The sequence below is a fragment of the Polyodon spathula genome, chromosome 30 (genome assembly GCF_017654505.1).
Source record: "Polyodon spathula isolate WHYD16114869_AA chromosome 30, ASM1765450v1, whole genome shotgun sequence".
Taxonomy (NCBI): Eukaryota; Metazoa; Chordata; class Actinopteri; order Acipenseriformes; family Polyodontidae; genus Polyodon; species Polyodon spathula.
Window position 1 is genome coordinate 6,669,922 of NC_054563.1, and position 144,179 is coordinate 6,814,100.

At 38.7% G+C, this 144,179-nt stretch overlaps 4 protein-coding genes across 9 annotated transcripts in view; 2 read left to right on the plus strand and 2 right to left on the minus strand.

Moving 5' to 3' along the window:
- Nucleotides 1-954: 954 nt before the first annotated feature.
- Nucleotides 955-80,492, minus strand: LOC121302715 (F-BAR and double SH3 domains protein 2). 3 transcript variants are annotated; one of them, XM_041232810.1, is made up of 21 exons: nt 80,138-80,492; nt 77,505-77,602; nt 66,016-66,061; nt 34,853-34,929; nt 34,472-34,616; nt 31,388-31,521; nt 30,434-30,488; nt 29,579-29,707; nt 21,464-21,586; nt 19,598-19,693; nt 18,220-18,288; nt 14,466-14,582; nt 14,191-14,295; nt 11,739-11,900; nt 7,749-7,880; nt 7,070-7,153; nt 6,640-6,817; nt 6,170-6,393; nt 4,822-4,939; nt 4,049-4,134; nt 955-3,297 (listed from the first exon to the last, which is right to left on the minus strand). In XM_041232810.1, the coding sequence occupies exons 1-21, from the start codon at nt 80,156-80,158 to the stop codon at nt 3,214-3,216; spliced, it is 2,283 nt and encodes a 760-aa protein (XP_041088744.1). In that variant the 5' UTR covers nt 80,159-80,492; the 3' UTR covers nt 955-3,213. The 3 variants fall into 3 exon arrangements, with proteins under 3 accessions (XP_041088744.1, XP_041088743.1, XP_041088746.1); XM_041232809.1 differs by having other exon boundaries at nt 18,220-18,291; XM_041232812.1 differs by lacking the exon at nt 18,220-18,288 and having other exon boundaries at nt 80,138-80,489.
- Nucleotides 80,493-85,685: 5,193 nt separating this feature from the next.
- Nucleotides 85,686-92,266, plus strand: LOC121302720 (P2Y purinoceptor 2-like). 3 transcript variants are annotated; one of them, XM_041232822.1, is made up of 2 exons: nt 85,686-86,828; nt 90,933-92,266. In XM_041232822.1, exon 2 carries the CDS (start codon nt 90,971-90,973, stop codon nt 91,970-91,972), a length of 1,002 nt encoding a protein of 333 aa, XP_041088756.1. In that variant the 5' UTR covers nt 85,686-86,828; nt 90,933-90,970; the 3' UTR covers nt 91,973-92,266. The 3 variants fall into 3 exon arrangements, with proteins under 3 accessions (XP_041088756.1, XP_041088758.1, XP_041088757.1); XM_041232824.1 differs by having other exon boundaries at nt 85,686-86,824; XM_041232823.1 differs by having other exon boundaries at nt 85,686-86,688.
- Nucleotides 92,267-111,451: 19,185 nt separating this feature from the next.
- LOC121302721 (P2Y purinoceptor 3) lies at nt 111,452-122,255 on the plus strand. Of its 2 annotated transcripts, none has more exons than XM_041232826.1 (2): nt 111,452-111,525; nt 119,331-122,255. In XM_041232826.1, exon 2 carries the CDS (start codon nt 119,392-119,394, stop codon nt 120,352-120,354), a length of 963 nt encoding a protein of 320 aa, XP_041088760.1. In that variant the 5' UTR covers nt 111,452-111,525; nt 119,331-119,391; the 3' UTR covers nt 120,355-122,255. The 2 variants fall into 2 exon arrangements, with proteins under 2 accessions (XP_041088760.1, XP_041088759.1); XM_041232825.1 differs by lacking the exon at nt 111,452-111,525 and adding an exon at nt 112,210-112,561.
- Nucleotides 122,256-129,316: 7,061 nt separating this feature from the next.
- The window catches only part of stard10 (StAR-related lipid transfer (START) domain containing 10), a 20,926-nt gene continuing 6,063 nt past the window's right edge, over nt 129,317-144,179 (minus strand). The window contains exons 3-7 of the mRNA XM_041232828.1: nt 135,538-135,685; nt 134,905-135,008; nt 133,301-133,418; nt 131,915-131,967; nt 129,317-130,518 (exon numbers count right to left, since the gene is read on the minus strand). Of these exons, the coding sequence (XP_041088762.1) occupies nt 130,291-130,518; nt 131,915-131,967; nt 133,301-133,418; nt 134,905-135,008; nt 135,538-135,685 (651 nt within the window). The 3' untranslated portion in view covers nt 129,317-130,290. The remainder of the gene's footprint in view (nt 130,519-131,914; nt 131,968-133,300; nt 133,419-134,904; nt 135,009-135,537; nt 135,686-144,179) is intronic.

The window sequence follows — 144,179 nt, forward strand, 5'->3', positions numbered from 1 at the left end:
CACCTAGTGAAATTTTGCTATTTTTTATTGATCGTATGTGACTGACTGCCACTTAAAAGCAACTTCGTTTTACATATATACATCCCATGATAAAAATGAATAAAAACATCCAAAGAATGTAATTGTTTAAAGGGAACCTGCACGGATATTAGTCAATATTTTTTGTTGTCGAGACAGAGCTGCAAGTTGCTCTGCAAATTGCTCCTACGGGTGGCAATGTCGGTCATATTACCAGTACCATAGGAACAGAACTTCTTGTGTCAGACAGTCACAAAAAAAAAAAAAAACAAGCAAACAAACAAACAAAAAAATCAGCTACTTCACCTGATTTGAAGTGTAAAAAAATTCTGGTTTGGGACTGAAATGTTCCGATGCCAAGAAAACATAATTTAAATACAATTTATAATCCCCCAAAATATATATTTTGAAATGTAAACCCTTGTAATGCAAGTCACTCTGCCATCAGTTTTTATTTAAAATGTAATAGCACATGTCCAAGACATATCTCCTTTGTAGGTTTGGGGGTAGGGCTTACATTTGCTCCAAGATATTTTTGTGATGTAATAGAACAACGTATGTCTTTTCCAGCATCAAAATGAAAGAACATTTACATTGTCTTTAAAAATATTTGCTAGAGAAGACCTATTAAAAATGGTATGCAATAATGAAGCTAAACTGAACACGAAACACTTGAAAGTAAATGTACATGATAATAATAATAATAATAATAATAATAATAATAATAATAATAATAATAATAAAATTCATTAAATATGGATGGAAATAAAGGCTCCCATTGCATAGCGGTGATCCATTCCTGGTTTTACTATGAATTTAATAAGATACCCATGAGCTTGTTACCTATACACTATAGCACATACTAAAACCTGGACTGGATGAAACCGCAGTGCAATAGTACTTTTATTTCCACCTGTTAAATCAGGACAACATGGCTAAAGTTTGACTTTTTTATTATTTAACATTTGTACATAATAAATACAAACTTTACAGCCAATGCAATGCAGCAAGAATTTTGCACCAATGTTCTCAAATATTGACACTGTGTTTTGTAGATAGTAAGCCCTTTGTACAGAAGCTTCAGCGAAATTTGTTTAATGTTTTCTTTTTTTTTAGCAGCTCATAAAAAATAAAATAAAATGTTTTTTTTTTTTTTTCAAATAATACTACATTTGACTATTTCCAGAGAAACACAATTTAAAATAGAAGACAAACTGGCAAATAAAATAAAGAAGGGGAATCTGCTTACAAAAAAGCATCTTCGAAAAACATGAATGCTGTAAACCATAAACTTCAAAACAAGTTTCATAACATTCAAAAGATCTCAGAGAGATCAACAAAAAGATAGGACAGTACCAGTGGTGCGAACATATACAGTATATATATGTATACCTAAATAAACATATACATATATACACATACATATAGATATAAAAAACAAAAAAACAACTTTTTTTTCCTGTCAGAAACAAGCACATCAACTTAACAGTCTGGACTACTGGTAAAATGCCACTGGCGTATTATAAAGTTGACAGATTTTGTTTCCTTTAAAACTTTTGATATGTAAATGTTAACCGCATTCCCCCCTCCCATCAGGACTACTGTAGATGCTTTCATTAATGTACCCCCCCCCCCCAACTGTAAAAACCATAACTGGAGAATAACAAAATACATTAGTCTGTCTAAATATATGTGTGGCAAACGCAACACAAAAAGATCATTTGAGACAACAGTAGCAAAAGCAAAGATTGAAACGAATGGGGGTTGGCGTCATCGGACAGGACAGTTTTAGCAGAAATTAAATAAGGATTTCTGACATTGAACTCAATTTTTGAAGTTTGTTTTCATGTTTCTGGTAAATATGCACTTTTTAACTTGCAAAGCATTTCATATTACTATCTTCATTGGGTGTGCCTACAGTGTGCTTCTTCAAAGGGTCACAGACTTTATAATAATCCATCCCTTTCAGTGATAGGGGCTGATAACTGACAATATAGTGTCGTTAAACTGGATCAAAACCTGCCTCGACTTCCTATGGAATAACAAATCTATCAAAGAAAGGACTACCCCCTCATATATATATATATATAGTCTGAAAACGCAGCTTTATAAAAAACATAAATAAACGATGAACTGCTTCTGAAATTCCTATTTCTGTTTCAGTCTGTAAGTATCAGAAATGGCATTGCAGCTACGCTCTAGTTTTATTAAATACTGTTTCATAGCCTGATAAATTCCTGTCAGACACAATTCGCCTGTCAGAAAGCTCCACCTTCTAGTGCTTAAATGTAGAAACAGCATAGATCCAGGAAATAGATATATGTGTATTATGATGCACAGCAACTTATATTCAAATAGTGATCCACATACATACATACATACACTGACTGCTTAACTCAGCCACTATGATAGAAGTGAAATGCGAGGTAGAGACTTATCTATCTCTACATTATCTAGATCAGTGTTCGTGATTACCACCAATTCCTATATGAATAAATCTGTATAGCATTTTTTTATTTGTTACATTGGACTAAATATTAGTAATACAGACACCATTGTAAAAGCTGAAAAGAGTAGAACAGTTTCTAATTTCAATTGCCACATCTCCCTTATCTATGAGATAAGAGCGTAACTTTATTTAAATTTTTTTTTATGAAGAGGAATTCATAGAAGAGGAACCAGCCCCCTCTAACATGTCAGTCAATTCCCTTTCGTTTGGACCTCAACAGTATCTGTTATATATCAAATAAAGTATAGACTTGGTAATGCTATATGAAGAAACATTTAGCGGATTCTGAACATTCCTATGGCAACAGTAATGTACTGTACTAATGCACATTATATACGTATGATAGGACTACATGTAACGAGGCCTAAAAAAAAAAAAAAAAGCCTCAGTCTGCTCCAATCATCTTCATCCAGAAGCCAAGGCCATTCTTTAGCTTTCAGTCTTTCTTTACTCCGACAGTCAGTCTGTTCTGGTTTCAATGCCCATGAAGAGGGATGCGCAAGTCAGGCACAAAACATTTGTGACTTTGAAGAAGTCGCTTGCCATCCCCGAATCGCACCTGCGATACTCGTCACTCTTTTATCCCTTCTCGTGCTTAGAGACATTTCCCAATGCAAAACTACAAGACTGGCCACTGTTCCGACGAGGAGCTCAGTTTGTGTGGATCACGGAAGAGTTCAGCGCTGTTACACCAAGGTGATCTCCACTTCCTCCGTCTTCTCCGCCTTTCTGCGGGGGTGCTGTGTGGGGGGAGGGGGGGCAGCTCGCACCTAAAAACAACAGCACAACGTTACAGCTCTTGAAAACGTTCACGTTAAACTTTAGGTCTGGAATGTAGTTGGTATGGGGATGCGCGTTAGAGTTATCATAACAAATGCATTCTTCTTGCTTCGATTCACTTTCGTTTACTGTTGCTAACCTCAAGTACATTTGGTACACCAGTGTGTGACCATTAACCTGTCCCCCCTGCTATATCCCCTGCCCCTAGAAGATGATCTACTTCTTACATCTACTAGGGGCAGTGCTGCTGGGGGACAGGACGTTTGACATTTTTCTGAGAGCTCTACAGAGTGCTTTAAACTTCAGAGTCACTTGGATATGATGATTGAATACACTGGCTAAGACAGCTGGTATTCACACAAAGTTGCCCTTTAAGGACACTTGATAAGAGACCTTCAATCCACTCTCAATGGACTAGACCCCTGTTGTTCATGTGTTATTATATTCCTCTCTGAAAATGTTCTTTTGCCATTGAGTTAAAATAGGACCCAAGGGCTATCTAGGCTCTGATGTTTCTCATCAGTGATAACTAGGTAACTACTGACAAGGGTATAAATCAACACATTGTGTAAACTGAGATACCTTGTTGTATCAGAGATGAGAGAGTTCTGGTGTGACAACAGAGCTCAAACTGTAGATCTCATTCATGAATTGCTATTAAAACACAGAAAGCACTGGTGATTGTTCCTCAGGGTAGAGGCCTGGATGTTGTAAGGACTGTAATAACCCTTGTGCACTTACAGGTCGAAGCTTGCCCTGAGCGCTGTCTGGGGTTAATCGGGGCAGCTGAGAGAAGCCAGGGCAGTCTGAACTGAAACTATTGTGCTCTGAAAACAAACAGACAAATAAAAATCAGCTTATTTGAGAATTACAAAAAAAGTAGAATATAACTCCACCTGTATTCTGTAATAAAATGATATGGCCCAAGATAACCCAACTGTGGTGCATCATCTTGTTGCCAATGGGGTCACTGTTCTGTGCTTTATGTTTGTACAGGGGAGAACTACAATTTAATTGCTCGCCTTGTCCTCAAATATACGCAGTTAGTGAGTAGCTGAGCTGTTTAATCTACAAAACAGTATCGTCATTCTCTCTCTAAAGCAGGTCTTGTGTAAACCCCCTAACATAGCGTAGTAACCTAGCTTTGTTCATTATTAGCGATTGATCTTTTTGTCACAAGTTTGATAAAAGTAACTGGTTTTCTTGCCTCCACTTTACTTCCTGTGTTACGGGTAACACAGTTCCTTATGGACAGCATGAATGTAAGGCTCAGTTAGGGGGAACTATATGCTGTAACACAGAAACTTTAGCGTTGTGGAAGGAAATATTGAGTCAGTGAAAAAAAAAAATCTGGAAAATAATATATCAACAAACCTGATTTTTTTGAGTGCTGTGCCAACAAGAGATGTTTTTAAAGCCATTGCACCTTTAAAACAGGCCAAAACCATTTCATTCTTTGAAACCCTGGCTTATAGGCTGAGAATTATTTGCTTGGGGTGAAAATTTGAGCTCACCGTTCACAGAGGGTGACCTGGGGAAGAACTGCGAGTTGTTATTGTCGGGGCTGCAGGGCGGCTGGTCGTACAGTGGCAAAGGAGGGAGGGAAGTCTGCAGCTTCGAGGAAGGAGAAATCTGGGGGGAGGGAGAAGAAAAGAACAACTTGCTTCTAAAAACGTCAGGCAAGAAAGGTTTTACAGAACAAAACAACAAGAAGATTCAAAAGAACCTCAGCCAGTGGAAATGACACTATCACAATATACTGCGTGGGGATTCCGAATGGAGCGTCGCATTGGCTCTAGCGCTCCCGGGGGTTAGGGAGGCAAAAACCGACAGGGACTGTTTCTCCTCATCGTGCTACAGCGCACCCTGCCAGCTGAATTTCACTTTGACAACATACAGAGTAAGCTGGCTCCAGTCCCAAGTAAGAAAAATGCAAAGTATGCTCATTGTCGGGCATTGTTAGGTCCAAGGCTAACTCTCATTGTTCAGCATTTCCAGTGGCTGGTTTGACCTGGCTAGTTGTGCCTCTGGGGTTAGTAAAACACCAAGCCAGTAAATCTTTGAGAGCTGGCAGGTCCCTCTGTCTGCCAGGAGACACCTGCTCCGTTTACTGAGGTCACAGCCAATTTGTTTGAAATTGCTCTCTTTAGCCGGCTAGGTCTACACTGTGAGCATGCCTGGAATAGTCACTACTGTCTCAATATAGCCTCCCTGTCTTCTTATTGCTGGGGCCGCTCATCTCAAAAAGCATGATTACTCATTATATTGGACAACATAATATAATAAAAGTACAATAAAGAACAAGGTAGGGATCACCCTAATCTTAGTAATTTAAGACTCCCACTGCACAGGTATTTGTGCCTTTGCAGGTTTTCTTACGAGCCCAAATTGTAGATTGCTGGTAAAAAATGTGTTGGGTGTGTCTCTTAAAGCTCACGCTAAAAGCTGGAATGGGTCAAGTGTTAAATTTTACCCAGTTCTTTCTTAATGTGAAGCAACTGGTTCAGTATATAACGTTTCCTTGTGAAATCACTGCGTCTATGCTTTATCTCGAGGTTGGGCTGTTTCACAAAAGAATACCAAATGACTGAGCATTTCCCTGCTCTAATCTCCTTTTTTCATTTTGTTCTGTAAACATTTTAAGTACAGGAAGAAGGATGCTGCCACTTTTGGCGTCATTACAGAGCTTGGCTCCTTCTGTTTCCTGAGTGTACTTTTAAGCTAAAGGCACACACTGGAACCAGAAATTCCACCCTAGTGGTCCTAGTAGAAGAGTGGGTTTGACCCAGGAGACTGGCAAATGCATGACAAAACAACTGCAGCAGCCAGATATGGTTTTCCTGTGTTTTTTTTTTTTTTTACCTGCACGTCCCCTCCAATCCACTGGGAGTCGCCATTCTCTGAGCCAACCAGCTCTTCCACCAGCACAGAGGGGAAGACGCCCACATGCCCGTTGAACTCCCCCTCCCAGAAGCCATCATCCTCCTGGTTGTCCTTGTTCAGGATGCGGATGATGGCCCCCTCCGGGAACGACAGCTCGTCTTCTGTCTGCCCGTCGTATTCGTACAGCGCCTTCACAAAACTAACTGCAGAGAGAGAGGGGGAAGGGGGGTGCTGTTAATCAGGGTCCTCATTTCAACTCGAAACCCCATAGATCACCTCAGCCAATCATCTCCAGACAGCCCTTACGCAGAACTGTGGAACATACTGGACGTTCTGGTACAAAACACTGGACATTCTGGTCCAAGAATGGGGGAGAATGAACCAGAGCAGGCAAGTTTTTACACATGTACAGTAATGGAAGTACAGTGCTGTATGCATCAGGTTCTTACCACTCGCGTCTCCGTTCATGCTGCCCGATGCCAGCTCAGGCTCTGTTGAGTTGCTCGATGTGTGGGACCGTGCGTCCAGGGCTGCCAGGGACTGCAGCATGCTTAGGAGGCTGTTGGACGTGGGAAACTGAAGGTACTTCTCCGGGACATAGCCAACGTGCCCACCTTTATTCTTTGCCTTAAAACAAAAGGCATTCACAATAAAACAAAACTACAAGATTAGAACAGCATTTTGAACGGGCAATAAATTACTTTTCAAGAAGGTGAAGTTGAGGGAAGTCCTTATTCTAAACAACAGGCTCTGATAACTGCAGCTCATTTTTGGTTGGAATCATGACCTTAAAACCACCCTATATGGTATCCCATGCCAGTTTCTTTTAGTCCTAAATTAGCCACTGCAACCCTTTTATATACATTTCTGTTTTCGTACCTTCACCCAGTCTTCCATGTCCCCATCTTCAATAACCTCCAGCACCTCCTGTTCCTCTATAGTCAGCTCATCTGGCTGTGAAGCCTGAAAAACATGACAGCAGAGCCAGCTCAGTCAGCCAACATACTGCTGTTTTTAATCTCACAGTAGTTGTGAACCAGCATGACAAGCTGGTATATATGTGATTGTGGAGGTGACTGTACCATGATTGAAACAATAGGTACAGTGGATGCTTGCTGCTACAGCTGCTGCACACTTAATGCCTGCCCTGGGGTCAAGTATAATTACAATTAAAATTACAGCAGAATTGTTTGCTGAAATTACAATTACAATGCTATTTTGTTCAATTTAGATACAATTACACTGCAGTAATTAAACTAATTACAATTACACTAAAAAGTAACATGTTTACTTTATTTTAAACAGCCAAGCAATCAATCACAAGCAATACAGAAACATACTTTATCACTTGTACTTTTCAAACAAATGTGGGTGGCTGAAAATAACAAGAAAAAACGATCGAATGACAAATAAACATGCAAGTGAACTGTAAGCCATCAGTTACATGGTAAAATTGCAATTACGCAGGCGTGCCAAAGTTCAACTACAATTTCAATCAATTGCAAAGTAAACAACTACAGCTGAGCTTGCTTGCTGCTGCTGCTGCTGCTGCGCTTACCTTGTAGGAGTAGAGGACCTTGCATGTCAGTGGGTAGTTCCTCAAGGTGCCGGAAGGACTGGAGCTGCTGTCGTCAAATACATCCATGTTGTCCTCAAACTCCTCCCCCTCCTCTCTCTCGTCTGCTCCTGTCTGCAGAGCACAAAAGATGCGTGCCGTTTCCTGTTAATCAGCTCTCCATCAAGGACATTACGGTGGTGGTAATAGATAAATTCTGCCGTCTAGGAGTTTCTCACAATAATCAATTCTTGGGCTTGCTACATTCATTCTGCTTCGCCAAAAACCAGACTTGGCTGGCCTACCAGTAAACTATGCCAGTTTTAACTACAGGCACACAAGTGTCCTCATCTATCACTGCTTTTAAGCCACTCGGCCAGTCTGTGAACTAAACAAATGTCATCTTACTACCCCTGCAGCAGAACAGGGGTATGAAAACCCTGTTTCATCAAGAGATCCACATTGCAAGACAGGGTTTCTAGTGCCGCCACCTTCCAAGGACTTGTACCGCTGTTGCTCTCGCCTCTGCTGCAGTGTGATGTGAAGAGAATGTTAAGTGTAGGAGGGCAACAATAAACATGCTAGTCAGAGTCAGTCTGTGGGGGCAGAACACGATTATTGAAGCACAGGTCAAGCAGGGCCTAAAGCATGACACCCGTCACAATGCCTTCTCTCTTCTCACCGTGAGCAATTGCTTAGGCAGATTTCTTCCTTCACTGGATTTATTAATCCTCAATTTTGAAATCAGAATGTCATATTCTAAGAGGATCTCACTGGCCAAAATCTAAACCTACTGAAAGACAAAAACAGCATGTGTATTGAACCCTATACATGCCCACTTGGACAATTTTGCTAATTTTAAGGTTTTTACTTTGCTTTCAAAAGCTTCAGTCATCAGGATTAGCGGTGTGAGATGTGATAAATATTAAAAGATGATATTGTTTAAAGAAAAGCAGGAAAATTACTTTAAAATGTGGACCCGCAAAGGATTCTATACACATGTGGAGACAGACAAGTTTGGTTCTACAAATATAGCCTATAGAAGTTCCATCTGAGGTGAAAACTTCAGCAAGTCAAGCGCTTGTTAAAGATTTGTGAGAGTGCATCAGACTGCCTGCTTTATGTGGGTAATACGGCTTACAAACATGACAGAAATTGAAAATGTATTTGTTAATATTTTTAAAAGGGCCTTTCCAGTCCAGACTTTCCAGGAAAAAGCTGCCAAAAAAGGTAAACTCCTCAAACCACTAACTGCAGGATGTAAAAAGTGTTTCCTGGTCTGCATCTGCATTAGCTTCTAGTTTCAAGATGTCTTTAATCAATGGCTGTAACAAACAGGCTCTGTTTCAACATGATGGCTTTGCAGGTTGTGTTAAAACTGTACTGACTTTCGTTTTGAATATTTTCTCAAGTTCAGTGAACTGGGTGACTGATTCCCATGATTTAATCCTCTGAAATGACAGCCTGATGCACAAGTCTGGTTGCCAAGTTTCCCCTATTATTTAAGGCTTCGGCTGGGCAAGGCACCACACTTTTCCCGTCTTCTTTTGTGAATTTAGTGCATATTTTTTTTCCCTATATCATTGTGCAAAAACTTGGCCCACAGTGGCCAGACGTTTCTAGGCGACACAGAACTATTACCCAATTACAGTAGGTATTGACATCACTGGAGTACTTAAGCATGCCTGAAGGATCCAAGGAGCCAATTATACAGCCACAATGGACAAGGATTAAACATTGCTGTTTTAAACAATATAAAACTGTCTAAGATAACAATACAATACTGCATTCTGATTTGGTGCAGTGTTCCGAGTGACTTTTTGTTTTTCACTGATGTGGATATTGAAGCTGTTTAGACTATAAGAAAAAGTGTGCAGATAATACATGTATTGGATTCTTGTGGATTTTTTGTATTTAGTGCAAATATAAAAAGCTTAGAGAGACATTTGTTAGCTACATTTGCAGTGCTCGACAATCGACTATAGCCCTGATGTTGTTATACTTATTTTATTCCTTAGTTTACTCTCCTGTGTACCCTATTTCAGACTTGTTTGACCGTCTAGTTTCTTTACATAGTCCGAGTGACAATTCTACTCCCCGCCTCTAAAACCTGCTTGCTAAAACAGCTCTGGGAGCCTAATAAACACGCTCAAGCTTGCTTTTTAATATATGATCACAATTACTGTATCTATGGCAACAATATATGAAACACTTTAGCTATAGCCTGTAAAGAAAATATCAATAAAAAAAACAGAAGGTTCTAGAGGATTGGATTTTATTCCACCCACTGACAGCTGAAGGGTAATTAGTCGCTTTTTTTATTATTTCTTTCAACAGGTTTACAAGGACGGCTGCATTTACCATAAAGGTGTCTGACTGTGACTTAAAAGTCAAAGGAAGGAAAAAAAACAGCCTTGTGTACCGATGTACCACTGCTCCAATGATCTGCTGACAGCCTGAAATTTAATTTGCAATCACTCTCTTGTTAATCAGATGACACCTTGCCATGGGCCATCTGGAAACTGTGGGATACTGTTTGTTTTAAAAATACAAATAATTCTGATGACAGGACAAAAGATAAAACCATTGAACTGCTTTTTACTTACACAAAAAGCCCTAGAGGGTGTATGTTTTAGGAAATACAACCATACAGTACATCCGATAAAACAACACCCCCAAGCCTCAGTCACACTTCCACACAAACACGCAGTCGCTCACCCTTCTGGTGAATTTTAGTAGTTAATTTCACTAATAAACCAAATCATTGTTGAAGTGAATAACAGCTCTGACAGATTATGCAAACTTCCTATCTTGTTCATCTAGAAGTAAGTGGTTGAGCGTCTTTCATGTGAAGACAATACCAGCGATGTACATCAAAGAATAAGACATCATAATCATGGAGGCGAAAGGGCTCCTGTCTGTTTAAACGAATGTGACCTGTTTGTTTTTTCTACAGTGGTACTGAAAACCTTGAGTCACGCAAAGGGCAAGTCGACAGATTAACCAATACATTTTTTATGAATTATTTTTTAAACAGTGGGTGTTTATCTTTGTCTGCTGTAGAGGAACTGATAAAAATGTCCCAGTTCCATTCCCTGAGTGTTCTGTCAAGTCAGGAGTTGCTGATTTCCTATCTGGGTGGACTGGCATTCTTTGGGGGTGGGGGTGTGGAGTGATTCAGACTGAGGAAGCCCACTGAGGTTGCGACTTTAGGGTTTGTCAGTTTCTCTGTGGAGGTGAACTGTATTGCTTTACCTGGCATGTACTGGGCACCCTGTCAGGAGCGAGGTGTTTTAGATGGTTCTACACTGAAGGTGACTTTGCCAGGACTGAATGGAACCTTACATGAGACAGGTGATAACCACCTGGCGTCAAACACAGTGTTCCAGTTTGACAATCAGAAACATTATAAACACCTTGTTCTTGAAAATGTTACAAAACAAGGTCAATGTGTGAACATTAAAAATGCCTGCTGTAGCTCATCTGACAGGATTACATTTAAATGCATATTCATTTTCTCCACACAATTCCAGCAGGGAATTTATTACAAATAGTACAAGCTTACAGTAAGACTAGACACTGGGCGCGTTTTACCAAGGCCTTTACGCTAAAGTGCAATTTGCCCAATTTTTTATGAAAAGAAAGCAGCAGCAAACTTTGTCACCCTTTTGAACTCTTAAATTATTATTTTGTGTTCCTTGTAATCAGTTCTGTATGAAGACTGGTTTTATTTTCTTTTGACCTGAGCAGCTTAACAAACCATTAGTCACCATCACAAAAGCAGCACACAATCTGGCATGAATGGCTTGAGAGGCCCAACTGAATGGCAGGGGGTGATCAGGTAGGATAGCGGTGAACTTGCAGAGCTGCGAGGGGGAGGCTCTCCTCACATAGCACCTGCTCTGTCTGGAATACTGCAGTTACAACATTGCCAGTAGAGGGCAGGCTTCACTTGCAATGGTTAAATCCCCAGGTTTCTGTTCGCACTCTTACCGACAGCGAGGAGTCGTGGTTGGACAGGGTCGGGAGGCTGGCCCAGCGCTCGTTCTCCAGCTCCTCCATCACTTGGTTCATGGCACTCTTCAGCCACGTGTCCACAGATACCCCGATCTGACGCAGCAAGTCCAGGCGGGCCTCTGCCTTCAGCTTCACCGTCTGCCAGGGAGCGACAGAGCATGTTAGCAACCAAGAGAGATCTGCCCACCACAGAGCCTTCATCATCCATGTCACAAACTACTAGAGAAACCCAAAGGCATTAGCCAAAACATGTGTTTACTTATGATAAAGTAATTGAAGTTAAAAAAAAAAAATCCTTGTAACAGCAAGGACAACTTTAATGGAAAATGTGTAATGGAAATGTGTGCAACACTGCAACTTTTTAAAAGGGGAGGGAGTGTTTTAGAAGTAATTGTGGGCAGTATTCAAGGTCAAGACTCCAACAAACTCATTGAAACGCTAAATTTGGGGAGTGCAGAACATTTGCATTCTTAAGATTCTTGCCACAATACACAACTTGACCACCAGTGGCACTGTATAATAAGAACAATCTTGATTTTTTTTTTTTTTTTTTTTTTTTTTGGTGGTGGTGGTGGTGGTGGTGGGGGGGGTGATAAGGGATTTCATCCATAATGCTTGCACATCACCAGCAACTTGTTCTGGTTGCTTGTATGTAGTATTAAATTATTGTATATTGAACTTCTCTATTAAAAATAAAAAACACTTTCTTTTTAAGGAGAATTCTCTAATGAACTTGTACATTGTTTTTACATCACCAATTGAACTTACACAATACAAAAAAAGAGTTGGTGCTTCACTATAATGTCCCTTCAGTATTTCAAACTTGAAAAAAAGCATTTAGGCCTCTGAGTAAGTGAATTACTGATGTTAATTACCCTCACTCCAGGCTAGACAGTTCATTTAGTATTTCTTTATGCACAGCGCTCTGAAAACGTAAATCTGCAAACTACGATCATTTTAAAATGTAGCTTTGTTTTTCTTACTTTGAGCAAAACATTACCCCTCAATAGATAATTACATTTCAAATTGAATTGCACAACAGAGGTAAAACTTGTATGCTATAAGAGCTTTTGTTATTACAGGACAGAATTTATAACCCTTATTTGTATGCTTGTTTCTTTCTATATTGCTTTTACAGCAGTTCAGTTCTTTCTAAATCCACAAGGGGGGACCAAAGAACCAAGAGGTTGCAGTCACTGGAAACCACCACAGATCAGAAATGATGCAGAAGCCACTGGAAACAGCTACAGTCCAGTAATGAGGCTTCAAGGGCTTTTGTGTTTTCAAAGTAGTACTGTTATGAAACCTGTGTGGAAGCCAAATGTGAAAAAAAATACAATACATGACTGGAACTGTTTTTCTACACTGAAACATTTTACGGAAAACACCGACAGAGCCAATATTTTCAACATGGGCTCATAAGTTTTAAAACCTTACTGAAAAATATACATGACTGTTCACCCAGCACTCAAATACACTGTTAGAATATGAAGCACATAAGCAAATGCTGAATCTTCAACCTGCATTTCTGAAGGGCTCAGTACAATACAGCCTCTCCTAGTCTGGAATGCAGTCTTATGAACAGTGGAAAGCACTGCATGATTATTTAAATGCCGCAAAATAGAAATGAAATATTTTTTGCAATTTTGAATTGCCGTGTTTTGTTATGTAAAGTATATATTTTTGATAGGAATTAATTTTAAAAAACCACAACAGCTTAACAGATGTATCTCTTACGCAAAGTCTGCTACACTAGAATGGAACAACCTTGACAAACAGTATAGCACTGACAGTGGCTGTGGTTTTGAAACCATCTGGCAATAGCTTCTGAAATAAACTGAAACAAGCTTCTTAAATGATCAGGTTAAGAAAAGGCTGAGAAACCGCTTAAATAGATTGGGTTTTTAGTGGTTCTGTTTTTAGAGTTAAACCTGATAAAGCTTGATTTAGAAAAAAAAAATAATTCACCTGAAAATGGTAAAAAATAAAAAAAAATAAAAAATCTGTAATCTGAAATATCATTAATATTGTTTAACTATGAGGACAGAGTTGGAAATTAAGTGAAAGACAGAGGGAAGGAGACACTTCTTCTTAGTGGCGAGGGTATGGAATGGGCTACCTAGCCATCTTGTAGAGATAGAAACTCTTGGATCTTAAGACCATACTTTACAAAGTTCTGAGATCAATCAGCTACTAGGAACTGGACGAGCTTAGATACAATTGATATATTTTTCTTATGTTCTTAAATAATGATCAGGATAGTAAAAACAATTAAAATGTTTTACACTATATATAGATAGCTAGTGAGGTGTTTAAGAGTATCATACAAATGAAACCTATTTTCACCCTCTTTCCCCCTTTAATATTTGTCAGATTTTAAAATGTCATACTTAACCAGATAAAATACAACCAAAACGTCAAGACATACCTCTGCTTTCCGGATATTTTCTTTTGCTTCCTCGACTTTTTGTTCCAGTTCAGTACGACTTTGTTCTGTTGGCACAACCCCGTGGGTATCGCACTCCTCTAAGGCCTTAAGTTCAGAGGAAAAAAAAGACACAACATACTAAGCCTCACATTGAAAAAGGTGAATGGGGTCAATTCAACAGATCCGAAATGGTTGCAGTTCACTGTAAATAAAACCTGGCAGTACTTCTTGTGCTGGCATATTTCTAGCCTTGACAGAAGTGTGCCGATACTCACCCGTTGGTTATGAATGATATTTTTATGCTCCCGGGCCACCCTTGTTGCCCATTTACGAGCTTCTTTATTCAGACTGTGCTCTTCGCTTGTCCCAGTCTCAGACTCCAGTTGTCGGCTCTGCAAGGCGCCAACACAGGTCAGTACCAGAAAAAGAGCTGGCTAGCATTTCACAGTCTTACTATATGCATGAACACCCAGAACAGAAAGGATGGGAGTACAAGAGAAAGGCATTCAGTGTCCCAGCTCTACAAAATTTGAAATATTATAATTTAAAAGATAACGGTATAAGATCAGCATAAAAATAAGCAGGTTTTAAGAAATTTCGTGTTAGAATAGGTTGTAAACCACACTTTGGAAACTGAATGCCAGTTATAAAATATAATAAATCAAGCAATGTAGATGACCCAATAGTCAATTAAGATGACACATGCATTTGAACAGACAGAACCTAATGAACTAAAGCCCAGCATATTAAGAATACAAGTAGAAGCACGTATATTTTTAATTTTTTTTTTTTTTTATAAACTCTCAACAATGGAGGGCAACAATGTAGATAGGGAGAGCACTATTTAATTACATGATCTGCAATCACTAAAACCAAATTTGGATAAAGCTTGCCTCTAGTCAAATAACTTGACCAAATCTTTAAAAAGATCAACAAAAAAGAAACTTAAAGCAAATTTAAAAGCTAGGCAAATACAGCATCAGAAAGCTTCCAGGTTGAAATCCGAGCTTTTAAATAATACAAATAAGAGTTATTTATTTATATACAGAGTTTGTATCTGCTCCAAAGATTTTCTTACATCTGCCACATCTAGTTTTTTTGCCCACTCTATTCTCCAATTGTGAAAGACTGTTTGAATGACAAAAGTTTTCTTTATACTCAATCAAAGCAATGGATGACACCAAACACCACCAAAGGAGAATGAACCAATGAGAAAGAACAGACTTCAGAGCACACTGTTCATTAGAGACATGCACCACATCCAGAGCTGCCATACATAGCTGGCACTGTTTACCCGTTGCAACAGAATAAAAGCCTCGTTTTATGAGATAGACACATAGGACTTATTGTTAAAAGAAAAAAAATGCTTTGGCTGGGGTTTGTTGTGGTGGTTGCCACACTGCCAAAAAAAGGTACTGAACACTTGCTGGCTCTTGAAATATATTGGGAATAGAATTTTTAGGATGAAAACATAAAAACAAAAAGTGGACAAGTTTGTTTTAGTTGACAGTTTAATCGTTGTAAAAAAGTATAATTATACCAAACACTGGGTCATTTTTTTGTAAAAGCAGCATAAAACTAGTAATGTTTTAAAACAAGTAAAAAAGGAAAACGGACGCTACTTCAAGGACTGAAAGTAGTGCAACTTACTAACATTTATCTTTTCTGTCCAGCGTATTCTCATTGCGATTAGACAACTGCAAAAAAATACATAAAAACAAAAAATACGTTCTTGCAAGACAAAGCTTGGTTGCTTGATGGGGATTCTGTCAGCAGGAGGCTAGCACACTCACTGGACTTATATTTAACACAACAAAAAGGCAATTGGCAAAACGTTTTTCTACTTAAATCCGGAAAATAGAATTGCAGACTTTTCTGCCCTTTCAACCGCTACAGCTATTAAAAAATCTTGAGGCAGCTTGGAATGAATTAACATTTGGAGGTTAAATGCTCCCTGTTAGGTTCCATACGGCTATTTCCTCACAGCAGGCAAAAGGTCAAGCTTTCTTTTAAATCTGAGAAATACAGTTAATGTTTCTTGAAGCCAGGGCTACCAGCCATGACTTCCGAGTCCCTAAACCGAACAGGGGACCTCAGAGAAGGCAGTCAAGTACACAGGCAGTGGAGTTCAATGGCACTAAAAGAACTTACAAAGCCTCCTTTTTCAAGGCAGGCCGCTCCTTCCACCAACACGCCTCTTCCCTGAATGGGTTCCTTTTTACTTTTCCAGCGAGAATACAAACCCGCTAATATTTTATTAGGAACAGACTTCTGCCTGTTACATTTCCAAGGAAAATAAAACCCAGAAGTTGTCTATTCTGTGCCTGCTTTCCCCCTGACACGACTGCGTTATAGCGGAGGCATTTCAACACACACGCCTGCTCCCACCCTAATCAGTCCATTCCTTCCTGGACCAGTGAAACAAATCTGCCACCAAACTCTCGGGAGTCAGTATTTATTCTTCGCTCACACTGGAATCTATTTTATCTCCAAATGGCTAGAAAGCAACACGTGCACTAGTCAAGACTAACTTCTCAAGCAGTGTCCGTTCCTCTTTTTGTTGTTGGTATTTGAACTATTTACAAAAGGTTTAATGCAAAGGAAAACATGTGGTTTGACTTCCCCTTTAAAAAAAAAAAAAAAAAGCCTCTAAAATTATCAAAAAAAGGATTTTGATCACTAAGTCACCAGTTCTATGAAAATAGAATCACAAAGGTGAACTATCACATTTTAAATGATTTTTTTTTTCCCCTTTGATATGTATTGCTTTGAAACAGCTTGAAGGAGAGCAAACACATCGCTGACCTTACATTTATGTAAATGTTTGTAATTTAAAATAATAAAAGGTTGTTCTAGGTTAAAGTTTAACCCTACCGGATAGAGCCATAAACATTTTTCCTAAAGTACTCTTTTTATTCCTGGATTTTTAATTTTTTTTTGGGGGGGGGGGGGGGGGGGCGAGGGGGGTAAGTGTGCGAGTTACTTAATGTCAAAAGGAGGTGGAGGGAAACTTTGTATATTAAAAAAAATAACAATAAAAATAAAATTGCAAGCTTGTTAGTCTCTGAGTGATACAGTGGCTGCTGCTCCTGCAACAGTAGAACAGAAAGACTGACATGGATAAGAGTAAGCTTTTCAAGAAATCCAGTGGGAGGAGAACTCATTTCCTACCCAGTGTCAATGTGAATTTTGATGCTCTAGGAATTCGGTAGCTTACTGTAGGTGTCTGACACCAGGACACCAGTTTCAAGCCTTGAAACTATAAAAACCCTGCTGTAAATCCATAAACGTTGATAATAATCTTAAATGCCCTTTCACATGGCACTGTTGCTTTCATGTTCTACTGTATCACATGGTTCACAAGGCTGTGCCACTCTATCAATACCGGCTAGCATCGTCAACTCATAAGATATACTCCATCTAACGCTCAAGTCCTGAAAGATTCCCAGGCTGCTGAACCAGTAGGAAGCCACCCACCAGAGTTTAATTATACTTTATGTTTCTTTGAAGTGCAATTACTGGTTCCTGAGCAACACAAAAGAAGTGCTTATCAAAAAATAAGGAAAGGGACAATACTTTACTGTCTATTACCCAGTCCTGTGTATCTCATAAATAACCGTACTTTAGCTGTTTGAGATAATCAGCCACTATGTAGGCAGTAAAAAGGATGCAGCTGCAATACAACTGAAGGTTACAGATTTCCAGTGAACTTCAGTATGCAATTTTCCCATATTAGCCAAGATTCGATTTAAAAAAAAACGTGAAAGCTTAAATTGCAATAACCAAAGCTTTTCTTAGGTCTCAATAGTACACATTCATTGTTTTTAGGAACAATGGGACCAACTTGGCTTATCAGACATCAGTCAATAAACCCGCCACCCCAACCTGCATGCAAACCAAGGACCCCCATATCACCAAGCACATACACAAGCACAAGCACACACACACACACACACACACACACACACACACACACACACACACACACACACACACACACAAGCGGTACTGTTGTATACCACAGTATACCTCGGCTAAAGTCATTCTCATAGCACTGACAGGTGAGGGCTCAACGTCCACCAGCTGGACAGCATTTAACTTCTGGACAATAAATAAATATCGCACAAAGACAAAACAGATACAGAAGAAGAGGTTAAAACCTGCAGTGCAAAGCAATTAAGATTTCACACTTGTGCATTAGTGCTTACATTTTTAGTTGTTAAAAAAAACCAAAAACAACAAACAAACAAACTTTGCAGGTTAGTTGTTAAATTTTACATTTCAAACGTTAATGCATATTCTTTGTGAAACCATTGCTCGTATAGGACCAAAATGAGACTTTGATGGAAGAAAGTCAGATTGTTAGAAGTCATTCAATTACTAACAAGAAACAACTTCCCATAGTTGTAAATAGAAACAGTTAACAAAACTCCTTTCGCACTATCTAACTTTACAAAAACACTATCCTAAGATAACTGCATTGATGTCAATATTCTAAAATAAGAATTGTTTTCTGGTCTGCAATTATGAGTGGAGTTCTCTTTACTATACTAGTAGAAGGGTCTGCAGTTCTGAGTGGCATTATCATTCCTAGATCATGTCTGCAGTGTTCAAAGAGTGTTTATTCTAGTTTTATACAGTTACAATTCCTTACAGAGAATTTATCAAAATAGGGCCCAAAAACTGAATGGAGCAGAAAAACTAGGGTGATGAGGGAATTATATTGTCACTGTTTTCTATAAGGCATAATGCATGATACCTGATCCACTGGTGAGTGAGGGTGGAATGAGCCTACATCCAAATCAAATAGAAATCAGGCATGTAGCCAACAAAGCTGCAAGGGATACCTGACTGGCACTGCGTTTTGGGCATCACATGGTACCGCACACACAAGTGCGACCCGTTGGCAGGGATGCATGGGAGGCTGTAAAAGGTTCTGATTTGGAGCGAGTGGACGTGTGAATCAAGCAGAAGCATGGCATATTACACCCTCTACTTATCTTCAGGTGGAATAAGTGCCTATATCCACAGAAAAATAGACGATCTTTCTGCTTAACGGACAAATACATATACACGCATTGTTGGTGGCTGTATTAGGGTTTATTATGGACTGGGTATATATGCATTGCTCCTGGACCTGAGCTCATCTTCTCTGGAATGAGATGAAGATTAAACTTCCCAAGGTTGTTGTAGCCGAGGCAACCAGACCACAAACTGGCCAGGAATGACAGCTGCTCAAACAGCAAACTAATCTGTGAAGTGGGAATTTACCCCAGAATCTCCAAGAACAAGAAATTGTGAAGTAATGACAAGGTTTACTCAGCATGGTGCAGTTTATCTACAGGCTGACTTGTCTGTGAGTGCTCGATCTTTGGAGAAAATAAAAAAACACCACAAAGGACCCTACCATGTCGCTGTCACTGGGCTGGAAGTGAAAGACTTGTGTTTTGTGAAAGACTGGATTCTCCTGCAGAAACAGCTGCTGATTGAAATCCTGCATCACCTGCAAGGGCAAGGAAAAGCAGTTTATGCCACGTTTCAGATTTCCATCTGATGACGACAATTCAGATGCGACTTTCCCCTTTAATGCCCTTTGCACAGTTGTAACATTAGGGATCATAATGCCATTAGACACATAACACATCAGACAGATTATTATTATTTTATTTGTCAGCAGAACTATAGGAAGAATGAGGACTATAACTTCCCCTTGGGAAAAATCAGACAACTTTCCCCCTCCACAGTAAATGTTTTACATAGGCAATTTGCCACACAGGCCTTGTAACTGTATTCTATGCACCCCGATCAGGCTACATTTAGAATACTGTCTAATTGTTATGGGTTTGAATTATGTCCCTACATTTAACTCATTTTTGATAAAAGGACTTTGTTTCTTATGACCTTGTCATGTATTATTTCCACATCCCACATCTGAAAAGATGTTCAAATCCATTAATCAGGACAGTAGCGAAAGGCCACAGGTATTGCAGAGTGTGCATCAGCATTTGTGAAGCCAACAATGACTTCAAGGTCAGAAGCTCATTCAGACTGTGGGGGAGGGCACTCATGACTACAGTTTCCATAAAGTCTCAGCATGATCAACAGATTCTGCCAGTTATTACAGGAATAATGAAGCACAAAAGGGAGCAGTGACATTTTAATCTGAACAGACTGTGGCTGTATATAAACACAGTATATGTTGCATACAATATCTGCAAGTTGATTGTGTTCTCTTCACATAGGTTTCCTTTTTCATTTCCCCCTCCTGAACACATTGTTCTTCAATATGATTCATAAAGCAGGCATCACTATTGCTCATTGCACGGTTTGCTTTCATGTCAAACCCCCTTGCAAAATTGCAGGTTGTCAAGCTAAACAAAATCTCCCGGTAACAGGAGGGCTTGCCTCATTCATGTAACAAAGACATGGAGAGACCTGTGTGTGTGTGTGTACAGTACGAAAGAGGTGAGCTTGGTTATCATGGTTGAGCAAATGCAGACAAGCCACCAATTACTGTGACTTTTGCCTGTTGGCGCCTTCTGTAGTGCAGGGAACAGCAGACCTTGGAACAGTAAAAGGGTGTAACTGGGAGTTATGAAGCACAGTAAACACTGTATAAAAATCAGATGGACAAATCTGGATCTGGTGTCAGCCTCCTGCACCCTGGCAGTCGTGAAAGGCTCTGGCAGTCCTTTCATGGTTTGGGTTGACTTCTGTTGACATGGACTTGGTTCAAATGACACATAATTGCAGAACAATACAAAGCAGCTTTACCAGAACTGCAATCATGGAGTTTTATGTCAATGGGCCATATGATAAAACTTCTGCTCATACTGCATATTCTATTATAGAAATCTACAGGTGGACCAAAGCCCAGACCTGAACTGAATTACACTAGATAGGCTGCGCACCCTCACAACCCAGAACCACTGCCATGCTCTAGCTGAAGAATGGAAGGCAATGCTACCAAAATCTTTACTGTGTGTAGAAGACAACAATTATACATATTAGGCACACTTAAAGTAAAAAATATCCCAGAACCCAGTTTGACTAGATTCTCAAAGTCTAAATCTTTATTAGTTATTATGCCCCTGAACTGAAGATTCTAGCCCAGGGTGTCACAATAATATAATTGATGACAATGAGCACATACAAAAACAGATCTGACCTAATGCTTACAGATGGGATGAGTGTCATCTTTCTCAGGTCTCAAGAGCACCGATTTATACAGATGCATGAAACTTGTGAAAAATAAATAACAGACGATACTTACCCTGCTGGACGCTTCCAACAGAAACTGGAATGTATTGTGTGTGGACCGGCAGGTCTCGAGTTCAGTCCGGCTGAATGATATTAAATAATCCTTTACGTGATCGTAGATGTCGCCATCAAGATCCTATATCAAAGAAATGAATGACAAAAAAATACTCGTTAGCATAAGCAGAAATATGAGTCTTTTTGAAATGTCAAAAAAATATATATATTTAGATGACAATCATATGGCAGCACCCAAGGAGGCACAGAGCGTGTTGAGTTATGTATAAGCGTTTTAAGTACGTGGATATGGGTAGATTGCATATGAAAATGTAACAATTTGTTACATTGGGTAAGTCATCAATATCAGGACTACTGGCAAATGCACGACTTTGATGATCAAACATTGTTTTAAGATCCCATTTTCACTTGCCAGTAGTTGGAGATCGGTGTAACAAACTATTTTCATGGAATTGCTAAGTTACAGCAATCTATTTTTGAACATTTTTTAATGGCCCACCTGGGATTTGCTAATGAACACCAGGTATGGAACTTTTTTGTTTTGATGTCTTTCGTTCAATACATAACAGACCCTGTACTTCAGCGTAAGGATAACGCACTAAACACTCAGATGAGACTGCTGAACCTTGCCAGAGCAGATGAGGCCATCTCTGTAACTGTACTCTCAATTCAAAACACCAATCATAGAAATCCCCACCAGCAATTAAAAAGTATGAAGCTTATTAAAAATGTAACAGGTTATTGCAAAAACACCCATTATTATCTTCTACACCAGCGCACAATGCATTCAGTCACTGACTCAGCTGACTCATATTTTTGGCCTGTTGACATTAAGTTTATCTCCCTCGGTCTCCAGCTTTCTTGAATCAGCAACAATAAATGCCCCTGAACCCACCGTTGAGCTAAAATACTTCAGGCCAAATAAATGATTTATTCTTTCCTGGCTCCGTGGACCAAGAGCCAAACGTTTCCTGGTTTTGTTTCATCTCCGAGCTGGTCTGCAATGGTCAGCAGCAAAGCCATTCGCATCATAACAGCAGAACCATGAGTTTAACGAAAAAATTAATAAATAAAAAATAAACCCTGCTCCACACAAACCATAAACAGGCAAACAATATGGATTAAAAATGTGAAGACTGAGAAAGATTTTAAACTGTTTGGATTCTGGCACTTCTACCACAGTGGATTATACCATTTGAAAAAGAGAGGTGGGTTTACAGAAATCACAAAAAACACAGTCTTTGAGCCGTGCTGCGTATGTTTTGGGATTTAAAACACAAGAACACACACATTGAGAAGGTTATTCACGGTGGTCCTCAACTGCATGGATCAACATGGTTTATTGTATTTGCCGATTTGTAATAGATAGACTAGACGATAGAAAAAAAAAAGAGCACATAAAACTGCCATATTTAATGGGGATTTTAATGTTGTAAAGTGAGCAATGTTTCAACAATATACCGTCACCCTTTAACCTTATATTAATCCTGCTGGTGTTTCTGTCAGGGTTGATCTGCTGACCCTGTTATTAACATCACTATATACATTAAAACATCACATGGAAAAAGGTTTCGATCATTAACATAATTAATAAAAATGTGGCCGGGCAAGTCGATACCAGAACTACTTTAACTAACTGAAATGTTCAGCAGAATAGTTTTCAATGAGGAAGGCAAGAACAACTGGCCGTCTTTTCCACTGTGTTGACTTACAGTGCTTCCACATTATAAATTGTCCCTTTATACAGCGGAATTGATCATAAGGTATGATCAAAGCTCCCATTTGCCCTATAATGCCATTCCACTAGCACTCTTAAGACAACAGCACTGTCTCTTAACTATGGCTCCTGAATAATATAATAGGGGGAGGGGGTGCAATGTATTCAATTTAGATAAAACAAAACCACAAGTTTCATCATTTCTTTTTTTACCCTTGAATACCTTAATGCCCATCTTGCATGTTAAACTGGGACATTCAGCTTTAATGAAGGTGTACTTTCAACACAGATTAATAATGGAAAGGGGCTAATCCAGGCCCTTGTTCTTAAATCAATATTATCTTGGAACACTAAAACATGCAATTAAAGAGGTTTAGTTTGTTTTTGCTGCTATCATTAACAGGTCGTTTTCACACCACCTGCTTTGCTGCACTCTACAGCTAACCGGTTGTTACAAGAACCCTGTCGCATTAATTATTAAAATTACTGGCAGAACATTTGGCATTTGTGCTAATGCTAGCCATGATTAGTAATCTGTTGTCTTCAAAGGAATAGGAAAAACAGAAACATTCATTATGGCTTTTTTTTTTTTTTTTAAGCAAAACAGACCATTTAAATCCTATTACTTTTACTTCAATGGATAATCCAGGATCTGGCGCTTTATACAGCAAAGCAATTAACAGGTAAAAACCCAGAAACCCATCCGTTTAGTTCCAAACACACCTTAAATACTCAACTGGGTAGGTACATTAGCCCCCCATGTGCAAGTTTGTCTTTCTAAGCTGAGCTGCAAAGAGCCACACTGTGCAGCGTACCATTTCAGTAAGCTTGAAAGGAAAATACAAAGTCTGGGTTGTGTCTGAGTTGGTGGGATATTTTTTAAAAATAAATATCTACATAGTCCAGTATCATGGTTGCCCTCATGGTCCAGGAACAATACGGTGATGTAGGTACTTGGGAATTTCCTTCAAAGGGTGGAGCGAATGTAATGTACAAAATCAAGCCTAACCCCACCCAATCTCTTCCGCTTCAAGCAATTTTCAAATTACACTAAATATATACAAAAAATAAAAATAAATCAAAAGAATGATGTTTTGTTCTAGTTTTTTCCCCCCATGTACTCGATTTCAAATCCTAACAAAAAAAAGCTTAAACAGCTACAAATACACACGCACCTATAAACAGCACACAAAGTACACACGTCACAGTAGACATTGTTTTTAAGTATGGGAGTGATGGGAACACCCCCCCCCCCCCCCCCCCCCCCCACCAAAAAAAAAACTAAAACAAAACCAGAAACGTGTCTCTCACAACAATACTGTCAATAACGTGTAGGGACAACACTGAACACTGTTGAATTTGGTCCAAGAAAATGTAATTTTTCACACACGTTGACTCTGAATCATGAGCTGTTTATTATGAAGTTCTTTTAGTGTTTTCTGGACAGTAATATTAATACGTGCTTTCCTATAAAGGTATGCCGTTTAGCACTCCATGTTCCAATGCCGATTCTCTTCAACTTGCTCTCCCGTGCGCAAAAAACAGAATATTCCAAAATGACACAGCCTAGGGATTTCTATTAATCCCTGAATGACGTCATCTGGATAATTACCTTTGTAACTTTAAACAAATCAGAGGCATTGTACAGTACAAGCAGTCACAGCTTGCTGCCCTCGAGACTTGGCACAGACTATTTTTCCTGTCAAAACTGCTGATAAATTATTTACCACTAAAGGCTATGTATTTATAATTTAGAGTTCACTATTTCACAATAAGGAAAGCGCACGAAATAATTACTCTTCTGTTCAGTGTGCTGCCGAGATCCTCTGCTTAATGAACAACAAAGAACCATTACTAACAGGCTGTACGAGACAGTACAACTAGCTCTTGTCAATCACGCTAACACTTTTTTCATGCTTTCCCAAAGTTGGCAACGTGCATTGGAAGCAAGCAAGTGCACGGCACAATCACTCTCAATAAGCTGTTCTAGAAAAGCTCCTCACTGCTGTTCATTACATGTAGGAAAGTATCTCTTTCAGGAGATAATAGGACAACCAGCGGGTGATTTGATTGGCCTGTAGATGCTTCAAGTCAGCTAGCAGTCTCACTCAGGAGACGTCCACAAACGGCACGTTCATGTGTGGACTGATTCCCAGCTCTCACTGCTTTTCATATACAGAATTTGCAAATTTCTCCTTTGATTAACATGAATGTTGTCTATTGTTTTTCCCCTCACATAAAAAAAAAACTTGCCTCTTGCAGGTCGACCTGAGCAATTCTACTGTAGATTTTGCAGGATTATGATTTATCTGCTCAGCTCAACAGAAGCAGCCTGTAATTCAGATACTGCCACCTTGACTGGCAATGCAGAAAACCAACGGTAAGGTGTAATACAACTCCCCTCAAGTATGATCTGCTACTGCACATGTTTTATGGTATCGGGCACACGATGATGTGCGGAATATCATTCATAAACAAATCATTAAAAAAAAAAACTTCACAGCAGCAACATAATCTTCAGAAAATACAAATATGAAAGAACACATTTTGGTTTATTTGATTTTATCTGAAAAAAAGAAAAAACTGAAGAGATTATAAAAACCATTACTTTACATGTCTTGTGATTCGAGCCAAATTATAGTGAGTCAAAACATGAATCAACATGTCTGATGACAATGACTAATGTGAACTGAAGTCTAGTTTGGTATTAAAAAATAAAATGAAAACAGTACCAGCAATGCACTTAACCCTCATGATGTTCTGCTCTAGTTGCAGCAGTAGCTCTGATTCAATTATAGTTCTGGGGTTTTGAATACAACAAGACAGTTGTTTCCTGGAAATTTTACGCAGTGCTTGTTATCTTCATGTTACCTTTTACTGCTCTGGGTAGCAGCAACAAAACAATCCCTGTTTTCTGGGGACTGCGATGGTTGGGCTACCCACCACAGAATCCCTGTTTCAATTCCCTCCTCAGCCACTGACTTACGGTGTGTGTGTCACCCTGGGCAAGTCATAAACCTCTTTGTGCTCCATCCTTTGGATGAGGAGTAAAACAGAGGTAAGTGACTCTGCAGCAGTTGCTGGTGCATTGCTTACCCCCTATTCTCTGTAAGTCACTTAAGATAAAGCGTCTGCTAAATAACCAATTAATAATACACAGTCGAGAAATGATCATTCTCTTGGCAAAGTTGGTTCATTTATAGTTTATATAACGTATTTTAGTCTTCAGATTGTGGTGACTAAGGAACATTTGGGAATTTTGAATCGTAAATCTAGTCAGTACAAAGTCTGAATAATGGTATGGTATGTGTACATTTGGCAGGTTGTCGATTTGTCTTGTGAAAAGGTTGCAGTAATATCTGCGGCTCCAGGAGCATGTACACAAATTTCTCAAGTGGTCAGTTTCAAGCTTTAGGTTGCTGTTTTGTTGTCATTGTAAACCTTTGAATGGTGCAGGGGATAGCGTCCTAGCAAAGAATATGAATACAAATTGAACAGCTGCATGTATTGAGCACTCACCAGTGTGCGTGCCTTCATCAGTGTTACGGAAATCCACTATAACAGTAAGGCAGGCAGATTACACAAAAATATTACATTTGCTTGGTTTCGTCACACTCCATATACATACTTAGTTGCAAAATGATCGACTCTCTACTTTCTTCACCATTTTTATAGAACATCCCCTGGAATTGTAATTACTACACTGAGACAGCAATGACTTCTGTACTACTGTACAGGGGATGCTTTCTTCCCATTAGGAAGACTGTATGATTATAAATAATACATCAGTATGACATTGTCAGGAGCACCCATATGGTAGATTCAAAATATTAAAAACAGCATCTTAGGCTTCACAAAATATAAATCTAAAACAATTTTTTGGTTCAGATGAGCTTACATTTTTGCCTTTGACTATGAAAACTTAAAAAAAGGGGTAAGGAAGCAACAACCACAATGGGAAGTGCTAGTAATAAATCCAAGGCAGAAGTAAAGAACAAACCATTTCTCGCCTTTAAAGGAAATAAAGGAAAAGCTGATAACAGGTTTCCATTAAAGACCTGCTATAAAAATTCAGGAACATTGAGGACCCCAAGCAGGAAACACTTTGCAATGCAAACCGACTGACAGAAAGATGATGTAAAGCACAGCATACAAAGGGGATGTAAAGTCACTTTGTCTCGGAGCACTGCTGCTATTGAAAAATGATTACTAACTGAGCAAGGACTTCCACCAAGAGGTGTCGAGTGTATTTGTGAAAACCAGTGATGGAAGCCCTCTTGCAATGAATAGTTACCATTTTAAGCAATTAAATGCACTGAAGTGTTAACCAAGGTTTTAAAATCCTCCTTAACTTTACTACAGTTATTAGTATTCGCGTGCAGAGAAGCTTTTGGTTGTTTGCTTGCTTTGTTAGATTAAAATCTATAGTCTTTGGAATACACTGCTATAGATCATGGCTTCTCAAACTTAGTCCTGGGGAATCCCCTGTGTCTGCTGGTTTTCATTCCAACTGAGCTCTCAATTACTTAACTATACAGTTAATTGAACTGATAATTTGTTTAATTAGACCTTTTTACTTGTTTTCAGCTCTTAAGCAGCTGCAGATTTCATAAAACATTCTATAACTTGAACTCTGCAACGGTTTAAGATTTGAAAACAAGTAAAAAGGTCTACAGTAATTAAACAAATGATCAGTTAATTAAGGGTTTAGTTAAGTGATTGAAAGCTCAGTTGGAATGAAAACCAGAAGACACAGGGGGTCCCCAGGACCGAATCTGAGAACCCCTGCTACATCCTGCTAGCTATGGTGTAGGTCACAGAGTCTAATTGCAGTTAGACCATTGGAGTTCTAACCTCAATGCTTGAATTGATTAGGTACCAGGAAGCAGCAGAAAGTGATCTTTGAAATGGCTGCATATTCCAAATGGAAGAATAAAACACAATCTAAGAACCAAAACATCTTCAACAGAAGACAAGGTTGTGTGACAACACTTAACACTTCTAGTGCTCCCCCCACTTAAAAAGCATTATTTACTGCAATGAGTCAGACTGTGATACTGTCCTGCCACGACATTCCTCTCTGTGTTCTTGAAATGGGTCATTAATTCACAAATGGAAAAACCCAGTCCAAGCAACAGTCTAGGATGTCTGTTAGTGAATACAGTCAGGAAGTAGCAACCCATGACACCAAGGAATTAATGGAAACCCTTTCAGGCAAGCCCCGCGTAAACAAGTTTTATTTTGCAACAGACCCCGTAAAACATTTACACTTGCTGGTAATTATATGAATGTTTAACTGCCTTTTGTTACTGTGAAGAAAAATGGCTAGAATCAACGTCACAGTACAGAATACTTTGTGTTAAACCTGTGCATTTAGATGGAGAATAAATTAAATTACTTATAATAAAATCAGTAATGCGAGGCCATAATAGATGAAACCACAAACAACGGGTCCGGGGTCTCAACTACAGCATTTTTTGGTCCCATTTCAAGCATCTAAGGAAAAAAACACACCATTGTTTCTTGGTTTAATCCATGTAAGGATGTATCATGACCTTGTGACTGTTACAGCTTGTGTACCTTTGCTTGGTTGTGACTAGTTAAGCTCACAATAAAACCTGAAATGAATTAAAGAGCTATGCAATGGGAGTCTTAATGTCTGGCATTTTGAAAATGTACATTCAATTTGACACCAATTGATGTGTTACAATGACAGCTGACAAACCTGACTAATAGGACTCGTCTCTAGGGTGAAAGGTAGTGCAATTACCACAGTTTCACAATAGTGTAATTCTGAATAATTCACTGCGGATGCCGTCATCTTATGTTTCATAAAAACGAGTAAGAAAAAAAAAGCGTTTCTCAATTTTGCATGGATGCAGAACTGAAGAGTGCATGTGGTGAGCAGAGGAGGAATGGATTGTGGATATGGATGGACAGACAGGAGCCTAAAGTTCAATCAAAGGCAAATTCCATAGCAGCAGGAATTAATGTTCCAATGCTTCTCGCCAACCAACAGAGACACATTATGGGTAACTAATAAAAGTCCTAATCCTTTATTTAGTTATATTGAGTGTCATTTAGACCTTTGTAACCATAGCATACAGCAAGAATAGCCGAAGATAACCGACTGACTAAATTGTTTCAGTGTCTCGTTTTGCATAGAGTGGAGTTATCTTTCCTTGACCTGTATACAGGTCTGCAGTGTTAGAAATTAATCCATACAGGTGCTTCTCTGTATGTCTTCAATGATCTGCCTGGTTTGGTATCTTGGAAAGGTCTGAGAGCTGGGAGCGTTGTGGTTAATGATGTGGACTCTCCAATCCAAGAGCAAACAGCACCTTTCACCCTAATATCCTGCTCCCCAGACTGTAAAAATGACGTTCAGAGTCTTACTTTTATGGTGTTCATCAGGTCTGTCTGATAGTAACGGTCCTGGTGTGCATTCGCAGCTGCCAGCGTCAGAAGGTAATCATTCCTGGCGTGCGTGGCTTTTGAGTTGCAATCACTTCTCTTGGCTTTTAACTGAAACAGACAAGCAAGCAGCTTATAAAAAAGTATACCAAAGATAAACAGGGTCATGTCAGGTCAAGTGGACCAACCATGGTTACTCAGCCTCTTATGCATATGAACTGTATTTGATTTGAAAGCCCTTGCTTTAAAGGGATACTGGTGTTCATTGTCCAGGTCATCCCTCACATGTCAAACTGGGTATTTTTACACCTTTTCACCATGTGTTATGCAGCTCTTCTTTTACATGGACGCAAACATTTTCTGGAACCCTTTCCCCCCTTCATACCACATGTAGAGGAAACACCTCCCCAGGATTGGTCCACTTGAGCCAGAATGACCTATTCTGGTGATTTCAAATCGCTCACGCAAAGCTGAGCACATTGCAAGGCGGGATATATCATGTTTTCAGACAAAAGCTAAATTTGCCCATTTATAACAATTCGTTTTGGTAGGGTTACTCGCACAGTTTAACCATCAGTGTGTGTAACAGAGGACAAAACTTATGGTTTTGAAAGAAAATAGAATCTGTTTAAAGCTTAGTTGAAATTGGATACAGATGGTCTGGGTGACTACATATTGGGCATCTCTCTTGGGTGTGATTCTGAGGTTATAAAAATGAAGGGACTTGCCATATTAAGGAAATTGTCCTGCAAAGTGATGACAAAGTCTCATATGTTAATTCATTGTAACAGTGCAGTACTTTTATAGTAACTGTTTACTATATAGAAAAACACTTACCTTTACACTGGCTTTCTGTAAACTTATTCTTGACTGAAATAAACTTAGCTTAGACCTGCAACAAGGAAAAACAATTTATATTTTTCACAGTATTAGCTGACTTGAAAATCTATAAGCTGCAGCTGCCACACATTTTACCCTGATCAATCAGAATTTATCATGGTAAAAGTCAATACCTAACTACTGGGGTTCCACAAACATTTTCCCAGTGCATGTCATTGTCGTAATTCAGTAGGCACTCTCCCCTTCACCCACCCAATTGTGGGTAAAAGTGGAACCGACTTTTTGTTGTGAAGGGAAAAGGTTAACCTGATTTCACCGAAACGTTTAAAAACATTTTAAAATGAAGACAAACGCTTGGAAGAAAAAAAAAGTATTCTAAATAGGGAGTTGATTTTTTCTCTTCTTGGCAGGTGGTTCTAAACATATTTCAAAAGAACGAACATATTCATGCAGAGCCAAGTGAGGGTTAAAGCTGCCAAGATAGAATCCACCAAGACCATTTCATTACAAGGGAGGCAGGAAGGCAGCCATTGCATTGCAGTTTACACAATGAACTTCAACTGTACACACCTTAACCAAACGCTAATTAATGCATTTCCTTTCTGTCACATACTTCCATTAACGATCCAACTGAAACTGCATGTCCAAAAAAACCACAGCAAACCCACAGCAACCAAACACCCCCTAAGTGGAAGTCAGCAAATTATAAAGTTATAATAAACTTGTGATTTTAAGTAAAGGCGTAAGCCAAGTTCTGTTAGAAATGTTGACACTTTTTGTTGTTTTACTTGTATTAAAACCTGCAGTGGATCGAAGTGCCACGCAATGGTAGGGTTATTTCCTTCCCAGTATTAGCAGTGCAGGGCTCTAGAACTAACAGTTGGCAATAAAAACCAGCAACGATAACCAGAATGAAAGAAGATAAACTTTTCCAGACATATCGGTACGTACTTGGCTTCAATGTCTGCCTTCTCTCTCACTGTGTGAGCCATCTGTTCCGTTTCAAAGTACTTCTTTTTGGATTTCGCCAGGTCCTTTACAGTATCCTGCAACTCCGATTGGATACGGGTCAACTGGTCTATGCACTGAAAATAACACACACAAAATAAAAAAAAACACATAAGCATCTCCTGGACTCCTATTGTAATTACCCAAAAATATAAACTTTTCAGCTGTAATAAGAATCTGTTTCATTTTTCCTGCCAGTAGATCACATTTTGTGTCTGAGGGTTTGTATTTAAAAAAAAAATAATAAAAAATGTGTGTGTGTGTGTGTGTGTGTATATATATATATATATATATATATATATATATATATATATATATATATATATATATATATATATATATATATATAAAGTAGCAGGGAGAGGGGCAGATTCCTCCCTGCCTAAAACAGGTGGAAACGCACGTTTTGTTCAATTTCTTGGTGTTGTTGGAAACGCACGTTTTGTTTTTGTTAATTGTTTTATTATTAATTATCCCCTGCACCTGGTGTTATTGTAAATTAGAACCAGGTGCAGGGTATTTAAAGAAAGACAGTCAGTCTGTTCAGGGCTGCTGCAGAATGAAGAGCCCAGCTGTAAGTGTGTGCAATCGTGAAAAAAAGGTAGTGTGAAACTTTTGAGTTAAACTGTGTTTGTTTATTTTGTTTTTTGTGTTTATTAAAAAAAAAATAGCACGTTAGGGCGTTGAAAACTTCCATTTCTGTGTCCTGGGTCCTGCTTAAAAGGGGCAATGAACCATGACCTCTCTACCACTTTATCCCTGTTGAGTCTTCACTAAGTTAATCAGCTTATCACTTTGAGTACACATGTATATATATATATAAAATTATACACATGCACACACACAAAATATACAAAATGAAATTTACTGGTTGCATAAGTATTCAGCCCCTTAAGTCAGTACTTGGTAGAAGCACCTTTTGCAGCAATTACTGCTATGAGTCTTTTTGGATAGGTAGGGACCAGCTTATTGTTGATATGTGAACACTGACTCCCATCTCAGATACAGAACTTTGCAGATCTCTCAAGGTCATTGTTGGCTTCAGAGTGACATCCCAGTTTGGGTAGTCATCTTTGTAGAATTACAGTTTCCTGCTTGCCTGGCTGCTCAGTTTGGGAGGGTGACCTGATCTGGGTAGTGTCTGGGTGGTATGATGCATCTTCCACTTCTTAATGATGGACTTCACTGTGCTGAGAGGGATAATCAGCGCCTTTGAAATTTTCTTATACCCTTCCTCTGTGCCTCTCTACCACTTTATCCCTGACTTGTTTCAAAAGCTCCTTGGTCTTCATGGTTGCTTTGTTGGATCACTATGTAGAGTTGCAGCTTGAAAGTCTTTATATACCTGAGGGAAATTATCTACAAGTTAAACCAGTTTGAGTACACAAAGGCTGAAACCATTTCACTAATTCTGTGACCTTTCAAACAAATCATTTGCACCTGAGCTGATTTAGGGCTGCAGTAGCAAAGGGGTTGAATACTTATGCAACTGAGATTGAATCTGTTTTTCTCTGTAAATCTGTTTGGAAGATAATGTTAAAGGGATTTATATATGCACTGTACGCATTGGGGAGATATTGATCGTTTATATTTTATATTCTCGGCTATATGCATTTTTTTAACTTTATCAAACTTTCAAAGATAGAATTATTCCGAAGTTTTCTACATGTAAAGTCTAATTTGAAAGTGTTGTGGTGTACGTTGAGGTGCCAACTTTGCAGGGGGGGTGAATACTTCTGCAAGCACTTTTTTACACAACAAACCAGTAATGTTGTTGAAGCTGACACCCTGGGATCCTTCAAGAAGCTGCTTGTACGTAACAACCAAACGAGCAAGATGGGCCGAATGGCCTCCTCTCGTTTGTAAACTTTCTTATGTTCTATTATATAACATCCAAATAAAATGCCACTACTGTCTAATTGTAGGATGTCTGTAGTATGCAATAAACCGTGCATACAGTAAAACCTGTCTACTGTTGAACCATGCAGCCATCTGCTCTTACAGCAAGTCAGTAAACAGAGATACCTGGAATAAGCAGCCTGAATTGACCAGTCCCTTTGGAGACATGTTATTTCAACATATACAGCATTCCTATGACAGCTGTCCTGATGTTTTTTTTCAATTGTACGGTCAGAGAGCACTGAACACTTTGTTTCAGATGCCGTCCAAAGGCAAGGGAATGGGGGAATTACTTGAGATGTCCCTCTGAGCAAATCTTAAAACAGAACATATTTCAAGCAGGAAATCCCAGACCCAGAGGTACTGGAGGCTGCAACACAATCTCATTTATTAGGAGCTTATTACACGGTTAAATGTGCCCTTGTTTTTACTACAACCAGATTTCATTGTGCAACATCCCTCAGAGGGGTCAGATTTGAGAACTGTGCTTTAGTGTTCAGGTTTGCAAGTTCAAAAATCTATCCCGTCCTTGAAATGCTGAACAGTTTTACAGATACTCTGCTGACTCAAAAACAAACAAAAAGACGTACATTTGAGTAGTCATCTTTGTAGTTTCACCCATAATTGTCAAACACTCAACGGCAGTATAATTTATATATGTATCACTATCAAATTGGAAAAGGTATCTAAATCTCAATATTATGGGAAGTACAAACGCTAGTAATGTGGAAGATACAACACACATAACCTTAAATAAACCCCCAAATTCAAGTCGCCCCCCCCCCCTTTTAAGTGGAACTTTTGTGTGTCAAAAAAACGCGATATGAAAAAGTCATGTACATATAGTGGAGAACAGTTCCCGTGGTCAGTGACTTCAATAAAAGATCAGGACAGGCTACCAAAAAAAAAAAATGATATCATGTCTACCATGTAATGGTTTATTTGTACATACTGTAAGCATACAGTACAAACATGTTTTTGAAGAGTTCCTGATCCCAGGGGACACACTACAACCATTGGAATCTTGTTTCTCAATGGGGTGTGGGGAGAGGGGAGGCGAGACCCCAGGGCTTATCCGACAGGTGTCACACGGAGTCTTTAACTTGATAACTGTGGGAAGTACTGTACCTTTTTTAACTGCTGTTCCTTCAGCAGTTTCAGAGACTTGGCTGGTTCCGAGATCTGGTTCTTGTAGTTTTCACAGATGTTAATGCGAGATTGAGACACCTGCACAGTCCCTTCTAAAAAAGACTTCCATACTGTATAGACATTCCTACAGGAAAAAGTAAGAAAGCTTTATCACAGCTCTATGACCACAACACCACAAAAATCGGTCAGATGGATGTCATAAGGACTCAGTTTATCAGAATGTTTTCATTATGTCACAGCTTAAGCACGAAGGCCAAGGGAGACAATAAGCAGCAAGATACTGAAAACGCAGGATGTAGTTTTAGTACAACAGCTCGGTTATCTAGTACAGATTTTTCAAATTTATATTAAAAGGATTACCTGTAATCAGTTTGTTCTTCTGTTTTCACACCTGGACAATCTTTCTTTAAGTACTGGCTGGCTAACTTCTGGAGCGCCTGCAACAGAGAAAAATAGACACCAGTAATAGGGATGCATTATATGTGATCAGTGCACATTTGATTAGTTCACCCACTAGGAAACACTTAATGGTAGAATATGTGGTAATACTAAAAGAAGCTTTCTCTGACAAATGTTTCGACAAGAAGTCCTTCTCATGGTCTTGAGTTTACAATGAGTTCCCTAATACCATCTGCCACAAAAGAAAATACAGTACTGTGCAAATCACCTGCATAAAAACATCCCTAAAACAGAAGTTTTCCAATGCATACAGCACTGTACAGAAGTTTCCCAATGCATACAGCACTGTACAGAAGTTTCCCAATGCATACAGCACTGTATAGCAGAGTAAAAATGTAAGGCCTTCATTAACAGAACTGTACAGAAGTGAAGCAAGACGAGTCACATCTAAAAGATTACACACTTGTGTTGTGACAGACGCCATGGACTTTTCATCCCTTACGAGAAGATATAAAAAAAATGCCTAGATTAATTCTAAATGGTACTCTTCTCTTGTAGAACTGTGACTGTAACCTTGTCATGTCATTCACCCAGACAGCAAAGTACACAGTCCAGTCTACTTAGTCCAGTTGCAACTTCGGCAGGAAATACAGCAACATTTATTTAGATTCCAGTAACTTATCCCGAACACCAAAACATAAATTCTGATATTAAACAAGAACAAGTTTGTCTACTTGATCCAGTTACCTCAGGATTTTTAACACATCAGTAATCCCATCTACATGTTAGTAACAAGAACTTACAGTCAAGCACACAAACATTAGGCTAATGCCAAAATGCACCTTAGTTTTACCACAATAGCTAGCCTTGTTCTTTTCTGCAAGATGACACAGCACTATACATTTTCCCTATGATGGATATCATACATTACAGTGTATGTAATGGAAAGTGGCCCTAAAAACAGTTGTTCAATGCCTTGTAATGCATTCAGAAAATGTCAAAATCAGAGCCAAGTTTGGTTTGGCCGAACTCTGACGTTAATATTTAAATCACCCCAATGTTTCTCATTGCACAGCTGCCCTTCACAAAGAGAGAGATAGGCATACCCATTGAAATAAGAGCATGCATAAAGCATGATCATATACACAGTTGATATTGTTCTTGACCTATCTAAACAGCACATTTTTAAACTGAGAAAGGGGGAAAAAAATAAACAAAAGAAACCTCCAGTTGATCAAGTAATAGAAGTACAAAAAGGGTTTGAGGATCAAACCCACATTTCAAGCCCTGCACACTTGTGAGGAAATGCCATGTGCAGCCTTTAATGAAAAAAGAGAACACACAAACTAAACAGAAACCCTCAGCCAACTCCAAACCAACAGACAGGCAGCTCTGTTCCAAGTCAACCAGCTGTGAGTTTTCCAACAGGCAGATAAATAAATCACAGTAATCTGTTAAACTGGGAATCTGTTTAATTCAGGGGGGATGTTGATACTATGATTGGATGATCCTTCACATCACCCACTAAGAGGGTGTTCCCCCTGGGGAATGCTAGAGGCATGGGTCCCAGGAATGAAGGGATGCTCCCACTGCCACTGCTTGTGATACAGTACGTATGCGCTGTAGAGAGAACCTTCGTGAAACACCCTGTTTCCAGGTATTATAGAGAACATGCAGCTAAATGCTATCAGTTTGATCACTTTAACGTTGATTTGTTGAGATCATGGGGAATCTGCCAGTTCGCAGTACATGTCTGCAGAATATCCAGCACAGCAATCTGTGAGGTGGTAAACTTGCACATCTTGTTCAGATTTTGATCCTATAGCACATATAGGATCCATATGGACTACATCAGCATGTCAAGCAGGAAATACTTCACTGTCAGAGGTAGGCTTTCATGCAGCTTTCTATCGCTTTTCAAAACAGCCCTGGTGAGGCAGGAAGCTTTTGGGAAGCAGTAAACCTAAGGCTTATGAAAAAACATGGGGGAGCAGCTTGAGAAAGCAAAAATCAGATCTGCTGCTGAGAAAATGCCCTATTTCTTCAAGGCTTGAAATCATCATGCACTATACAAGTAGCTTGCAGAACAGCAGGGCTTGTTAAGTGTACTTGTGAAAGCAGATTCCTTGACATCAATTCTTATTAAACTCTTGTAACAATAATCAGGTTTTAAAAACAGCAGCATCACAACGTTCACACAGGTGCTTTTTTGTTTTGTTGCTTTTAGTTTTTTTGTGAGCGTATCTGATCTGTATATGCAGAATGCTTGTGTTTGTCCACTCTCATGCCATCTATACATAAGGATGAGTTCTTTACCTGCTGTAGATATGTATTGCAGGGGGCCTTTGGAAGAGCTGTAAAGTGGATTTTGGATGGCATCCATACAGACAAGTGATGAAACTGGATGCACTATTTATCACCATGTGAAAACCCCCGTTGTTGACAATGTGGTCCCTCAGCTGCACCAGCACCTGGGTGGTAATCGAGGGGCTTGGTTCCATGCCCAGACTGGTCAAGCGCTCCTGCGCCAGTCCGTGGTGAATCAGGATGCCCTAACCATGTGCCATCTGTAATCACGTCTCACTCTGCTTCGCACAGAACGGCTTTTGTAGCTCAGAACGAGACTGCACAGCAACAGTCGGCTTCATAACTCAGCTGGTACTAAAGAATCACCTGCTTAACTGCACTTCACTCGAGGCACTGAGAAACAAAGATATCGGTCATTTTACAAGCTCCATAGCAACCGCTTCCAGAAAAAGACTACGCTCCATACTAAACTTCATTTTCAGTGCCAGGAAAGCACTTCCATCAGTGCTTTCCTACTGGTTGCATACTCTACAGAAAAAAAAAAAGAAACTACTAGCAACTACAGTGTGTTACGTTTTCAAACGTTCAGCTAATACCTTTAACTGTTACTCTTAAGAAAACAAGCTGGATGCTACAGTACACGATGCAGCAGTTCTACAAAGCAGTATCTACTTTGTTCGCTTTCAAAGATAGACTAATCAAAATACTGTGTCAGATAAGCTGAATATAGAAGTTTAACTATGAATAGATATAGAAGGTACTTGGTTTATATTACAGTATAGCTAAAGTATTAACTTTGAACTCGTCCATTTAAAAAAAAAGTGTCTGACATCACTTATTTTCGGACAGTGTGACGTTCAACATTAGACTCGTCAGGCATACGCCCTGCAGTGGCATGTTAATCAGCTGAAGCAAGTACTGTTCTATTTTTCTTCTTGTGGCCTTAAAAAGAACTCCCAGTCTAAGTTTTTTTCAAATGAAGTAATGCTAAACACACAGACCCAGCACTTCGGAAGAGGGTGTTACCAAACATACTGTATATAAACGCAGTTTTATTTTAATAGGGATTTCACAGGAAGCAGCAATTACCAAAATGTTGTTTTTTTAAGATAATTGACCTGTAGAAATGTAACTTAGCCCAGCCCTTTGGCTCTAACTAAAGCCCCTTTTTGGGGCTTCTCATTTTTACTTGCAGTGCACGGCTTCCACATACAGCACTCCCAAAACAATGACTGTCACTGTTACCAGTGTGTGTGTGAATGCATGTGTGCTTTGGGAAATTCACCGATAGTTTAACCTTTGACCCAGATGGACTGTGCACACATCCCTGGAACGTGCGAGGCACCCGCCTCTCTGCCACAGGCCGTCACCTCTTTGCATCAAATTAAAATGATTAGCCAACGGATTATGTAGACCATAAGTCACAATTTAACATCTGTTTAATTCAACGTCAGTGTAGCTTTTGTTAAACTGTTTTGGGAGCAGTCAATGGATCAGCAGAAAGTGATCACCAAGATCACTGGGTCTTTCCCTACAAAGTCACTTTTTTCACCATCACATTTTAGATCATCCTTTACGCTAACGTTTGTCTATTATTTATGGATTTATTTTTCAGTTTCAACACATTGTACTGCAGGCTTCCTAACTGAACCAAACTTCATGCAGACTGTGATTTCGAACTGAAGATTGCATTAGCTGACAAGTTTGTCGCCTTTATCAGACAACGCATGATTGAGAATTTGAAGTCTTGGATGAAATATCCTTACTAGTATGATACACTACCGTAAATAAGCCTCTTCCAACACATACAGAACATAGCTCAAGGGGTCTGCTTTATACAGAGCTGTAGTCATTATCTGTACAGTAAATGGCGCATCAATAATTTGCCGAGTCAGCAACAGGATGGCAGCAGCAAAGCAGGCTGGGGGCCTTTGGTTTCTCTTCAGCAGCCTGACTTCAGCTGAGCTGTACAACCACAGCTCCACGATCAAGGCTGTGGCATCCAATCTCCCCCTGGAGCTACAGCAACACAGCAGGCTCCCTCTCAGACAGACTGCTCTCACTGCACTGCCACACAATATACAAAACTATACTGTACAGCTGTATGTACGGACCAGAGACTGGTGAGACTCAATTCCAGCTACGAAAGGTCACAAAAATAAATAAATAAATAATCATACTTTAATAAAACCACCAGGCTCTTCTTTTCATTTTCCCTTACACTCCTCAATGTGGAAATAGTACAGCCAGCAGATTTCAATACCAGCCAACCAAGATTTCATGGCATTTTGGATAATACACAAGCTGGCAGTGATGGATTCTCTACCGTTTCACATTTTGCTGCTTCATTCATGTCACTCTTTCTCGGGTCTGGCCGGCCTGAATAGCATTAATTTATAGTGTGGAGTTCAATGATGTGCAATAATAATGTCAAAACTGAAATGCCGGTAAAATGCGAGATAATCTGACCAATTCTCTTGGTTATACCAGCTCTACTTTAAGAATTTTACATGGTCCCTGTGGTGGTCATGATTAACAGACTCCACTGTGTTATTTATGATTATTGAAGCACTACTACTGTGCTGTACTAGTCAATGAGAAACCTGTACCACCTATACTGCTGAGCAAGGGCTTAGAAGGGTCCTATAGTTTGTTAATCCTAATTTACTTTTAAAACCATATGAGACAATACATGTTTTGCTTTCTCTTTTTGAGCATGTCCGGAGACACAATTTTACAGCTTGTTTATTTATTACACATTAAAATAAACATTTTTGGAAATGAGTACTTCACAAGGCGTACAGTTCATAACAGATGCACAAACAGCAACATCAAACTGCACACACGGAAAGAATCCATTACCTAAAATAATAATCTGAGTTAAAGGGAAAAAAAAAGCAACAGCAAAACAATAAGAGGCTTGCGAGAACGTTGGTAGAATGGTTATCATTCAATGCTTGTATGATGCACTGTAAGATGTAGCCTATGGTACAGTATCTGGCTCACAAACACTTCACTTGGGAATGAAAAGTTCAACAGCAGAATGATCAGTTCAGCATGAGAAAGCATAAAATGCTGTGGAATTTATTTTAAACCATTAGGGACGGTACGTAGTGTTAATTCCAGTAACCAGGAGCAGACTTTAATATTCAGCATGTTCCACTGGAAATGCTGCAGGCGCTCGGCTCAAAAGAACAAATCACAGCAAAGCCCTGTCCTGCTACCAGCTAGGCTACATGCAGTACATGACATCATGGGAGATGGAATTCAGTAACTCACCAGCCACACAAACATAACAGGATTGTTTGTTCCCCCGCCAAAAAATAAATAAAAATCGGGTGAACTATACAATCTGAACAAACAGGGGAAACATCCAGTCAGCATTTCCAGAAAAGGCCAATTGAATTCTCCTCTGGGTGTTCAGCGGAGTTCCTGTTTTTGTGCTGCTCTTGCCTCCACAAGATATCCTGTGCAGACCTTGTCTCTCCATCGCAATGCTCTCCCAGTCAGGTCATGTCCACCCCTGGTCTAAAGACTGCAGCTGGTCCTGGCAGCACCGGCACTCGACTCACACGGAACGTGCTCGAGTGCTTTTCATCGTTTATTTATTTTAGCTCTCTTTTCGTTCTATTCTTGGGGAATAGTCTCGTGAAAACACAACAGAAATTCCTGACATGCTGAACAACAAAAAAGGTTTGGGCCATCGGCCTTCTGCTTCTCAATTACGCTTCTGGGGAAAAAAAAATACATTTAATACAATAAAATATCAGGCAGGGTTCTTTCAACACCATAAACTGGGAGGTACTGTAATTGTACACTGACAACAGAATTAACTGGTCACCAAAGGAACTGAATATTTGTGTCAGTATCTGCTTATTAAAAGGTGCTGTCATTCATCGTTCTGTAAAAACAGATTTGACTGTATAATAAGCCTTTAATAAACAGCAGGTCTAAAACTGAGACTGAAACACAATTTCCTATATACAGCATTTACTGAGGCAGGATTTAAACTACATCAGTTTGCAACAGACTTTCATACTGCGCTCCCAGAAGGTGTTTGATTGTCATTTGTTTCCATTAAATTATTGACGTTTCATAAAGAGAAAGTCTGCCATAGGGGAGAACAGACTGCTGAAAATGAACTTACCCCGACTCTAATGAATTAGGAGGAACAGTCACATATACTGTCCCAGGACACGAAATTCATTGTGACTTCTAATTAGCGCAGGCTTCTTATGGTGGCCCACTTATTACAGTTCTAGAAGCCCAGATTTTTAGTGGGAGTAAAATTCACAGGAAGGCTTCCACATAGCTCCTCAGTGTCTCTACGCATGGATAAACGTTCCCAGCTGCTGGTTTCTCTCACCACTTAATGCCACAGTAAAGGACACAACAGGCTTGGCGATGCATTGTTCTATGTTTTTGAATAAATGTTCTTTTCCAGAGTTTATTGCTATAAAAGCAGATTTCAAAATAGAGTGGTGGATGGAAAAACATGTGTAATATGGTTAGAACCATTGTTCCTTTAAAAATCCTGGAAATGTATCAGGATAAAATAGTAGCCCCTACACTTAGCCCGTGTGTCCACCTGAAGAAATCACCACTGTCCTGGGACTTAAGCAGCACACATAAGTTTACAGGAACAGTGCAAAGCTGAGTCCTCACAATCCTGAAGCACGTGATTCCTGACCTGAGAATATGCTCTGTTGTACAGATTTGCTCTAAAAAATTGTTTTCAAATGATTACGCCAAGTCAGCGGTCTCGTACAAAAAAAAAAAAAAAAGAATGATAAAAGTTCTGCTTTGTCAGCTTTCATAGATTAAAAACAACAGGATCTCAGTCTTTCCTGCCTCGTCTCCTATGGAGAGATTCATTGCTTGGATATAGTTAAAAAAAAAAAAAAATAATTATCTGGTTTTTACTGTACTGTATTCAATGGAAATTCATTGTCAGGGTAATGACCTTACAAACCTTTATTCAACAAACACTGATTATAAAGCTAATGAAACGCTAAGCGATTTTGCACAATAGCTCTATAACAGGGTGTGTAACAGTGGAAATGTTTACAGGTGCATTCTTTGACTGCCTGCTAAGCATTCACAAAAATTACGGTATGCAAGTGAAGCATACAAAATACAAGCCATTGGACAGAACTGCATTAAAATGTGATTCTTTACTTTTGTCAAAAAAATAAATAAAGGAGAGTGACACGAGCAAATTTTTACAAGAATCAAAACCAGCATGTTACTAAACAGGCATGCTATTTTCCATGTGGATTTGAACCCTAAATTCACTTAATCACTCTGCCACAGTAGGATACAGTATACAGTATAACAGAATCTGGAAACACCCGCGACAGTACGCTATTATGTAAATAGGCTGAATACATGATTACTGTGTCACCCCTGTAATACATAAATATGTTCCTGTTGCAAGTCGATTGTCATTTCAACGAGCATGACAGCTGACCTGACCGATTTATGACAGTAGCCACTCCGCAGACAGCTACTGGACACTGAAGGAGGCACTAGCGGAAACGTTTGAATTTTGATTTCCAATTATCGATGATTTTCCTAATCCAAGACTGCATAAAATACAATTTATGAGGAAAGTTTATGAATAAGGCATGTAGTCTCAACAGTGACACAGGATACTCTGGACCTGGACCGTTGACTTGGTGCATTTGTTTTTGGGTTCCACAGACAGTGCTTCAGAAGTTTCAGTTTGCTGTGCATCTTCTCTCGCTGCTCTGTGTTGTACCGGAGCTCATTATGTGTTGATCACACACAAACTGAAATGGCATTTTCTTCAAGTATTGGTGAATCGATACAGATTTAATACTTCTATTAATGCATCAACATTGCAAGTATTAACTCCGCAAAACAATGGAAGGCAAGCACATTTGTACTGAGTTTAAAACACTTTAAAACAAGTAAATTACAGTGTAGTGATGTACAAGGAAATGAATGTCCTGGAACAAATTCCAAACACCTATAAAAAGACAATTAGTGTATCGGATATACAGAACTGTAGATAATGCTCAAAGAAATCAGAAGCACCCTTTAACCAAACACGTATCAGTTACTCATGGTTTGTTGAGGAGATTCAGAGACCTACAAATCTCTTTTTTTTTTTTTTTTTTTTTTTTGCCTGTTTGACCACACTGCGCAGCATAACATCGTCCTGCTCCTGGAATATATTCAAATATTGATGTAATACAGATAAGCCATGCATTGCCCACGGAAGCATTCAGAATATGAATAGTACTTACTAGCTTTATATACTTCCTCCCATCTAACAAATACACACAGTACTAAGAAAATAAACACATTAAAGGTGTCAGTACCATGAGAAAGTAGATCAACATGTACAACATCCAAAGAATGTGAAATAGAAGCTCAATCCAAATGTCTATGCTAAATGTGATTAATTTCAGGCAAGTGGTTCACCTCAGCCTATTAGTGTAATTATTGTAGGTAGACTGCCATAACCTCCTGCACAATACAGTTTAATCTCAAGTAGGTCACCACGACCCTCAAGAAAAAGTGCCAAGGAATGTCAAATATGAAGTTCTGAAGTTCTCAGGACTCAAAACTATAAACCACTACAACGACAAGTTTATAAGCCATTTCGTTTCGTTTTACCGACAATGTGCTTGTTATCTAGAAACACTATCACCTGCAAGGGATACAATGAATTCATTCAGCTGGCAGCATGATGGGACTCCCAGAATGCAGTCCTCTTTCTTTCAAAAGATGCTTTACCCCTCCTTTGTCGTTCGACCGATTTGCAGCAAGCCAATGAGAGTTGCAGTAGAACCCCAATGCCCTCCTTCACTTCTACTATACAGGACAAAGACCAGACAACGTTATACAGTACGCAGGGAATTTCTATACAGATTTACATTGTTCACCCTCATAGTCTTTCACCCATTTAGTTTATTGCCACACATTTTAACAACACTCTGAACTGTTCTCTGGAGACCGGGGGTCCATGAGTGCACACTGAAAGTTTGAGGGTTACCATAATAATTAAAACTTGTTTTTGAAAGCGCAGGAATTAAATAAATAAATAAAAAGGATTGCTGTCGTCATTTTGTGATCTCACAGTTTGAGAACCCATGCATGCTTTATACAGTTTCTTATTTCTAAACACAGAGGGGTCCACTCACTTCATCATTTAAAACATGTCAGTATTTATACAGACACACTAGAGACACTGTTACTGTTTGGATTTGCATGGTTTTCATTACATGTTATAAGCAGTGGAAGTATTTGGATTCCTCACGGTTTAGATAAACTGAACAAACCCCACAACTGAAGTCAGAGTAAGACCCATCAATAATAAGGCTGCATTATTTAGTTGATCTTTCCCAATTACCACATTTATATCACAGAGCTGACAGGATGTCAAGACTAACCCCGAAGATGAATAGCTGCACTGTAATTCCAATCTAGTCTTTAAGACATACATACCATCGCTGGCTTGAGCACATAATGAAGGGGAGTTTCTTCTGTGAGCCAGAGAAGTTATATGTGCCGCAGTGAGGTTAGAATTCGGACAAAATATTGAGTATTTTTTTTTAATTAGAAAGAGGAAGAATATATTGTGATGAACTGGTGCTCTTCCAACCTTACCTAGAACGTATATTTTAATGGAAAACAAACACACACACGCACAGAAAAGCACAGAATTTCGACACATGCCTACATTTTGGTATAGTTTTACCTCAGAAATAATGCTTGTGTTTAAAAGCATCATAGCACTTGTCTGCTGGCACTGGAGGACGGCTCCCGAAACAAAATAAGAAAACTATAACCCTGCAGCTATTCACTCTCACTGCTCCCCCTCCCAGCCCTCTCTCAACAGCCTTGCCAACACAAGCCACAATTCAATGGGATCTGATCAGAAACTATAATGATGTCCCAAAGGTCAGACTCACAATAATAAGAGAATGAGGCAAGAGAGGGGGTATTGGGGGTTCATTTCACTTGATTGATAGAGAATCATGACTTCAGTTTTTAAAAGTTTAGATAATTTAGATTATATATATATATATATATATATATATATATATATATATATATATATATATATATATATATATATATATATATATATATATATATATAGGTAAACCAAGAAACATGGGCAATTTATTTAACTTGTAACAAGACAATATTTTTATTGTATCGCAATTCTGCAGTTTTGATTCTCAATCAACTCTTCAAGATGAGATTTTCCTGCTGTTCCAATATTTACAGAGCGAGCCTGCTGTTATAGAACGGTATCTTTTACTGCTGTGTGCCGTGGGCAACGGCATCACAGTGCAATCTCCTAATCAGTGTTACAGTAACAAGCAATTCAACTCCTTCTGAGCTTCCCAGGTTAATGAACAATCAAGAAGGAAACACTAAAATACATACCTATTAAACAAAACTATTGAAATCTCCCATTGGTTTGCTACCCTTTATGGCGTACCAATTAGTGCTGCTGATAAATATTTAATTTTGGACCCGAGTGACTCATTTCCATTCAGTTCAGACAGTTAAGCTCCAGGATGAGAGCCAGGAGAAAAGTGTGGGTCAGGTGTTTCTTTCCAGTGGTGGTTTGACAGCAGGTCACAGTAACATTCCTGATTCCAATACAGTGCCTACTGTACATCGACAAGCAAAGTTTAGAATCAGACTAGAAAGGACCACATTCCAATCATGACATCACTAGGGTCAGGTCCCTCCCATTCTCTCAGTGAAAGAACTCTGTGGAATAATTATATGTCTATTATTTGTTCAACAGATGTCATGTCAAAGGTTCAGGGGTCTCTCTTTATTTGTGATCTGCCTGGGTCAAACGTCTATGTTTAAATGTTAAAAGAATAACCTAGAATCTGAAGAGCCCAAAACATGCAGGAATTTATAACATTTGTTACAGGAGGAAATCTTAACAAAACTAACTATTTGCCTAATATTACAACTGAACTTAATTATTCAAACCTGCCAACGAGAAGACTTTGTTTTTTTTTTGTTAATTACACTTTACTGCACAGGATTTCTATTAATATATAGAACTGTAAATGCCATTTTGCTTATATCTTACAGTGAGTTGCAAGACAAACATTTGAAAATCAAGTACACAGAACCTTACAAACAACGTAAGTACTAAATCTTACATACATGTATAACTGACATATACAGCTGTGGTCAAAATGATCTAATTTTGTTTCATAAAATCAAATGAAACCTGCTGAATAATGTTATGTTTATCAGAAGACTGGAAGCTGTAAAAAGCTACCCCTAGGTCTGGATGCCCAAACATCAGCACTGCTCACCAGGATCGCCACTTACGCCGACAAAGTTTGAGAGATAGGATGGCAAGTAGTGTGTACTTAGTGCAGCAGTGGAAAGAAGTTGGAGTGAAGGCATCTGTGTGCACCATGAGAAGGTGTCTCTTGGAGAATTGTCTGGTCTCAGGGAGGCCTGTGCGAAGACCCTTCTGAGCAGGAAAAACACTGCAGATCTGTGGAACTTTTGTCGCACATACAAAGACCGGACCAAAGATGACTGGGCAAAAGTAATTTTCTCTGACGAGACCCCCTTCAGCTGTTTTGGAAACAGAGGTGGATTAAGAGTCCTAAGGCACAAAGGAGAAAAGAGACAATCCACAGTGTACCGTCCCAGTGACGAAGCATCCTGAAACATGTCCATGTCTGGAGATGCTTTCCTGCCAAAGGCTCAGGATCCCTACAAGTTCAACCCAAGGGGACAGTGACGAACAAGGACTGGAACATGCAGAGATCCAGACAAGCTGCGTACCTGCTGTTTTTTAGCATTTAGAAAAAAATCCGAAATACACACTAAATTTAAATTGAATGCGTAAAAATACACAAAGCAATTTTGCTGCACAGCTTGACTGTCTCCCTTAAAACTTCCACTAACTATATCTCCCAGAATACAATGTCTTCAGTTACTAGGAAACTGTACACAAGAAAAACCAACCCAACAAACACTATCCAATCTCTGGCTAGTCCTGTTGTCTTTGCAGCCAATCACAGTAAGAGCAAATTTGAAGCTACACAGATTGAAGCGTAAACACTCCAGTCCAGCTACAATTCCAACTGGAACCATCATCAGAGGCAACTACTAGAAAAAGGTGCCTTTAAACAAACTGTTTCATAACTTATTAACGGATGTCCTTATTTTATTTATCTGTATGGCTTTATATTTAAGTTTTAATATGTTCACCGAGTTTAAGAATTTAATGTTAAAATATAAAAGTGATGGAACTAATTTGCAGTCAGTGTGATACCTTGGAAAAAAATGAGCTGAGCTGATCAAGAACCTTGTAGAACACACGCGTGGTTGTACAGTAGTTCAAAGTAACATTGTAGTTAAAATGGCAGGCTCTTTTTTAATGCCTACCCCATTACCATTAAATATTGTACAGTGTTTACCAAGACTACTCAAGACTGCAAGGTAATGTTGCATTTTACCCCCCAAAAATTCATTTTACTCTCTCAGTGTTAAAATTACAGGGTAAGTTACTCCCAGACCCAAAACTTTATCTGGCGGGCTGGGTACATGAAAACCAAGACCACCGCCTCCCTATGGCTCAGAACCATTTCCCACATGGTGATTTCTACTACCAAGATGATGGAGCCCCTTGCAATCAAGCCAAACAAGTAAAGAAACGGTTAGAAGACAACAGTACCACGCCACTTCAGTTTTGGCCCGGAAATTAACCAGATCAACCCTATTGAGTAGATTTGGGGTCTGATAGGACAGGAAACCAGGAAAAGTAAACCACGCAACCTAAACAAACTGGAATAAGGTGTAAAGGAATCAACAGGATAACTCAACCCTTCAGCACCTCATTGAGTTCATGAGGTCCCAAGAGGATCAAGGAAGTCTTAAAACACAATGGAATGCATATGGCTTCCGGCAGACTTTTGCAATATAATTTTATAGTTTCTTTGCTTACATGATGTTAAACAGATCTAAAATTATGTTCATACAGTTATTTTCTTTGTAAATTAAGTCTCAATCCTAAAAAATCTAGGGTGATGCAAACCTTTTGGCCATAGCTGTACAGTATAACACACATGATTAACCTTGAGTGAAACCACTGTTTAACAGTAGAGGGTTTCTAGGAAGTGTGCACTTTGCTAACACCAGCTTAAAGCAAGGCTGATTCAAGAGCAATTAATGCAAGGGCATTTGCTGCTCTGCAGATAAGGAGCCCTCTCCCATTCCTTCTTACTTCATTCATTTGCTTTTCACATTCCCCTCCAATAGTATTATTTAAAGCTGACGAAAAAAAGGAGGTAAGGCAGTGAAAACAAAAACACCATTCAAATTAATTTAAGGGGCAAAAAAGGATTTTTTTGTGCATGTTTTCCTTGCCTTGTTTTCATTCCCACACTCCAGCTCTTTAAATATTCATGAGGACGATGATACACAAAGGCAGATATAAAAAGCTATGTAAGCGAGAGCCGGTAAATACAGCTGTGTGGGGAATTGAACAGTGCACACACACACACAGACGCAGACGCGTGCAGACATGCATACTCACACACACACACAAAGAAAGAGACAGACATGCGTGCACACAAGGCATCCATGGGTAAAAAGAAAGCACACACATATATAGCATATAGACACTGACACAAAAATACACATTTACTCACTAACAAACAACAGGGGGTGGGGGTGTTCTTCACAGAAAGGGAATCTATTATAATATCGAATACTGAACATTGAGTGATGGACTTTTCATTCTTTTTTCTCTCTCTTTTTTTTTTTTAATACAAATATTTAATCAAGTTATTCATTACACATAAATAATGGCTTGGAGAAACAGATAATGTTCCACAAAGGCTAAGTTCATTTGTTCTGGACAGGTGGCCAAGCTGTCTCTCCCGTCCGCCACAGAAGAGACCGCCCACAACAGCACTAAAAGATGATTATGCAAATGCAGACCTTTCCCTGCGATTTTCCCAGGAAGGGGAGAAGGGCTCAGTGTGGAAGAGGTAATTGTTCCATGTTGAAAAACAAACCGAGGAGAGGGCTGCTGCCACTTTTTTTTCTTGGAAAGCAAGATGGGAGTGAGGGAGGGAGGGTACTGCATCACAGAACTGCTAGCTCAAGACTGCAGTCTAAATACAGCTCAAGCATTCGAACACTAGTGTATGTGTGTGTGTGTGTGTGTGTGTGTGTGTGTGTGTGGGGGGGGGGGGGGGGGGGGGTTACAGAACAGCTGATGTCAGTCTGGTCACTCTGCAAACAAGCGGATTATGGGAGGTCAAATACAGTGCTGTCCTGTAATATGTAGACTCCATTTAATGTTTAGTTGGTAAGAAATTCTAGTTCACAAAATGAACAGGTAATATTGCAAACACATTTTCCTAGTTATTTTTATTATTATTATTATTATTATTATTATATAAAACTATTGCATGGGCGTGTATTAGTTAACTTGTAAAAAAATACAATATTATAATAGCAATACGAATAAAAAGAGGCTACAGTATTTCTTTAAGATAACATAATGTTGGTATAATGTTGGTATTAACACAATGTAGCCTACAGTACTGCAGATACTGCACATTTTTAGTCTGGAATCAATAAGACCTGAAAGATTTTCTGTCGACTTTAATTGTTTGAAGCCTTTGCTTGAGTAAGATTTCAAATTTGCCAGGTTTTCTACAGAGCTTTTCCAACCAGTCTGGTTCCTTGTCGTTGCTCACAACAACTCTGCGGTGGTCTCCTCGTCTCTTTAAAGGATCAGTAACAATAAGCTGGTTTCCTTAAATCTGCAAACCCAATCCTTAACCCCCAGCCCCATGAGAAGCTGCTGCTACATGAGAAAGGATCTTCCTTTACAAAACGACAGCTGTTTACAGTCACACCACTGCGCTGCGCAGCAACACGGTTCCTTTTGTGCAGCTGCTGTGAGGCAGGGCCTGCAGAGCACCGAATGAGCACAGACACAGAAGATGCCAGAATCTCTCATGTCAGTGGCTGCTGTACAGTAGAACGGTGACAAAAAGAAAATCATTGTGGGCAGACACTTGGCATGGAATGTACTTTTTCCAACAAACAGCATTTCTCGATGGCCACACTATGATGGTGCGTTGGCAGCACACACTTAATTTAAACTTTTAACACCCACCACGGCTATGCAATGCTTCTGGCTAATGGGCAGCTGAAAGCACCAGTGGCACTCCTCATCTACCCACCCGATTGCAGTACTGATGATCTTCGACTTGACATTTATGGGAAACTACACACATGATGATATAACCAAATTTTAGCAAATATTTTCATGAAATGGCCCTTGAAATGAGCCAGTAATAAGTTGAGGCTTCTGTCTTCTGAAGTACGGTAGTCTCCTTAATCACAAATTGAAAATGTCTTCAAAAGGTTTAAATATTCTGCAATAAGTGTAGAGAGATGTTGACATGGAAGCCTAAATTATAAGTAGGCTTGATACTTTTCGATTTTAAAATCGGTAAAGCTCATTAGACGTCGAATTCTCAAAGTTTAACTGAAATAAATGTATATAGGATAAATGTTGGTAAAACCACTTGCTATTTTTTTTTTTTTTTCTTACCAAAAATAATAAATCGCCTCTGGTCTGTGTAGTTTTCATACTTGCTGTCTGTCCCGTCTCTGTTCCACTCTGAATGGCTAGGGGTTGCTGTCAGTCAACTCGGTTGTCCCTTAATAGACTAGTGTAGTTTTACCATCAGTCATTTCATTCTTTTTCTGACAGATCTCGTTGGCTGAAGCAGTGCTAGAATGCTCTCGTTCGTTTAAATGACTGTCAATCACCAAGATTTCCCTGCTACAGTGCCAGTCATTCAAGCGCCTACTTTGAAATTAGCGGGTTAAGATGTAGGTAAACTTTTGTATAGGTATATACAGTGACAGTTACTAGTTTGATTTGAAAATGGGGCGCAAGAGGAAAACACTTAATGAGTATTGTGCACAATACCCTGACCAATGGCTGAAGTCTCCACGGCCGGACGAATCGGGCACGTCTGCTTTGCCTCAAGTGGCTGTGAGTCCAGCTGTGATGAAGCAGGAGAGGAGCGGTGCTCAGAATAATAAGTGCAAGTTAGTTCTGTTCAGCTATCTAATATTTTCTTCGGTGCATATTATTTTAACTTGTAAATGTATGCTATAAAAGTCTGTATAATACACTTCACATGCTGCATTTTCTACGGTTTATTTGAGACAATTTTTTAATTTGTGTAAGAACTTTAGCTTTACATTATCAGGTGTTGTCTTTTTACTCCCCCTCACACAAAATCAGCAGTGCACTCGCTGGGAAATAAATCGCTTCATAGTTAATCCCAAACTAATGCCATTTCCTTTGGTTTTAAATGTAGGCTGAAAGAGTATTCCTCATCATCTTCCCACTTATTTGTGGCCAGTAGATTTTCAGAATTAAAATCTTGCACAGCAGTACACAAATAAAGGCTCCAGATCATTGCAGTTTTATGTGGCCACCTGGGCATGGAATCAGCTTCTAGTTGAACTACTTTTGACTTTTGACATTCAAGTAGAGAAGCCATCTGGTAACCATATGAGAGAAAGATCCACAGAAAATAAAAACAAGTTCTCTAGGAAAAACATTTTTTGTATGATGCTACCTCTGCTATTTTATTGCTTAAACATAATTTGGGTCTACTGTAGAGAATTGTAACTATGGTGCTCCCCCTTTAGAAGGATTCCACACTTAATTGCATACTGGCAGTCACTGTTGCATGAACATGTTTTAGGGTCAAATGAAGAACAATTGTCCCAGAGTCATTCTGCATTAGTAGTAAATTGATAATATTTCCCATTGTACCAGTGGGATTGTTTTAAACATGTTTATATTTTGCATATTTGTAAAGAGGAGACCATTATCTATTTCGGGAAAACCACTATAGGAAGTGAGCAAGGGGTCTGAGTGGGAAATATATGTGCTACTAAAGCTCCAGCCCAAGTAATACGCAGCACTGCAAACAGACAGTTCCTGATGCAATAGAACACAATGGAGGCATAGAAATAGTGGATCCCAGTAGGCAAGATTGAGGGCTTAAGGTGGTTACAATCTGAAATGGTTCTTTCCTTGCATAATAAAATTGATACAATATTTACAGACTGCAACAGGATGGAATGCATTCCAAACAATTTGGGTCACTGGTCTGATCGTGCTGTTAAAAAAACAAACCCTATCTGTCAGGTTTTAGATTTTCTTTGAAATCAAGGCAGCCAATTGGGTCTAATTAATACAACTAATAACTGCAGCCATTATTTCAAAACTGGACATTGCAAAACCTGTAATATCGGTTGACTCCTTTATTTCATTTTATTTATTTATTTATTTTTACCATTTTCAAGAAACTCAAAATGACAACAGCAAACCTGCTGAATGGCTTACTATAGTATATAATGCACACAACTAACAGCCATTTCATTTATATTTGCTTTTTAATAGACATCACAAATGTATTGCATGCTAATAGGGTAACAGTATTTAATAAAAAGAGGTTTGACACTATTCAGCAACACCAAAAAGATCAGTTATAAAATTAGATCAAAGATATGACAAGAAGCATCTTTGTTCCTGTTATAATATTGCATCACAGAAAAGTGTTACTGTTCTAACATAGACAAGGATTAAGCCTGAACTGTAATTGGAAAGCCACCATCAGGATGCTTTATGGACAGATGCCAAAGAGATTTTGTTAACTCACTTGTGTAGTCATTTGGAAGTTGAGGGCATGTACAAATAAGGCAGAGTACAGTTATGGGCAAAAGTTTTGCATTGCCTGGAATTGCAGGATTAAGACAATCAACAAAAAAAAAAACAACCTATATGAACATAATTCAGATCTTTTATTTAACATCGTGTAAAATCAAGGAAACTACAAAATTATATCTAAAAAATTTTACCAGGAGACATAATAGTAGTAAAGTGTTTCAAGTCAAATTTTTAAATAGTCGGTTTTTCGTATTTTGGAAATTGACCAAATTGTTATGCATTTTGCATTTTTCCTCCCCCATCCAACTTATCTTATATTGTTTGCACTTACAAAAAACACGGTCTCAAACTAGTCAACGAAGGGTTCAGTCCGATTACTGTCTAATTAACTGTATGGGATGAGGTGTCCTGGAATGAAATGTAAAAGCTCAGTGCTCAGCATAACACAGCTCAACACTGCTCTGGAACAGAACAAGAGAGTCAGAAAATTGCAGTCAGTCAATCTGCTGCATCCGGCAGGGGAAGGTGGCCCTCAGTGTATTTCTAAAAATCTGTGATAAAACAATCTCAAATCGCAACCAGACTGAAAATGCTGACCCCTTCATTTTTCACTAGGCGATGGTACCACATTTAATGCTGTGGATGAAGCTAAGCGAAGCTCTCCTGCAATGCAGAACCCAGGACCCTCAGCTACTCATGGCTCCGAAAGCAAATGAAAAAGTTGCTGAACAATACTTACAAGCAGATTCTGACAAACAAGGACACATTTTCGTGGCTTCTCTGTATTGGGATACCAGGAATCCCAGCTGAAGCACCAACAATGCCTCTCTAACCTTTGGCCAATCACTTGACCTCCAGTACAGCTGTGAAGCTGGTTAATGAACATGCAGGTCAGTCTCCACTTATCTGGGACAACCAAGGTAAATAATTAAACAAAACTGGGTAAAAGACAAACAATTACCCTTCCCCAACCCTACAACAGACAATAAATTATCCGACTCCTCCAGCCCATCACTTTCCCTGAACTCACTGGCACTTGAGCCCGGGTGTTTTGATTTGCACTGCTCAGGACCAGGTGACTGTGGGGCGCAGTCTCTGTGGTAACAGTGCACACTCTGATTAATGAGGCTGAAATGTGACGACCGCACAGGGTTAATATTTAGCTTCCTTGATTTCTCATATAATGTAAAGTCTTTTTTTCAAGTCAGTAGCCAATTAATCAAAAACTGCCCAACAATGACTAAGAACACTAAGCTCGCTCTCCACTTTACACTATGGCCTGCCTAACCTGTGTTGGTTTGCATTGCTGGGGGTGGGCCATTTTCTGACCAATTTACCGCACTCTGCTTACAAAATATCCCTGAACAGAAAATCATCCACAATTCAAATGTATGCATCTGAGTAAGCCATGTAGGCGATGGTACAGCAAAAATGTTATCAGTTTTCTAGGAATGACGAACAACTGAGGATGAGGCTGAAGATTTAATAACAAATTAGGACTAATGGGTAGATTTGTTTTTATGTTGAAAAAATACCAATTCAGATTTAAGAAATATATTTTTATATAAACTTTTGGCAGTGTAGAAAAAAAAAAAAAAACTATTGAGGGTAATTTCAGGTTTGAAAACATCCAAAAATCACCATTTAAAAACAGAGTTTTTATGTACCTAATTGGCCAAAATTTTCTTTACAAAACAAAATTACAGTTCTTCTGGTTGCTAAACACCAAAATACTGGCAGGTGCCCAAACACTAAAAATGACATTACTAATTCTGTATATCTGAACTGAGGCAGGAATATCAAGTTTTAAAGTGGACAAAATATTACTAGAACAAACTCCTACAGCGCTTCGAGTTTGGACAGTGTTAACCCATTCTACAGAACAGAACAGACACTTTGCCAAGTCCTTACTCTCAGTTGGTTAATAAAGTAATTTAATCTTGAAAGTTCAGATTGTATTTAACATTCCCACATATCAATTCAAATCATGTAATTCCCCTATTACTGTAAAGCTTAATGTTTTAATAGCTGGCATTTTCCAAGTTTTTTTTCCCCCGGATCCCAGATTAAAATCTGATCAGAGCTTTTCAGAAATCCTCAAACGAACACGCTGTCACCCAGCCATTCACATGCGCGACAGGCAATCTGTACATTTCTTTTTAAGATCTCAAGTTCAGTAGCGATGACCGTTCTTAATCCATCTTCATGGATAGCTTGCCGCACGTCAGCCACCCACATTGGAGGCAAGCAGACAGCCCTGCCTTGATCTCTGCCTGGAAAGAATTGAGCTTTCATTTATTCCTCCAATGAAGAAAGCATTATGATGACCCTGGCATGAACCAGACATCACTTCTCACAGGAGGAAAGATCATTCTGCATATATGCAGATTATCACTAAAGAAAACCCTCAGGATGGTAAGAAAAATACTTAACATCTTGCAGTGTTGCATACTGTAGAGAGCTCACAGATACAGTGAAATTACCATTTACTTTAACAGAAGACAATTTCATTTGTCACATGAAAAGGAATAAAGACTGATGCTGTGTGTCAGAACAGGTGTTCAAGAGTGCACTTTACAGCCATTAGTGAATCTGGAATTGGTTAGTCGAGGTAGCAGGAAACTGTACCTCTGTATTAACACCACATTACCATTTCAAAGCAACACTGTGTGCCTTGGCTTCAGCATGGATATTTTCTACGCCCACTTCATGTACTTTCTTAGTATCAACCAGTTCAACCATATAGTACAACACATATGTTAAAAATCACTGGGACAATGCACATGCAGCCTTGCATGTGTAACATAAATGGGCGGTATTATACAGCACCTCCCAGGACAGTCACATGTACAAAAAAATATGTGACTTGATAAACCTGGCAAGAGGGCCTGGGTGTTAACTTTCATTTTGTATCACGCAGCGCACGACTCCCATTTAGCAAATACTGACTACACTTCATCTACCTTTACAATAGGTTATTGACTGCTAGTGTACACAGCTTCATTAGTACAGTATGCATCCTTTAGTGTTTCTTAGACTACAAATACACACTGCACTTGAGATTTGTTACACTACTGTAGCTATAATACTACTGTATGAACTGATACAGGATCTAGGCAGAGATAGATAGCTAGATATAAAAACACACATTTACATAAAACATATCATTCTGTAGTTGGTGGTGTTGAATCATTTGCTCATTTACACTGTTGGAACAGAATGAATTAATAAAATGCACATATGGTAAATACAATTCTGTCCCATAATTACGTATAAATCAACAGTCCGATTAATTCCCTGTGCATTTAAACAAAACATAACTGTCCCAGTTCCCTAATCTGACTTGTGAAAAACTAATTTTGAAAAACAAAAAACACAAAAACCATGCTGAGCCCCCCAGGCTACAGACTGCCTTGCATACCCAATGGTGGATGGGAGATGATCCCTGGAGAACAGTCTCCTTAAAAAACACACCAGGGGAGGAATGCTGCTGATGCAAAGGCATGCCATTGTCTCCAGTCTGCCAGCACTGAGAGTGAAACACAATCCCTGCCAGCAGAGCCCCTGACTCTGTGCCAGACGAGGCCGAGAGCAAACACTGCATCATCCTGGGAGATCAGAGAAGCAGGGAAACATCAGCCTATTTCCATTAACCCTTTAGAGCAAAAGAGCTTGGTTACAGTTCTGGGTTCCTTCACTTCGAGGGTTTGCGATTTATGGTCTTCGAAGAACATTCCCATCTCTAAAATCTATAAACACGCAGTGGATAATTAAGAATTTTATATTAAAAAAAAAAAAAAGTTAGGATAAAGAAAGTCTCCTGTTGTTAGAAGAGCAGTACAGTGTAGATAATAATGCTAAACACATACATCACTAAATAACCATTTCAAATTCCATCATGACTATTATATGTACAGTGCAAATCAACAAATCTGAATTTAACTTTAAAAGACAAAACAAACAAACAGTCTTTTGAATTCAGCCTGGTCTTGTAAATAGTTAAAGAGGAAATAAATAATTAGATCACTGGAGCCTGGAATGTGGCACAGCTTCTACAAGACATGGACAGGACTCCCCGTCAGCAATCAATTGTTCACTCTGCACAACATTTTTGATCAATGAAAACATGTTACTTTGTTAAAAGGTGTGCTCACTTTTGTGTTGTCAAGCAACCATGCTCAAAATAGGCACAGGCCAACATGCTGCAGGTATCTGGCATAACTGTATGGCCCTGTATTGTGCAGCAAAATGTCAGGAATAGAAATCTGGTTCCAGGCATTAAAAAAAAAAAAAAAAAAAGAAGATTGATGGGAATCCTGGCTGGATCCCAAAAGACAGCTTTATAGAAAGGTTATGCATTTCTCAGCCAACAGTTTGCAAATTGGCAGAGAACCACAATCAAAGAGGAACGGACTGGGGACATCAAGGCAAACAAAGGACGGAAGGGCAAAACTAAAAACTAGTCGAGGGGCCACAACTAAAATGGTTTGTCATCGAACTTGTATGCTGTACTCAGCTAATCAGTGAACAAACTGGACACTATGTACAGCACATACTGTATGCTGCACATTTACTAAAGAGATTCCGGAAAGATAAACAGCAACCTGTTAAATAGTCAGGCTACCAACACATACTTAATATGGGTTATTATACAAGCTTGTAGTATGCTAAAGAAATACACTGAATTCATTCCACTTCTAACAGCATTTTTTGAAAGTATGCATGTGTTTTACTTATAAAAGTTGCTTATGTTACCACCAAAATATCATACAATAAAAAATAAACATAAAAATCTCAAAAAACACCATTGTTTCTTTTACTTTATTTATTTATTTTTTTTTTACAATGATTGGTGAATGACCCCCCTATGCTTTAGCAAAAACTTTTCCTTTGGCATGAGAGAGACAAGAAAAGTAACAATATAGAAATACAGTTTAAACATGGACTTAGCGTGACACTGCAGCACAGCCTACATGCCAGAATATTATTCTCTCCAAAACTGTTTGAACACTCAGTTGCGATAATGAATAACACAACAAAGGCAAACAGGATTTCTTGAACAGAATTCCAAATGTTGTAAACTGTGTGACCTTCCCTCCCCGTAGCCTGGAATGCATGGACCGCAGATGTGTCTCGTACAAACCCACAGCCAGCCTTGCCAGCTCTTCTTTCAGACTCCCACAGGAAGTGAGCGAGTCCCTGGTCTTACCCCTTTGTTTCTTGCCAGGTCGGCTCAACATGGTTTATACATTGTATTCCGACAGGCCAGTCCACGACAGTACTTTGACCAATCTTCTGAGCGGGAAAATAAAATAAATTGAGGAGGAGTGTGCTTTGTGTCACCGTCGTGCTAAAACAATAGACTCTTGTTCAGTAAGCTTTGCCATCCATGGGCTGAAAACTCCCAAAATATCCAATTTGTCCACCCAAACAATCCATTACTCAGGGCTCTAAATTTGCAACAAAAAGGACAAGGCCAAAATGGCCTCCTGTTCAACAAATAGAGGCCACCAATGCCAAAAGTGTAGGATGCTGTTTCATTTTGCTTAGGATTCATATGTAAAGCTAATTGGCCACAGAAAGAAACAATACAGTTTAACACAATAATAACTACTTATTTATTCAGAAAATTCAGGGTTTTTTTTTTGTCGACCAGTGGCCTAGATTTGGCCTAAAACACTGGCTTTTAATCACTAATCCATGGGAATGTTTTTGTTACATTTTAATAGCTATATTCTACTCTGTTTAACAAACTAAAACTAAACTGTGTTCCCATATATAACATACAAGCGTCACTGTGTTGCACAACTGAAAAAACAAATTTATTTATCATAAAATGGACAAATAATGATAACAAACACTGTAATACAACGCAGAATAGTATTAATTTCTGTTTTCGTTAATCGAGCCCTGCGTTACTGTACCCTCATTAAAATGCAGTTTCATAACCTCCAAACATAGCGTTTATCCTTATTAGCAATTTTGTCTTTATAAGCTTTGTCAAAAGATCAGGTTCTCTTCAAGAGGTTAAAATAAAGCAATCCACAAGATCCCAAAATATATAACGAGGCATTAGCATTCTTTACATCTTGGAATGCAATGAATCCACCATATCATGTGGACCTTCAATGGCTGTCAGACGTTGGCTTGTTTCTCATACCCAGTGCCTTCACATAACAGACCACAAAATGCAACGCAGATTTTAAAAACCCAATGAAATCACAGCGGTATGCCAGCACTGGCTGAGTTCACCCAGACCACCTACTTAAGCCCAAAAGGAAGACCGCACCTCACCCATTCCAACCCTGAAACTATACAAACATGAAAAACAGCCCAGGTTGACAGGTAGTAAAAAAAGACACACACACACACTGTGTAGATTCACTCACTGGTCTTCAGTATACATTATGGTCTGTATAAATCTGTATAAAATATACAACGTCACATTCATAAATCCATCAGTCAGTGCATTTACATGAGCATAAGAATACAATGCTTTCGGAAAACTAATTCCGCTATCAAGTATCATGTAAACACAGTTCTCGGAAGATATATTGGAATATTCGGAAAGTCAGTTTTCCGAAAACAGCACCTAGAAAGTTCCGATTACATTCTGAAAACTAACAAAATGTATATTATGTAAACAGTTTTCGGAAAACGTATTGAAATGGCGTACTGCGCACGTGCACACTTTGACCCTTTTCTCCTGGACATGGTTTTAGAAAACAGAGAAAATAATAATAATAATAATAATAATAATAATAATAATAATAATAATAATAATAACCTGCAGTCAGTCTGCATGCATCCATTTGTCTAGTTAGGGATAAAGTAATACATTTGTGAAAGTCTGTATGCATTTGTTAATAGCCCATAGTGATAATTTAAAATAATGTCTGCAAAAGAAACTGATAATATAGACCAGGATGAGCTGTTGGAAAGGCTGATTGCACATTGTGGGGAATCTGAATAGTGGTATAGGATAGTTATCTTTGAATTTAAGACCTGACACTTTGATAAAGCACTTGAGTTATGGGATTGGTCTCCGTTCCGTCGCAGAAATGTTCGGTCTGTTCAAATCGTACTTAGGCTACAACAGTACTTTGCATGTGAAAATATCCTGCGTTTTCCAAACACTTCAATCCATGTATATAGTTGAATTCTAATTAGATTTTCTGTTGCCTAAATCATGTAAACACAGAAAAGCGACGTTTTAAGAAAATCAATTTTCTGAACACATCAGTTTTCGTGAAAACACTTTGTCATGTAAACTTACTGACTGTCTGGTGTACTCAAAGTTCAGTTCACGTGTTTTTTTTCCCCCTGTGGGACTTATATACACGATCTGATTTTAGTGGATTCTGTGGTTACCCAGGATTCAAAAGTTGTTCATTCAATAGCTACTTCTCAGTAGCATAAACCACAAGAACAGACAGCAGGAGAAAAATCAAACAAAAGGCAATCTAAAACACATGAGATAAGGTATCAGAGTGCTGAAATAATTGACTTCCCCGCGCCAGTGGTTACAAGCACAAGCTGAAACCTTGTTAGCAGCATTAAAGCTTGCAGCTTTTGCAGTAACCAGATAGCATGTAAAGACTGACGTGGGGACTGCACGGTGGTCTTATAGGTTCTGGGTGATCCTGGGGTCCCCAGCTCTTGATCAGCCACTGACACTCCTAACTTTAAAATATCTATTAAAATAGTTTGGTGACTAGAAGCAATTGGTTTGGTATTATGCTACCAGGCAAACATATTCTAACCTGCACAATTCAAAGTATAGTCCCTTAAAACCTGACTGCCATTACAGGAATACAACAAGCAGAGCTACCGACACACTCACTAGCTACAATTCATACTGTATCTTTATATTTATGCGACACCAATCCGAAATGTCTTTATATTACATGTAATGGCAATCATATTTAATTATTCTTAAAACTTGATTATATATATATAGAGGAGGGGCTACAATGATACAAGCTGATTTTCACCCCATTCAAGTTCTGGCCTCTTGTGGGACAGATATCAGCTTGTACTGTGCAACCCCCGCTATACAATATTGTATAATACGACAAGTGGAATTTCTTTGCCGTTGGTTCGGTAGGACTCCAAATCTGTATACTGTATCCTGCGATATACAGGACACTGGCCACTTTTGACATACAGGGATGTCACAAAGGCTTCAACTGACAGCATGATGTAGCAACCCACACGGACTGAAAGGCATCTCTGTTAACAGGCAAGTCATAAAACAAAGTTTATTTGTGTAGACAGCTGCACTGTATCAGTTGGGCTCATGCAAGAGTTGAATAAATGGCCACTCAGGCGAACGGCAAGGGATTATTCTTCACACAACTGGGGTAGCTTGTTAAGGGAGAGAGAGAGAGACATGAACAAAAACAAGAGTCGGCTATTTTAGACCGAAACAGAGCACCTTTGGAGCAAGAGTACGTCACCCCTGACTGAGGTTACTCTTGGAACCAGCAGAAGCAGACTAATAAACAGATGGGTGAAATGAGCTGCCCAGCCCGGCATCAGAATTCCAAACACCACAGAATTCCAACACAATAAACACAGGGGCCCCTGCTAGATACTGGAGGCATGGTTCATCAGATCTATCAGGTGCTTGTGGTCACAAATCAAGACAACTAAATAGTATCTTTTCCCCCTAAACCCCTTCTGATTTTGTAAAATTCCAACAAAGAGATATTGAAGGATGGAAATGAGCAAAACGGGTTGGTAAGCCAGGCAATTAGGCACAGCTGGCTTTGAAAATCTATTACCACTCACTAACGGGAACAGAACGGTTTGTGGTGCAAGACAGAGACTTGCTTGAACAAAGTGGGTCCTTTTCACAAAGAATTTAGTCTACCCCAGTGCAAAAAAGTACAGCATTTTTTTTTTTTTTAATGTAAAAGTAAATGAGGGCACATGAAACAGAGTCTTGCGTCCATCACACAGCTGTTTCTGCTGCCTCCGATTCAGGATTACTATTGATTCATCTTCTCTGCCGGTGTGAGCAGCAGTGTTTTTTTTTTTATTTTTTACACTTTAATATAGCCTTAATTAATTTTTTTTATGATTAGAGGAGCTTTTATTTGGTGCACCAGTATCTGTAATAAGAGATATTAAATCTGTAAACCGTGTCATGTTCAGGTCCCATCAAGCAAAGCCAAGAGATGTACAGTGCCAGCTTGATGTTCCTTGATCCTTCTGATGTTTTATCCAATTAACCTGTCTTAGTCTGCAGCTGTGAAATCCAATCCCCTCTGTCCATTTTTAATTCAGGGTATTGCGTGTATGACAGTTTATTACAACTTAATCCCTTTAACCTAGAATTGTCTGTTTCCAAGAACTTCAGTGTGTCTTTATTGTAAACCCATGAGACAGTCTAGCCTGCTATAAACCACGCAAATGACTATCTATAAATGACATTAGACAGGGGGTCTTTATATCCAGACTATTTGACATGGGAAATACATACATTTATAGACATGGACCTTTAAAAGCGCACATGTCCTTTAATACAGGACTGAATACGCAACACTGTCATTCTGGACAGATTGCTGACATCAGGCTTGATTTAGAGAGACTGAAACTTTGGCAGAAATTTAAAATAAAGAGAGCTATAAAAAGAGCCAGGGATAAGGCAATACTGGTTTATCCCTAGCAAGGCAGCACAGCCCAAAACGTCTACAGGGCTGTTTCCTGCTCACACTGCAGGCACACAGTGTTCCTTTGTATTCAGTCAGCCTCCCAGCTAAACAGGCAAGTAAGATAACCTGCAGCCAACCACACACAGCACTCTCACTTGAGCTGCTAATGGCTTTAATCAGCACACTTTCTGCTCGGCTCTGTCCTGCGGAGAGCGGGGCTGCTGACTCAGCAGCCAGTCTGAGCCGAGCTCCCTGTCCTAATCCTCACTCTCGCTCTGCTCCTGACGCCTGCCTTGTCTCTGGATTGGACAGAGCGCTCTGCTGTAACTACAGTACCAGGCCGAGCAGGAATTCCTGTTGCACAGCTGAGAATGCCTAAGTAACAATAGAATGAGGCGGGGGGGGGGGGGGGGGGGGGGGGGGTTGCTCACAATGGTGCATACTTGCCTCTCTGAATCAGAAGGTCAAAAAGTAAAAAAGTGCAATAAAGCTTAATTTAGAAAGAGTGAAATTGATTTCCCCAGTTAAAAAAAGCCTTTGGAGTGAACAACCCATACTAAAAAGGCCACATTACTAAATAAAGCAGCACTTACTTTATTATTTTTTAGAAAGTGTTGTTATTTTATACTAAATTTTCCCTAGTTCAAATAACGCAAAAAAAAGTGCTTATTACTGTACCATGGGGATTTTTATTTTTGAAATACTATACATGAGAAAGACTGAGTTAATCTTATTCTTTTGATATTCAAGGACCCAGGTACAGTTTAAGCAATCATGAAAATCCCCTGGTATCTGTCTACAGCGTTAACAAAGTACCTCAAGCTTGTGCACAACAAGAAAGCAAGATCTGGTTTTGTTCTGAAAAGAAATCCTGATCCCTTATTACACAGAATAAAGAAAGGAACTAGGTGACTAGCACAGCAGCTGCTTCAACTTGAATTCCTAGTCATATTCACCATCACAAACTGACAAAATCAGGGTGACTTTCATATTTGTACTTTTTGTTCCAAAACAGATATCACGCACAGATTATATCCTGGAAACCAATCGTCTGACCCAAAGGTCCTCACCCAGAGACTATTAATACCAGTATTTATTTAATTCTTTTCTCGGGTCAAAAGATTTTCTGTTCGGAATGTTCTTGCCTGGAACTGCCCTCGCAGATTAACTTCCACTAAAATACACTATTAGTTGATAATGTGTTACTCTTGAGATAATAACATAAGACACTATGGCAAGTCAAACAGATATATTTTCAGACTAAAGGGTGGCACACACCAGACGGGATGCGATTTTTCATTGGGCGTCAAGATACTTTTGCAGCTATTGACAAAACTATGATCAAGACTGGTACATATTTCTCAACATGATGTACACTGAACAAAAATATAAACGCAGCATGAACAATTTCAAAGATTTTACTGAGTTACAGTTCATGTAAGGAAATCAGTCAATTGAAATAAATTCATTAGGCCCTATCTATGGATTTCACATGACGGGGAATACAGATACACCTTAAAAAAAAAAAAAAAAAAAAAAAAAAAAAAAAAGGTAGGGACGTGGATCAGAAAACCAGTCAGTATCTGGCGTGACCACCATTTGCCTCATGCAGCGCGACATCTCCTTCACATAGAGTTGATCAGGCTGTTGATTGTGGCCTGTGGAATGTTGTCCCACTCCTCTTCAATGGGTGTGCAAAGTTGCTGGATATTGGCGGGAACGGGAACACGCTGTCGTACATGTCGATCTGGAGCATCTCAAACATGCTCAGTGGGTGACATGTCTGGCGAGTATGCAGGCCATGGAAGAAGGTGAACATTTTCAGCTTCAAGGAATTGCGTACAGATTCTTGCAACATGAGGCCGTGCATTATCGTGCTGAAACATGAGGTGATGGGGGAGGATGAATGGCACGACAATGGGCCTCAGGATCTCGTTACGGTAACTCTGTGCATTCAAATTGCCATCGATAAAATGCAATTATGTTTGTTGTCTGTAGCTTACGCTTGCCCATACCATAACCCCACCATGGGGCACTCTGATCACAACGATGACATCAGCAAACAGCTCGCCCACACGACGCCATACATGCTGTCTGCCATCTGCCCGGTACATTTGAAACCGGAATTCATCCGTGAAGAGCACACTTCTCCAGCGTGCCAGTGGCCATCGAAGTCAGGTCAAGACCCTGGTGAGGACGACGAGCATGCAGATGAGCATCCCTGAGACGGTTTCTGACAGTTTGTGCAGAAATTCTTCAGTTGTGCAAACCCACAGTTTCATCAGCTGTCCGGGTGGCTGGTCTCAGACGATCCCGCAGGTGAAGCAGCCGTATGTGGAGGTTGGCGTGGTTACACGTGGTCTGCGGTTGTGAGGCCGGTTGGAAGTACTGTCAAATTCTCTAAAACGATGTTGCTGACAGCTTATGGTAGAGAAATGAACATTCAATTCTCTGGCAACAGCTCTGGTGGACATTCCTGCAGTCAGCATGGCAATTGCACACTCCCTCAAATCTTAAGACGACATCTGAGGCATTGTGTTGTGTGACAAAACTGCACATTTTAGAATGGCCTTTTATTGTCCCCAGCACAAGGTGTACCTGTGTAATGATCATGCTATTTAAACAGCTTCTTGTTATGCCACAACTGTCAGGTGGACGGATTATCTTGGCAAAGGAAAAATGCTCACTAACAGGGATGTAAACAAATTTGTGCACAAAATTTGAGAGAAATAAGCTTTTTGTGAGTATGGAAAATTTTTCTGGGATCTTTTATTTCAGCTCATGAAACATGGGACCAACACTTTACATGTTGCGTTTATATTTTTGTTCAGTGTAATAATTATGTATGCCTTCTCTGATGGTATTTCAACAAATATGGTAATAAATCACACATACCAGGTTGATCCTGTGCCTTCTAAATGACCTCCCATATATTACCTTTCAAATCTCTATCTTTATAATTGGGACAATCTGTCACAAAACTTTGGGTATTTTTCCCATGGCAAGTATTTTTTCCTATGCCATTTTAGACACTTCACCCTGCTGGACCACATGCATTGAAGCTGTTCTCCGATTGGTCATACCCAATCACAAAAAACAGGATCAAATTCTATTTTTCGCATCGCTCCAGTGTCGACCTGGTGTCCCTGTCGTGTCGTCTGTGGTGTGAAAGATGTATAGGTTATATTCATTTTGTCATATCGGTGCACAGTTTCCCTTGTTGCATGGCGTCTGGCGTGTAGCAGCATTAACACCTTCATTAGTGTTACAAACTCCAATAGAAGCATTGGTCTAAATGTATCAAATACTTTTACATCTATATGGGCCAACACAACAGACTCTCAGATTACAATATTTTTTGGAAGCAACATGTAAAAAAAAAAAAAAAATGAACCACGTCTTACCTGTGCATAGTCCTTTTCTATTGCAGATTTCTTTTGGCTGTAAGCCCTAAAAAAAAAAAAAAAAAAAAAAGTTCAGTTCAGTTTATTGTTTGATATAGATTATAAAGTAAACCAAAATGTCCAGTGGCTCTTATAAAACACTGTATTCACTTTCCTATGAATAACACTTGCAAAACCACCTGTATCAAAAATCAGACATTTCACATTTTTAATGCCAGTTCATAAACCCTTTGCACCTGCCATCAGGCCTCTCCCTTTTACTTTTGAATTGCTGTAAAACACCTCTCGCCACATGATTTACAGACAACCACAAATCGAGGAGCATTTCCTTCTTCGTCTGTTGAGAAGGTGACCCAATTTGGGTTTCATTTCATCCTGTTTACTAATGACAAGGAAGCAGGCAGCTGCACCAAGAGCTAGATTTATTCACAAATCAAGAGACAGATGCTTGTCACTTCCTTCCACACAGGACAGATCCAGAAAGTTAACAGAACAGCTCACCACGACCAGAATACAAAACAAAGGTAAATGTTAAAAAAAAACAACCCACTTTACACAGCCAGGCACGCCACAGTAAATACAATTAGTTTACATGGTCACAAAGCCACAATGCTGTAATTGCTCATTTGTAGAGCATAGTTTCCTATGGGCAAAACAATATTGCCTGTAACACAGTGTGTCAAACACAGAACAGCTAAACAATAAGGACCTTGTTACACGGTGTTATGATAAAAAGATACAGATATTGTTACAGCCTCAATCACTCCACCTTTCCCCAAGGCGATCAGTAATATTGACACACAAGGAGGTCCGGTAACTTGCTCTAGGTTAGACCCTGGCTCAGACCACAAGGTTATATAGGCTAACTCCTAAATATATCACACAACGGTTAACAAATACCAAGTCAAATAAGTCACTGCCTTTAAAATGTACCTTTACTGTTGACACTTGTGCCAAAATACATTGTTTCTGTAGCATTTCCAGACCTCTATGAGTCAGTTAGCCTTGGTACTCAAGTACCTGAAGATTAATTAAAGGACTGAGCTGTGTAACCCTCCAGTCTGCCTGCCAAACACACACGGTACTCTTTTCACTGTGCTGACTGAAGAGGAAATGAAAGTTGTGTAGCCGTGAGCCTGCAGGGATAAACAGACACAATGAGAGAAAGAGACAGCCACCTGTGGTAATGACCACTCTGCATACAGAAGCTTATGCAGGGGATCGACGTCGCCAGTCGAAGTGCTGTGCTGTGCAGCAACAGGCGTTTCCTACAAGGCTCTTTACAATTCTTAACCTGTAATTACACTAATTACTAACCTGTCATTTCACAATAAGACAAGACAGTATTATCTTTAGTTTACAAAGCCAAAGCACAATTTAAACAGTTTCAATAAACCTTTCTTTCAGGTTAAGAGTTTGGCTCTGATTTAAAAAGCTGTTGTATTTTTTCTATCAGATTCTGTACTGATGCAGATCGATTGTAAATAGCTGCCCCTTCCTTTAGCAAACTGGTATTAGTCATGATAAACAAGATAAAGTACAGTGGCCTATATTTCCCCCTATGGGCAAATTGCACCTTCCATAGTTAATGTATTACATGGAAACATTTCCCACAGCAGAAAACCAGACCCTGTATGCGCTTGGTTGACAGGCGCTTCAAAATTCAACACTGCACACATTTACGAATGTTTCACAAGTAAGAACTCTGTGGTTCCTTGTGAAACTACACAGCAGACTCCCTCATCTCTGAGGAATGGGCAGGGACCCGTCCAAAGCAATTTCAACATTTGTAATCACTTTATCCCCTTGACAATCTTTCAATTTAATACAATGTTGTGGTTCACAAATATGTAGCATCCTACAAACACAGACTAGTTTTGAAAAGCACACAGGGTGGAGGTTACTCCAAACACATTCAGCAAGACACCATATTATTACAAGTAAACAACAGGCTGTCATGCGACATTAATTGATCTAATACAGCACTAGATCAAACACTGCCCCTGGCTGTTTCTTGGTTATTCAGGTTAATTCCTGGTAAACCAGTATTCTTTTGGAATTTGCTGGCAGCAAAGGTTTTAAGCATTTGTTTGTGTGAAATTCCAATACGCCTACTGTACAGGTTTTTAATACCGTCTTAAAAATGTTAAGCATTTAAAAAACATTGGAGAATTACAATACAGTTAAAGCTGCTGTGTTTATCTTTTGATTTGCATTGCTGGTAATCCCCTGGATGAAATGCGAGACAAAGACAAGCCTTTAACTTTATTGTCACCAACCTGCTGCATTACCAGTGCCCCCTCTTCCATGCACAGTTCTCAATGCAGTGCAGTATTGGACAGGCTATTAAAGTTCACTCACAAACCTTCTGATCTTCCACGGCCAGTGACTTGGTACAGGTCTAAAACAGCATGTTATTAACAAATGTATTGTTATTCTTCTTGTTTAGGATTGCCTGTGTGTATCCTTTGTGTTTCAGCCATCACATTTTTTTTAGATATTTAAAGCCTCAATGTCTGAAAGCTCTACAGGCCACAGGGGTGCTTTTAACTTTCACAAGGATGGGATGACTGGAGACAGAAAATGGTTTTCAAATCCCTTTGCATCGAACAAGAGGAATAAATTAGTTATAGTTAGGCCAACTGAGGTATTTCAGATTTGTACAGTAACTCTTTAAAAATGCAGGGGATCAAGGATGCACAGGAAATGACTCCCTTTGTGCAGCAGTGCAAGCCATGCCAGGTTTTATTATGACTTTAACTTTTTATCCTCCAGAACTCCCTAAATGGAGCTTGCTATAATCTTGGCCTCTCTCGATGTTCCAGTCATACTTTCTGCAAATACTTTGACGTTCCTACAGTAGGAACCTGACGGAGCAGAATTCTCACAGAATAATGATTTATTTCTATATTTATTTTTTCAGCAGGCATATCAGTTCCAGAAAGAAAACAGTTTAATATACTTGCTTTCCTTTCCAAATGAATATCCTCTGTATTAGGGTCCTCACCAGACCCCCCCCAGTTTCTGATGGATGGGGCTCTTTAAATGCCACCTTGAAACCCGCACAAGCCCTGCACTCTGTGTTGGGTTTCAGAGCTACCGCCAGCTAGGTATATGTACATGATCAGGAGCCAGAAGTTTGATGTTAAATAAACCGTCCCCACCTTTTGAAAAACCTATATGCTGTGATACATGTAACGGTTCAGAGCAGATTTACCAGGGTCCTGGTCATTTAAATATACCTGAAGCAAAGGAAGTTCTAAAACCTAGGACAGGGGACAGGACTAGTGCAAGTCTGAAGCCCTGCATAAGTAAGCCGTACTTGTTTAAACTGCATTCAGGACGTAAACGATTAGAGTATTTTCCCATCTAAATTCCAACCAACTGTCCCTAACTGTTTGGCAACAGAAAGGTTTACAGTTGATATTTATTGCCTAAACTTGACAGACACTCATTATTGATATCCACGCATATAGACACGCACTGTAGACAGACTAGCTAATCTTTTGTTCAGAGGCGGCAAAGACCCGGCGATTCTTCAACTAAACATTTGATTGACAACAAACAGCAGTATTTGCAGGTAAAACACTGAGACTAGAGAATCCTACTGGGACAACACTGCACTCCCAGAGCTCAGCTCTGGACGGAACGCAAATGCAAAACTCACTATAGGCCAACGCGTTTAACAATTCCAGGGTCAATTCCAGGAATCCCGAGCTACAAAATATCATCTCTGCTGTGTGAAGACATACGGTACATGTACTGCACAGTACCTGTCTGGAATGGCAGCAGCCTTCCACACATTCTCCACCTTCTGTCAGGTTATATAAAAGGGCTTTACAATAGTGAAAGCAGGTCTGACTGCTTACGCAATACCTCCTGTCCTTGGGAGGTACAGATCTGTAGTGCTCTTAGATTACATCAACCACACAGCCGACAGGCAGGTTTGCTTACTGGGGCTGCGCACAGCTGTGTGGGCGTGTGTGGGGCTGGGGCGGGGAGATTAGATTTTTGTAATCTGATTTTAACACATACTTTGATTCTCATGTTCCCCAGCACACAATATATGTACCATATATTTAAAAGAGAACTGGATTTCGGTCCTCAATTAGTTCCAGATTGTCACTCAATTTATATAGCAAGAGCGGTTGGTTTTGTCCATGCATGTTATTGCGCTATTCAAGTAATTACTGTAATGACATGCTGGGATCTGCAGTATCAATTGTGGAATCCCTGCAAGAACAAAGCTCTTCTGCCACAGTGCAACAGTGAGACACAGACTCAATTCAAAGACTTGCTCCTGTGTCCGATAACCCATGTGTGAAAACAAACCCAACCTGCACAGGTAATACTACACACGCTACCCTCCAAATAAGAACTGCGCGTCTCTTATCTGCTTCACTACTCCGAGTCCCTGATTTCTACCAGCTAAACAGATAACTGCCTCATCTCGACTTGCACAAGATTTCAATGAGCTGCAGTTACAGTATACTCAAAATATTATTCACAAACCATCAACGCAGAACAATGAGGTTGGGCATTTGCTCTTCACTTCTTGACCAAAATTAAAAGGCTTTCTGTAATGGTTACTGTAAAGACTGGATAGCCTAAGCCGAACAAATTGCAAGGAATGAAAAGCATTTGGGGAAAAAAAAAAAAAAAAACACACGCTTCTTGCTTCCAGCATGTGAGCACACTTCACACCAGTCTGAGAGGATCGTCAGTCTCCAAGCATGCCCAGCTCTGACTAGCTGCTTGTTTGCATACCCCATTCCTTGCTGCCAATGAACCAAAACAATTCACTTCTGCACAATCCAACACAGAAATTCACCACTCCAAAAAAGAGCAGGCAGCTCGAATGAACACAACTCCAGACAGTTCAAATTAAGAGATGGTATAGGACATAATTACTCTGCATGCGAGTTTCAATGATGACTGTCAGTGAGAACGCAGAGGTTTAAAACATACGTCGCATTCCCAGCCAACCTCGTCCGTCTGTCTTCAAGAGGGACAATGGTCACGTGTGCCCCCAAAACCTTTCGCAAATATAACTTTGGTTTAAAATGTATTTTTTATATATTTGTTTTACCACAAGAATACTTTTGAGTCTGAGGTTATGTAACTTGTGCTATATTTACACTGAATCTTTCCTTTGGCTAAGCACAACAAAATAAATCAACTTGTCCAGCACAATAATTAACAAAAGTCTCAACAAGACAATGTAGTTCAAAACCAAAAATACAAGACTGAGTGCAGGGCAAGAGGGTTTAATAAGTTTGAGGTTATTTTCTCCCGCCTGTCTGAACAGGTACTAGGTGGAGATTGTAAGAATTTCCACCTTATTTACACTCTCTCCTAGACCGTCTGTATAAATAAGGGGGGAGCTCTTAATCTTGAAATATCAGAAATACTTGCCAACGTGCTTATGGAATGGTAGGAGGTCATCTATGATGTAATGTCCAGGTGGGCCAGAACATGAATATGAAAACATGGGCACCTGAGGCTGAGTGTTATACATGGACTCCAGCTAAGAGAGCGAGGAGCTGTCTGATCATCCAGCTAAGCCTGGGATCCCTACTGAGCGCACAGACAGCATGTGACTTCACATTGTAAACATATTGCACGACTCCCACCCACTGTATACCACATAAAAAAAAAAAACCTGTGGTTAGAGAATCGCTTGTACCATTACTATAGAGAGGTATTACGGTATGTGAAAGCCACAGTACAGTAATAAACATGGTGATCTCACCTCACTGAATATTTTATGTACAGTAGGCATAAATTATGTAAAGTCAAGCTTATTTTTAAAATGTAATCAACAGCCAAATATTTTTATGATATGTGCCACATTTTCAATTAGAAGTAACTCTTCACAAACAAGCCTTCTTATGTATTTTCTGTGCCGCATAAAAACATAGCCAAGGTGGTTCCTGCAATGCTCCAATGAAATGTGGATTTGAATGAATCTGAATTTGAACGGGAGAGCTGAACTGAGTGGACGCCAGAAAAATAACACTGCCATTTCTACTAAACAGACCATTCTTGGAGAGCCACCAGCTCTAACATGAAGTGGTACTTGGCTAAACTGGATTCCAATGAAATTAGCCCAGGAATCCTGGTGGTTTGTTAAAAAAAAAACTTCTTATTGCTGTAAACAGCGCTGGTTGCTGCAGCTGCCGCCAACAGTCATAGAAGTTAGGTGTTATGGGCCAAACACAGTTCAACAAGCCATGTGGACGCATTAAAACATTCCGCATTCCTGGCCCTTGCAAACCAGCAGCACAGTGAACGACCCCATCTAATCACTATTAACTGCTAATGCAGGGGAAACAAAAAGAACACTGTAACTACTCATAAATATTGCCCAGTAAAATAAGATAATGTGGGGCTTAAGAAGAAAGGTTATAATACGTGAACAGCTTCAGAAATATGTTATTGCATTGTGAACCTCCAGGAGATCCCAAAAACGACCTAACATTAAGTGACGGGTTATCTATTGCAATAGAGTAATTCAATTACACGGCTACTGTGCCGTTTACAGGAGGAATCATTCATTCATTCACAGATTAGACGTTACGCTGTTAGACTGCAATTCTAAAAGAGATGCATCGTTCAGAATTCCCATAGCAGATTGTATTTTGAGGGCCCCCCCACCAGTTCTTGTACCTAAAACAGATCTAATTTAAGAAATGTCCCGTACTAGTGCTCAAGCAAGCCTGTGCTGACCTCCCTGCGCTCAAGTGTCAAAGGTTCAAGTGGGGGCGTCAGCCCTTTTTAAAGACAGCAAAAAATGCTGGATCTAGCAGTGGTGCTGGCCAAGGGGTAGAGGTGGGGGTCATCTTCCTTTGTGATGAGAAGGGGGTGGGGGTGAGGGCAGGACTCGTGGAACTTATTTCATATCATGCTCACTGGTAGAGCCAGCACTTGCTGTTGACCGAGCAGCAGGGGCCGAGGTACACTGTGTGTGCGTGCGTGAAATCTTGTGACTTTTCAACTTTGCTGGTCCATACGGTACCATTTTATTATGAAACAGGTGCAAAATGAACACCAGCAGACACTCAAAGCCAATGAGAGCTGGCTTTTGAGAGAGAACTTCCAATATTATACAGCACATTACAGCTCGAGACTTAAACAAACAACCAGGCCTGTAAGGCTTACTCTAGCCATCTGCTACTTCAAACAAATCTAGAAGTATTTCTTCTTATAAAAGAAGAATGAGGTCATCTGCAGCATGTTTCAACTGAACAGAGAAGAATGTCTAAACAAAAAAAAAAAAAAAAAAAAAAAAAAACATGTGCTCTTGGGTTTTGAAAAACATGCGCTAATCTGGACACAAATCTCATGGGTTCGATTAGGGGAGGATTTCAATTAAATGTTATAGATCGAGCAACACCCAGAAAAAAAAAAAAAAAAAAAAAAAGTGTCAGATCAAATACTCCCAACTGTGTCCTTGAAACTTTAATTCAATTAAGTGTCAAAAAGCTGTCACTCAAGATAAGTTCTCAGTATTGGCATAAGTGTATTACTTCACTTTGATCCAGTTAATGAAATAAAGTTGTCACTTCCCTAAAGCTATGAAGCTAACTGAACTGGGATCCCAGATACAGGGATACGCAACCTTTATGTTGAAGACAGTTAAGTATGTTAAAAAAAAAAACTGTTTTGGAAGGTAATTTTCAGTAATTCGGGTGATGGAAATCAAAGTGATTTCACTGTATATACATATCTGAAACCATAAACAAGTAATTGCTCGGCTTCCACCCTTTGACACCACAGGTAAGCTATTCACAGACTGCAGGAATTACTTCAGAGGAACACAGAGTTCCACTGAGATTGCATCACCCGTGTGACCAAGCATAAGAGCAGCTAGCACAGCGTCCAGATGACCTTTACAGGAGCCTGACTATACTGCTCAGGGAACGTGTTAGACTTCAGACTTCAGCTGCAACAGAGGAAGAGGGCTTGTCAATCTTTTTTTTTTTTTTTTTTTTTAGTCCCTTGAAAGTCACACAGTTTATGCAATACTTTATGCAGTAGTACACATACCACCTCCTCAAGACCCACCCCTCCCACTATGCAATGGACTTGCCTGACCTCAGCACCACGCTACTAGATCCTCAGCTGATGCACTATCCCTGCACTGTTGCACTACTAATATGTCACTGTAGATATAACTCGTAATCCTAACTCGTTGCATCCTAGTTCACATTGTATTTTAGTACAGTCAGCACTGGGATATCCGTTACATAGATACATGTCAGTTGCGTTTTACCGGCATTGTATTAAGAATAAAATCAATCCCCATATATATATATATATATATATATATATATATATATATATATATATATATATATATATATATATATATATATAATTAATTAATTAATTAATGCACTTACCCGTCAAATGCGATTTCCAACTCCATCACCAGTTTTGTGATACAAAGCCCATCTCTTTTTTCACACAGTTCATTTGAATATCTGTCCACAGCCCGCATTTTTTTTTCTATCTGCATGCCAAATTTTGACATTGTATCTTTTTTGTGTTCCCTTAAAAAACGGACAAGGGGTGGAACGAAATGAAATAATCAGATATGCGTCACACTCGTTTAACCATCACTGAAGTCAAAATTTTACAGGGTTGGATATGTGAGTGCTGACTGTAGTATTATTAGCACTTACTGTAAACTATGTTTAAATACTAAGTTTGCATTGTAACCCTGTATTGCCCTGCAACACCTGTAAGTCGCCTTGGATAAAGGAGTCTCTCAAATAAACTAATAACAATAATAATAATAGATTTTATATGAATGTATAGCTTTCATCATGTAGTACACTGTACATACAGTACAAGTGCTATTGATGGATATCTGAATATGAGGCATTTATAAAAGATTTTCTTGACAAGCTGCTCATCAAACAGGGATCCGAACTGGATTTTTAGGCATAGTCAGACATTTCATTACAAAGTAGCTAACCTAAACCAGAACATAATTTTCCAGCAAAAAATGCTTGATTGCTTATGATAGAGACCCCAGTGTCATATTATCCCCATCCCATGTAGACCAACTATCAGAAGATTCAACGAGGTAATAAAAGCACACTGATGCTGCTTTCGTTTTGTTAGGAAATGACATGCAGGTAGTAGCAGCTGCACCTTTTACAAAGAAGATAAAACGAAACTCAGCATTTATGAACTTGTATGCCCTCAGAGAACTGTAAAGAGAGTGTTGCATAGCAATCTGCAACCAAGCAATGCATTGCCCGGGCTGTCTTGTTTCCAAGCAGCTTGTTTAGCTCAGCCACTCTATTACTGTACAAGATCCCAAAGCCCATCGCTCTTCAGCAGTGAGAATTGTGTTGGGTTAATATGCTATATAGGCACATGGTCTCTCTATTGGAACAACACGTAGAGTATTCCCTGAGCAGGGATGTGCAGCAGCAAGCAATGAAGCTCTCTTTAAAGCCATTGGACCTCTCTGCACCGCTGCTATGACAAAACTGTTTCTAACCAAAATAAAGGATGTCATCCATCGATGTGGTGGGTGTCTGGTATGTGTGTACCTGGGAAAATTTGCGTCAAGTTATCTCCAAGAACTAAACTCTTATCTACGGTCCAGTTTCATTTGTTGATGCTTTCCGTGTTGCGCTGAAAGAATTTTAGGACTTTTATATTGCAGCACTCTAGGACACTGTTCACTCCACCGGGCCGGCGAGTCAGGTGACTATCTGGCTCTGCACAATGACACTCACAAGACAAACTTGCGACTGACCACCTAACAGTGCTACTGCTCCCTCCTAAGGAAAGACATGGCACTAAATAATGTTAAATACATTACACATGTTTCTTCTCGTTTATACGTGTTTGTTTAACCTGTATGAATACCGTCTTTGTTTACAAATAGGATTGTTAAACTATTCTATCTTTTACTCGTTGTTATTATTCTCTAGTCCCTAACCATTACCAGTGAAGACTGAACATCAGCATTACCCCTTCTCTTGGAAGATTACCGAACATATAGCTATATAACAAAACCCTTGTCCCACAAGTAAAACGACAGCTTCAATAAGGGAAGCACTATAATCTAAATACAGCAATACACTGCCACATATCAAATACACTTTGCTCAACAACATGCACAATACATAATAAACCACTGCTCTAGAGCCAGTAGAATAACATTAACCCTGGGCCCCCTCAAATTGCAAGTGTGAATGGGGTCTTGATGAGGTTAATCTCAGAGGGATAGCCCTCTTGGATAGATACATATTAGCGTAAGCATCAGCACTAAGGCAAGGAGCAGTGTCTGAAAAGTTTGGCTATCAAATTGAAAAACAGATAAAACCACCCACTCGATATATTGCGGGTGTCAGGGTCCAATATAAACCCGCAATATATCGAGGGAGCCCCCCATAACAAAAACAAAAATAAATAAATAACAAATACTGTACAACCACTCCCTTGTTTTATCAGGGGCGTCAGGGTCCAGTATAAATCCTCTACGCGACCCGCTTTTTCTCAATTTTCGTATAAAAAGCAGCAAACAGTTTTAATTCATACAGCGGAGGGTAAAATAAAAACCACTTCAGCAAACAGATATTTAATTTGCTTTGTTATTGTGCAATACGTGTGTATATGACAACAATACGATATTAATGCTTTGTTTTTAATTGTTTTGTATATTGTTATTTGTGATGTGCAGTACAAAATAAAACGAACAGTAATTCTAAGTGCCTATGTATATTGCAGCTAAAGCATATATCCGAAATCAATATATCCGACCGCGATATATCCGAATCCGCAGTATAGCGAGGGCCGATATAATGAGGGGTGGGTGTATCTGCTAAAGGCTTCTGTTGAAACTCAGTAAGCAAAGGCTGCTCCAATTTCTTCCTGATGTTACTGCAATATAGAAAAAGAGTTTGATTTTAAAGAAATAAATATGCGCTATAAAACCAGTGAGAAACTACCCCGAACAATAAGAGACTCCTCTCTGGAAGTTGTTATTACAGTTCTGTTCCTTCTACACAATTTGCCTTTCCCCTTGCTTTAAAAAAGGGCCCTTAGTATTCGAGGATAGCAGCAAAACACCTACTGTTTCAGGACAAGAAACCCACTAAACAGGTTATGCCAATATCTGACCTTGCAACAGGGCAACTCCACAAAAAAAAAACAAAAAAAAACAAACAACAAACACAATACCACAGCTTTCTGGAATCCAACAATCTAAAACAAATGTTATCACGCTGGCTGCCTCCACAGGATTGCAACATATTATTCGGGGAAGAAGACTTTTTGGCTGAAATGTACGGAATGTTTTTCCAACATGCCTTACACTTTCATTAGGGACAAATATTTGCACGGTATTAGTTCCAGTTATAATATCCAGCTGTGAGAGATCTCTTAACGGCCCAGAGCAGGAAATCCGAGAGGAAATTCCTTCGTCACATCCCTGGGTTTTGTAATCTGGGTGTTCATTTTACCTGATGTCTTCCAGTAAATCGCATTCTGCCTGGTGTTTGGCTTGTAGTCTGCTCATCTGTTCAGTGTGAATGTTCTTCAGCTCTTGGGTAACTTTTACCTGAAATAAATCCAACACATTAGTCAGGCTTTCCTTCTCAGAACTGAGTCACATCTTCAACAAAACAGCTGACACAAAACACTATCTGACAACAGAAAAACTCGCGTTAGATACTTCTCACCAGAAAATAATGATCACCACTAGAAGTAGACCTTTATTACTAGGCTATATGAATTGGGTTTGTATTTTTATAAACATAATACAATTCAGAAAGCAGACCTAGATAAGAGATTACTGAATTAACCAAAGGCAGCAGCAGACACACAAGTTTGAAACCCTCTTTCCACTTTGCGAACCAATATGTTCCCTTTACTAAATCATACAAGTTTATTAATGAAAGCAAAACACAAACTGGATCGCCTTTATCCGAAACTGTGTTTCTGGTTGGGACGTTTTTACAAGAAATACAACAGCTTGGACTATTAAAAAAAATAAAATAAAAAAATGTGGACTGTGTTAACCAAACCTACCAGTTTAGCGCTCATAAAAGCATGAGTCAACCAGTTCCACAAACACCAACCCCTTTAGACTGCTAATAGAAGGTTTGGGGACAGCTTAAGGACTTCTGTCAGAGAATTCAATTACTTCCTATACAAACCCCGTGTGGTAGACTACACTCTTATGATGGTTCACTGTTAACTTATATAATTCTTCCAGACAGTAGAACAAAAATAATTATGGTGGCTAATTAGTTAGTTAATTGAGTCTGGTGATGGCATTAAAGATCCTGAATTAAACATCCAATTGCTGTGCTTACTGTTCTCATTACACTGAAGAGAATTAAAAAAAAAAAAACTTAAATTCAGATTACAGTTTTTACACAGTCCAGGTGATGACAACAAAATTGCTCTCAACAGCGAGCAATATAGATGACAGATTGCATGTCATTAACATGTCTTATCTAAACAACCTAGGGTTAAAGCAGTCAATTTGTTAAGAACCACAGTGTAATAAGTGCATTACAAGTGTACAATAAGAAGTTTGCTTAAGATCAATGCGCCACTTGCATGTGCAATAATGAGTAACTGATCATCTAGTCGTTTTAACTGCATTTACTGTTTGTCTTCAATAATGCTGTCAAGGGTAGCAAGCAGGCAGTGCATAAGTCAGACTATTACTGTGGTCATGAAATACAGCACAGCCAGTATGGTACATTGTTATTTGATTCTCAGGCACCTCAATAAAAAAAAAAAAAAAAAAAAAAACACAGCAAGGCAAGTAACTTAAGGTCCTAATCCTATTTATCTTGCGATGTAACTGCCCACATGTTTCGGTAATTTTTACACACAAAATTAGCAAAATGTACAGTAGACTGGCCCTACAGAGTGCCTCACATTCATTGGAAAAATTATTATACAATAAACTGCATTGCACAACGTTATCTATCGCTAATGGAAAATATTACCATTACCAAAAATGGCGAGTAACAAATGCCAAATAAATGTATTGTATTTTTGTAAAATGTATGAATATTAAAATATATATTATAATTATATATATATATATATATATATATATATATATATATATATATATATATATATATATATATATATATATATATATATATATATATATATATATATATATATATATATATATATATATATATATATATTGTGTATATATATATATATATAATATATATATATATATATATATATTTTTTTTTACCTGCCTAGAATATTAATCTCCCGCAGGTCACAAACCAGCATTTCTATTGAACAGGCACGATTCCATCAAATGATAACGTGTTTTTCTGGTAGCAGTACAAAACCTTAACGGTATACCAGTACACCTGGAAACATGAAAGCTAAGGCAATTATAACACCATGTACATCACCTAAGCGAAGCGTGAGATTTTAAAAGCTTATCAACGGGACTCTGTAATCCATGTCAATAAAAAATGTACCATTTTACTACTGGATCCCATTTACTTCAATATAACTCAAATAAATGCATGCTGGAAAACGTTACATTGATGACGTGCAATTTTCGTTAACAATAACAGCAGCACAAAGCACAGTGTGTTATTTATTCCAATACTCACACGAGTGTTTAACGACTGGTCAACTGTTGTGTGCGATTTGACAACAGGACCAATTAAAAATCAAGGTCTATGCGCATCGTATGTCATTATTTTCCCATTGTTATCATTAAAATGTTAAACTGCCACCAATTGCCAAAACTATCTTCAAAAACCATAACAATGTATTAAAAGAAAGAAAGTAACCCAAAAACAAAACTAAAATCTTCGTTACGGTATGGTCACTCCAAATTTTCCACATGAAAACGTAACTTCACAACATTAGCTACAATATCAGGATCAAATACCGACTAAGATTTTTTTAAGTTAGTGCGTTTAACCGAACATGCATTTCCAGATGAGGTTTGTCTTTTTATTTCAAATTACATCGCTGAGTATCATCACACCGGTCTCATCACAAACATTCCCAGAGACTGGACAAAATAAGAGCCTGCACAGCTAGTTTTGGCATCATTTTCAACTACAAAAAAAATAATCAAAATACATACCTTTCTCGGGGGAGGCTGCATGTTGAGGCTTTGACATGAATCATAAATCCTTTAAACGAAGGTAGAACCCGAGAAAAGCTGAAAAAAATGAAAGATCCCGGTTTTGAAGAGAGAAAGGAAAGCAGAGAGACTGGAACTTGCTCAGGCGGCCATGATATTCCAGTTCCACGGACTCGTCGAGCACCGCACCACACAGACAGGCAACGGGGACAGCAGCATAGGCGAATAGCAATGAAAATACACGGAATTTCCGCTTCAAAAGAGGCGCAACGGCGACGTGTGGTGATAATGCAAGGAATATCTCGGCTGTTGAGACAAATATAAGCGAAGGCGAGCAAACAGGAGAAGAGCGCCGTGGAGCGGTGAAATAATAACGTTGTTTAACTCGCGTCTCCACCAGACTTGCACAGCAACAAGGATCTTTAACAGAGCTGGAGCAAGTCAATGTAACAGCCAACACAGCAGGACCGTCAAACACAGAAACACAGATTCCCGGCTTTATTGTCCTCAGAAGTTTAATGTTATGAAGTAACCGCGTCGTCGCAGGGTTATCTAGTTTTTCACATAGTTAGTGAATGCATCGAGTCAGTGAAACTGTAATACATTATTTTAAAACGACACTAATATGGGGGGCTTAAAGTGAATTGAACATATTTACACAACAACACACCCTGAAAATCCTGCGTTCTTGCTTTATATCATACAGCCGCCACAATGTAAAAAAAAATTGAACGCAACCGTACTTTTTTTTTTTGTTATAAATATATTTTTAAAATGTGTTATGTGTTTTTAACATGAGCAAAACAGTAAATGTTGAACTTAACGTATTAATAAGAAATATTGTAACGGTGTGGCAACCGCAACGAACTATTTACCTTCCATGGACTGTTAGTAGGTTGGGATAGTGTTATTGACTGGGGAAGGGGTTGGGACTGTGTTATGGACTGGGGAAGGGGTTGGGACTGTGTTATTGACTGGGGAAGGGGACTGGGGAAGGGGTTGGGACTGTGTTATGAACTGACTGTGTTACTGGGGAAGGGGTTGGGACTGTGTTATTGACTGGGGAAGGGGTTGGGACTGTGTTACTGACTGGGGAAGGGGTTGGGACTGTGTTATGAACTGGGGTAGGGACTGTGTTATTGACTGGGGAAGGGGTTGGGACTGTGTTATGAACTGGGGTAGGGACTGTGTTATTGACTGGGGAAGGGGTTGGTTATGAACTGGGGTAGGGACTGTGTTACTGTGTTATTGACTGGGGAAGGGGTTGGGACTGTGTTATGAACTGGGGTAGGGACTGTGTTATTGACTGGGGAAGGGGTTGGGACTGTGTTATTGACTGGGGAAGGGGTTGGGACTGTGTTATGAACTGGGGTAGGGACTGTGTTATTGACTGGGGAAGGGGTTGGGACTGTGTTATTGCTTGGGGAAGGGGTTGGGACTGTGTTATTGACTGGGGAAGGGGTTCGGACTTTGTACTGTACCCATAATGTGTCCTGTGAGTGTGCGGAGTCAGCGTCCATCAAAACCAGTGCTGCAGGGCAGCGGAAAGGAATATCATCTTGGGCATTCATGGGCATTTGCCTTTCACTTCCGAGCTTGGCACCTCTCATCAACCCACCCTGACCCTTACCCAACCAACCCTAACCTTAAGCAACCCCAGCGCTAAAACCTTACCTTAACGCATCGGGTGATGCCTTAAAGCACAGTTGCCAAGTCCGCTTATAATAATCGGAGTTGGACTTGTTGTTTTAAAAGGTCGTTTTAAATTTTGGAGTCGTGGGTTGCACGGGAATGTAGAACACTGAGGCAACAGAGACCATTGAGGGTGGAAAGAGCAAGGATAGCTTTTTTTAATGATGTAAGTACACGCAAATGTATTAATTTAAGATTTTAAATGTGCAATTTAATGTTGTATGTAGCAAAACTAGAACTACTACAAAATATATACAAACACCCCCGCTCCCCTCCCTGAAATGGGTTGGGCTTGTTTTGAAGTGCCGCTTTTTTTTTTTTTTCCGTAAGACTTGGCAACACTGCCCCCTAAAGACAGTTTCCAGTGAGTATTCCTTTGTGCCGCTGCGCGCCAATTGAGAATTCATGTTAGGGGTATGATATGAGAGAGAGCGGGGAAAAAATCCATTTCCCAGAAAAGAAGCTAAATAAAACAGCAGTTTTCATTGCTCTAAAGTAATGTTACTTACATTTTAAATTGTCAGCAGACAGGTTTTGTTGATTGTTTGCGTAGTATTGTTCCTTGGGATAACAAAATACTGAGCTAAAGTCGTGTGATTTCGTAAAAACGCCGGGTGCTCAGTGTTTGGTATTTGAGTTGAATTAAAATTGCCAAAACGAGTTGATTAAGAATCTGTATAAATATAGAAAAATACATAATTTTAATTAACGCAGGAACGGCGAAAGGTACGACCATGCCCCGCTTGAGTAATGAAGATCGCCTCGTTGCTATCGGCATGATTGAAGGCGGTCTGGTTTGTCTGCAAGATAAGTTTCCCCGGAGAATGAGCAGGCTAGTCCAGAGAAACCAGGAAACCGGCTCTGTGATGGACATGCCACGTCCTGGAAGGCGAGGGTCACCACACCGTCCCAGGACTGTCACGTCCGACTGATCCACCTGCGTAATCGTTGAGTGTTGCGTTTCTTGTGTGCATCAGTATCCCTTGAGAAAGATATGTACAACATAACGAAACGTTCGGCAGCTGGCTCTTTAAGCTAATATTTACAGTTCTGGATCGCAATACAGCCACAGACAAAGTCAGGCCACCTGCAGCCGCCGCTGCAATATATGCGATTATTTTTTTGTCTTTAGTTTTTCGCAAAATACAATGGACACTACCGTAATCCTTTATTAGTATTTACTGCAGTTAGGATGTCCAACATGCATTTCATTCTTATCCTATGATATCTCACAATAACATATTTTCATTTGCATTTGCTGTATGAAATTATCTTTAACATTCTGAGTATTAGCGATATTTGTTCCTGCTGTATTTACTTTCAAGTCGGTTAAATCAGTCTACAGCATATCCTGTTGTCAGATGGATTGACAGCAAATTACAGTAGTATTTACTGTAGAATATTGCATTAAATATAGTAACCATAGTATATTCTACAGAAATACTATAAGCACATCTTATTACTTACAGCAGAGAACTGCAGAATACTACAGCGCCTTTTAAGCACATTGTTCATTCTTTCAGCTGTAAACCTACAAACTGCAGGTGAATCTTTATGGTAAACTTCCTGACCTACAGGTGAGACTTATTCGTGCTGTCATAAAAGTGGCCCCAGGGGAGCCAAGGTGGGTTCTGCAAGGTGTTTTAATTGCTTGGGAGGCATACCAGAACATTCCTTAATGATTCACACCTCGAATTGCTTCAACTTGGCCGAGGGTATCTTCACTAAACCCTGTGCTCTGTAATGGCCCATAGAGTCATCACACTTTCCCTGTGAAACCCCTCATAAAAGTTTAACAGTAAAAGCATAGCAATGTGTAATAAAACACAGAGAAAGTTTGGTAAAGCATAGGTAAGCATTGTACAGAGTAGCAAGACATAGTAAAGCATATAAAAAAAGACATAGAAAACCAGGGTAAACTATTGTAAATGCATAGAATAAGCATGGGAGAGGCACGGGAAAACTGCACAAATAACGTGCTAACACGAGTCACACAGGAAATAATGCAGCAAGGACCAGCCAATAGGGATGACATCTGCTATCTTGCACATTGTGTCTCAAAATGTGATGCTTTTATATATGGCAGAATGCACCAGTCTAACTTGGCAGGAGTCCACTGGTATATAGTCAAAAGAGCCAACTTCCCAATGCGTCAATGTGACTAACATACCATTGCCAAGAGAAAGTTTGTTTGAAAAATGTGAAGGTAGATGCAGACTTTTGATGCCGTGGTAACTAGAATACACACATTTGCCTGGCCAGCTTGGATTGTTGTTTTACTCTGAGCCTCTTTCCTTCTTTCAAATCCTTCATGGTTTTTTTTTCTTTTTTTCTAAGAGGTTCACACATAAAAACATTTTTTTGAAAAGAGCTTTGAAACACACTTTAAAGTTATAAGTCTAAAAAAAAATGTCAGGATGTTAATGAAAAGAAAAATAACGGGGACATTATTTAAACAGTTGTAGCAACAGGTGGGGACGTGCAACGCTATATTTTTTGGAACCCCGCTACTTACTCTTCAATAAAATGACCCACATATTAAACAAAATAATATATAGTCATAAAAACAACTATGAATGATGAAAAGATAAGGGTCAGTAACAAAAACACATTCATCTGTGAAGTCTTTGAATAGGGTATATATCAGTGACCAGTACATGTTTTAAGATGTCATTATTTTAAAGTTGAACCAGTAGAGTATGTTTTGCTTTTGGTTGGGCAGAAACTGCTTGCATAATGAAGTAAATGATGAATATCTTGACCTGGTTCCCGTGACGAAAGTCTAATTACAATACATGGACACAAACACAAGCACGTACAAATGTCAAATCGCTTTTAGGGTTTTCATGTAATGCAGTGGTGTGATCAAAGGTCATTTTCAAACTTAACATGTCAGTCTGCCCCCAGTTCTCGTTCCTGTCATACCTTTGTGTTTGTATGTCTTGAAGTGGACAGATGGTTGTCAGTGGACAGTATGATATATGATTAATCCTGAAAGGCAGGTACAGGTATAAACACGTCTGTTGGGAGTGTCAAGTTGCAGTTCATTTTTTGGCTCCTGTTTTCTACTCTCTCAGACGAGTCTTTTTTTACTATCCACAATATTGCAATCGACCCTAATCAAGCACTGTGTTTGGTTTTACCTGATAAGAAATAGATGTTAAAAGAATGGAGACAGGTGGTTGAAGTTGAAGCTGTGACTATCTGTTGATATGCCTTCCATGATCATCCCTATTGTAACAACCCTTGATATGGTTATTTTTTACAAGGTAGGGTCAATTGAAGTTGGATCTTTAAACAGTATCATCTTATAATTTGAGTTTCAATCTTTTAGTCAAATGACTGGTTTTATACCATAACATAAAATATAACAGTTTTTTATTATAAATGATATGACCTTCACAATATATATATATATATAATATATATATATATATATATATATATATATATATATATATATATATATATATATATATATATACAGTTTACTAGAGAAAGGTACTGGAATACAAAAAACAAAACAGATGTTAACACCCCTGCACTCTTCTAAACTACCACTGTAATCTACTATAGCAATTCACAGTAATTGTGACGTGTAAATCCTGTTACAAACAGGTTCACTCAGCTATTAGTCGATAATTGTCGCACACTCTGCCTAACCATTGGGACATAAGAAATATAAGTAACTATTATTATGCTAACTACTAGCATTTAATAGAGAGGCATGTGTAATTGTATTAACCTTAGTATTGTTATAGTGCTTTTTATACAGAAGTAGCTCAAAGCACTGTACACAGCAGAAAATCAAACCACAATACATTTGTAAGCTTCCCTGACAGACGCAGACAGAGCATTTCATAATTGAGGGACTTTACAAGGAAAAAGCCCTCCCTCCCATGGTGATTTTGTTGACCTTAGGAATAACCAGTAGCCCTGCATCCTGCAATCACAGAGTGTGATTCTGAAGATACAGGGTCAATAACTCCTGCAAATAACTGGACGCTAATACATTCAGGGCTTTACAAGTTAGCAACAAAATATGAACAATCAATTCTATACTGCACAGAGAACCAGTCCAAACAGGGCAAAACAGGGTTCACTTTTCCTGGGTTTAGTCACAATTCTAGCATCTGTGATACCAGAAACAAGTGCATTGCAAGAGTCAATTCATGATGAAACAAAGGCATGCATTAGCCTCTCAGCATCAGAAATGGAAATAATAGGTCTAAGGTTAGCTATTTTTCTCAAATGATAAAATGATACTTTAGTAATTTTCGTAATGTGATTCTCAAATGATCAGGATCAAAGATGACCCCCAAATTTCTCATTTCTAGTTTTAGCTCCACTGAAAGGCTGCTAAGGTCTAGCTTATGTAAATTGATATTGTTTAGTTGATGCTGCCAGCCTACAAGCATGACTTCTGTTTTGTCAGAATTCAACATTAAGCAGCTCTGCCAGCACTTGATCTCAGCAAGGGAAGCAGCTAACAGCACCCCAGTAGAAGGATCGCCTGGATCCAAAGATGGGTATAGCTGAGTGTCATCTGCGTAGCAATGGAAGAACTGTACATTAAAATAAATCATTATATTGCAGATATAATAATTCACGATACAAATAAAAACAACTTTGCGACATCCCCGGTGCTCCGGCGGTGCTTTTCATAGTACTGTAGTATACATTTCCCACACACCCCTTTTGCTAACTAAAGTGCAGAAAGGCAGGTCACGACTTGCAAAATGTTCAGAAAACACCCAGCGTGTTGCAGAAACCTGAATCGTTTCTTAAAGTAAAAAGTCACGAAGAAAATGAAAACCAGCGTATGAAAATACAACAAACCCAATCCAGCAAACTGTACCGTAAGTGCTTGTGTGCATTTCTCTTTCATTCACTTTGAGTTTTGGAACTCAGTCAATTTAAGCCTCTGGCGGGTGAAGAAGGAAAAAAAAAATCACAGTGTGGAAGCCCGTTTGGAAAAGAAAATATGCACGTACAGTATGTAAGATATTTTTAACTTTTTTTTTTTTTTTTTTTTTTTTTTTTTGGTATTTGGAAACGCTTTAAACAAAATGCTTACTGTGTTACTTATCTAACTTCTTCAAATAAACAATGCTGTCTGTTACATTTGATTTAGCGATTTTTAATGCTGTAATGTATTTCAATTGAACAGATTGTACGCACTGTACGCACAAGCTGTACAAGTCAGACACAAGAACAGTGTCTTACCCGCTGAACATGAGTGGTTAACTGTTGTGTATGACATTATACACGTGTCTCTGTTTGATGTTTATCATTACATACTAGAAAGTTAAATCCCCCAGAGTTTCTTTATAAACTTCATAGGTATCATACCTAGTGATTTTTTATTTCTTGAGGGAATGCCAAATTAACAAAGATGGAAATCGCACTGAAGAGATTGAACTATTACAGATTTACTGCAAACTGTAGTCACACCCGATCTGATCTGAAGCCATTAAGAGAAAAGGCTCGTCCATGAATAATTAAACTCACAGTCAAACCTCCATATGCAGTGGGAGTTGTATTTCTTGGGATGCCGGTCTGGAGGTGCCGTTTAACAGTACCGGCGACTGAAAAAGAACGAGTGGTAGTTTATTTACTGGTTTTAATGGGTTAATTGGTTATATAATATATTCGTATTTTAGCATATACCCTGCTTATCGTTTTATATACTATGGTCAAATGTTAGACATGTTTTGATAAACTATCCTATAATCATCTCTTCATTTGAAACAATATGAACACTTCAACGTTGGTACCTTTAAAACAGCAATGCAATGCTGTTTGTGATTTTATTTAATCATACAATTTTTTTTTTTTTTTTTGTAGTTAGCTGAACTACAGCACCCTTAAAATTACTTTTCTTTTATGGATAACCCATTATAATTCCAAAAGCCACATATCTTTGCTAATGAGAACAATTTGAATTCAGCATGTTTGTACACAATTCATTACTTAGTGTTGTTGTATTGTATAGGCTATAGTATGAAACATAACAGCAGTGCATAACTACTGTTAAATAAGCATTTCGCCAGTTTTTCTAATTTAATTTTCTTCTTTCACCCCGAGGAGCATCTCACCATAAACCTAACCCTATAATGAAATCACAATTTTACTCATAACCTTTAACTTACAGTCATAATCATATTTGAAAATTGCTATTCATTCCCTCAGCGCAACGTTATTTTTCCAGCACCATTCAAAGCGATGATGATGTTCTCACAGCATTTAGTACCGGACTGGGAGCAAGCTGGCTGTAGGGGTGACGTAAGAACAGGAAATGAATGGAAGACACACAGCAATTGCGTGCGAAACTGAGACGCTGCGGCTCAGTGTTTCATTAACACAACAGAAAACAAAACACTGAACAAAACAAACGGCGCTTTGGCCAAAATAAATAGGCAGACAAACAGACGAAACGAAACCAAACAGTGGACGAACAAACAAGTATCGTGCTGTTTTTTTTTTTTTTTTTTTAAATCTCTTCTCTCACACCCGTTCTCCACTCACGAACACACTAACCCCGAGTGAGTGAAACATTCACCCTTTTATGCAGCTGATTGCTAATCAGTCATTCAATATGAATCTCGATACACCTGCACTCCAATTACGTTATGCACGTCCCTTGCTTCCATGCAGGTACTGTACCCATTTTACTCTGCAGGTGAATAGATTGTGCCATCCTCGTGTCTAAATACAAATATACATTTTATAACACTCATGCTAAATAACCCCACATTATATCCGGTGTACCAGTACATGTACACCAACATTAATACGCCACACACAACATATAAACATAAAATACACACAGGGGCAGGGGACAGTGCCACATGTACAACTACTTGTGTCAGGACCAACACAACTCTCCAGCGTATTTACTGACTTTTACCAACAGAAATACAATTACACGGCTCGCAAACATTGTTAGAGGTGTTCTTAGTGGCTCCTTCTTGGGAGATTGGTTTTCAGCCCTGATGCATCTCCTGAGTGGCCAGCCGTGGACTGCCCAACGGCGCAACCTGCTCAGTCAGGTGCAGGGGACCTTATGGCATCCTGACCCATCGAGCCTACAGCTCTAGGTTTGGCCTCTGAATGGCAAGTGGTACAAGTACAAGTGTGGCTTCTTTCAGAAGTGGTGCCTGCCTCTGGGTTTTGACCTGCATGGCCTGTCCCATAGCAGTTATGCTGCATTTTTTGCAGGACCTGTTTGACAAGCGGAAATTCCCCTCCATGTTAAAGGTCTATCAGGCAGCTATTTCAGCTTGCTATGTCAAGGTTGACTCGGTCTCTCCAGAAGCTCACCACCTCGCGGGGCAATTTTTAAAAGGAGCTCAGTGGCTTCGACTGCCTATGAAAGATATTGTTCTTCAATGGAGGCTTAACGTGGTGCTTGATGCACTCATGAAGCCTCCATCTGAGCCATCTTGCATTCAGCTGAGCTGAAATTTGTATCACTCAAAGCATCTTTCTTTCTTGCAATCACCTCTGTAAAGCAGGTGAGTGAGACGCAGGCATTCTCAATTGCAAAAGCCAGCTTAATTGTTGCAGAAGCCAGGAGAGAAGGTTACGCTTCGTACCAATCCTGCTTTTTGTACTGAAAAATCTTGGCATTTCATATCAGCCAGTGTGGAATTGAAGGCTTTCGATCCACCTCCTTCCCAGTCTGACAGGAAGCGGCAGCTCCATACGCGCTGCCCTGTGCAGGCCATGGCGTATTATGTTGACAGGATGAAAAGATGGAGGCAGTCTGAACATCTTTTCTGTCTGCTATGGGGTGAAGTCTCATGGTCAAGCCTGCTTATGAGTGAGCCAACTTGCCTTCTCCAGAGAAGCTCACTACCCATTCTTCCAGTGACTTTATTCCAGATTGCATTTGTCACAGACATTTGCAAGGCAGCTGTGTGGGCTACTCCCGATAGCTTTACTAGGTTCTATAGACTGAATGTCATGGATCTACGGAACCCTGGCTTTGGAACTAGTCTTAAGGGCGGTGCCTGGGTCTACCCTTACAACATAGCCATAGAGGTTTAGCCCTAGCTACTTGTTACTGGGGTTTCTAATGGTAGCTCGCTAGGCAGCCTTTGGCTTAGTCTTGTAGCATTCCAGTCGTTCTGCAATATTGCCCTGCAACAGCTTGGATATACTCCCCATTTGATAACGGTTACATTTCATATTTCAAAGGGAATTCATTTTAAAGTTGGTTAATACATATCGCTTATCTCATACTCTCAAAGCTTGAGATGGACATTTGCACTGAATACATTCCATTTTGTATTCTATCAAACTCATTACATTTTAGAGGTTGTTTTGTTGAGAAATATGTTACCATGGATAAGGTGTCACTATGGATTCTCATTCTTTTCACTCTGTAGCTGGGCGGGGCTGCTGTTATGAGACAATGATTTACCAACAAAAGCCACAAATACTTCAATTTCACTTGTGTAATTCTAAACTGCCTTCTTCTTCTATCACTCATAGGTTGATTAGTTTCTCCTAGTACTGAAATGAAAGCTTATGCTTGATGAAGAATAAAGCTTTTCTAAGTGAAAGCTTCAAGTCTTAGATTTCGTTTCCTAATTACCACTGTGGCTTCTAAAAAGATTACCTTTACAAAGTGTACTGATACAAAACCCGAAACATGTTGGATGTATGTTTAAAGGGTACAGAACTAACAAAACAACTAAATTGTACCTAATATGACTTACAAAGATTCTGTAAACCTCACATTTTTCTCCAGTATGTAAAAGACTGCACTTTTGAAACTATTCATTCACTGATCTTACTTCCAGATATTTCAGTGCTGCACAGGAAGGAATGTTAAAGCACGCCAGTCATTGGAAAGGCAGTGATTGGCTACTGAGGAGCCTCTCAGAACTCCCCCTCCTTTGGCTCTCTTTCTCAGTAACTGCTTCTCGTTCTTCCAGTAACTTGTTACTGTGATCCTTCATGTGACCTCTTGAAGTAGACTACCTGAAAGGAGCTCTCTGAAAAATCAGATACATGTTAATTATTTTAAGTAAGAGTAAAATATATTGTTAGCCCATGTATGTTAATTGTCCTTTTTCTTTTTTTTATATCTAAGGGCACCCTGAGGAAGACAGACAGCTGTGATCCTGGAAGATGGAGACCCCTGGGGCCGGTGATTTTAACTTGACAAATTCAAACCAAACCTCCTTGTACACGTGCCAGTTCAACGAAAGATTCAAATACATCCTACTGCCATTGTCTTACGGGATCGTCTTGTTCACAGGGCTGGCGCTCAACCTCATGGCTCTCTACGTGTTATTGTTCAAGACAAAACGGTGGAAGTCGAACACGATTTACATGTTCAACCTGGCAATATCGGACACCTTGTACATCACCACCCTGCCCTTTCTGATTTACTACTACGCTGATGAGAATGACTGGCCCTTCGGCAACGCCATGTGTAAATTAATACGCTTCCTGTTTTATAACAACCTCTACTGCAGCATCCTGTTCCTGTCTTGTATCAGTATTCATCGCTTTCTGGGCATCTGCTACCCCGTGAGGTCACTGCAATGGGTGAGCGTTCGCAGGGCCCGGGTGGTCTCCATTGCCGTTTGGATTACTGTGGTGTCCTTTCAGTCTCCCATTTTTTATTTCTCACAGACTCTCTCCGTCCAGGCTGAGAAGATTTGCTATGACACCACCAGCAAAGAACTGTTTTCTTATTTCCTAATTTACAGCTCTGTCATCTCTGTGCTGCTCTTCGTGATTCCATTTCTCACCGTTATGATCTGTTATTTCCTGATGGCGAAGAAGCTTCAAGAGTCCAGCGCAGGACGCTCCACCTCAACATCCAAGAAGAAATCTGTCAGGATGATAATCATCGTCCTCTGCGTTTTTGTGCTCTGCTTCCTGCCCTTCCACATCACTCGCGCGGTTTATTATTTCTTCAGACAATTTGATTACCCGTGCGGGATGCTCGAGGCCTCAAGCATCGCCTACAAGGTGACTAGGCCTCTGGCCAGCGCCAACAGTTTCCTGGATCCAATTTTATACTTCCTGGCAGGACAGAGCTTTCGTAAGCAGCTCACCAGGAAGGAAAATAAATGCAAGTCAAACATACACTCTGACATTACCTTAACAACCAGCATGTGATGTATGTTGTAAATGGAGGGAAACAAACAAATGTCTGCAGCAACAAACAAAACAACAGTACTGTGTCCCAAAGATGCAGATTTGCCAATGATGATCAGCAGGGTAGTACTTTTTCTCTAACTTTATTATCAAAAATGGGTACCACAGTTAATGTTACCAATTTTTTTGTTGTTGTTGTTTGGAACCAGGATGATGGTGTATTTACATTAGATCAGTTCGATTTTCTTGGTGGTTACACTGGGGCTTTTCAGATAAGAAATAACTACGATGAGCTGCTTACAGCTGTGAAATATATATTTGTAATTGTTTTTTTTTTCTACCTGTATAATGAAAGCAGGGCTTCCAAAGAGTTCCGGGTATCATGTTGTATGACTAAACGGGAGGATCAGGTATTTCTGATTAACGCTCTGATTTTGTATTAATGCAATCATTTGGGTGAAGTGGTGGTTGAATTGTACTGACAGTGCAATGAGCTAAACTCACCTCAACTTTGAAGACGTTGCTTTTCTAACTGTACTTAGTTGATGTATGTTGACACAGCCAACGATCAATGCATATTTCCAGAAATTTTAATATTGAGGGTTTCGCTCGAAGAGTTATTCCTCCCCATTATTCAGTATCGGCAGAGCATTCAAAAAAAAGATATCGGCAAACCAAGATACTGGAAAACAGAAAGAGACGTTAGGGTCCCATTGCAAACAAGATGATAGGATTTGATGAATTATAACAGAAGAGTGACTAGAAACTTGAAAAGGACACACACTTCTTGCATTATATTACATATAGCTAAGAAAAAAAATCCGCACAGAAGAAGAAATAACAGTACAACAATATGAGGACCTGTGATTATTTGGCTATGTTAATATCTTAAAGCCTTGGTTATATTACCCATTTTGAGTATACACTGACTCCCTCTAGTGGCTAAACTATTTAGTGCAAGCAGATTTGTGAGTTTAAAGGTGACAGGCTCACATAAAAGAAAGGCTAATATTTGTTATTTTTGTGTTCTCTTTCAGCATTTGCTTGTTATTTGTTTAACTGTATTCCCATAACAAATTGTTCCTGTGGGATATTTGAATGCCTTTTAACCTTTAACTACAAAAATATTTGGATATGTTTTATTTGATTAACATAGGTGGTGTGGTTCTTAAATAAACATAGTTGCTGAATTGAAATTTTATTACACAATTAGACATCCTTTTCAAAGATAAGTCCTTGTGTTATAATTTGCAATTAACTCTTAAATGACATCACACAAATAGATAAGATCATATTATAAGGTACCGCTTGGTTTAGTTAGAGCAGGTTCGTGCAGGGTGTTTTCGGCTCACCGCGCACCAGCGACCCCTGTAGTCTGGCCGGGCGCCTGCGGGCTTGCCTGAAAGCTTCCCGAGAGCTGCGTTGTCCTCTGACGCTGTAGCTCTGCGGTGGCTGCACGGTGAGTCCGCAGGGTGGGAGAAAGGAAAAAATAAAAAAATAAAAAAAATAAAAACAGTTGTCTGACGACACACGATTCGGAGGACAGCGTGTGCTCGTCTTCGCCCTCTTGAGTCGGCGCAGGGGTGTAGGCTCCATACTTAATTTTTCACATTTAAACATTATCTTTAGAAACTAAAAGATTTTATTTTATATAAGTAATTATTTCACGGAGTTGTCCCTTAAATCTGTGTGACGGGTATTGAAAATGAAAACTTGATACTAAAACAAAAAGCCAGCATAACAGATTTTTGCAAACAACCAATCGTGACTTGGAATTTTGAATATTAACTCCTAAAGTTCTGCAACACATTTGGGGATTTGTCAAGCATTGATTTATATGCCCATGGATTCTCCTCCTCTTCCTCTTCCTCCTCCTCCTCCTACTACTAAATAATAATAATAATAATAATAATAATAATAATAATAATAATAATAACAAATAGCAATGGGTATGCTGAAGTACTTTCATTTGATTACAGTAGCTGTTTAAAGGGGGGGCTGTGCATTCTGTACACTGACTGCATTTTTTTGTAAAAAAATGGTTGCTTTAATGAAATAAACAGATGTTTATATGTCTGTATTTTTTTTTTTTTTAAAGAAATAATAATGGCAGGTGTTAATAGTCTGCAGGCACGCCTGTAAATAATCTCATGTACTTCCAAGCTATTGGTTTGTGAACATGACCTTAGGGGTCCTAGCCAGAACATAATTCTCAGATACAAGCCTTCTTCCCTTAAAGAGTACAGGGGTTACAAAATACACAGTGTTATACACCCCCACATGCTGCTACAACTGTTTAAATAACCTACCTGTCGTTTTTATTGTCAGTGTTATCATAATGACAACTTTTTACACTTATAACTTTACAGTCTGTTTCAAAGCTCTTTTTAAAAGCACTGGGGTTTAAGATTTGTCATCGAAATCATAACAATAAGTGCTCTGACGTTTCTTTTCTATACCACATTGTGGATTTTTTTTTGCTGCAGACCAGCACTTAATCTGAAAAATACTATACAGCTTCACACCAAGGAGAAACGTGGCGTTGCTATGTACCTCATCACAATGTTCTATAGCACAGGTTTTTTTTTAAAGTCTAATTTGGTTGCTAAACTTGTTTTTAGTACTGTGTTGAACAGCTCTGAATCGGTTGTCCCTTTCACAAATATAAAACTATGGCAGAATATGTAGTAATGCATAAAATAAGCAAATTAATAGTGTTTCTCTTGAATGAATTAGGCAAGACTTCTCGTTGCACCTTTGTCATCCACTTTGCTGTTGACGAGTTGGAGAGTTGGCGGCTGCCAGAATGTTTTACCTTTTGGAGCACCTTCACCATTTTGAATGCTTGAGGCCGAATCATTTCAACAAAGGTAAGGGGAGTTTTGCTTCTTAAATTTTAAAGAACATCCATTTGTTCAGTATATTAGCCCCTTTGGACCCTGCATCCACAAATGTGAACATACAGTACAATTCTAAAAATAAATATTACTCTTGTATCTAATATTAAAAAGGAGTATAAACATAGTTGTATAGATAGATAGATAGATAGATAGATAGATAGATAGATAGATAGATAGATAGACACTTGTATGACAGTTTTAAAGAAAGTTAGGACTGTTTTTATAAAACATTTAGTTTGCAGCTCATGAAACATTTGCAGCTAGAAGTTTATTTTCAGTTTACCCAATGTAATATTTATCGACATTTAGGGCTTTGTTTGCAGGCCTGACACAATGATAACTTTTCCAGAAACCACTCTCAACAGGATGCAAGGTAGCCACTAAACCCTCAGAAATGCATATTGCGTAAGAGCTTATACTTGAATTAACAATGAAAGTTATGAGCAAGTTAACACTAGATGCTTGAAAGAGTACCGACCTGACAGTCCAGGAGTGGTGTTGATTTAATGACATTTACATTAGTATTCCCAGAAACAGCACAGACAAAATACATGCTGTGGTTGATGAGATTGCTGCAAACCTTATTTATAGAACTGCATTTCCCAGCTGGAATGTCCTACAGACACCAACGTTTTACTGGAGCCATGCAGGACTATCAAGGTGCTGAGTTGCTACGCGCTATTCCAAATATTTTTCCCCTAGCAGCTGCTATAAAGACGAGACCATACACAATTTAATAAGCTCTACAGCAAAAAGGTTAATAGATAATTTTTTTGATAATGGCAGTGCTTTATAAATCACAAATTTCCCCCCAAATGTTTAAATTCTTTATAAATGACCCACGTATTTATTATAGAATTTAAAAGAAAGAACTGGTTTCTAAACTTATGTTTCTCAATGTCATATTCTTTAACTTCCATTCTTATTCTTTCTTCTGCTGAGTGACATTGGTTGACATGTGTGGCCAAGACTATATTTTGTAGTATTCAGTTTTCACACTACTTTAAATAGGTTATAATAATGAAAAATCAAACATCGTTCTATTAATGTAGGTTCAGATTTCATTGATAAATTTCAACTTTGATAACAAGCAAACTGCAGTTCGGGAGCTGCTCTGAAGTTCTGGTTGCTTGCCGTTGATATGCAACCTAGATTAGACAACTGTCTTTGTAGAAGTGAGAGTCTGCACCATCTAGGGGTCTGCCACTCTGCAAACAAGTTTTCTCTAGTTTTTCTGGCAATAGATGGTGCTGGTGCTTAATCATTTCACAACACTTTGGTCGATATAGGCTTCATTACATATGTCCATGGAAAGCAGCTAGGAGCAACAGTAAATGTATTATTATAATTCCAGTTCTAGTTAACATTAGTTAGTCTATTTTGACTCAGATGGTATTTTATTTCATTGAACGTTAAAATGAACTGTTTACAATTTGTCATAGTGTGCCATTATTGTATTTGGGACAACTCTGGTACTTTTTTTTTGCTTCTACACACTACTGTTTCAACAAGATTTCTGGTGTCTATGAACAGAAACCTCACATTAGCAGGATGTGGAAGTAAGGCTGATCAACTTTGCAGGCAGTAATGAGATATCGGAAGGCAGTAATGAGATATCAGATGGCAGTAATGAGATATCGGAAGGCAGTAACGAGATATTGGAAGTAATGCACTTTCAAAAGTTTTAACAAGCAAACTGCAAGGAGACCAGTGTAATGTAATGAGTCATACCCAAGGTAACTTGTTCCCATCTGCATCAATGAGTGCTGATATATGATAGTAGTAATCTTTATTCTATATAGCACCTTTCATAGCGAACCACCATCACAAAGTGCTTTACAAGATATGAGACTAGGGTGTGTGAACTATGCATTAGAGTCACTTACAACAATGACATCTCACCCAAAAGACAGAGAACAGTGAGTGCGTGGCTGAGCTGGGATTTGAACCACAGACCTCCTGGTTACAAGTCTGTTTCTTTAACCACTGGACCACACAGCCTCCCCTATGGACTGTTTCATTTCAAATGTGTAATAAAAAAAGTGTATAAACTGAATATACAGTTTAAAGAGTATGTTTATTTCACATCTATTTTAATAACACTGTCTATAAACGTCTATAAATACATGTCCACTCAAACTGAAACCCAGTAAAGTCCTACTTGGGAATGGTTGAAAAATGTTCCCAAGTAATTTAAAAAGCAAGTTTGAAAAATGCCTTGTAAATATGGCATACATTCCTCCTCCTCTTTGTAATTCCAGTTCATGTGTTGGTCAGTGGTGCTGTCTGGACACGTGGGTGACTTGTTATTTTCCTTACATGGTATAAGCACAGTTTCATCAGACTCAGCTGACAGTGCTCTTCTAAGTGGATTGTATGGCTGTCTCATTGATATCTTGTTGTTGTGGTTAAGATAGCCACTTAGTTTTAGTCACATGAGGGCCTTAATAATGTCTGACACTGCAATAATTCCATGAGCCCTTTATCAACCCTAATTCAAACACAAATCAGAAAAAAAAGTTTTCATAGGCTCCTTAACAATAAATCATATATCTTACACGCTGCCTGTATTTTAGTTGTGGAATTGCATTATATGTTGTACACGCTACATACATGTTTGGAAAATCTTCTATTTAAATAAACAGCGTTCCTCACCCGGTCTCAGGTCTAATTTGTCCGGTGTAATACTGTATTAGACATCAGTTTGCATGTTCAAGCAAGGCGACCTCACAATTTCAGTGAACTCTATGGCTTCTTTAAAGCAGCTAGGCATGTCTCTATATATGACATCAGTGAGTGCTTGTCCAGATGGTAAATTATATCGGGCTTGCTTACTGTCTCTGAATCTCATGTATATTTAGATTGGGTACCTATGTCAGGGCATGGTGAAGAGGATCTTGTCCCTGTTAGAATTAATACAGATAAATAATATCGATGTTAGGGTTCGGTCAGAATGGTCATCTTTATCATCTTATATGCAAGCTCCTTTGCTGCTCCTTGGCTTTGCCAGTGAGTTTATATGTCAGAGGTCAACAATACTGACCCAGAAACATGAAGAGGTTATTTAACAAGGAGCTGACTAAGTTCTTACAAGTATGCAGCCCAACTTATTCAGTGCTTTTACATCTGCTGCGACACGTCAAGCTTTCTTGATACATTTACATTCGAACCCCCCCCCATCTAGATAATATACATTATTACTAAGTGCAGTTACCTTCCAAATATAAAATATTTAGTGCACAGGTTTTTTTTTTTTTTTCTTCATAATTGAGAAATAGGGCAAACTCAGTAAGGTGTGAAGGAAAACACATGAGTTTATTTTTAGTCATTAATGGGACATGTTTTAATGAATATCTTTTTGGGGTATACAGTACACACATTTCAAATATAAGAACAGAGGCCTATAGTCCAGTCCTGGAAGATACTGAGATCACACCTTACAGGATTACGATTGTAATTCACCAGTAATACACCAAAAAGGTCTCCTAGACAAGTATACTGAATAGTTACAGTGGTTCACTGACTCTCAAGTCTCGGCAAGGTTTTCAAACCAAGTCAAAAATGGCTTCTCATTTACCACTGTCATACTCTCAGGCTATAACCCTTCAGAATTAGATTTCTCCCTCACGATCATGCAACCAGGCTTACCATATGACTCCATTTACACTCGAACAGTATGGGACACTTACCCGATGCATTCTGGTAAGTGTTGTCCTGTAAAAATTACCTGAGCCAGGTAAAACGTACCAGAATGCATTGGGGTGTGAGTTGAAAAGCCTGAACAGTGCCAATCTGTCAGAGTGTACATGGAGCCCTGTGGTAACCCTATATGTAACCAAGGGGTATTTACACCCACCTTCACTTAAATAGGTTCATATATTTGATTTTTAGAGTTTCAAATCAGCCAGTCAGATGCGCTTCACCAAACTAGACCACATGCTCTGCATTGACCCTACTGGTAAATCTAGTTTTACTTTTTAAATAACACACCACATTCACACCCAGGTAAATAAACATTGTGGATATGGATTTTATTGCCTATTTAAACACTTCCAAGGAAATACTATTATAGTTGCATTACTTTATAACCGTATTTTGTACATGCATTAAGGTATCATTTTATGGCTCCATGTGTCATAAAACAATTAAAAACAGACCACCATTGTTATTACATTGAATGCTGAAAATACAATAAAGCACGCCACCCCAATTTGAAATTCATTTAAGCTGGACAGACTCATGGTTTTAATGTTTATATGTAGTGACACACTTGCAGGTAATGAAAACAAAAATGGGACAGTTGGTTCAGATGAGGAAAGGTTTCTGCCTATGTACAAATTGTTTCAAATTGACTTTTTATTGAGTGAGACACATCCACATGGAAAAAAAAGCGATGTTATCCTGAAGCCTTGCTGTCAAGTTCATGGGGTTTTCTTAATTAAGCCACCTGACATGTCAAAGCAAAATCCATTGAACTGAACAATGCACCAGCAGACCGCAGTGCCCATGAGTCACATGTACTGGTACTGTAGCCGTGCCGATCAGGCACCCAGGCAGAGAGGTTCATATCCTGCAGCACTCTCTATGAAGACTCTACGCACAGGTTGTATTGTACTTAAGGATGAAATCAAGGTTCTGTACATATATACATATTAATGCTGTGACGGCTGTACTTCCCTTTGAATCTAAGGGGTCAGGCAAGGCTTTATAATGTAGTCTAAGTTATATTTTTGCCAAGGTAAATGGCTTCATTTTTCTTTTGAAGGAAAAAGGTCCACAAATTCCATTATCAATAAGAACCCCCCCACACACACACACACAAAACTCTCTGTAGTTTGCTTGAAAAACAAACCATCTAACTGGTGTAATTTTCCTCTGCTATACAGTATTTACTGTATGAGTCACTTATAGTCGTGATTCTGTTTGTGATTAACTCACTATCAGCCTGTTCATATTTGCTCTTATAAAGGGAAGCAATGCTTTCTTCATTAAACTGTTTCCAATCTGCACAGGAAATGACCCTCAATATCAATATCTTTCTCGTCAAATAATATTTGTTTTGCTAGTCAAAACTGCCATTAATAAAAACCTGAAATGAGCTTTTTTTTGGGACACACACACACACACACACACACACAGTATGACTAACCTTAAAGTTTAATTGAGTTTCATAATCAACGTTAAAAAAATGCTAGCTATTTATAGTGCTCTTCAAGAGCCACACAGCTAATCTGATGGAATATAAGAATAAACAGTACATTAGCATGTGTGGGTCTGACAGTGCATGAGTCAAAACACACTGTACAGAACATGTTATACTAACACTGAACCCATCTTCTATACCCTACAGCAGTGGTAATTAGAGGGTTTCTCAAAGTAAGAATAAACATGCAAGTTCATTAAAAAAAACATGAACTATGGGACCAATTCCAATACTTGCTGTTCTCTTCTTTCCATTAGGTTTCTAATGTGCAGTTTCAGGATCTCATCAGGAATGAGACTCAGAGGCAGGAAACTGCAGTGAAAGCTCTGGCACGCACTGTATTAACCAATACTAACAAAACAGGAACAAATGAACAAGGCACAGAGGCCAAAACAGAAGTTTCAAACAAAACAATCCATACACTTAAAGTGAATGCTTCTGCTTGTCCAGGCTGAGCAGTGCTTTCGCTAAACAGTTGCATCTCACTCCTTCCAGACAATGCCTTTGTCCTCCTTTTATATGCATGCAGTCATTCCTGGATTGGCACTTTATTATATAAATATGGAATGGCCACATTCTACCTGTGAGTTCTGGCAGGGATGGAATTAACCCCATCCTTGCCAACATTCATAATACACCATTGTTACATTGAGGGCTTCTGTCCTGCCACACAAACCAATATTTTCATTTTATAGTGTGAACTACGCCAGGTAAAATAGTGTTCTGTATTTGCTCATCTTGTTTTCAAATTGTCACTCTAGGTCATTTCAGCTCAGCAGTGTCTTCAGAGTCAAGCGTCTTATTGGTTGCAAAGCATGTCAGTCATTAGGGGAAGCAGTTGATTGGTTACAGACAGGAAAGAAGACCCTAAGGAATGGGGACAATTTTACTCCAGGGAAAATTATCAGGAAATCGACTATCGAAAGCAAGTCCTGCAAACGGAGGTTTCGGCAACCTGGTGTAGCACCAGGTATCATGAAAATGGCATGTTTGCTAAACAGATTTTTTTCAAAGCTCCACATTTGAGACCTACCTTTATATAGTGAAAGGATGTGAATTACATGGAATGCGTGTTATATTTTCACACAGCAGTGCTGTATGTTTCAGGGGATGAGTCCACACAGCAAAGATGTTGAAACAATTCACAACTGTAATTATAACCATACTTCATTGCTTGACATTTGCTATGTTCAAAGACAAACTTTAAGATGGCGTTCAAATAAAATGCAGTGCATATGTAAACCCCATCCCTTGTCTGTTTAAAATCCCTGGGCCTCTATTTGGTCCCATGTGAGAAAAACGGATATGCTCACAGCAAGGTCTTTATTGCAGACAATTAAAGCCTAGGTAAGCCTGGGTATCTGCACACACAAGCCTGGAATGAAGCCGTTGCGATAAAAACATAATTGAAGCAATGAAGCAAAGGCTCTGCACTTTTCTAGTACATAAGTAAAGAGTCACACTACATTTTTCACTTTCTTTCCATGCTGCAAGATTGTAGTTAACAGGTATGCCCTTTTTACATAATGAAAGTGCATACATAGAGGAAACGTCATGAAAAAACTGTGTGTGTGTGTGTGTGTGTGTGTGTGTGTGTGTGTGTGTACATATATATATATATATATATATATATATATATATATATATATATATATATATATATATATACACACACACACACATATATATATATATTATATATATATATATATATATATATATATATATATATATATATATATATATATATATATATATGTACACACACACTGCCTATAGTAAGTATTCACACCTCTTGGGTGTTTTCACAGTTTGTTGTGTTACAATCTGAAATCTTGAGCATTTAAATGGGATTTTTTTCACACATAACACTACAGTCTTGCCAAGCTGACTTCATGACCAGAAATGATGTAGTCCTATTTGTGGTCTGAACTGGTTAAATAAAGACAACTCTTGTGTCCTGCTAAGAATATATTGTTAAGATAATATTATTCTTCAGGGTAGAGCTTTGACCATAAAGCTAATACAAGATGCTTCTGTTCCCAGGCTAGGGTGGGGAAGGGAAGGGTTTAGATCCTTATTTGCTTTCAACACTAGAATTGCAAGAATCTCGTGTCAAATGGTATCCTTTAGTTCATTATATATTTCCGAAACAACACGGTTTATACTAATATGAGGAGAATTCAAATAAACCTTTTTGAAAGAGCAGACAAATGTAAATAAAAGAAAAAAAAGATTAAAAAGAAATGAGCTTGTAAATGTTTCTGGAGTCACAGAAGTTTTCCTCATGGACCCTCTTTTATAAAATGGACCCTCTTTTATAAAATGTGCCTTTTGTCTAGACTTTTGATTTTGGTCCAAAAATTTGTATTGTAAGAGGATACACCAGCCCAGGCACGATATTATGCTGAACAGCCAATAAAATATTTCACCATCTTCCTCCTACACACGTTAAACCACAACGAAAATCAGTGAGGTCAATATGGTTAGGTAGTTGTGCCCTTAGGTGTAATAGAAAGGTGTAGCATAGGTAGGTCCAGGTATGCTGAAACATTGCTCCATTTTTTTCTCTGCCTCGCTGTCGCAGGGTGGAGACATGCCCCTATAAAATATAATGTTGTTAAATATGGTTTTGGTGGGATTTGTTTGACGTATAATTAAGGTGATAAATGTGCTAGATCTGTCAGGGCAGGGAGATTCAATTCCCCTCCCTTCCTAATTGAAAGGAATGTGCAGTATGTGGCAGTTGCATAATTGATGATCAATTAACCCTGGTCATCTGCCTTTCAAAAGAGGCTGCAAAGCCAGTTTCTATGTTTTTCTTTGTTCTGTTGTTGTTGTGTTCGGTGCTTTGTCTGCACAGCCTGGAGGTGAAGGGGGAGAATTCTCACGACTGCGTGTGGAACCAAGGTTAGCTACAGCACGATCACGGCATGTTTAACCAGAATTGTGGCTTCCTGATAGGGATTGTTTTAGGGGATTTCTAATCCTACCACAGTTTAATTAGTTTTTGTTAAGAACAAGGTTCCTGGCGCGAGACCTCCCTGTGTAGCCGGAGTAGTGCATGGCCTGAGCTTGGCCACCTTTTGTTTCTTAGCAGTTTTTGTTTTGTTTTGTGTTTTGTATTGTCACCTGTGCAAGTCCTTCTGCACTAGAGTATACAGCTGATCGATGTGTGGTCTGACCAACTCACAGCCTGGCCATTCCCATGAGTTCAGTTGAGCTCCAGTTGGCACTTCCCTGTACTGTTGGCACTGGTTACACTGCTTTACTATGTTCTCAATGTCACCATCCAGACCTGGCCACCGCGCAATGGTGAGTGCCAAGACCTTCATCCGTGATATGCCAGGGTGTGTACTGTGCAACTCTTCCAATGTCCACAAAGTGTCCTGGGAACATCAAATAAACAAAAAGAGTCTCCTTCATGTATTTTTATGATCACTCTAAGGAAGAACACTCATGTCAGACTTGGTTATCATGAAGATGTCACTACTGATCTGGGCCAATGTAATGAACACGCAACTGTTCAAAAGACGTGCGTACAAAAATAAGAAACGATCTGAAGCCATATGTAGACACACACATTTGGGAGAATTAGCGTTTGGAAACCTTAAACCTCACTTGAACGCTACACTAAGTCATTGACCTTTCTTTAGTCCAGAAACAAGGAGATAAGTGTTCATTCTTTCAATAAGTGATGCTGGTGTTTCTTTGTCTACCAAAATACCAAGTGGGGAGAGATACACATATATATCATCAATGGACCTATTTTGAATGTTGTTTGCATCAGCATGATTTGACATTGCTTTACCAGTCTGAAACAGTGAAATGCTTATTAAACTGAATGTTTCCCCTTCTTTTCTTTAGTCCTTGCATTGCTCATGTAAAGTCACTGCACACATTGTACAAGCTGTTCCTCTGTGGTTCAGTTCTATTCGTCAGTGTTCTACTTGTCTGAACTTGTACGTCTGCCTTGTTTATCTGTTATTTACTTCTATTGGAAAAAACAAAATAATTTCTGGGATTTACTGGGTGTTAAGAGCAGGTGACCGTTTAATTTAGGTAACTGTTTTGCAAATCTAATGACAACAATAATTACGTAAAGCTGCTGCAGGGCCTGGTAATCGTGTTTAATTTGAAAATAATCAAATTACTTCTTGTCGATTTACTGCTGTAATGTTCTTTCATAGTATTGTCACATAACAAGAAACAAATTAAGAGGAGGATGGTCAAGCTTGGCTATACAAAATCCCAAACCATGGTGAGCAAGGCCCTGGGCACTTTTATTAAAATCAGCAATAAAGATTGCAGGCACCGGAACCAAGGTCTATACACATTATGGAGCTCCACACTAAAGGTCCTCTTCACAGCTGCTGCATTTTAGTTCTCTAACTCCTCCATGGAAGAAGTCTGAAACTAATTCCTGTATTATGGAAGTATTCATGACTGATTACCCCTTAAATCAGTCACCTAGCTCTATAGGAGCTGTACTATCCTTTTATGATTCAGTTTGACCAGAAAGCAAACTACATCAACCAATTAAGATTTCTCTCCCTTTGAAATGTGTTTGCCTGGTGTCACTCCGTGTCTCTGATCTAAATACATTGGATGTGTTAACCACGTACATTCTGAATATTGCATATCGATAGTCCATTAGGCCGGTCATGGGGTGGGTGGGGGTCTGTGTTATTTGGGTTCTGCTGTTTTTTCAGCATGAAGGAATGTCTCAAAGAGGCAGATGTTAAAGAGCATGTAGTGGGGTTCTGCAAAATGTAGCGTTGCACGTCCCCACATGTTGCTATAACTGTTTAAACAACATACCTGTCATTTTTATTATCACTGTTAACATCCTGACAGCTTTTTACATATATAACTTTAAAGTCTGTTTCAAAGCTTTTTTTAAAAATGTCTGCTCTAGTGTACTGATAGTGTAAGAATTATTGCCCACATTGTCAAACAGGTAACACGGCAATAGTGATCCATGATGTACGGAACAGAAAAGCCAGAGCGCTTGTTGTTATGTTTCTTTCTTTTTATTTTTTTTAAATCGCTCTACCTGCATTGAATTTAGTTGTTATGATGTAAACAATGAAAATTACAGGTGCATTATTTAAACAGTTGTAGCAACACGTGGGGGCGTGTAACGTTGCATATTTCTGGAACCCCGCTACTTCTCTTTAAGCTTGCCCTGGGGAAGCCTTTAATAAAGACTGTAAAACAGGACTAACCCGTTTAAGATAAGTTGCGGCCCCACTTCCTGCTAACACAAAGAGTTCATGCAATGATGTAACGCCACATAAAGATCCAGGGACTTGTGTAGGTGTGCTTCTAAAGGCATGTGATGTTATAGTAGTTATATGAATATATATTATGTGGATTTAAATCTTTCCTTTACTGTGAATGTATATATTATTTTGTTGTTATTATGATGTCCGTTTTTATGTATATAAATATGTATGTGTATTATTATTATTATTTACAGGGCGAATGAAAAGCTGTCCGTCATTATTTGGTATTGTTTGTTTTAAGTCCTCTGGTGGGAATGCATGACTGATCAGCTAGTGATTATTAAACTAGCTGACAGTCACACATTTATATTTAAACAAGTGCAAAGCTACGGCCAAGGGGTTAATAGGATAATTGCTAGCTAGTTAACCTCTCGGCTTGTAAAGTATAAGAGTCCTATCGGTACCATTTTACAGTGTAGGTGGGAGAGTGTCTAGAAGCGGGCTGATGGGAATGTTGCAGAAACGGAACGGAATGGAACGGACCACAAATCAAATCCACAGTGAAGGCTAAGGGCTGGGAGTTGTTAGGGAATTTGTTTGTTTGTTTGTTTGTTTGGCGATCGTGCCCTTTCTTTTGCTCTGTGTGTTGTTAAAGTATTATTATTTGTGAATAAACACTGAGCGCAGCAGGGGCTCAGTTTCACCCCGTGATCCAGTATCTGAGTGCCTTTACTTCCTGGTCTGATGTCACCACACAAGCCATCCTGCCACATTCACCCACATAGATTTCCTGATTTCAGCATCAGTTTATCAATGAAGTATTCAACACTTCAGCTCTGGAAAGAAGCTATTGATATATTTTGACAGAGAACGTTTAGGTTTTTTGTTTATTGTTTTTCTTCTACATAAATGTTCTTCAGTAAGGTATCCGTGCATAGCTTTAAAGTTAGTCGTAAAATGTCTCAGTTATCTTAATAAGGTATTACTGTTGTTTTCTTGATGTAAGATATTAACCACATTGTGTGTCTCCAATAGGAGTATGTGCGTGTGTGTGTGTGTGGGGGGGGAGGCATTTCTCATTGGCCTTAGTTATCACTAGGAGCTCACAAAATGGGGGGGGGGGGTCTTATTTCTAAATATCCATGCTGACAGAACTCTGCAATAAATATATTTAAGGACATGTAGATTTATGTGCTGTACATAAGGTGAATACATAATAAGCCGTTCAGTTTTGCTAAATGATTTTAACAATGAGCTCCCTCATTGTGTATATGGAAGACAGGTGTCAGGTGTTTGAACAGCAAACTATTGATGACAGGAAGACAGCTTTTCCATGCAGTGCTGCTAACCTTGTATTAAATCTACTTGTCATAAGCAGGGGCCAGCCTAACATACACATTGACAACATCAGGGTTTGAGATGGGTAGACAGTATGAACTCAGACAGAAATAAGCAAGGGTTTAGCAGCTTGTGTTTGTTGAGGTTTGCGTGGGTCATGTTAAAGAGTCACTAATGGCTTTATTCCATTTAATCATTAATGTTTTAAGCTACAGTAGTGTTCCCTAATGATGTGGCTGACAATAATAAGCCTTCTTGTTGTGTAGAAATAGTGTAAATGTTCTACCTTGAATGCCTGAAGTATAAAAATGTCCTCCCATTTAACACTAGATCACAAAATGAAATTGCTAGCATGGTTTATTTAAGGCATTGCTTTTGCTTCTGTCTGCATAAGTTAGCTATGGCCTCTATGGCTATGGATTTAGCATGCTATGATTGTAATAAACTGCACGACCCTGTACTTTTTCATTATGAGATGGGTTTACAACAAACTGGTAAGTCAATGAGCCTTGTCCTTGTCAAGAACCCCGTGATTCTCTGAAGAGTCTTGTGTCTTGAGTTCGGGAGCTCGGTTAAAATCAAACGTCTTGTCAAGCCCTATCACACTTACCCAGCAAGACTGGGAAACCAGGAAAGAAGATGTGCTTTTGCAGCCTACTGTACAAGCTGTATTCTTCTGCACCCATAACACTAAAATACACAACAGTACGATATGCAGATTAAAGGAATACTAAAAGAAACTAAATAAATTCCATGACAAACATTTCAATGTATTTAATTAAAAAAATAAAAAAAATCTACTTCAGCCAAATGAGCTAACGCCTTTGATGTGGTCGTGTGTTGTTGTCATTCAATCATAAAAATGAAATTAAGGCCGGGAGGCAGACATTCATAAATGTCATAGCTGACACACCTCTTATCTGTGGTGTATCCAATCGTTTGATATATAACAGGCAATTCATTTTTATAATAGCATAGTTGGCAGGCAGTAGAAACAGAAAGGACACCTAGTTACAAATTCAATGGAAGAGGGGGAGGGGGGTGCTTTGAAGACCATGGTTATCCTAAGCAAGACGAGGTTTGGTCATTCCAATCCTTTTTATCAAACTTGGCAGAAAACACAAAAAAAGAAAGCCTGCTGTGGTCGCTGTGCAAATGTTTCTAAATTCTCAGAAATAAAATAGAAAGCCGAGGCATTGAAATCAGTTGGCCAGCATTCAGTTTTCAACAGTTACAAGGAGTTGGTTGTTTAGAAAGAGCTGATTTACTTCTGGTACAGGTCAGGCCTTTGCACTGCCTGACAGTGATACATTTCCCTCTCAACACCCTTGAAGATAACTAACTGTCTGGAACTGTAAAGTGCCAAACATAAGCTTTTTAGGACCAACAAAGACCCTGTTACAGTATGAGGTCACATGACATGTTACACAAGCAAGCTACTGTAGTTCCTTAAAAATATCAACATATGTTGTTGCTGCTAGCATTTTATTGTTTTACCAAACTTACCCTACCCCCCAAAGTCCCACATCTTCCATTGATGTTTGCAGTTATTCTTGGTTGTTCTTATTGTAAATCCTCAAATAGTGTGTCTTTTTTTTTTTTTTTTAAGTCTGTGTTTAGGTGCTTTGATTATGAGCTGCTCTTCACTTCCAGTTGTCAGCCATGGACAGCAACAGCAGTGTATTGCTAGAAAAAAAAGGAAACTTGATCCAAAGTTGTCTCTTACTTCTAAAAACACTCTTTGGTTGATCTTGCATAGTGTACGACACATTTATCTATGGCATGCAACTACTGTTGAACTGAAACGCAGCTCCCTAACTCAAGCAAAAGGACCACATACTCATCGAAAATAAAAATAAATAGTATTTGAATAATTTAGTAAGGACCACTCTGAATGGGACACCATGGGACAGTAAAATAAAAACTAAGAGCATGAGATTTGAAGCTACTTAGCTCATAAAGCTAATGCACTAATTACACAGATCTTACTATCTGTACAGTCTCTATGTACTGTCGGTTCAACACAGGCATACATAATGTGTTCCGGGCTCAAACAAAAAAAATGATCCTGCTCTTTCTGGTGGTCGGTATGAAACAGTGTCATTAACAGTAACGTACACCTTAAGCCTTGGTGGTCTCACCCATTCATTAAAAAGGAAGGAACACAAGAAAAAAAGAAACACAACACCTTTTCAGTTTGCAGTTATGGTATCATAAAGAAACCACTGTTCTTCTGTATGTTCTCCCTTCAACTATAGATAACATGATAGTGGAAATATATTGTTTAATAGTACAACTGGCCCGAAAAAGGCTGGGCACCACAGAAAACACACTGAACCTACATTGACTTGCTTATTACTGTGGACACAAGATGAAATACAATAATTGACATTCTGATGGCTAACCTTGAAAATAATGGTTTTATAAAAGCACTGAACCCTTACATGCAAGTCTGCTCACACACTTTGAGTCCTGGGTAGTATTGGTGCCTCCCCTGCACTATACTTACTTTATAAACAAAACATGTAAATGTATTTTAGTATTTACCTCAGGATTCAAACAATAATTTATGTCAAAAATACTAGAAAGAACCATTCAACTACGTTTTTCATAATATTGACAAAACCAATATTTTTTCTTTTCCTATTAATATCCAGTCACACTGCTTCTGCTTTTCTCAGAATATTTTTTCATTCTTTTCCTGGAATTGCTTGTCATAAACAGTTTCAGCCCTTATTGTGAAATCATTGATAGAAGAGGATTGGCCAAGAATTTTGCAACCTTGACCTAGAGGTCAGAGGTTCATTCAAACTTTGCATGTCATTTAGTTTAGCTGTGTGACAATTAGGGAGGGTGAAGGATGGACTAACAGGCAAGAATCATTATTTTAGTATCCTCTCCCAGATCTTCGCTTGGCTCCAAATACTACATATAGTCCTACAGTATCTCAGTGATAGAGATAATAGTACCCTCAATTGACACCCATTCAAAAACATTCCTAAACTGGTAATTAAAATAAACATCAATTTCTAATTTGTTTTCCTTTAGTGCTTGATAAATAAGTCTATGTTTTCAACTGCAGCATGCAAGCATTATTGATGTGCAATGATTGACCAATCACAATGAGCTTCAGCTTATTGATTCTCTTCCACATGTAATCTATTCCACTCTTAGACCTTCCAAAGGAAATGTTAGACATGGAATCAGTATATATTTGTTTTATCTTGAAGGTCAGTCTTTGAGTGATTTTTATTCCATGGTGGTGCAATACATATATCAGAAATAAAGATACTACTTGTAATGAATCTCATCCTAGAGACAGATGAGTTCATCATACTAACAGCAGCATAAGACCTGTGCTTACCTCTCAACTGCAAAGCTGGCTCTTTAGTTGAATGGTAGGGCTTTGAACCATCTGGCTTGCAGTGCGCATCCAGCCCTTACTTTTCCAGCCAGTTCAGTGGGCTCAGATGCCAATTCTGCACTAACTGTTCAATGATTATATGTCTCTCAACCACAAGGGCAGCATCTAAAAAGACTTCTAAAAACCCAGTTTCTGTGAATTAATTAACGGAAAATCTCTGCAAAATCACAACAAAGAATGACAGCCTGCTGAAGTGAAGTGGTTTGACAGTCTTTTCAGAAGAAGACCCAGAAAGAACACACATAGTAGGGTATTAAACTTGCAAGAAATTACACACAGTGAAGCAATACATGTTGAAGCATAGAATCACCAGGTTAAAGGAACCAGTCCTCTGCTAGTCATGCACAGCTTCCACTGCTTCATTTTTCATTATTTCAAATGCAGCCTTGAAAAACAAAGACAAAATCTTAAAAAAAGATAAGCTGACAGCAATTAGGATTACAAACCATCGGAATGCCAATTATAAAAGATTATTCTAGTCGACCTGCAGTGCTGCTGTGCAGGCGCTCTGTTTAATCTTTTTGTGTGCAGATTTGGGTCTTCAACAGATGAGCATACCTGAGGCCTGACCCAGACGATGAAACAAATAATAATCTCTGCTTATCTCTTTATTGGCTCCATTTTATTGATCCAACCTCTCGCTTCACACAGACTAATCAGCACGCACACGCAGGCACGCAGGCACACACACGCACAAACACACACACACACACACAGAAATGTGTTAGACAAACAGTTAAAACACGTGTGCCAGGAATATTTTGGAATATTAGGGCTACATTGTCTAATACATTCATATTTAAACGTACTTAACTAATACATAGGTAGCGATGTAATACATACATGAGTAAGTAAACAAAAATAATGCTGCAATATAACAAAAAACATAAAACAAAACATGAAACACATAAAAATGTGAATTAGTGGACTATGGATACACGTACAAAATATAGGACTTTTATAATTTACTGTCATCATTGCGTCACAGTGAATTAACCAAATTAGTGAATTAATTGTAAAATATAGAGGGTTCACTGTACTTTAAAACTGTAGCTTCCAGAAGGAAATCGGTTACATTTATTCAATGTATATCAACTCAAAGACATATTTCCCGCTAGGTAAATACTGTACTACAGTATTTGCATGGCACTGTCATCTCAATTGTAACAAACTCAGCAGCAGTGACTACTTTAGTTCAGGGCAATGTTACACCCTGGAAGTGAAGCATGCTGAAGCATGCCCCTATAAAACATAGATTTGTTAAAGATGGTTGGAAGGAATGTGCAGTAGGTGGCAGTTGAATAATTGATGATCAATTAGCCCTGGTCATCTAACTTTCAAATGAGGCTGCAAAGCCAGTTTCTATGTTTTTCTTTGTTTTGTGTTTAGTGCTTTGTCTGCACAGCCAGGAGGTGAAGGAGGAGAATTCTCACGACTGCGTGTGAAACCAGGGTTAGCCACAGCACGATCACGGCTTCATGGTAAGGATTATTTTAATGGATTTCTAATTTTACCACAGTTTATGTTAAGAAGAAGGTTCCTGGCGCGGATCCTCCCTGCGTAGTCTAATCTTGGACAGCTTTTGTTTCTGTCAACTAACATTTGTTGGGTACAGTTATACACTTCTATATACATGTGTTGTGATTTCTTAACACATTGTGGGAAATTCACAAAGCCATTCACCCCAGAGTCATTAAAAAATAAATAAATAAATAAAAATAACTCTTGCCGCGTTATGGTGCAAAAAATACCAGTAAAGCACAAAGTACAAAGAAAAATAACTTACAGTAAAGGAGATTCCGCTCTAAAAAAATAACTAAAATCACCATCCTTCTGATTAAATTAATGACCAGGTTGTGTGACACAGTCTATCAGATTGCAGGTATGTTCCTTACACAAACCAAGAGGTTTATATTCTAAATTGTTAAATGCACCTTTTTTTTTTTCATTGTTTGTCTGCCAGTGCTTTTTAGGAAGGTTAAACATATTTTGCAGAGCGTGGTTACATCAACTCCCATTAATAAAAAAAAAAAAAAAAAAAAAAAAAAAAACCTACATTGCCAACAGAATGGGTCTCTATAGAAATGCAGGCGCAATTCTAATTCTGCGGCGGTAGCTATTACGCAATTCTTCTCCTTGTTGAAAGATTGGAGCAGAGCGACAGGTTCTCCTCAGAGTAGGAGGGGAGCTTGCTGTCTATTGCGTTCTATAAAGCGCGATAGTGCGGTTTCAAATATCAGAACTGTAAAGTAGACTATCTGTGTAATTCTAAAACGAGAACCACCGTGAGCTTCGGCAATAAACAAGACAGTAAGCGTAATAATCATTATAGGGAAATCACTCAAAGGTGCTTTTTTTATCTAGTCATGTATCTTTTTTAAAATGATTTTTAAAAAATAAACACTCGTCGTCTACAGCGTGTTCCACTTTTGTTTGAAAGTTTCAAAACAAAAACAAAAACGGGATCATTGGAAAGGGAACCAGGGTGAATACTTTTTTTTTAGAACTCCATTTGTGGTAAGAATTTAAATATTAATCTTTGCAAATCAATGGAACGGTAATACGACTGAACCGTGTTTATCTACTGAAAATATGCCTGTATGAATGACTTAACTGGATAAATATGCCTTAGTTCAATAGACGAACACGGCAAGTACAGCGACATGCCTGTATATTTGAATTAAAGCTATGCAAAATGCTGTTACAATTATTTACGATGAGAACGTTTACCAGTGTAGCTGAAACCAAACATTACAAAAATGTGATTCTTAGCAGCATTAATATACTCGGTTACATATAAAAATACTGAAGCTAGTTAAACGTTGTAAAACCTATGAAAAGTATGTAAGTGTGATGATTAATGTGATATTGAAAGAAAATGCTGGCTTATGGGAGTTTCATACACAGTTGGATAAGGGTAAATAAGAAAAAATGCAAAACTATACAAATGATCACCCTTTAAAACCATTCTCTGTCATTTGGTTTCTTTATGAGGTTGTAATAAAAGGATTGCATTGGAATAAGTAGTCAAGAAGCATCTTACTGTAACACAATTTCAGTGATCAACACATAAATGCACCATGTTGGCCATATTTACCCAGCATGGTCCTGTAGGTCTTTATGTAAGAAGGTATTTCTGTGTTTATAGTATGCAGTAATGAGCCAAAAGTGGCCAAACGGGTGTGTATTCGCTGGTAAGTCCCTATGTGCAGGATATTAATGTGATTATAATAACAATATATTGTGACAACTGTTAATTTATAAATAACAATAATAATCGAGTAGTTAGTTTGCTTAGCGATCACTTTGGCACACTGGCTTCCAATTTATAAATTTGTTAATCATAAATCGTGTTTGGGAGCGTTTATCAATTACAATACTTTGTTCACTGAAAAAGGCACTAGCCAATATGTTTTTATGGGGAAATAGGAAGAACAATTACTTAGGAAATTGGAAAGAGAACCTTTAAAATACATTCAGTTTGTAGATGATATTTTTGGGGGTTTGGACACATGGAGAATAATCTCTTTTACAGTTTCATAAAGTGGCAAATGAAATACACAGTAATATTAAGGTGGCCCTTCAGTGGAAGAAATAGAATTTTTAGATGCCATGGTAAAATTTGAAGACTGAATTGAGACTGACCTCTTCTGTAAACATAATGACATGCACCAGTGTTTATACATGTTCACTGCACATCCAGTACACACTATAAGGGCAATCCCAAAGGGTCTAGGAATAAGAATATGTTCAAAAGAAAGTGGATGCACTCTATAGCCTGGTGATTGCAGGTTCGAATCCAGGCTGTGTCATTGCTGATTCGTCTGTCCTCACACAAATACAATTGATATACTAATAATAATGTTGTTGTTGATAATAATAATAATAATCATACATAAGTAAAATACACACAAGGGATGGGCACGCTGTCACAATGACCAAATTTAGCAAATAGGAGTTAGGAAACTTAATGGAAAAAAAATGCCCACATATAATTAAAAAGGTGTGTGTATGTATATACTGTAAGTGCGCATGTGACATTTCATAAATTCTTAGTTAATCATGATCCAACAATACTATGCCAATTCTAGGGGTGATTGTTCTTTCAAAACAAAACTGTTTGCTATTACAGTAAGGAATATATTTCAGTATACAACAGTTATTGCAAAACATGTGATGCACAAATGATAAACATCTTTTTAAAATGTCAGCACAGTTTGGTTTGGCACCATATGACTACAGTTATAAGGGGGGGGGGGGGGGGGGGGGGGGGGGGTGGGGGTGCAATCAATTTGAGTAAAATGTGGACCCTTATGCATTAAACATGCCTGTCTTACATGGTCAACACAGTGCTTTGATTTTTTCATCACTTATAGACCCCTATAGACCTGCATTCTAGTATAAGTGTTTTTTCCTTTACAAATAATTACAATCTATGATTCCACCCTGTGACACTATATATATATATATATATATATATATATATATATATATATATATATATATATATATATATATATATATATATATATAAACACTAGATAACATACATTTCAGTTAGGCATGTATCCTCACCAAATCAATTAACAACCCATGCCCAAATTTAATCAAAGTCAAAGGGGTTTCAACATTAACCACTGTGTTCAACATTAGATGAAAAGTAATGTCATCATGAAACCTGCTATACTGAAGTAGCAACGTAGGTCCTTTTTACTTTTAGAAGGAACTAATCCTTCCTTTATCACTTTTAACATAAGTGATAGACATAAATGCACAACATGTGGTGGTTGGTTCTGCCAAAAAAAATACCATAAAAATGAACGTATAGTGAAGTGAAAGTAACAATCACATCCTGGCGAGTATTCTAACTGAATACAGAACAGTTATACTGATTGTATTAAGATACTTCAATTAGAGGATACTCCATCATTGATGAAGCAGACCACATGTGCTTGCAGTACACAAATATATTTAAAACATGTCAACATTAGAGCATCAGAACCCCAATACAAAAGGCATCTGTAGCCATACTGTATGTGCTTTTAATTAGCAAAAAAAAACCTGACAAATAGACTTTAATTACAGCTGTTTTAACTAAGAGTTTGAAAAACATTTGTATTTGCATTTAACTTTTATTTTTTTATTTTATTTTGGTTTTTTTGTCGATCAAATGCCAGCATTCATTTATTGGGGAACTTGGCTCGGCTGTCTGGCTTTGACATTGGTTCTATATGAAAAACATTAGTTTTGTCATTAGTTTTTTTTTTTTTTTTTTTGTCAGTTTGTTCTGATCTCCAAGAGACCATCTGTGTTTATGTGGAGGTCTTCAAACCTGTGCTCTCAGGGTTCCCATAGAAACAGTGTTAAAGCCAGGTTTTCTAAACTCCAAGTACTATAACACAAAAAAGAACTGTAGACAGCCATCTACTGATTTATTTTTTCTACGAAAGGCATGCTGTGAACTCTCACTTGATATAAAATGTAGTTAACATTTAAATTTGATTTCATTCCAGAAAAAAAGTTAAAGGATTTCAACCTTTTATTTAATCAGCTATTACATTGTTTCTTTTTTTTCTTCTTTTCTTTAGATTGGCTGAATATATAGTAGTAGTTTACAAATAGTGGGGTTAGCTTTAAATTCCTCAACTCAGCCCACACTGAACAGAATTCTGCATTGTATTGCCTGTAGCCTAATTTGCATATAATTTGCATATAACAAGGGTAGTAGACTGTAAAGCAATCTTAAATTTAAATTTAAATTTTCACAATTAATATAAAGACACAATTGTAAGTGTAATGCCTGCCAAGGTATGTTTTATTCACCAAATACCCTTTTGTGGGGAGTGGCATTTAAAATTGTGCTGTCATCATTTATCTCTCGTTGCGCTAGTTATTTGAAAACCACCGTACCAAATTTGACAGTTAACCACACAGACATGTGATGTGACAGATGCATGTTGTAATAACAGCCTTCCTAGTATACAGCCTTACTATTTTTAGAAGCGAATGAAAGCAGGTAAAACTCAATTAACAACCCTGTTACCAAAATCAAAGGGGGTTTGCATTTTACCATTAGGTTCAACAGTAAAAGAAAAGCAATGGAAAGTAATGTCATTGTGAAACCTGCGTAAATATTTAGAAGAAGCAACGCAGATCCCTTTTTTATTTTCGGTGTAACCAGACTTTCCTTGTGCAGTTTTCGAAGCGATAGACATATTTGCACCACATGTGGTGGTTGGTTCTGTAAAGTTTAATAAAAAACAAAAGTATAGTGAAGTGAAAGTAACAATGTAAGGCACAAACTGTTTACACTGCACTTATACAGCATAGTTCTTGATCCCCCCCCCCCCCCCTCCTGCACTGCATTGGACTAGCCTGATCTAAGCACCACATTACAAGATTCTCAGCTAATGCTCTATCCTTGCACTACTAATATGTTAATAAAGATATGATCTGTTATAATCCTAACTTGCCGGATCTTAGTTTATATTGTATTTTAGTAGTAGCATGTTTCTATCTACATTTTTATATATATATATTATTTTAAAGATGAATAAATTATATTCTGAAATATACTTGTATACATATATTTCTAATGATTTACACAACTGAAGATTGTATTTGGAAAAAATATACAATCTGTAAATATATTCTCAGTATATTTATATAATATAGGAAAGCTTATTTTGTTCTGCATATATTTTCCAGTATACTGAAACGTGTCACCATATTTTCCCAATATGTTGCACTATCTTTAATTTGCATAGGGGCATTTATTGTAAATCTATTTTCATGCATACAGTATAACCTGTAGGACACGACTGTATTATACTTTAAGGAATATTTTGTTAAGGACTTTTTTTGTGTTTGTCCATTTTCAATAATTTAAATTTGCAGTTCATGAAAGATTTTTCAGTTGTTTTAGAGTTTTTTTTGTTTTGTTTTTTAGATTATTCACATTTCTGAAAGCATTTCACTCTTCCACATTAAATTAATCATCCCTATGAGACCTCAAACTAGTATCCTATTTCAATTACAGCAAAGCTGGACTTACAACTTTAAGAATACTACTAGAAAAATATTGTCATGGAACGCCTGGCTATGGATATGTTTGATAATAAAGAACGATGCTTATATATATATATATATATATATATATATATATATATATATATATATATATATATATATATGTGTGTGTGTGTGTGTGTGTGTGTGTGTGTGTGTGTGTGTGTGTGTGTATGCAGGAGTTGCATTCCCTAGTTCATCTCAATATCTACAATTATGCAGTTGCTTCTTTCACTAGAATAGGTAGCACAAGAAGCGTTTCAACCAAATCTGTTCTGAAACTTAGAATGGCAATCAAACAAGTTGTCTTGCCTTGAATGGTAAATTGTAATAAGTTTGACATTCATCCATCCACCTCCATTGCAGTATATCCCCAGCAAGGACATGCATCCATTATATGCAGTGTGTTCTACAATCCCTTCAATGTCTGAGATCTTCATTGTTCACAGAACATGAGGTTTGAGAGGTCAGGAATGAAATGGTGGTACGATGAGATGGTACATAGTGCCAGCAAACTGGAATGGAAATTCTTCAGGGGTCAAAATCTGAAAGAATGTTAAGGAGTGAAATGTTTACCTGATTTCAGGACTGATGCAAACACATTGTATATTGTGGGCTTGTCGTGGATTCAGTGGAATAGCAATACAAGAGCCTGTTCTATAATTGTTTGAGTAGAGTAGAGTGGAATATAAAGATTTAGTATGACACAAGTACTTTATATTTTGCCTTGCAGTGTGAAAATGTCCAAATCATTGTCATCATGTTACTTTAAGGACTGGGACCACAGCAGTTCTGTAAATATCGAGCTAGTGGATCGGAAACGTACATTTGTTTCTATAACATTACTGTATATCCTGTTAGTTCACATTGCTTAAGTACTGTATTACATGATGCAAATTGTTACGTTGATAAAATAGACCCCCGAGGTTCTTATTGTTATCAGCACCAAAAGCATAATGAAAACTTGGCACCAAAGCGAATTTAAAAAGGATTGGAAGATTAAAAAGTGCATTAGCTGCCTTTCTTCGGCAGGACAAGACGTTCATATCTGCAGCTGCTTCATAAGAATTTGTCACCGGACGTAGCCTGTCGTGGGCCTCCCGGCATGAATCGGTGAAAATGAGGGTTTCAGGTTAACTTAACTGGGTAGGTTCTAGAAATTACTAATTGACAACAGAACTGGCAGAAGGCACAGGTGTCGTTGTCCATCCATCAACAGTCCAAAGCAGCTTTGACCATTGTTTCACAGTTTCATTTCTGTGTTCTTGTGCATATTTTAACCTTTTAGTCTTGCTCCCCTTTCTTAACAGAGGTATTCTTACTGCAACATGTCCTTTAAGTACTGATTTCAAGAGTGACCTTTATACTGTTAATTTGATGGACAAAGACACCTGTGCCTTCTGCCAGTTCTGTTGTCAATTCAATGCTTGTCGTCTTTCTATTCCTTAATGATATTATCTTCAAGTATTGCTCATCCTTATTGGACAGCTTTTGGGGTCTTCCAGTCCTGGGTTTGTCAATTACAGGTTATGTTTCTCTGTAGTTGATTATGCTTCGGATACCACACCAGTATTTGGATGGAAAAATGTAATGTATTAGTTTACAGCAAGTCTTGTTGTAGGCTATGTAAACCATTCAGCTATCCAAAATGCTTTTCCTGTAAGTAGATAGACATGCTGATATATGGCTGAATAATGTTTCCTCTTGTGGTTTTATGATTATATAGTACACACAATAAAGTATATATTTATTTTAATAAAAGCTGTTTATGATTAGACTGGGGACAGTTCAGGCATTCCACGAAGGGTGCTTCTGAATGCCAGCCCTAGTCATTTCCTGGTTCTGTTGGAGTTCCTGTGGGAAGCAATAACATTCTTACCTCTTCCATATCCTCATCAGCCTGCCATTTGTTGAAAGGAACAAAACATGATTGCCACTTTCTTTGGCTTAAGAACATAAATGTTGGGAACATGAAGAAGCAATCTGGCCCATCGTGGCTTGCCACTTGCCAGCATACCATTTGCCTGATATAGCAATATCTATAGCCATATGGCTTTTTTTTTTTAGTAGCATGATGTTTTAGCTTTTAACATGTAATCACGTAATAGTTTGTGAGAGACACACTTCAACACATCCTACATAGTGATAAAATGATGCTAGTTATGTATGTTTGTTTGTGCATATTAATTAACTTTCTTTCTTTTTTTTTTAATCATAGGATGTAATGATTTAAGAAGTTTGTATGCAGTAACACAAAAGGTGCCAGTCAGTGAATTTGAATGGATAACCTTACCATAGCACCGATAGGTTCCTGCACCTACAATGAGAGCTTCAAGCAAATTCTCCTTCCAGTTGTCTACAGCATTGTCTTTATAATTGGACTCCCCTTAAACATTACCGTCATTGTTCAGATATGGCAGTCCCGAAAATTCCTGACCAGGACATCCATCTACATGCTGAACCTTGCTTCAGCGGACCTGCTTTACATCTGCTCCCTTCCACTACTCATTTACAACTATGCCCAGCAAGATTACTGGCCTTTCGGTGAGATCACCTGCAAGTTTGTCCGCTTCCAGTTCTACAGCAATTTGCATAGCAGCATCATGTTTCTTACCTGCATCAGCTTCCAGAGGTATATGGGTATCTGCCACCCTTTTGCAACGTGGCACAAGACTGGAGGCAAGAAGACTGTCTGGATAATCTGTGCCATTATTTGGCTTATCGTTTTAGTCCTTTGCGCACCCACTTTTGAGTTTGCCACCACGGGGACCCAGCGAAACCGAACGGTATGCTACGATCTGAGTGAACCTTCTCGCTCCGCTCAGTATTTCCCTTATGGAATGGCATTGACAGTCCTTGGATTTGTGATCCCCTTTTCAGGAATTATAGCTTGCTACTGCTGCATGACCAGGATCCTATGCCAAAAGAACAAAATGACCAGTACAATGGTTCGGGAGAAAAAGGATAAAGCAATCCGGATTATCATAATCGTGGTGGTGGTCTTTGCTATCAGCTTTTTCCCCTTCCACTTGACCAAGACTATGTATCTGATCATCCGGGCTATAGAAGGAGTGACCTGTGGAGTGCTTGAGAGGTTTGCCATCATTTATAAGTGCACCAGACCCTTTGCGAGCATGAACAGTGTTCTTGATCCAATCCTGTTTTATTTCATACAGCCTAAATTCAGGCAAAGCACCAAGTCATTGCTGGACAAGATAAGTACCAAGAGAGAAAAGACATGAGCCAAATTGGCCTTCTGTAAGAGCCCACTCATCACCTATTAAAAACTGTTAGTTTGCGGTGGAGCAGAGTTTCCATTTCAGAATGGATCCTAATTAGCATGTTGAATGTTGGAATAGGGCATGTGTTAGTAGTTGTACTACTAGGTTTAAACACAAAATTGTGCCAGTTTCTTTATGAAGAATATTGCACTAACGCACAATTACAGAATTATTCTGAACAATGAATAATCCAGATCCAAACAGCTAATGTCCTGTTAGATAACAAAGGAAAAAAAATAACCAAAAATGTATTGAAAGAAAAATAAAGAATGTAAGTTTCTTGGCCAGATGTAAAAATGTAGCTCCTTGTCATTAATCTGGGCAGGTTTAATTGTATGAAGAATGTCATGGGCTATTGTTATCCATGGAACATTTTAGCCTGTAGAGATGTTTTATCATCATTGCTGAGAATAATAGTATGATATTGACTACAGACAGTGTCAAAGTGTCAGTTTATTTTTCTGAAATTATGTTGTAAAGTCAGTCTTGGCATGCACATACATACAAAAAGTGGTCTGATACCATTTGTAATGAATTATAGCATAATATTTTGACTGCTTATTTCATGCTATATGTTATTAATAATCATGTATTGCTGTTTCCGAGCTTGTGGATATTTGACGTGTTTATTAAAATCCCAACCCTATTTCACTGGACTATCTGTGAGCAAGCCTTAGCAAGGTGGAATTTCTGTAAGTAGGCCAGTACAAAACTTACCACTAGAAATGTGCAGCAGAAATTTCTTGTTGAATCTTTGTTTAATGTCCTCAAGTGCAGAAACAGGCATGCATGAGGTATAAGAACAGAAAGTGTAGGATAATAAACTGAGAATGTATTGTTCTACAAATTCAAATGTTATAAAGAACTCCTTTTAAAGGGTGAATCTCAAAACCTGTGATCACACCTGAATGTGAAAACCTAGTTTGCTCTAAAAGCTTATGAAACCCAAAGATCCAATATAGAATGAATGTTTGTGCCTACAGGAGATATTCTGACACATCATTAATACTGCATATGTTTTCATAAATATATAATATACTGTAATTACTGCAGTATATGTAACATAGAAAAGCCTTTGAATAGCCTTATAAGTGTGAAAGGGGATATTTAACATTCATAAGGAGAAAAATACTACATGCTGTGCATTTTCCATTATATGCAACATAATTGTTCCTTGGGGGATATTTCAGAAGTACAGTATATCCAGTACAATTTCCATTCTGTCTGTAGGAAGAGATTCAATCAATGGGAAGAGTATCCAACCAACCTTTTAAGTCGGGTAACTTTACCTTCATGTAACAGCAGGATACATGAACAATACTGATATTATTCTTTCAAGTATTTCACCCTTTAAGCTGATCTTGTTTACCTGTCATGTTAGCACGTTCAGCACCCCCTGGTGGCAAAATATTGTAACAGTTTTATGGTTTATATGTTTGATTTTGGTAACATTACTTATTACACGTTGAATGCCAACCATATGTAAATAAATAACCAAGGAGTCCCACTGCATAGCAGTTTGAGCCATTCCAGAATTTCTGAAGTATTAATTGTAAGTTGGCTGTAATAAAGGTGCGTGCTGTGTCTGATTTAAGCCATTTTAAAGGTGAAATAGGAGTCTTAAATAAGTTAACTAACATTCATCACTTAAGTGTTTGCAAAAAGTGTGGTAGAATAAATGTTTTTCCATTTGTTGTAGGTAAACAAATATTAATTTATGGTTTTAGAAGCTTAAATGTAGGAATCGGTTGATTTAATAAAAGCAGCTCTGAGTGTGTATTACTAACTTATTCTGAGGGAGAGTGATGTTTGCTTTACGTTGTCAAAATAGAAATATGAGGTTCTTTGTGTTCTAAATAAATAACGAGAATGCTTTTATGCTGTTTACATGTTTTTATATATTTGTATGTTTATTGTGTGTGTATATATTTAAAGACATACACAAATGTACTGTCAATTATGGGTTCACTAGTTTTAAACAGAACATAAGACTTTTACCACCTTCAGATCTAGTAAATCTAGTGGTTCCTCAATTCAGAATGACGGTGTGGGACACTTCATTCTTCCACAAAGCCTGTTTCTAGAGTGGTGACTAGACTAAGACTGGTACAATGTTCAATTTAACATGCTTGGCAGTCGCCATCGCAGAAACAGACACCATTGCATTGTAAAATGAAGCGTCTTGCACAGTAATAGGTTACATTATTTGTAGTATGTATTTATTATTATATATAACAAGTCTGTACCCCCTAAAAGGCAGCTTGGTTAAATAGGATGGTGTTTAATGTTTTGTTCTTGCTGTAGGACATTGCTTACATGTGCATTTTAATAAGGTGCACGATGCCACCTGGTGGTTAAGTGTTGTAAATGCAGTTTCCATCTAAAGAAAGGTCTAATCTCAATTTTCTACATAATCCCTACTATTAAGATTCTGGTTTTGATTTGTTAATTAATATGTTTTTTCCCCAGATATAATTTTCTAATGGATTTAAATTAACCTCACTGGGTAGGTTCTACAAATTATGAATTTACTTAAGCATGCCAGGACTATTCATAATTAGTATGCTCACCACCCCTCAAGAAAAAACAATTGTCGGTAGCCGATCAGTATAATCAAAAGCGTTTTCCAAGCTCTAACTTCTGTTTTCACTGTCCTTTTGGACATTATTTGTAAGTGCTTATTAGTAATATATAATGCTAGGCCCAGAGCAAAACTGATTACTACTAATACAATTTATTATAGCAGTAGCATACAATAGGAGATGTTTTATTTATTAGTCCCCACTGAGGATGTTAAAGCAAAAGTTATTGAGTATCAGAATGTGGGGATATAAGCCATTTTGCATAGGTTCTTTATTGTCCTTTGTAGACAAGGTTGGCATTTTGAATTATTGTGCAGCTGTCCTTATTGTCGCATTAAGTGCCAAACTGTGAAATATATGATTGAGCATTTTCTATAGCCTGAAATAATTGCACATGGATAAATACTCTGAACAGAGGTTATATATTTAAGGATGGGGATGGTTCCCTTCTTTGTGAGGAAAAATGGTAAAGATGTGACATCTTTCTGTCTAGAAAGGAAGCACCCAAAACAATTCTACTATCCTGTGCATCAACCTGGTTAACACCTGAATAACATCTGAATGTCATGTTCTTGTTTCTCGCTCTTTTAGACTTGGCACATTATGAATTGCTCACAGCTAGTAATGTGTGAATGTCTGTTTGTAAATACTCAAGCAGTGCTATTGTGGATGACATTCTCATCCTGTAACTCCATGTGTCGTAAAATAACCAGAATGTATGGTCTGTGTTGCATACATAGAAATCATGTGAAAATAGTGAATTGTCGTTATAATTTGTGCTGGTTTTTTTGTGTTTTAACTTTAGTGGTGGATCTAAATCCTGCCAACCCAAACCCTTCTTATCAATTAGTATATTTTCATTGTATTTAGCGAGTGGAAAAAGGGGGACGAAATGTCAACCCTAGGAGAAAAACACTAGCAGGATTAACATTGTTTGAATAGCTTTGGTATTTAGATCTGCCACTGTGTTTTTGCACTTTTAAAATAGGGCTCATTGTCTTACTCCCACTCTCTCAACAATGCAAGCGAAAATGGGGACAGAGCTACTGCACAGATTCCTGGATCGGAATTGTAGTACAAACAACCAGAATGCTAAATATTCAGTAAGATCATATTCACAGAATCTTTACTATGAGGAAACTGAATGCATGATAAAATATTTTCAGGAGAACACAATTACCGACAGACCCCTTAGAACATATTTTAAAAGGGGATTTTGAGCCAGGGGGTCAACAAAAATCTTTTTGCACAAAGTTAGTCCCCACTGTACTGTATAAGGGACTTTGTATATACTAAAGCTTCATTATTAAAACATTAATGATAAATACATACTGATATGGGTTCAATTAAACTGTGCTCACTGGCTCAGGTCACATCCTCTCAGGAATGTCTGGTTTTACCAGAAAGGAGCTTTAATACTAATGTAATCAATTGCAGTATAATGCAGGAGTGACATTGTAATAGGATGGGTATTTGTAAAAGAAGATTTTGAGCCTGGGGTAACATAATCTCCAATAATTTAGGGGCAAGGTCCTGTGAACCATGGCAGGGAGCTGTAATGCAGAATGCAGAGTCCCTCTCTTGCGTTTTTTCTCTCTCTCTCCCCCTCACACTCACTATTGCAGACAGGGAAAGGGAAGGCCTCCTCCAGGTCATGCTTTACATCGTCACATCTCCCAGTATCTCCTCACGCTGACAGTGTGGGGATGTGGGGGCAGACGCTGTGACTCACCTTACTGCACACAGACTAACAGCTAGTAGGCAGACTTAAACAGAAAGCATAATGATGCTTTACTTCCTTTCTCTAGCAGCAAAAACCAGAGGCGTTTCTGAAACCTTACTGAGGTGTTTAGGATTTCAAGCCACTGGAATTGTTCAGAAGCTACTGCCAGATTTCTTGTATGATTACACCCAGTTTTTATTTGATTTTTTTTGTTTCCAATCATTGCTTTTTTAAATCTGTGGAAACCAATGAAAACATCTACATCATGCTTCAGTACCATTTTCACTGCACCCCATTATCATTGTGAAGTTAAAGTGTACATCTGTAATGCATTTGCTTGCACTTTAGAAAAATCCATAAAGGAACAGAGAAAAGCCATCATGTTGGACTTCAGACCACATGCAAGTGTCAGTCCTATACCCTACCAAAAACACTGCAAGACACAAAGAAAAGGGAGCATCAATAGATAGTATAACTATCTAATAACAGAGACCATTCAGAAAAGACAAAAATAACACCAGTGTACTGCACCACAGTGTTTCCCACTGAATTAATTAGCAATATTACACATCTCTCTGTTCACTTTGTTATTCCTACTTGCACTTCCAACTACTGGATTCCACCTGTCGCTTAACTCTGCAAGTTCTGTGTTTTACTTCTCTCGGCATGCTGTATTTAACTCGCTTTACTAAGTGAGTCCTGCATATCTCCCTCCCTTGCCTATGTGACGAACAGAACCTAGTGATAATTGACCAACAGCATTCAAACCTACGAGGTTATTTAAGCAGAGCAATAACCAATATATGCTCGTTCCTCTTAACGGGACCATTAGGAAATTTTTATACTTTTATCATGTGGGGGTTGAGACCACATTAAATCTTGGGATGCAATTATGTTGACCAAAACTCATTCCAACATTGAAGACATTAAAAAATAACTTTAGTTTGACTGTATATACCACCATTGAGTATTATATAGTTCTGGGTGATGACTCTCAATCAGAGGACTGCAATGTTTGGTTACCAGCAGTAGATGGCGCTCACCAGTAGATGAATACCACTTATTCGTTCAGCTTCTCAGGGTCACCCACTCAGAATGATAAGAGCCCATTGATGGCCTGAACACAACTGCTGTACTGCCAGCATAAACAATGCTTTTAAAAGCTGATATGGATTTGATTGGACTGTGACCATTAGAAACACATTAGAAAACAAGTGTTGCCAGGATGTCATGCGCGCTGATGAGTGATAATGGTGCTTGTCAGAAGTACCCATGAGAGAGGGAGACTCCATGCTGCCATCTAGTGAATGCCAAGGAAAGTAGAATATGACACCCTTGTGTACTGTATGTATCAGTTCTCTCATACAGTAGGGTGCTTTTAATAGAAACATATATATATATTATTATATATATATAAATTATATACATATATATATATATATTAACCACTCAATATATTTTCTTTAATATACCTGTTTTTACAAAATTATCACAAGTAATTAATTGGACAACAAATGTTTTAATAGTGTACTTCAATATACAATATCAATATATATATATATATATATATAATATATATATATGTCAAGCTTATAGAAAATGCACAGATACTTCTGGAACTCTTACTAACACTGTGTAACAATAGTGGTGGCTAAAGTCCACTGGCAGTCTGAAGACTGAACAGTGCCATAAAACAAGGAATAACAATGTCTGTAACACAACGCTTCTTTTATGTTTTAATTGGCTCTACCACAAAGAAGTTCTCGAAGGCAGGCTAGATGAGGCAGGATGATAAATGTCACAAGAGGTCAGTATCTACTGTAGTGAATCTCATCTACATGAATCTAATTTGCTCAAGAGCACTTTCTTGTGCATCGTGGCTTCCAGGGAGAGTACAGCCTGTCCCTCAGTATCTCTTAATAATTAGCATTAAAAAAAAAACCCTGTGGCTGCTGCAGTGTGTTACTATGGTGACTTAGGAAGGCAAACTAGATTAAGAGCTAGGCCGAATCTACTGTCAGAATCACATTGCTGCTCTACCCGTGCAGTATTATAGATACTTCTATTTTTTCCTCACCTGCTATTTATTGATTGTTTTATTGTAAATATACTAATATCTGTTTAATAGAAGTCTGCATTTCTTTCTGTCCATGCCACAGAAAACTGCATTTAGTTGAATGCTACGGTTCTATTCCCTAAAGTGCTGTTGGATCTAGTTTACTTGAATTAGAGCTGTCTTGACAGCAGATAGATGGATCCCGGCAATGGATTTCCAGAACTTAGTGGGGTTTGGGAAGTGAAGAGATTTAATTGTCGAAAATGTGTTGTTTTTTTTGTTTGTTTTACTTGTATTGAATTTAGCCAGTCAAATGAATTATTGTTTTGTGAAACTGGAAATTCGGATGGAGGCATTGGCAGTCCCTGGAATGTGTGCTCCCTGAGAATGGTTCCCTGTAAAAGATTTGACGGTGGAAATCTCTGTTTAACCCCAGTATGGCCTGAAATTAGGCTTTAATCCACCACAACATATTAATGTCCCCTTAAAATAGGCAACATTTTTTTTTTTTAGTATAGACTTTTTTTTTGTCTTTGAGGTAAGACAACTCACACTGAGCAAATTATATATATATATATATATATATATATATATATATATATATATATATATATATATATATATATATATACACACACACACACACACACACACACACACATTTGATTGAGCTACAACATTCAACACCTTTACCCCACTTTGAACACTTAAATTTCCTAGTAATGTTCAGATCAATTGAAAAAAAAACCCTAAGGTCTGTTTTATTTATACCGGATGATATAAAAGACAAACGTTCTCAGTAATGCCTATCATCAGTGTAAGTGCCTTAGCCACAATGTTGATTGACTTCTCTACCACTGCTGCTTTCCTCTCGAGTGTTTTGCAAGCAGAGTGTGCTTTCTGTGTGTGTGTGTGTGTGTGTGTGCGCTCCTCATAGGAAATTCTTTCATTATTATTAAAAACCTAATAATTTTGTGTTCTAGGTTATGGATAACATGAGTGCCTTCCTCTTCTATAAGATAGATGATGGGTAAAGTTTCAAGCAGGACCTGGGCTTATACACACCAAAATTAATTGTACATGTAATTCTCAGTGCTAAATTCTTAACAGTGCAAAACATAACCAGGTAGGGTAGGTAACATCTTCACCTTACTGGGGTTACAGCAGATGAAAGGGGTTGCTACGATCAAAAAATATTTTGTTTACTTCCTGTGATTAACACATTTTCCCCCAAACTACACAAAAAACAATTTATAACAATTTACACCGTGGAAAAAACAAATAAAAAATCACCACCAGCATTATTAAGGTTAATTGTATAATTCTATTGACAGATAAAATGGTAGCTATGTCAGTCCAGAGATGATAGACAAAGACAGAGATCCTTTCATTGGATGGATTAAACAATAATGAAATCACAAGCTTTCAAGACCTTCAGCCGAAGAAGAGACATTTGCAGTCTTGAAAGCTTGTGATTTAATTATTGTTTAGTCAGTCCAATAAAAGGTCTCACACCTCCTTCTTTTTGTCTACAATTCTATTCATGTTGTATTTTATATTCTCACACAGCTTTGGTGTCCTGTCTGATGCACTGCCCACAGAGCAGGCCACACAGTGTAACCTTCTACCAGATGGTCTGTACTCTTACAACCCTGAGAGCGGGAGGGTTATGCTACCCTTTTACCTGCTGAGACTTGATCGACAGCTTCGTTACTTTCCATCCTCTTGCTGTCTCTCTCTCTTTAGGGGTGTCTGTTTGTACACTGCGAGTCAATAGCTTTTTAAAGAAGACATTACCCACCTTATCCTAACCCTTTAACACAGCAAGCATTAGCTAAGCCCAGTGTACTGTCTACCACAGGGATGGGTTTTAACCTAGGTAAGGTAATGTGAGATTAGTGCTAATCAGGGTCTGTAAAGCTAAGTGTGAGCTCACAGTATCGATAAAGGGTTAACTGTAACCTGGCAGTCTTACTGTGAGCATAAAGAGAGCTGGTATATGAATAGGTGTACAGATGGGAAATAAACCTACAAATGTTTTTGTCAACTGAAATTATTACTAGTAAACCCTTTTACAAAACAAAAATTGTTTGAGAGATGCAGAAGGGCTGTGTCTATTTTTAAACATGTTTTACTAAGATATTTGACATTCAGCCACAAGGTTGTTGGGTGATTTACTTTCAGCATGTGTCACAGCGAGTCAATAACTCAGGACCAGGACTATAGTGTCCCTTCATTTTAACCTCAAAGACTACAGACAACACGGAAATCACAAGTAATCAATACACAGTGTTCCTATACCCAAGCATGGTGGAGAATTCCACTGGTTGCTTCTGCATTCACATCATGAAGGCTTGACAATGAATGACACTGGTTTCAAACTTTGAGGATCACCAGAAAAAGGATTGCAGTAGGTATTTAACCTAGCAGTAATTCAGTATCCTCGCTAAATACTGACTAGTGTATAGTACACACAACACAGCTGTGTGACTTCTGCAGTATCAAGTATACATCCACAGTAATAAAACATACTTTTTTGTTAACCAAACAGTCACCATTACATCTGTGCAAACCCTTTATTTTAAATCCAAATCATAGGGGGGAAAAATAGATTAGCAGTCATATTTTCAGGGTTCTCTATGTGCACAGCTGTCTACTGCCTAGATTCCAGAATTTATCAACTAAGCTAAACAGTCTTTTTAGGAATGTTACAAATGTCAACTTAAGATCATACAAGAAATAATAACAATAACATAAAAAGAAAATATTAAATCGCCTTTCACAATTTAAACATGATTTGCAAATCTTTCGACACTGACAGGCTGACCTTGACTTTTCTTTCAACATTAAAACTGTGGGGCTCTTAGAAACTTCCACTGACAAATAAGCCCCAGTCGCAGCCTTCTCCCCATCCCCCTCCCGCTTACAAGCTCTAAACAGACATCAAAACAGAATGGACAGCAGAAGCAGTGTTTTGGGGGTGCTTTGTGTAGCAGTTCGATGTGGTGGCAGGTTGTTTGGAGAGACGTCAGCAGCAGCCTCCTGGCAGTGTTCACAGTTGTGGTTAAAGGATTGGGAAGAGTGTGCTCTGTTGGCAATGAAACCCTGCAGGGCTCCTCTACATGTGTCTCAGTGTTTGTGTTCAGTTAGTGCCCCCACTGCTGCTCCTGTCCCTGTGTTATCGTTGTGCTAGTGTGGGCTCAGTCTGCGAGCGGGTTACCATCCAACCGTTTCAGGACTGGCCTATTTTTGAGCATGCCATCTGGAATGGACAGCAATAAAAAAAAACAGTGTGCAAGTATGAGTCTGAATGTGTGCGTGTCTATATGGGCCACTGTATGTTTGTACCTATGGAGTGTCAGAGGGGGAACATGTGTACGACTATCGTAATTAACTAGTCTTTCCTGCTCCTGGCTCCTGAATTCCTTAGACTATGTAGGGCCCTGTCTATTTGTTGGAATATTCTTATGTGTATCTGGCTAGGGCTCTGTATGTGTGTGTGTGTGTGTTGGCGGGGTGGGGGGGTGGTGCAAGTCTCAGTTGGTGCTCTCCTCGTCGCTGCCCTCGCCCTGCTCTTCCTTGGTCTCGCTCAGGCTGCTCTCGTCGATGTTCTCCAGGGAGTCGGCGTGCTGGATGCTCAGCTCAGACAGCGGGATGCTCTGCAGACGGTTCTGCTCTGGGTACAGCCAGGGCTTGAAACCCGGGTTGTGCTTCTGCTTCCACTCGGGGTACTTGAGGCACGCCTTGTAGATCTTTTTCATTGCCTGCAGACCACAATGAAACAAAAATATTTTCCAGAATGTCTCGAGTTATAAATGACTCATTTTTACATACAAAACGCATAGTTTTTAATTTCTGTTTAAATAGTTCATAGTTATCAAATATTTAGTTACAGTGTCTCTCATGAAACATAAACAGTGGTGGGTAACTTTAACAGCTCTTCTGTAATTTATTAAATACAGGCTAACAGTAAACTAATAGAGAGTCCTATATTTTGGTTGATTGTTCACATTGTTTTTTGGTGCCTTTTTCTATGTTCATTTGGTTTCCCAGGAATCCTATCATTTTTTTGTAAAACATTCACCCTGTTAACTTCAACCAACCACAAATAATGAGGTGAAAAAGAGAGATCCACATCTCAAGACATGCACTAAAAACAGACAACACAGTTGTTAAAACAATAACTGGCTCCCTGCAGTCTAATAACTGCCCCCCAACACCACACACTCACTCCTGGCTGGACAGACCCCAGGCAACTCAGTTTATAACTTGCAGCAGGTTGGGAATACCTTTCCTTCCAGACCAGAGCGCATTCAATATTTAGAAGTGCATTGTTTAGTCACTAACTTTAGAAAGAAAACACAAAGAAAGCACGCTGAGGGAGCTGTGTTCCAGACGGCCAGCATGAAAGTATAATCAGGGTAGAGGGGCAGCGAACTGATAGAGACCCAGAGCCATCACCACGCTGGTGAATACAAAACAGCTGATTCACTGAATCCAGGCCCTGAACACTCCAACTCATTCTGCTCCACACAATCCTGTGAACACCAACTGTACAGAAAGGGTAGTGAACAGGTTCAAACAACGGAGGGTAGCTGAAGTTCACTTTAACTACATATTCTATATTTGTGCAAGTTTTCATAGAAATCTATAATATTGACACCACTTAAATTCTTATGATTTTGATATATTTTATTCAACCAATATGGAAATGAAAAAGGAAATAAAACACGGGCTTCCAGCCTCATCGCCTTTTTTTACAGGACAAAGGTTATAATATATTACAAAAGAAAAAGTAACCTCAATAGCTAAAGGGATAGTTCTCATCTAGCTAGATCTTTTTCTGTGCCTGTATCTGTTTAATATCCAATGACGTGTGTCCTATAGGGTTCTCTATAGTTTTGGCTTAGATCATCATTTGCTTACTAAATATTGCGGCAAATAACAACCAAACAAACAAAAACACCTGAAGGCTGATTGTTGGAGAACTGTATTAGCGCGGCAGTGTGCACTGAAGCCTATAGAAAAAGCCCCCCCCCCCCCCCCCCCGCCCCTTCTGGGCCAGCCTTGAACAAGTGGTGGTCAAAGGGAAGAAACACAAGGAAAGGTAAATGTAGTGCCGGGTAGAGGCGATTCAAACGCAGACATGACTCTACTTACTTTGGGGGCCAGCAACTGGGAAGACTTGTTGACGACCCACTTTGGTAATGAGCCTATGGGCACAGAAAAGAAATAATATGAGTTTCCCCTGAGCTGAAATAAGAGAAGAGGATCTTACAAAATAAAAAAAAGGGCTTAGAGTAACCGGCATCTGGTTAGAAAATGCAGAGTCATTATCACAAAGCATAATTGCTTGGAATCATTTTTAGGGCAATAACACAATGGGAAAATTCTATTCACAACTAGGAGTTTGCAGTCAAACAACATTTTTCAGGTGTTCTAATGATCTGGCCAGCAGCTGTTCTGTATAATTACATACAAATGAAGCCATCAGTGCTTCTCAATGTATTAGTCCTGCAATTAAGTAACTTAAAACAGCAGGCATAGGGCCTCATTTACAAAAGGGCACTTTCAGGTGTATCTTTTGGTCAGTGGCTTATTGTGAAAGGAGGAGGTGGCTTACATTGACCAAAAATGAACGATCAACAGACACAGCACTCAGCAGCAGGACAGGCAGAGGATTATTATGAATGACATCATTAATATTATTTGAAATGATAACATTCATTCAAGTTTAACAGAACCTGTTATTTACAGGTAATTTTCACTGCTCTATATACAAATGTTAATGCAACTAATGCCTCCATGATGCCAGATAGATTCCAGCCCAGAGAAACAGGTTTAAATAGCGAGCCTATCAGTGGTTAAAGCCTGGTTTCCAAACAACTAATTATCGCTCAGTTTAAGGTGCACACTACGATTATCACCCTTTAGTAGATACGGTGTGAATGAAGCTCATCTCATTATTCAGAGAGAGGTGCCTCATTTTAATACATTATCATGCACTACCATATAAATCACATATTTACTTTGATTACCATACTGTGGCACAATAAAATCAGTGTATGCCATATGCCCACTATTTTGTGCAAGAATAAATAAAATTGCAATAGGATATCATGAACATGCACACTAATCATGAACGTGCACACTAACTGCAATTATGATGCATAGTAATGTTTACTGTTCTTTCGTAAATGAGGCCCACAGCTTTTGAACCTACTCAGCATGGTGCCAGCTTTTCAACAGGAGCACAGACAGGCTGACAGTATTTACAACAGCATCAAAATCTCCCAACACTTACTCCAAATGAACACAAACTACTTGTGTGTTGGTTAAACAACGGGGAATCATGTAAACCACTGAATGTGGATGGTAAGATATATTCTCTATTTTTTTTTTATATAATGAAATGCATGGTCTAAATACAAGTGTTTTAAAATCCTGCTGTTGCAGTTTGTTAAGTATAGAGAAATGGGCATAAGAGATAACGAGAGTTATTTCCTCACATGCAAACATTGACATGTCACTGCCAAATTGTCTTACCTTTAGGGTCCACATGTGCCAAGTAAGTGAGGGTACAGCTCTTGGGTCCGTTGCTCTGAATGAAGTAGCCTGTCTGAATTGAAACTGCACGGACCATGGTCTTCTTCGGCGGGTATTTCTAAGGAAGGATCACCAAAAGCCTGGTCATGTCATTACTGAAGGCCGTGGGACTGGCAGGCAGTGTGGCATGCATCTCACAAACGCTTTTGGGGTGTCTGCGGGATATTCAAGACAGTCTGTCTTAGAAGTTAAGAGGATTGGTGTACAGTGTTTCCTTGTAGTTACAGCTGAAGGACTAGGAGGCAGCGAATCCCTTTGGATTGAGCCAAGGAGCTGGCAGGCAGTGTGGCTTAGAGGAGGAGCCGTGTAGCTGAAGGTAATGTGGCCTGGTGATTAGACCCAAGGAGGCAGCTCCAATATTTATCAACATAGCATGAAATCAGGGTGCTGAATTTCTTACTCTTCTAACCCTATATTCTTTCTGAGGATTCCTTACTTATATTACCTATAGTATATAGAATGAATCCTTCTCAGTTGCTGAATAAGAGAACTGAAATGCAGCTATTGCTCACGCAGTTTCAGTGGATTTGAATTCAAATTTGTCAACTTTCATTCAAGGAAATGCATTAGCGATTGGCGGAGCCTGAAGTATTGCTTTCAGTTAAGAACACAATATCGCTTCCTCTTCAACTGCTTCAGCCCTGACTATTTAGCAAGCGGAATGGTGTTTATAAAGTAACAGAGCTACCCATCTCCAAGAGGGCTTGGTCACGAGTCCAACCCTAGAGCACACTGATCTCGTTCCGTGAAACATCCTGCAGCTTCTGAACCCAAAATGATCAGACAGACACTTGATTTTAACAGATGTTTAAATCTGTTAAAAAAACAACTAGCTGTCTAATTACACTAAAGACAAATAGATGTAATTAGAGCACCACTGATTAATCTGCATCTGAAGAAAGTGATTAAGGTTGATGAATGCTTTCTTTAATTAGTTTCTATTGTGGGAAACAGTGATGCAGGGGTACCAGATTAATTTTGGGGGTCAACTCTTGTGTGTTACTTTATCTGTTACTTTGATTATATATATAAACACACATTAATAAAAGGTCTTTCCTACAAATTGTTTTGTGAAAGGAAAATCCACATGTTAATGTTACAAGCAACTAAACTCTTCCAACACTCTAGGAAAGACAACTCTCGGCAAAACAGCAAACTTTCTCGTTATATGAAAGCCAACAAGCAGACCAGTAAACCAATTTATTTTACCAATAGCTATATTGCGTTTGGAGTGTTTGTGGTCGACGATACACGAAACACATGAAGAAAGGGCTTCTAGGATAGGTGTCGAGTGAATGCAAAAAACAGTTCACCATTCCTGATGAGAATATTTCTGAAGTACGTAGAAACGATCATTGCAATTACCTTAAACCTCACCACCCCCCACCACCCCCCGACCCATGTGGGGGACGACCAAGAAAAATAATTGTAGTAAAATTTTAAAGCTCTGGGCTAGAATAACCCTAATAGACTGAAAGCCATTCATTCGTTATCCTAGAGCAGGCTGTACAGTTACTGTAGAGACCATGGGAGGTGCTACTTACAGTGTGTTTTACAGAATAGTTCATGATGATGTAATCGTCTCCCATGGGCAGCCAAGAGCGCAAGGTGAGCACATCCCTGTTCTTCAGAGGCTTGGGACACTTCCCTGGGGAAAGAGGTTAAGAAGAGTGTTAGAAAAGAGAACCTGCCAACGAGGGGCACGTGCACAGCCTTGGGTACGAGTCCAGCATTAAAAGAGCACAAAAGATTTGCGTTTTGCTCACTTAATGGAGTTGGCTGCAACCAAGGTATGTACCACAGTGGGGTTTTACCCTATAAAAAAATGCAATAAAATGAAAGAGTGTGATTATGTCTTTAACGTGATTACTGTCTAAAATATCCTGCTTATCCTTTTTGTTTGTTTGTTTCAAGTTCACATTAAAACAGCCGTTGCTTTTGAAATGTAAACACTTTAAAACTAAGACTGGTTTATCGCCTACGTTTCATAATACACTATGGTGAAGGAGAATGACAACAGTATAGCAGATCTGTATCAAAGACAAAAGTAGGATTTCTTTCAGACCTTACAGAAGTATGTTAAACATTATGTGATCTACAGTGCATATTATATAAAGGTGGACGCCGGTTCGTGCCCAGCCTCTGCCCTGCTACTCCAGCCCTCCTCCCACTCTTACAGGAGTAGTATCCAACATCCGCGTTCACGGTGAGCTTGCCAATGTCGAAGGTCTCGATCACGTTGCTGTCCCATTTCTTCCTGTACTCAATGTCGTGGAGGACGTCGTACATGGTATCACTGGAAACATCCTTACTCACCATCCGGCACTGCATGAAGAGAGGGAACAACCATTAGCTGCACATAACAACCGTTAGACTTGAAATTCCATTAACACTTACACCTGGATTACACTCGCATCCAGGATACGTCAAAAGTAACTGAAGCGTGATACATCGTTTTCAATTCATTCCAACGTAATGAATCGTCCGAAGTGGTAAGGTGCGTCAAATACACATTTCCTTACGTTCCTTGAGAAGATGATACTTCCTTTATCGTCCCAAAATAAAACCGGCGAGTCCAAAGGATCATTAAGCCTTAGAAATGTCACATGGTAAATCTAACAGAAAATACTTTGAGCCTTTTTCACCTTACACACATCTATTCAGGTACATACTGTAGATACACACGGTATACAGACCACAACATAGACACCAACTCCAAACCAATGCCATCTCCCTGCAATAAAACCCTGGAGACACAGGATGAGTTTCCATTCCTGTTAGCAGCTACAGGTATTAAAATAGATTTCCGAAAGAGTAACAGGTCCCAGGGAAGCCTTCTCACTCTGATCAACAGTAAAGTGTGTCTCGCTTGTGACAGATGCTCCGAGCGGCATACAAATGAAAAATGTAACAAATATACTCCAACCCATCTGTCTTCTGCAATCTAAAATGTGAAATTGAAAATGAGCAATTTGGCATCATTTGTAGTAGCTATGGCCAAAAGTTTTGCATCGGCCTCTAGAATTAACAAATTTTACTTCATAAAGTCAAATGAAACCTGCTGAATAATGTTACATTAACATATGGAATTACATACCGCTTCGTAGTTTTCCATATACTTAATGAAAAACTGACAAATTAAAGAAATGTGACATTTCAAAATCTAACATGAAATACTGTATTATGGCTTCCGGTAGATTTTTGTAGTTTCTTTGATTACATGATCTTAAATAAAATGTCTACATTATGTTCATATGTTTTTTTTTTATGTCTCAATCCTAAAATTCTAGGTGATGCAAAACATTTGGCCATACCTGTACACAGGTTCCCATACACATTGGAACCTGAATATTACTTGTTAGAAACAGTGACTCAAGCTCTACCCCCTACACAGTATCCACTGAAAGCAGTAGCTAGCTAGACTTCCCTAGCAGGAAAATACGGTTCTCAGAACACCGGAAAACACCTAAAATAAGCGAAGAACAAAAAAACATGATATTATCAACTGCGGTTTTGTATTTAGAAAGACTCAATAAAAAAATAATTCTCAGTAATCAGAAACCAGTTAATCGTAAAAACATCCCGAAACTGACCTGATAGGACCTACTGCAAGATCCAGGCCTAATCAATTCCACTGTCTTTCAATCCAAGCACTCTCAAAACACGAGACAGAAACACTTCTGTTCTCCGGTATGTCAGATTATACAAAAATAACCAGTAAGCCTAAGCTTCTTATTAGCCCTAAAGTTAATCAAAGATAAAAAGGAAAAGAGACACAAAAGTGCACACCATGGGGACCTGTTGACAATGCAAGCACTATACACCAATTCCTACATACAGAATTCTGTGCTAATGAGAGAGAAGTGGGTTTAAAAGCATTTGAAAACAGTACACTCTTGTACTTGGGTATACAGCTATGGCCGAAAGTTTTGCATCACCTTGAATTTTAAGATTGAGACATAAGAATAAAAAATAAACTATATGAACATAATTTAGACCTTTTATTCAACATCAAGTGATCAAAGAAACTAGAAAATTATATTGCAAAAGTCTACTGGAAGCCACAGTAGTAGAGTATTTCCATGTTAAAGTTTGAAATGTCACCTTTTTCAATTTGTCAGTTTTTCGTTAAGTATCTGGAAAACTACAAAGCGGGATGTAATTCAATATCTTACATAACATTACTCAACAGGTTCTGTTTGACTTTACGAAGCAAAATTTGTTAATACTATGGAAAACATTTGGCCAGAGCTGTAGGCATATAATGGCTTCCTCAGTCTTCACAAAGCCCCAAGAAGGAAGGCGACAGGTTATATTGCTGGATGAGTCACTGAAGCCGGGGTAAACACAAGACGGTTGCACAGCGAAACTATCGTTTACCTGCAGATGAAGCACAAGCCCACTTTACACTTCCTCACTGTGCTCCAGTACTGCTTTCACTTCACTCTTTACACCTCCAAGTCCTTTCTATTGATACACAGCAGAACATATCAAATGACACACGGATATCATTATGGATATAAAGGCATTCCGAACGGGTGGCTTACTCCAAGACAGATAAAACACCCAATGTCTCGGAGGTAAAGCTGCTGCTATCCACTGAGCCTTCACAGTGAGGCCATTAGGCTGCGATCCCATTCTGAAAAGAATTCACAATGAGATTTCTTTACTGCTGTTACAACCTCAAGCAATATAAACGAGCCTCTGTCTGCTCCAAAACTACATCCTGGTTATTTTGGCATAGTTTGTGTTCTGAATGAGCTTTGTAAAAAGGGGGAGGGGTCACTTAGCATAGAGATTGGTGTTACCCTCAAAAGAAAGAGTAGGTGCCTTCAATTACAGTCTGGGAAAATATTCTTTAACTAGGCTGTATTATTAAATTAAGCCTGGTGTTTGGGCAACCTAGCTGCTGTTTAACAAGTACACCAATACTGATGTTGCTTAAATCATGCTGTGATACAGTAAGTACAGTCAACGTATAGCACTTGCACCCCAGCTACCTAATCTTAATCCTTCATGGTCAACATGCATTGACATTCACAATCACGTTTTCAACATGGGACGACTCACGATAAAAACACCAAAAACATAAAATAAACAGGCTATATTTTGCTAGCACCCACCGGCATATATAACTATTAAAGTCATTTTTACTCCTGAAAAACAAATTCTGGTCCATTTGCTGTCTGAAGGAACGTTGTTTTTGGTTACAAAGACACTTCCTCCTAGCACTCTGACCTCTTCGGAGCAATGGGATGAAACCATGCGATTACTCTTAAATGAATTCTCCTACCTGACCTGCTGACTGAGTTGTGCTGATAAGAGCCACAGGTACCTTTACAACTGAAAACAGCTGCAGAGTGGCTGGCAGAACTAGGTAAATATTAGTCAAATGCAGCTCACTGCTAAAGAAAAGCCGAGTTACGCACAACAACTGAATCATCCAAGTGCCCGTTCAAAAGAGCTACTGTACTCAGGCCACGGGGAAAAAGAAGCCTAACACTGAAGACACTGTAGTTTTATGAAGAGAAAAAAATGTAAACACAAGTACTGTGAAACCGCAGAACGACAGAGTTAGAGGCTGAACTTCAGCAGTTAGATCAACTTAATCACTTTTTAAAATGTGATAATTTATGTTTTTGAATAAAAGGAACCAGTTTTACCTAACTGTTGAGGGGAACGTTTTACTTGGTGGGAATGGAGTAACCTGGCTGGCTAAGGATGTTCTAAAGAATCTATAAAAAAAAAAAAAAAACTACATAGGCTGATTTTACAGGTATTGCAAGATGCGATTAACAGTAGACATTCTCCCCCCAATCTACACGTCAGAAACACAGAGAGGAAGGAAATCTGAAACTACACTAGCCTCGCTAACCTTCATTGCACTTGGCCGAAGAGGCATACGAGTCTGTTACCAAGGAAACCACCACAGACAAGCACAGTTGTAAGTTCAGGTTTGAAAAGCTGAACAACTCTTTTTAGCATCAAAGCCAATTTGGGATTTTCAGATAAAAGAAGTGTAATTCAGTGTTCGTCACACTGAACCACTTAAACCATAGACTGTAAAGACAGTTTATATCTGTATAGATTTCTATCTTCCTTATTATTGCCTTTATAGAACTGTATGATAGATAAATAGATAGATATTAGTGCTGGGAAAATGATCCAAATATTCAAATAAATATTTTTTTGACATGTATTCGGAGACAAAATTCAGATGTTCGTATTCGCTAGAAATTACAAAAATACCTTGCACTTATTTACCGCCTTGCCAAAAGTTGCGCTACAGTTTCAAACATGGCAAATGAAAAAGAACTCTGTGTGATATGTCAGATTAATATATATATATATTAAAAAAAAAAAAAAAAAAAAACACACAGCAGCTCTGGAGCCTCTATTTAAAAGTTTTAGACAGCAAAAAGTAAATGAACCAGATTATGCGCATGCAAGCATAGTGCTCCCTATGCAAGGCACAGGTGTGTCATTGTCCATCCATCAACAGTCCAAAGCACCTTTGACCATTGTTCCACAATTTCTGTGTTCTTGTGCATACGTTAGCCTTTTAGTCTTGTTTCCCTTTCTTAACACAGGTATTCTTACTGCAACACATCCTTTAAGTCCTGATTTTTAAGAGTGGCCTTTGCATGGTTGATGGATGGACAACGACACCTGTGCCTTCTGCCAGTTCTGTTGTCAATTCAACACTTGTCTTCTTTCTATTCCTTAAGGATATTATCTTCAAGTATTGCTCATCCTTGTTAGACAGCTTTTTGGGTCTTCCCGTCCTGGGTTTGTCAATTACAGATGTTTCTTTGTACTTGCTGATTATGCTTTGGATACCACACCTTGAAAATCGAGTGATGCGAGCTATTTCACTCAATGTTTTTCCTTCTTTATGCAAGTCAAGGTTGTTATAATAGTAGAAAACACTAGTGGAGGCTTTGAGTAAACTGTTGATGCTCATAATGCATCAGAGTAGAAAAAATGCAACATGTCTAAGACTTTTGCCCAGCAGTGTGTGTGTGTGTGTGTGTGTGTGTGTGTGTGTGTGTGTATATTAGCTCAAAGATCCAGGTATTCAGGTTCTATCTAAACCAATTGGGTTACAGAATATTACTCAGTTAGCTCTTCTCAAATCTAATTTTGTGAAAGCCAACATCGGAGAAGAAGAGCCTTGCAAATGTATAAAAATAGTCATCCGTCCCTGCTTTATCTGTTATCCCTTATCAGCTGCTATGCAAAACAGTTTCAGACCGACAATCAAATGATATTTTAACTTAATTTTTTTATTTTAACAGACACTAGGAACTACCAAGAGACGTTAGTGAAAAAATGTTACCAAGTGACAGATCCTTCCTAAAAAAATTTAAAAACCTGTGTAACAGACAAAGCAAAATAACAATTACTAACGTCCATCAATCACTGGACATAGGACTTTGAAACCAATGGAGTTCAAAAGGCCACAGCATCAGAGGTAAAAAAAAAAAAAAAAAGCCAGCCAGTTAGATTTTAAAAAATACTTAAGCAGAGAGAGCATTACCCGCTCCATAAATAGCAGAGCTTTTACCAGTGTGAGTTATCTTTTTCAAATGTAAAATGCAGATCTCTGCTTCACATCATTTTTGTGCAGCTTCGTAAGTTAATGATAAACCAGCATATTACTTAAATGGCCTAATGTCTTTAATGTATTGTTATTTCTAAATTTAGCTTGAGAAATTGCCTGCAATGCTATCCGATTCCTCAATCATAAAACAAGAGTGCTTTTGGATTTCAAAACACGGGCAAGTATTGCATCCACATTAAGAACTGCAGACAAGTGCCATCACGATTTTTGTAGGATTTCCTGAACAGAGGCCAATGAAATCCCACGGGGGAGGATGAGCAAGCTCGAAGCCCCATTAACACAAACTACGGGGGTACAGCGGGGAGGACCCTGCGCAGGAGGAATGTTTGGAGTTGGAGTAAATGTGTAAACAGTAGCATGCTGACTCCGAGAGGCTTCTGCTAAGAACGATAGTATAATTTCATTAACAAACCGGGAACAGGTCTCAGTAGACGTGAGATAAAACAACAACACCTGCATTCATATCTCTTCAATCCGTCTCTCTCTCTCTCTCTGTCACTGTACCTCTGATGATATTCTGTTTAAAAATAATGTCCTGGAATGTACACCCCCCCCCCCCCCCCCCCATATTAACATGTCTTATATCAGGTATTTCATGATCTTTAAACTCACTGAGATATCCCTTTACAGACGATTTCAATGCAGCCCTTCAATGTGATTTTATTGGTCAGAAGGCCCCTTCTTTGTTATCATTTCTGTCATCTTCAGTAGCACTTATGTGCTCTACAGACACTGCAAGCATTTCCACCCCACCCCCTCTTAATGCTGCATCTGTGATGGAGTCGATCTTGTGGAAATGAAACCATGAACCCTCACAGGGGAGCTTATAGACTGAATATAAAATATACAAGCCAGGGGTGGAAATCAGTGATTAGGAGTTCAATCCATTACAAGGAGTTTAATAAGACACACCTGTTACCTACACGCTGTGGCTAATCAGGTGTGTATTAAAACCTGGAATGGATGAATCTGCTATGCTCTAGGAGTCTTATTTCCATCCCTGATACTAGCAGTGGAGAGCTATGTAATATAACAATGTTTTATTTACAGTACACAGTGTAATACTGCTGGCTGGTCCATGAACTCTCAGGGTTTAACTCCATCCTCCAAACTGCTCCACAGTAATTCCAATCCATCACCATTTTAGTCTTCCTTGCATTTTTTTTTTTTTTTGAGTGCCCAATTATTTTACCCCCGATTTCCTCCCCAATTTAGAATCTCTAATAATCTCTAATAATCTCTTCCCCTCATAGAACTCGAGAGTAGATGACAGCGGGCTACTGGCCTTTCGAGAACACTGACTGACTTGCTGTGTGACCCTGAGCAAGTCACTTAACTTCCTTGTGCTCCATCCTGCGGACGAGACGTTAACTCAATGTCCTATTGCAAGTGACTCTGCATATAATGCAGTTCACAGCCTACCTCTGTAAAGCGCTTTGTGACGGTGGTCCACTATGAAAGGTTCTATATAAAATATATTATAATTATTATTATTATTATTAACAAAGGTTAGCCCTGCAGGCGCCTGCCTGAGGTCACTAGGCACTTGGCTGTAGTGCGATGAGGAGAAACAATCCCTGTCTGTTTTGACACCCTAACCAGCGGGAGTACCAGAGCCAATGCACCGCTCCTCCCCAGCAAACCCTGCTGACTCTGCACAGCCAGGACACTCCCCTGCGCTCCCCTGACTGCACGACTCACCCTGCACACCACACGGCCGTGCTTTTAAAAAGTGAGCCATGGGGGACCCAGTCTTTCCTACGTCTTGACGAGCTGCTTACAAACCTGCATCTCGTTACTTTCAGGTATATTTCAACCCCCAAAGCAACTGAGGTCTTAAGAGTGTCTGTACGAATTGAGAATATTGAGCGGGTGGAAGTATACTGTGCTTGAAACAGAACAGGCTTTAACTAAAATTAATCAGGCCTTTTGTAAAATAGAAATTACAGTAAAATACTCTCAGCTGCTTTTTATTTTTACATGATTGTACCAAATTCTAATCTGCAATACAGTAACCAGTTGTGTGTAGGGGTGCATTGCAATTGAAGGCCTATTCTGAAAAACATGCCAAACAGGGTTTGTCAGTAACATGCATATTTATAGCCCTTGCCAAAGATTTAAATAATATATTCTGGTGCCAGTATCCTAAAAAAAAACACTGTGTCACTCACGCGTACAGTTAAGTGAATGTGAAATGTTCTGTTCTGAATCTTGAAGTTGTTTCTCACTGGTTTTGCAACACGGACAGTTCTTTTTTGCAGATGCACTGCACAGGCACTAAAGAGTTAAGTGTACAGGAAGCAGGGGGATGCCCAACCTGTCAACAGCCTTGGGAGCCGAGGGCTGTCCTGTACACAGCTGCTCAACGCTGTCCCCACGTCACATGAGCGTTCAGTCAGCAAACCAGGCCAGCCTTTGACAAACACAAGGCCCTTGGGAAGTCAAATACCTCCAAGGCTAGCTGACGAGAATTCAGCCCTTTCAACAGCATTCCCTCGGCTGTTTAAACACCAACATCCTGTGGATTAGCCAACATTTACTGAAGTGTGTACACAATATAAACCCTGTCATTACATATTCCCATATACTGTACTGTAGCTTCCAATCAGCATTAGTTAGTGGAACATAGCACTACTTAAGCGACACAATAAAAGTGCACATCTTATGTTATTCCACATCATTTAAGCTTAGCCTTGAGTATGTCCTTGATCAGATTTACACAGAACATTCCAGTGGGGAAAAGTATAGCCACTGGTACTGTACCAGTACAAGTTCTTTGCTGGGTTAACGTGAAACTCAGAGCAGTTGCTCACTTGACCCAGTAGCTCAGAAACAGGCTTCTATATGGGGCGACAATCTGCAAGTATCGTACAGAACATTATACTATATTTTTTAGAATTTATAGTTAAATACAAATAGGTATACAAAAAGACAATTTCCTTCATGTCTTTTCCATCTGATACAAACAAAAAGGCTAGAAGGCTGCATTACATTTTTTCCATATTTCTACAAGGCCACTGCTGGATCCCAGAAGAGCTGAAGGAAGCTTTTGCTCGTCAGGTCCAGTCACCTTCCACCAAGCAATAAATGGGCTTGGATTAAATGCTTTTGGAGGTTCTCTCTGCCTCATAGACGTGTGTGGGGTTTTTCTTATCTCCAATTAGAAAAAAAGCACTTTGAGTTACTGCAGGTTAG

Excerpts from the sequence above, each read along its gene's own strand:
- LOC121302715 (XM_041232809.1), bottom strand. The coding sequence starts at position 80,158 with ATGCAGCCTCCCCCGAGAAAG. Across the intron at positions 6,394-6,639 it reads CATGAACGGAGACGCGAGTG|TTAGTTTTGTGAAGGCGCTG; the intron begins GTAAGAACCTGA and ends CTCTCTCTGCAG. Across the intron at positions 4,940-6,169 it reads GGATTGGAGGGGACGTGCAG|ATTTCTCCTTCCTCGAAGCT; the intron begins GTAAAAAAAAAA and ends CCCTCCCCCCAG.
- LOC121302720 (XM_041232822.1), top strand. The coding sequence starts at position 90,971 with ATGGAGACCCCTGGGGCCGGTGATTTTAACTTGACAAATTCAAACCAA.
- LOC121302721 (XM_041232826.1), top strand. The coding sequence starts at position 119,392 with ATGGATAACCTTACCATAGCACCGATAGGTTCCTGCACCTACAATGAG.